General features: G+C 39.2%; 7 protein-coding genes, 3 non-coding genes and 1 pseudogene across 18 annotated transcripts in view; 5 read left to right on the plus strand and 6 right to left on the minus strand.

Moving 5' to 3' along the window:
- LOC146472941 (uncharacterized) overlaps positions 1–13,653 on the minus strand; it is a 20,660-nt gene extending 7,007 nt beyond the window's left edge. Inside the window, exons 1-17 of the mRNA XM_085118751.1 lie at positions 13,066–13,653; positions 12,058–12,416; positions 9,752–9,916; positions 8,886–8,993; positions 8,413–8,538; positions 8,013–8,109; positions 7,123–7,341; positions 6,548–6,927; positions 6,083–6,250; positions 5,608–5,718; positions 4,988–5,104; positions 4,316–4,406; positions 3,555–3,929; positions 3,163–3,273; positions 2,379–2,489; positions 1,846–1,956; positions 631–722 (exon numbers count right to left, since the gene is read on the minus strand). Of these exons, the coding sequence (XP_084974877.1) occupies positions 631–722; positions 1,846–1,956; positions 2,379–2,489; positions 3,163–3,273; positions 3,555–3,929; positions 4,316–4,406; positions 4,988–5,104; positions 5,608–5,718; positions 6,083–6,250; positions 6,548–6,927; positions 7,123–7,341; positions 8,013–8,109; positions 8,413–8,538; positions 8,886–8,993; positions 9,752–9,916; positions 12,058–12,416; positions 13,066–13,138 (2,814 nt within the window). The 5' untranslated portion in view covers positions 13,139–13,653. The remainder of the gene's footprint in view (positions 1–630; positions 723–1,845; positions 1,957–2,378; positions 2,490–3,162; positions 3,274–3,554; positions 3,930–4,315; positions 4,407–4,987; positions 5,105–5,607; positions 5,719–6,082; positions 6,251–6,547; positions 6,928–7,122; positions 7,342–8,012; positions 8,110–8,412; positions 8,539–8,885; positions 8,994–9,751; positions 9,917–12,057; positions 12,417–13,065) is intronic.
- Positions 13,654–18,578: 4,925 nt separating this feature from the next.
- Positions 18,579–29,453, minus strand: LOC146472942 (actin-related protein 6-like). The gene is made up of 15 exons (XM_085118737.1): positions 29,378–29,453; positions 29,120–29,306; positions 27,493–27,555; positions 26,170–26,230; positions 25,682–25,820; positions 24,652–24,708; positions 24,116–24,155; positions 23,928–23,986; positions 22,736–22,814; positions 22,012–22,056; positions 21,380–21,443; positions 21,167–21,226; positions 20,263–20,338; positions 19,719–19,781; positions 18,579–19,268 (listed from the first exon to the last, which is right to left on the minus strand). Exons 1-15 carry the CDS (start codon positions 29,446–29,448, stop codon positions 19,136–19,138), a joined length of 1,197 nt encoding a protein of 398 aa, XP_084974863.1. The 5' UTR covers positions 29,449–29,453; the 3' UTR covers positions 18,579–19,135.
- Positions 29,454–30,887: 1,434 nt separating this feature from the next.
- On the minus strand, positions 30,888–42,803 carry LOC146472943 (peroxiredoxin-like 2A; annotated as a pseudogene). 3 transcript variants are annotated; one of them, XR_014866460.1, is made up of 6 exons: positions 42,714–42,803; positions 41,000–41,250; positions 40,147–40,281; positions 35,091–35,133; positions 32,263–33,441; positions 30,888–31,422 (listed from the first exon to the last, which is right to left on the minus strand). The product of XR_014866460.1 is annotated as a peroxiredoxin-like 2A, transcript variant X3 (transcript). The 3 variants fall into 3 exon arrangements; XR_014866459.1 differs by having other exon boundaries at positions 30,888–31,417; positions 32,258–33,441; XR_014866458.1 differs by having other exon boundaries at positions 30,888–33,441.
- Positions 42,804–42,913: 110 nt separating this feature from the next.
- Positions 42,914–58,674, plus strand: LOC146472944 (protein lin-54 homolog). Its single transcript, XM_085118694.1, has 15 exons — positions 42,914–43,066; positions 47,609–47,903; positions 48,988–49,484; positions 49,929–50,096; positions 51,175–51,266; positions 51,895–51,969; positions 53,129–53,231; positions 53,445–53,498; positions 53,648–53,675; positions 53,774–53,826; positions 54,430–54,529; positions 55,576–55,675; positions 56,530–56,611; positions 56,879–56,972; positions 57,356–58,674. Exons 2-15 carry the CDS (start codon positions 47,624–47,626, stop codon positions 57,358–57,360), a joined length of 1,731 nt encoding a protein of 576 aa, XP_084974820.1. The 5' UTR covers positions 42,914–43,066; positions 47,609–47,623; the 3' UTR covers positions 57,361–58,674.
- Positions 58,675–59,320: 646 nt separating this feature from the next.
- LOC146472945 (shaker-related potassium channel tsha2-like) lies at positions 59,321–81,156 on the minus strand. 6 transcript variants are annotated; one of them, XM_085118687.1, is made up of 2 exons: positions 80,894–81,156; positions 59,321–62,063 (listed from the first exon to the last, which is right to left on the minus strand). In XM_085118687.1, exons 1-2 carry the CDS (start codon positions 81,006–81,008, stop codon positions 60,322–60,324), a joined length of 1,857 nt encoding a protein of 618 aa, XP_084974813.1. In that variant the 5' UTR covers positions 81,009–81,156; the 3' UTR covers positions 59,321–60,321. The 6 variants fall into 6 exon arrangements, with proteins under 6 accessions (XP_084974813.1, XP_084974814.1, XP_084974815.1 ...); XM_085118688.1 differs by lacking the exon at positions 80,894–81,156 and adding an exon at positions 77,034–77,142; XM_085118689.1 differs by lacking the exon at positions 80,894–81,156 and adding an exon at positions 73,708–73,987.
- LOC146472946 (uncharacterized) lies at positions 80,126–116,667 on the plus strand. Its single transcript, XM_085118686.1, has 22 exons — positions 80,126–80,146; positions 88,484–89,446; positions 89,982–90,053; positions 90,478–90,970; positions 92,555–92,715; positions 93,270–93,555; positions 94,984–95,092; positions 96,870–97,259; positions 97,532–97,624; positions 98,447–98,530; positions 99,053–99,317; positions 99,684–99,867; positions 102,469–102,745; positions 104,053–104,246; positions 105,025–105,242; positions 105,957–106,198; positions 106,687–106,893; positions 111,551–111,596; positions 112,263–112,355; positions 112,978–113,720; positions 114,223–114,421; positions 115,499–116,667. The coding sequence occupies exons 2-22, from the start codon at positions 88,699–88,701 to the stop codon at positions 116,137–116,139; spliced, it is 5,745 nt and encodes a 1,914-aa protein (XP_084974812.1). The 5' UTR covers positions 80,126–80,146; positions 88,484–88,698; the 3' UTR covers positions 116,140–116,667.
- Trnag-ucc (transfer RNA glycine (anticodon UCC)) lies at positions 91,882–91,953 on the plus strand. Its single transcript has one exon. It is a non-coding gene; the product is annotated as a tRNA-Gly (tRNA).
- Trnar-ccu (transfer RNA arginine (anticodon CCU)) lies at positions 94,350–94,431 on the minus strand. The gene is given in 2 exon segments: positions 94,350–94,385; positions 94,395–94,431. It is a non-coding gene; the product is annotated as a tRNA-Arg (tRNA).
- Positions 94,530–94,611, plus strand: Trnar-ccu (transfer RNA arginine (anticodon CCU)). Its single transcript is given in 2 exon segments — positions 94,530–94,566; positions 94,576–94,611. It is a non-coding gene; the product is annotated as a tRNA-Arg (tRNA).
- A 1,709-nt stretch (positions 116,668–118,376) lies between the features above and the next one.
- Positions 118,377–121,044, plus strand: LOC146472950 (uncharacterized). The gene has a single exon (XM_085118695.1). It carries the CDS (start codon positions 118,793–118,795, stop codon positions 119,555–119,557), a length of 765 nt encoding a protein of 254 aa, XP_084974821.1. The 5' UTR covers positions 118,377–118,792; the 3' UTR covers positions 119,558–121,044.
- Positions 121,045–123,932: 2,888 nt separating this feature from the next.
- On the minus strand, positions 123,933–128,435 carry LOC146472951 (nucleoside diphosphate kinase 5-like). The gene is made up of 5 exons (XM_085118697.1): positions 128,208–128,435; positions 127,627–127,832; positions 126,584–126,684; positions 125,300–125,418; positions 123,933–124,435 (listed from the first exon to the last, which is right to left on the minus strand). The coding sequence occupies exons 1-5, from the start codon at positions 128,349–128,351 to the stop codon at positions 124,349–124,351; spliced, it is 657 nt and encodes a 218-aa protein (XP_084974823.1). The 5' UTR covers positions 128,352–128,435; the 3' UTR covers positions 123,933–124,348.
- Positions 128,436–133,388: the final 4,953 nt, after the last annotated feature.

The following is a 133,388-nucleotide window of genomic DNA, read 5'->3' on the forward strand; positions in this document are numbered from 1 at the left end:
TATTTTCCATTTAAAACCCTTAATTAGAATCCAGGAACCAACTCAACAAACCGTTTACACTTATATCTGACAAGCCTTGGCGTGCAGTCTAATTCGTTACTTGTTTTTGCTTGCGCTTGCAAACAAATGGGCCCAGCACGTAAATTTAACAAGTGTAAGCGTCTTGTAGCTGACAGTTATAAGCATCCCGTGCGTAGTATGTAGAGTTGTTGTTGTTTTTTTTAAGGCCCAGAAAAAGAATCGCTACAGAAAAGCGTTTTCGCTCCATGGTATCCTAGGTAACGAAGCCTGAAAATTGTTTGCAGATGTAAAAGATGGTGCCTCCTTATAAAATGATATTTTTGCGGGATTCAAGACTGTGTGGGAAAAGCAGATCTTAGCAAGGGCCGGCCGTATTGGAATCCACACAGAAAATTGGGGGTAACGACACATTTTTCAGAGATAAGTAAGAAACAGTAGTAACAATAGGAGACGCCGTCCCTAAAGATGATCGTTTTGGGCGGCGGTTATCACGATTTATGATAACCATTAAAAAAGTAGATTGATTCCTTTGATCAATCTACTGCCTGCATTGAGTGATGATCGTTTCATGAAGATGCGTACAGTTACAAGATCAAGGCAAATACTCACTTGGAAAGAAGATCCTCCGGTGTTTATGTAATACAATCCATTTGAGCGCCGCCAAGCTAAATAGTGGCTCCTGCATGATGCTGCTGCAGGAGCTATGAAATAAAAAATGTAGATGGTAAAATTTTTAAGAACCCTAGGCTCTAAACACACCAATGGAGGGTAGTAACACGTTACTAGAGTGTCTGGAAAGGGTAACCAATAAGAATGACAAAATGGTGTCCTTTTAGCTTCTTAACATTAACCTTCAAGAAGGTCTTGACCAAGGTTAAAGGAGTAGCAAACCTGCCTACAGCACAACTGCCAATTACATCTTATAACAGTAAAGCTTATTATACGGCCCAAAGAATGTTTCAGATCGTATCGTTATATGAATCTCAACAGAAGTGAAGTCGTATTATCATGGACTGAAACGAGCCCAGCTAAACCTACTTGAAATAACTCAAATAGCACAAGAACCACAGTCGCGAAAGAGAATCAATAAGAGTCAGATAAACAGGAGAGTGCCACAGACCACGAAAGACAGAAATGACATTTCAGATCAAAATGCACTGAAAACAAGCGATGGTTCAGTGCAGCAAAAACCTACAAATTACCATGTGAACCCGCTGCAAACGTATAATTGCTCGCTCCGAAGTTCATAAAGGGACTGAGCCCTAGTTTATACATTGTTCAAATTACGTCACATGAACGGAAATAAACCCCATCGCCAGAAAGACCACATAAAAATTGGTAAGTTTACCAAGTTTGATTATGTTTCATTGCGTAGTAAGTATAAATTATGCAGGCCTTCCAACCTCATTTTAACTCATTTTACGTGTGCTCTTCCTTCAGAGAAATTACTGAATGCGAAAGATCCTCCGTTCCTGCGTAGACGTCAAAATAGTGGCCGGACTCATTCAACAAAAACTTAAAATGGCGCCATATTGGGCGGTAGTTTCGAAATTTCGTCGAGCCATAGAAAATCTCAGACTCACCCAAATCCATTTTTTCCAGGAGCTGTTAATTTTAAGTAGCATTGTTTAAGCGAATTGGGGGCTGGGTGCACTTTAATTGGGTAATTTCAAACTGACTGAGAAGATACGCGAGTGGCGTCTGGAACCTAGACCTAAGCAAAGATTGGTCAAAGCCTAATTTAATACTTGGATGAGTTTTGAGTATACACTAATGACAAAGGAATGAACTTCAGGGATAATAACTAATTGTATTTGGTCTAACCTTGGCAAAATGTTCCTCCGTAACCACTTCTACACCGACAAGTAAATTTGTACACACCATCTACGCATGTTCCACCGTTTTGACAAGGGTTGGACTGACACTCATTTGTTTCTGTTAAGATCATGATGAAATCAACCTCAATAAATGTTACTTGCACTTGTACAAAATGATCACCTAAAACTCTGTTTTGAGTTTTAATGGGGCAAACAAAGGCAGGTTAAAATGACATCCATTGCGGGTCATAGATCTACGTGGGTAAACAGTTCCGGAGATCTTTTAGTTGAGCTCGACGTAAAACCTACATTGATTTTATTCTTTAGCCTTCATCAGAAGAGGATACTGAATTCCTGCCACGAAAACTTGCCTTTCCTAAACGTTTTAGCGCGACTTTTTTGGGAAAAAAAGTCTTAACACATAATATTTATTTGCCAAAAACTATCACCATAAACTACACGATAAAAAGTTTTGGTAACTCTGTACGATCATGAACCAACTTAAACTATGTATCAACAACTGCGAAATTGGTTTCTTACCTTTGCACTGTTTTCCATAGAATGGTGATGGGCATGCGCATGTGTAGTTATTGTTTCCATCAGTACAAGTACCTCCATTCATACAGGGATTGCTGGAGCATTCGTCAAACTCTGAAAGGCAAAAAATACGTTAAAACTTCAACTTATAATTAGAATTAATGGTTTTCATCCCCATAACAGAAATATATAACACGGCCAAACTTTATCCGCTTCCATAAGGTTAGATAATAAAGAATTTTATTCTTGGATTTCCTTTTGACGGCACAATTAAATGTCTGCGATGCACAAAGTACCTGCGCTTGGTTTGAACGTTCAAAACCGGTCCTTAATATTGAGGAAACCAACACCAAACCTTTCCTCAAATGGCAAAAATTTGTTTATAATGACTTGATATTTCCACGATTCAAACTTTGGATTTGTTACCTTTTAATAAAAACTTTAAGTTTATCCTCGCAACATTTACATTTTTGACCAACTTTAACGTTTGTTTATCGGTTTCCATTACTTTGATTTTCTGAACCGAGAACCAAGATTGCGGATGTGCGGTAAAACGACGTTATATCCACGTCATATGCGGTCAGCATCCCATTTTGCGGACCTCAAAAGAAATAAATATGGAAGCACTTGGTATCCTCCAGGGTTTGATGTCATACTTTCAATACTCTGGAAGTTATTAGTGATCCGGTGGTGATGGTGGGGCAGTCTTGACACAGAAACTCAGAAAAAAAAAAAAACAGGCGTAAAAGGGTTAAAGAGAAATCAGAAAACTGAGTTGTATATTTACCTTCACATGTCCTTCCTTTGTGTGTCCGAGGGCAGACGCAAGTAAATTTCCTTTTGCCGTTTACACAGGTGCCTCCATTTAAACACGGATTGCTGCTGCATTCGTCGTAATCTGAGCAAAAAGATATTTGAAAGTTGCTTTCAAAAAAATTAATTGTTACTATGACATAAAAGAAAAAACAAAAGAGCCAGTCTAATCAGCCTATAAGAAAGTCCGTCTCCTTTCTCCTCCTCCTCCTTCTCCTCCTCCCCCCCCCCCCTTCCCTACCCATCTCCCCTGATTCAATAATAGTATCTCTCTGTTTCTTTTAGAGTCTCTTTCGAGAATATATATAGCTCTCCGTATAGTGGAAGATAATGTATCTAGTAGGAAAGAAACTAATTTGTGACTACCTTTCTTGCATGTGTACTGATGACAGGCAGAGCAATCCACGTCATTCCACATGTACCCATGCCCTGCCCCCAGGGTGTGGACACAGTCCTCCCCTCTAAAGTCGTTTGGCTGGCTTTGAGCCCAGTAGCGAAATTTATCAGGACATCCATCCACCCAGCTGAATAATCCTTCTGTGGCAATGTCATTTAAACCGATCCACGCCTTGTCGCCATTGTGCCTGTGCTGGATATACACGTTTTCTTCCTGGCTTTCAATAGCAGCTAGATTAGCGCCCATGGCTCTGCAGATTATACTTGCATTGGACCAAGTCTCGCATGTTTCACTGGTGAAGTAACAGGAGCCATTGTAGAAACTCCAGCCGGGCTCACAGACATCTTTGAAAAATAAAGTAATAAATTAAACTACGAAGCTGTTGTTGTTACCGTAATGTTAAAGGACAGACCAATGCTACAAAAACGTTATTTGACGAAAGAGGGAAAAAAAGCTAACATTATTTTAAGGTTGTGAACCAACCCATAATTTGGCTTTGATCCTAAGCAGTAGCTTTTCCGTAGGAGAATAATATTTGTCCCGGCTGAAATAAAATTTCCTGTTTTCAAAAGACAACGTTTGCATGAGAAGAAATATTAGACTTGGGGAAATTTTTTATACAGAAGCAGATCAAAATCTGATACATCTAATAACATTCTCTGGAGAATCGATTTGTAGTTAGACCAAGAATTCCAGCGCTATTTATAATTAGCTATGACTCAGAGCCTACCTGGCAAAACTGCATAACACACTGACAGAGGGTCGTGTTGTTGCACAAACAGTTCCTTCACGCAAGCTCTAAAGCCAGTCTTGTTTATGTACTGCAAAGATACAAAGAATTCAATGCTTTAGAAATTAATAACATGCAAATACTACAGTGGAAATAAAGTAAATACAGTGGAGCCGCGCCTTGCGACCACCTCGTCAATACGACCACCTCCTTATTAATACCACTTGTTTGTGCCCCGAAAGAATCAAAAGTCCAGTCATTTTCTTAGTTTTACAACCTCGTTAATCCGCCATCCCGTTATTACGACCACATCTTTACGGCCCAAAAGTGGTCGCATTAACAGGGCTCCGCTATACAGTCTACCTGTTCCTGAAGTTGCACAAAGTTGATCTCGCGTTTTCTTGATCACTTAAGGATAACTATACTTCCCTATATAGGAAGCCAGTTCATGGCAAGGCCTTTCTTGTAAGCTAGATCAATCCTCAAACCAACGATCTCCTCGCCTAACATGCTATTAACGATTTCTCTACACTGTATCTTCACATCTTTCTACGATAACTACAAAAAACAAGTGAAGCTAAGACTGACTTAAAATGCTGCCGTTTGATATCACCCTCAGAAAGTTTTTATTTCCTAGATACATGCTGTCAAAAAAGAAAAGTAATATCTTACCTCAACCCAAGCTGAAATGGAGTTGTACAAAGGATTAAGGTTTCCTCCACTTGTTGAATGGTTTGCTGACACCAAGACTTCTGGAGAGTCATTATAATGCTTCTTAAACACGACATCCTAAAGGAGAAAAATTCAACTGTTTGTGCATGATGGTAAAACAAACCTTTTGTAAGTTTAGAATATTTTCAAACAAAGAATAAAATAAACAATTAAAAAAATCAACCAAGCAATTATGAACTAGAGAATGAAACAACAAAAGGAAGGGAAGAAAAAATGAAAGAACAGGGAAAAAAGATAAGAAGGGAGGGACAAAAAAGGGAAAGGAGAGATGAAGGGTTGATTAAATTAAAAGTTTCAGGAGTGCATCTGATAGAAAGTGAGTAAGAGAGCATTAAAAAATGAACGAAAAAGCGAGTGTGAGCATACGTAAGTTTGTTTGTGTGAGTGGGTTAGGGTGCATGGGCAAATGTAGGCAAGACTGCAAGCGTGAATGTATAAGTGCATATGTTCGCGATCAGACGTGCGGGTGGTCATCTATAAAAGGAGTTGTAACCGTCCAAAGACCGTCAGAGGTTGTAAACGTGAGTGCAATAATGGCCTACCTACCTCACTAACCTTACCTCACAAAAGGCATAGTTGAAATGTCGGGATGGCTTGTTCGAATTGGAGAAGTATATAGCCCCATGCTCTCTAAACAGAGGTCGATGAAGCTCTTCAAACGCTATCCAATCCTGCAAAGAAGCCATTGTTTGTTATCACGTTGTCACTTGTCAACCGTCCAAGAGGTTGATGTTTAAGAGGGAAGAAATAGCTATGGTGATCTTCCTATAAGAATACCCAGGAAAAGACCGTATAATCGAAAGCACCATATTTCCGTTTGTGATAAAATGAAATAGACGGATCGAAAACATTAAGAGCATGCTTCAAGAAAAACTCCAAGAACAATTGTTTTCCTTTCATCCAGTCTTTTTCTTGCCGTCTGACAAAGAGGTATAAATCGGATGCAGTTTTTCAAACAACGCGCTTCGGTTGAGTTTTGGCGCGAAGTTTGAACTTGAGGAAATCATAAGGAGAGTAACAACTAAAACCACTTACTACATGAATACTTTGGTGAGCGCCATCAAAGTTTTGTAATTCTCTGACACAGATCTTGAAAGAATTTTTCGTGATATCTTCTAACCACACAGAAGATGCATCGTGCTTCACACCACGCCTTTCATGCTCCGCTGACACTAGAATTGTGGGCGTCGACTTAAACTTGCTCTGAAATCAAGGACAACAAAAAAGGCCTAATTTTCAACGGCAATATGAGTGTTTATATGTAGATAAAAGCGGTAAATAAAAATTTCTTCTGCCTAACCAGAACTCGAATCTTGAAATTCTCTGATTTTTTGGTGGAGATATTATTTAATTAACCGCACTTTTTCCCATTATGTCTAGTTCGATATACCTTCCAGTACACTGACTAAGCTAGTGCGAGGGTTTGTGTTGTAACCACCGGAGCAGATCAAAAATTTAAAACTCAGTTAAAAAAAAAAACAATAATAATTTGCTTCCTACCGAGGAAAGTGACACAGTACGACAGCTCGTTCCAGTCCACCAAGTCGGCATGTCCATTTCGCCAGACACTCCCCCGTTAGGGGCCCCCTGGTAGGCAAGCCAGTCAACAGTTGCAAACGTTTCTCCACTTCTCTTCTCGTTTCTCCCAGCCTGTGTAACACAAACTGTAAAATTGTTTTCCATGATTTCTTCAACCCAAGCAACAACTGCTTGGTGGACATATGAGGGATCTGAGAAGTTCACATGATTGACAGAAACCTGTATGTGAACCGGTTTGTCAGGATAAAAGACGTAAGGAGCCAGTGGGACTTGTTCACAAACCGCTTCGGCCCAACCTGGATAGTGGCGGAGGCGATGCCGGCCCTTTTGGGAAGGGAATCCTGGAAAAAAGTTAACAACACTAAGTCAATTCAAGCCTATAATGGTACTACTGTTATCAGCCGTGGACACTGTAGATGGTGTGTTGTGGTGTTACTGCGGTGTTGTTTGAATCTCGTGTAACTGTCAGTGTCCACTTTACGTTTGTTTAAAATTTATCTACAGCTGTGGAAAAGAAGTGAAATCAGTGATGTTACCTGCACAATCACCCGGATGATAGACAGTGAAGTTTGCTCTCAGATGGCACATTTCTCGCTGGAACACACACACGTTGTCATATGTGGTACCATTAGAGGAACACACAGGCTCTTCATACGACGGACAATTATCCACGCATATGCAGCGTGCGTCCTTGGGACCAAATGCCTTACAAACGGCGAAGTACTTACAGGAAACATTAATGCACGGATCAAATTCTGCAACATGAAATGCAAAGAATTTTATGTTTTGTTTTTCTCAATTGAGTACTCTAACTTTAGAGGGTTTATAAGGAATAAGTAAACGAAAGAAACAATATTAAAATGAATTATTAAATCGCTGTTATGTAACGAGACTTTAGAATAGATTAGTGGTTGTTTTCTTAGAGGCCAAGCGATTGTGGCCCCTCACCTAAAGCCGGGTCATTTTCAGCATACAAAGAACTTTCAAATTTTATCCATCTCAACTGTCTCACCCAATAAAGGAATTTTAAACAAACAAACAAAAAAAACTTCGGATGCTGTTTTCTGTTTTACAACATTATTATTATAAACGCCGTTTAATTTTATCAGATTCTCAGGCTCAAAATTTTAGCGAACAGATCCAAATCCCCTAAATCTACCAGCTGAGCTGCTGTTGGCTTTCCGAAAGTTCTAGCTGACCTTATGTCACAAACGACATTTTTGTCCGTTCGTTAAGTTTCGTAACAGGACTGGATTAATAAAATCAGAATTTCTAAAAGTAAGTTATTTCCAATATGTTATTTTCATTTTTACATGAAGTAATACATACATGTGCTTTTTTCATTTATTGAAAGCGTTCTCATTTAGCTCGTGGTGACTTCAAAAAATATCAGAAAGTAAAACTGTCATACAATATTGCCATTTACCTCCAATAACTGCGTAATCAACTGTGACCGGATCATGTTGGCTCTCCATTCCTGCCAAGTCTTTTATGCAGACGCGGACATAAGAAATTGTTGTTTCCTGTGATAAGAGCAGAAATGAACTCAAATCAGTAAAATGGCGATCAATGGACTAAGTAGTAACTTGCTACAAGGTTTCAAGGTTGAAGACAATTGTTTTTCATGAAACTTGGAAGGTCTCGAGGAGAATAGCTTGTGTTTTTCATGAACTTAATGGAAGGTGTCGAGCTGAATAGCTTGATAGAACACCGCCGGGTTTGACATGTAATTTAAAGGTTGTAAATTCATGTGACTGTCTAAAGGGTTTTTTTTTTTTGTACTAAGTAGACCGAAAATCTTCTTGTTAGGAATGATTATAACTTACCACTATCCAGGTGTTAAGGACGTTGTTTTCCGGCTTAACAGAATACACGTTCTTGCTATCGTATAGGTGATTGACTGTCACCATGACAACAGGAGGTGCATAAAACTTCTCAGTAAAATTAAACACCTATCACAAAGAAAAATTCAAGAGCGAAGCTGATTAAACTGAGATTTGCTTTACTTTTACAGGTCATACTTTAGTTTTTTGGAACGTTCATGGTATTTTTACAGTTTACAGTCCAGGCATTCCCACGTGTGAGATCATAACAGAAAATAAGCGCCCCATCCTGTTATCAGCTCGCTCTTTTGATATCTCCAAATAACAACAGTTCCCGAGAGCTAAATCGAATCTCTATGCTGTGTAGTTGGTTGAGGGAGAAACTATTTTTTTATTCATTTTCTGCTCTGATTTGCTTTTATATCATTTCAAAAGTTCGTAAAAACAAATACAAAACAAGAACAAATGATCATTACCTTGCAGAAGGCGAAGTTGTCCTGTTCCAGGGGAGCCCCACCATTTTCAAACTGAAGTTTTCCTTGGAAAGTCAACTGAGCAATTCCCTGTGAAAACGCTAACCAGTCCTGAAGGAGAAAATAAAAAATGTTCGCTTAGTTACAAGGTACTGATAATCTCTTGCTAAAGATCACAAACACGGAAAAAATCTATCTAATGCCTCCCTTTTGACCTTGCAGTTTAGTCTGAAGTAACCTACGTGGTAAAAAAATAAAAGATGAAAATACTAAGGAAAAGCAAGGGAGAATTTTTTTTTTTATGTTAACCAAACAGACTAATGGTGAAATAGTCTTTCGTGTCAACTTCATGATACCTCAATCGTCGTCAGCAGTGGATCGACACTATATTTTGAACTCCACAGTACTAATCAGTACCTCCAGCGACAGCAATTCTTTTCAGATTCTTTTCAGTTCTGTGAATCGATCCACTTGTTAAAAAAGCAATTTGGATTGTATTCTTCTTGCGTTTATCTTTCCTTCGCCGCAGTTTGCAGTAAATCTTTAAATTCATTGAAGATTTTATGCCGATCCAGATGTCCATCACAGATCCTCAACTTCCACTGTTTTAGCCTTGGCTTCAGTGTTGTTTTGGCTGTCCAATGTTTTGTATCTGTCATACGACTGTTTCGTGACTGATCAGAAATGGGTGTAAACTCGAGGGTATTTGAACAAAATCTCTACCGTTTTCCCCTGAAGGATGTGATAAATTTAGCTCAAACACCGAATTAAAATATGCGAAAATCTGGCAATATACAAGTGTGTATAAAGAGGTCACGTGCGGTTTGAGGTAGGCGTCACGTGCGCGTTAGCATAAATAAAAAACTTACCACTTGCAGATTCTGATGTTTACCGTCAAATGTTTTCACTTCTCGGATACAGATTCGGAAATGATCTTCTCGTAATTCTTCTATCCACAAATTCATGGCGTCCTGTGGTCTGGTGCTGCCAGCGTGACGTACGGTGGCAAGTACTTTGGGGACAGAAGGAAATCGCTGTGAAGCAAGAAATAGAATTGTTTACATTTGGTAAGGGGTTACAGAGAGTATGGGCTGCTTTATTTAAACCTTTGACCTTCTTAGGCAATAAAAAAGGATATCTTGTCACGAAAAGTGTTTAATACTTTTAAGGTCGGACAAGAAATCACATAAGGTATTTCTTGAATAGTGCAGGAACCACTTGTACAAACAGTAGCAAAGTGTAGCCGGATCTTTGTGTAGATCAGGGTCAGCAATGTTGAATAAAACGTAAAATTAAATGCAAGGCTGATCGGACAGCTGAAATAATTTTATTGCCCAATATTTCGGTTAGATAATACTAACCTTTTTCAGGGGCTGCAAAAAGCTAAGTAAGAATTGAAATCACAACTCTTCCCGATTCCCATCCTTTACTTCCCGACCCTCATATTCTAACTGCCATTGCTATGTACAGAAATGGCGCTCCAGGAAATGAAACTGTATTTACATCCTTTTCATCGATAATAAAGTAGAAATTATCTAACGAATAAGAAGCACTTGATTAGCTTTTCCAAAGACTTCTTTCAAAATCGTTCAGTTGTTTTTCTCCTCTCGTCTTTTTCACCCCCTCCCCCCCCCCCCCTAATTTCCGGTCCATCCCCAATTCCCCCTCCCCCCTGCTAACCTTCATAAAGAGACGTGCAAACCCTCATGAAAAGAACAGATCATTTAAGATGAAAACGACTTTTAGCTCAATAATAAGCTTAAGTAAAAACTGTTTTTCAAGCCAGCTAATACCTAAAACAATTACGATAATCCTCACTTTTCGGTATGCAAATGATGTATAACTCCCGGCAAGAATAAAGAACAGGTCAAGTATTGCTTGTCTGAAGAGAAGGGGCAGAACTGAGTCATCAAATATTACATCAAGGGAAAATTATAGCTTTTAAGAAAATACGAGGGCATTATTTTGTGAAGACGCGTTGTCTCAGTGTTTAAGACGTCTTGTGCTGATGATTTACACCACAAACTCATGCTTTCTCTCAGACCAGCCAGGTTTAAATTTAGATGAGAGCCGTTAGCGAAATTTAACAAAGTTCTTGAGTTTATCCCCAGGGAGTGGGGGGTGGGGGCGGGGGCACTCGGGTCTATTAATGACGAGGAGGTGCGAATGAGGACAAATCACTCGATGAAATAATATTTAACAATAACAATAATTTATTTGGTCAAAGGTGTGTGCCAGAAGGTAATTAACAAAAACAAAACGATTGTTCTCCACATACTCGGGTATATTAATGACGAGGAGGTATGAATGAGGACAAATCACTCGATGAAATAATATTTAATAATAATAATAATAATAATAATAATAATAATAATAATAATAATAATAATAATAATAACTGATCTATTTGGTTAAACTGGTGTGTGTAATCCAAAAAAGTCGATTGTTCTCCACATAAAAGCCTTTAAAGAGTCAAACTGCCAAAATCACTACTTACCAGAAAGGTTCCGAAAGAAAATTTCAAACCCAAAAGAGTCAGCAGTTGCTCGGCAAAAATTAATCTCAAAGCCAAACCTCCCGTCATTAATACCTGCCTTCTCCGTTCGGAGATACCCTGCGGTGGATTGAAGTTCTCTCCAGAGGGGAGTAGTAATACTACTAATCACTTGGGGCCAGTTATTTAAGCAGAGTCTAACTTTGGCCGCGGCTTAAGGCAATCAGTGGCCCTCCAAATCTGTTTATAAGTGGTTTATTTTAAGTGGATAAATAGTTTTCTAGTCTGGGAAGCAAGCTTAGATATGAGTGTTGGCAACATTGAAAATGGCTTAAAACATGGTGTTGTTAAACACCGGCTAAACTTTTTTTTTAATAACTGACCCTTGGTTTTTATGGGTCTGGCTTGGGATAGGTAGGTTAGACGCTTTAATTACAAAGTGAAGCAACCCGCTTTTCATCTTTGAGTGACAAAATATACCGCGCTAACACGTAAACTGGATGGCACAGGCAAACGCATGCAGAGGGAATGATGTTTTGGTTATAAGTAACACCAAATTCAAGGAGAACCTCCTAAATTCAATGTGCTACTTCCTTTGCGTTTAACGAATACTAAGTAACTTCAATTGTCTAAACTTATAAAATAGGAGCTTATAAAACTTATAAAAAAGCAGCTACATGCCTGTGCAAAGTCAACCCTTTCACACTGTGTTCCGCTGGTGAATGCATTAAAGGAGGCGGTGCCGTCAAGTGCTCCAGAAGGCGTGCCGCGAAACGCAACCCAATTCACAACAACAGATCCATTTGTACCAAGGCCTGATTCCAACACACAGACGCGGAAATTATTCTGCGTCACTTGGGCAGTCCACGCTACTGCTGAATCATGAACACTGGGAGGCTCATTTTCATGGCTGATGGATGCAAGAACACGAATATTGCCCGAGCTGGAAAATACCTGAGGGTATTGCACGGTTTTGCAATGGACCAAGTCAGAATATGACACGGAGAAGTTGACCTTTCCTTGCTGGAAGAGATTTTGCCCTGAGGGAAAATTGTATAAGAAACAGTCAAAAAGGAACAACTCAAAGGCAACGTTTAAGTTTCCAAGTAACTTATGATTTTGCTTTATCCTGCGAACAATTTTGATTCCAGGTTGAAACCCTGTATATATTGCGCTGCTAACTTTCCCGGTTTGTGGAAATTTCTGGGTGAGAGGCCATTGGAATACAAACTATTCAGCTGTAGTGTAGTCAATTTTTCTTGAATTTTAATTTTGGGCGCCTATGGGAGGGGAGGAAAGTGTTACGACATATAAAATACATTAGTTTAAGGTGTATTCGAATTAAAATTAAATATTAGCAAGAAATTCCACCAAAAACAAATTGTACGCTATCTGCTGACAGTGTCCGTTGATAGGTTTGCGCACTTGTCCTTCCAAAGAGGGAAGAAACCTCAACCAAATCAGTCAAAATTTACTGTGTTTTGGTAAAATATCTCCACACGCAACTGACGAGCTGCGGTTTTATTATCAGTATTTACAAATTTTAACTCATTGCAGCTAAATTATTTTCAAATTGTTATGAGGTGTGTGATTTATCTATCTTCCTTCGATTTTGAGCTATCTCAAAGTATCTGAACATTTTAAACGAAACAAAGTTCGGTTACTAAGAAATTACTGCACCGGCCTTACCTTCAACCAAACAGGAAAGTGTGCACAAAATCAAAAGCGTAGCTAACAGCTGAAAATCTGTGGACAAACTCATTCTTGAAAGAGGACAATCGGACTGCTTTATCAAGGTCTCCACCTGTCTTCCTCCGGTATCCTTGATACCACTGGCCGAAATTCACGTTGAATTCTCCTTATTAGCGGCCCATCCCTTAAACTGACCAAGGTTAATATTCTCATTCTTTCTTTCCGGGTGGAAGTTTGAGGGAATCTAAATTTTAATCAAGGTGGAAGTAACTAGGAAAAGAAGCGACAAATTTGACAATTCAGAGGGTCAGAAAGTGATCAAATTCGCACCAGTCCTGAGAACATAGAATTTGATCAACAACGTCATTTGGCCAAGTGACGTAGTTAATTTATGAAAATTATGACTGGAAGTGGGTCAAAGGATGGAATAACCTTTAGTGGGTAACTCACGTTAAGTCGTGGAAACTAATAATAGCAGTAACACACGATATTGACAGTTATGATTTAACGCTTATTACGTGGCCCTCTACGCTAGAGTGAATCTGCAATTCTATGGTGGATTTTTGCCAGCCATTAAAAGGGGCGAAGTCGTAGGGTTTGGGTTAAACCTGTGTTGAAACAAAAACAATACACTAATTTTCGTACACGCAATGCTCTCAGAACCCGAGAAAAATATAGGAAATAATATTTACAAAGTAAAGAAACCATTACACAAAAACCGTAACCAATTTGAGCGATTTTCCAAGACACATGAGAAGAGCTTCAAATCATTGGTCTAGCTTTTCCAAGTTGGACTTCCACGCAGTCCATAGCAGTCCATAGCCAAAGGCATTAAGTTTAACTTATTGTTTCAGAAAACCTAGAGTTCGTTCCGAACAAAATAAATCATCATCTGTTACTTGCATTGAGTTTTTAGGTTTCTAAAATATAAAATATTTGAGATAGCTCTTTAAGCAGAACTAGACTGTAGTAGTGATGCAGCTGTTATCTTAATGACCTTTTAAACTTATATAAACAAACATGCACGATCAATTTGGTGCAAGAATGTGCACGGACAATTGTTCCAGGAAATCATCTGCTCCAATAAGCGGCAGTCTCCTAAATTGATCATAACTTAAAACAATTATGTGAACCGAGGGGAAATATTTCTTGTCTATTACAAAACTGAAAAAAAACCTTCTGAGCGCGTTGTGTGATCATTTTTTTTTTCTTGTTTTCAAGTGTTTTATTTATATCCTCTAAAGTGTCGTTCGGCTCTGCCCTCAAGTAAAACGCAAGTTATTCTGATGGCGTTGAGAACGGTCAGACAAGCCTGATTGCCTTTCTTTTTTTAATTGAAATTTGCTGTTTAGTACGGGTTAACACAAATGCCTTCCTACTGCGCGTCGCCTCTTCTCGCAGTAAGCGATTTCCGCGTGCACTCGCGCGTCCTTCACCAAGGGATTACTCCTTACCTAAGTGGAGATTACTGAAAAGAGATTTTACAACGGTCAGACGAGTAATGTAGAGTGGAATGTTTGTAAGGCATGTGAGAGATGTTAACCAGACCGGGATTCTGTATAATGTCGAAAGGGACAGTCGCAGTCTTTTTCTTAAGTTTTGCTTTTAAGTGCGCTGTTGCAAGAAATGTCAGAAGCTCGATGTAGTTGTGTTTTAAGAATTATAAGACACAACCCAGATTAGCGAGGTAATCCATAAGTTCACGCGATTCCCTTTTTCTTAAGTGTTATTGTTAAAGCAGTTGCCGGCGAAGGCAATGACGGGACGCCGGGGAAGGGGGAAGCGAAGAGCAAAAATATGTGGGTTTTGTGAGTACGATGACAGGAAAGAATAAAAAAAATACTGGTGTTTGCATGTAGGTTTAGTGTACAGTTCAGTTTCTATGAAGCCATCTTTGAAGGAGACCATGACATCAAGAAATGGGGAGATGTCAACTTGATGCAGAAGGATCAAGGGGAGGCGGGGGGGGTGGGGAGGGGTATGTATAAAGATCCATAACGACAAATATTTTCAGTTATCTAAACATTCAGTACAGACGATGAAAGTACCGTCGATATTGCTTAGCCATGCGTATTGCCTTGTTATGGTTAAATTAAAGTATTTGTGAAGCCGTAATGCTGGACCCCACTGGCATTTTAAACACGAACGCGCTAAAAAAACAACATGATTCCGACAGAAAACACTAATTGTCATCTTGTAGTCGTGTAATGGTCAAGACGAATGAGGTGCGATACCTTTAGTAGCTTATTTCTTTCTCGTAATCGCGATACTCGAATTTCGCGAAAATCGAGACTCCAAAGAGATTGTCACCGGCTTGAGCGGTACTGTAATTCAACTGTGCGAAGCTTTGCATGCCTTTAATATCAAAAGAAGTTCTGTCGAAAAAAAAAATCGTGCAGAGCTTCCACGTCGAAAAAACTAATACATGCAGACAAATCGGACTTAAAAAACAAAATTCGCGCACTAAAAGATTTTTATCCCCCCCCCCCCCCCCCCGTGATTTTTAATGGTCCGCCCCTTAAGTTTAAGAAGTTGCTTTCGTTCAAGAAGGAAACTGAGATAAAAGAAGACAAAAGCCTTAAGCTACATGTGTAGGTAAAGGTCTAAAATTCTTCCAACCAAGCGAATATTTGTTCTGTCTGATATAATCGAAAAGTAAGTACTCACTACTGTGCATATGGTTGTTGATGTTTAGCTATGTTTGATCGATATATCTTGGTTGTCCGTATGAAGAGGTTTCTTCTTGGACGACTAACCCTTACATTTAACTGAAAAATTGGTTGCCCGATAAACATTTTAGTTGTCTTGGATGGCCGAACGACCACTAATTTCGAGCACTGTTATTGTTAGGGGGCTGGATATTCAGGGTAATTTGCCTTTGGGGCGATTTGACCAACATTTTTATAGACACATTGTCCAGACCACCACCTTGGCTTAAATCAGAAAGGCCCTGTTCAGACTAGGAGCCGGTGAGGACAATGAAAAGGATGTTGTTCAGACACCTTGGTGCCCACGGAGCAATTGTTTCCTCATTCATCCATTTGTCGCCTGCCATTTTATTTATTGTATTCCAGGGAGGCATGGGGAAAAAGCGCTGGACCAATGCCCGTGTCAAGGACCAGTCGGTGCCTGAGCACTACCTGTTGAGGTAGTGTCCATGGCCGGGCTAGCTAAGATGCCATGTCTTATTATTCCATTTCTAAATCTGGGGGGAAAGCCCTCCTCGGCTGCGGAGAGCAGCTGAGATCTGCTACAACCGGCAAATAAAATCTCCGAGAGGAATAGAACAGACGGCACTTGGTTCCAGCGTAAACTTTAATATGTAGCCAAATAACACTTCACAACGCATCATTATTTATGACTAAGATGGATCAAGTCGCAGGATTACATCATAAGCGAAATTAAAGAACGTAAGAAACATTTCTAGAATTCTATTGGACAAAACGATATTTAAGCTCTGCAAAATTCTACAAAAACAAAACATACAACAACAACAAAGCAGGTAGATATCAGTTTAACAAAAGGCTATAGCACAGGTTCTAGTTTACTGATCTGAAAAAATTCTACGTTGAGTTTTCTAATTAATGCAAAATCTAAAAAAGGAAAAATAATTCTAATTTTCTTCCATCATGCACCGTGGTAAGCAGATTTCATAGCAACGTTACGGAACTAGGTCATCTAATTACACTTCTGACTTGATTAGTTCAAACAACGCGGGACCATCTCCAGTGTCATAGACCTGATTCAGTTGAAAAGCTCCCACCCTTGTGCACAATTCGTTGGCCAGTGGAAGACTTGACCCATGTTTGGGTATAGAGGTGCCTCTGGGGGGTTCAAACCGTGACCCTGTTTTAATAGGACCAAAAAAAATCCCAAAATACCTTCCCTGTGTAGGACAACACGTTTGATTTCAGTATGATTGCATTATACTGAAAAACAACATCTTACGACGTCAATCGTGCAACTTCACCGTGCTTAGGACAGGATCCGACCGGATCAGACACTGTATAAGAGAGATTCGCATAAAATTATATACTCTGTTCAGAACAGAGGGAAAAAACCGTACAATTTCCGGCGGTACGTCCCCATGAAGGCCAAATACCATACTTTATACCAATGAAAAAGTTCACCTATCAATGAAAGACAACCTAGTCGAAATTACATTTAAAACCCCTTCACTTGATTGATTAAATTTTCTCATCATTGCAAAAGTTTATATGCTGGTCTATAGAAGAAATAAGAAACTTATAAAACTACATGGATTGAGAGCCAAGGTTAAGCGAAATATAAAGCACAAAGTTATAGTAGTCTGCAGAATGTAAAAGTGAATTTCTTTCAAACACGGTGGACTATATCCCCTCCTCACATAAAGGAATTTATTATCAATGTGTGCGCGCGTGGCTTTAGTGTGAACATGCATGGATTTATGTATAGTGAACGAAACTTGTGATTCTCCGTTTCTTCCTTTCTTTCTTTTCTAAAAAGAACTCTTAGTAATAATAATAAAAATAATAATAATAATAATCAACGCGTTGAGGAGCATAAACATTCTGTGATCGGAAAACACCTCAGGGACGCGCATGGTTTAACACCTAACAACTTAATTAAGAACTTTAAGGTCATAAAGAAATGCCGTGACAAATTTGAATGTTTGGGCTACGAAATGCTGTGGATCAAGAACAAAAGACCGAAACTGAACACGCAAGCGGATTCCATTCGCGCGAAACTCTTTACCTGAATGCTTTTCATGCTAATTTATTTTCTCACTTTCAATACCTATAAATATGCGTTTCCGTTATTTCCATTTTTACTCATTTGACAATGACGATATGAAGTCGTCGAAACGTCATGTTATTTTATTATCGTTAATTTTCTTGTTGAAATAATAATAATAATAATAATAATAATAATAATAATAACTTTTAACTTGTAAATGGAATATGTTAATAAAGATTATTATAATCATAAAAGAGAATGACAATTTGACCGACTGAGATATTTACTATCGGCTAATTTCTCCAAGAACATTTTCAGCAAAGTTTCTGGCTGGCGCAACGTTCACGCTGTAGCAGCATTTTTGTCATGCTACGCCTTTTCATATTCGATTGCACCATATTAAAATGTATAAACATAGAGTCTTGTACAAAGCGGTGCAAGAGTTCGCTCGATTTGGAGCTCGGTATATTAAAGGAAGACGGAAGAGAAGTGTGCAAAAGAAAAAAAGTTTGGGGCTTTGAAACCGCTTCAGTCGCCTGGCAACACCAGCAAAAAAGCAGACAAACTAACAAAAGAAAACGAAAACAATTCCTTGCCAATTCACGCGTCACAAAACGCTTCTGCGTACAGAACCGTCGTGTGACGCGTGACGACTTACACCCAGACATGTTCGAGGACCAAATGTTTGCGATCGCGTGACTTTACGTGCCGACACAATGGATCTGGATAATCAACATGTGAAACCTTTAGTCTTGTAAGGTAGCCATTCAAACGAAAGCAACATTGAGGAGCGCTTACTTTTGGTGTTGTTTATTATGTTGTACGACACTTCAAATGAAAGCCGTTGGACACCCCTTTCCTGTGATGCTGTTTACAAAGCTGTACAAGGTGGTTCAAATGTTTGAGTGCATGAAATCCTGTGGCGTGACAATTCAAATGAAAGTCGTTGAGCAGGACCTTTATGTCACGATGTTCATTATGGCATACAAGGTCATTCTAACGTTTACGTTTGCGGGGGAAAAAAAACGAACCTTAACTTTGTCCATTCAAGGAAAACCTATCCAGCAGCAGTGCGCTCCAGTGCCGTTCACTCTTGAGTTTTTCCTTGACTGAGCTTGAGTACCCTCAGTGGTAATAGGATTAGGAAGTCGATCCAATATGCAGTCACTTAGGTGGCCTTGGGCAACTGAGGCTGAAACATTCGAATATGTTCTGCTTCAATCTAACATACCTCTTTTCAACGCGGACACGCAGATCTTTACTTTAGTAGTGACAATACTGTACATCCAAGTCGTACAAGCAGCACAAACCACGGGCGTGCGCATGTGAGCTCAAGAGCATGGTGACGTTGTCAAGAGTCGAATTTCTCTCTACAAATGTTCTTGCCATGTTCATCGTACTCCGCTTTGGTCACGCACATCTTATTCAGAAACACGTCTGTCTTGGACAAGGCAACTCCGCCTTCCCAGGCGTGCGTTATGGGCCTTTAAATAAACACAATTTAATGGAATGTTGATCAATATTTGGCACGCAAATTACGAAAAAAGAAAGCCATTACCAATTTTGAGTGAATTTGTTCTAATTTCCGATGTTATGTTTAGTGTTAAGCTTCTAAAATCGTTGCAAGTCATTTTGAATTTCGCTAGCAATATAGACTGCGAGCAGTGAACCTTCTTCTCCTAAGTTCTGTCACGCGCGCGCGATTTCTAGCGAGCGGTAATGCTAATCCCTCCTTGTTCACTTTTCTAATTTGCATAATTTTACCGTCGCTTTGCGCGCGTGCTCTGAGGAAGAAAGTACGACTGCTTGCAGTCTACTAGCAAAACGAATAACTGTTTCAAAGTTTTACCGAGGTGCGCAATATCTATCCAACGCAAACAGAACTCTGTTGAATTATAAGTATATTATTTTAACTTGACTGAATGATGACCCACCTTGGGGGACAATGAAGGGAGACGTCTACATCACAAGGAGCGAGAGATCGAAGTTCAGAAAACCTAAACCATGAGGACAAAGTAAGGTTAGGTAAGGAAAACTAAACAGCTATCACGAAACCATGGACAGGGAAATTTACGACATCATCAGAGCAAAATCATTGTCAGTGTCGTACCACAAACTCAAAAAAAGTAGATACATCAGTAACAACAACAACGACAACGGTATCACGGATACTTTAAGAAAAACAAACCAGTACTTGGAGAACACCCTTAGAAAAGCTGAGTAAAAGACTAATTTGGATAAAAGCAAGAAATTAATATAAACATATTGTATTTCACTTCTTACTGCGAAGATATGTCAACATTTATTTATTTATTTATTTATTTATTTATTTATTTATTTATTTATTTATTTATTTATTTATTCATTTATTTATTTGTTAAACAACAGCAAGCCAAAGGAAGGTTGTCAAATCAGATCTGTTTGGCATAATTTAGCCCTTTAGAAGGAATTAAATCTCTATAACGGACAGTTCCTTACACTCTTTCTTTCATTCCAGGGAAAAGAGCATTTCCTCCAGTTAACAATATGTTCATATAACAGTGGGGCTGCATTTCTGAAAGCAAGAAAGAGAAACAAGTGTCAGCAATGGCTGCCCTTGCATTAGAGAGCTAGCGCTAATGTTTTCATCAAATCACATTAGACAGATTTAGAATTACGCCGGTTCAAGGGAAACGGCAGAAATGACCACGTGACCATGTTTATCCTTCATTTGCCGCTCGCTGTTTTCAGTTTCTCAGTAAAATTGAGTGGTTTTGCGTTAGCATCAAAGGCCAAAATTGTTCTGTACATTCACATCTTTTTTCTTGGAGAAAACACAAACGCGAATCTAACGTTTGCCGTTTGCCGTAAATGCGATTCTAAATCTCTCTATTGTTTTGAATCTTTGGGAGAATAACATGAAATATACTGTAGTAGAATTTGATGTCAACACCAGTTACGACAGCAGCTAAAGCATTTCACAAAAAATGTACGATTTGCGAGGAAAGCAGAGAAGACAAAAGTAATACAAAAGCATTAGGGTGGGCAAGAGTTTACAACAACAAAAACTTCAACCACTAAAACAGTTTACATTAATTGAAAAAAAAAAATGAGGACCCGCAGGTAGCTTTTGAGCTAATTAGTGAGCTATCAAGTGGTTTTAGCAAGCTTTAGCGTTGGGAGTTTAACAGCTTTTCTTGTATCAAGTGTAGAAACGCTTAATAGATGCTGGCAAAAAATAGATTCAGCCTTATATAAAATAAACCTGGAGGATTATTGCATTTGAAAAGTGGATTTGTTTATTTCCTCCCCGGCTCTACTTTGGTACAAAAACAATTAACCCTGCCATCTCGACTTGACATAATAAAGACTTTCCCTTCAGCTAAAACTTTAAGACACCTACCAGTCGGCAGCTGATCTATTGCGTGAATGATTGCCTCTGGTATTCCCATTTCTTGAATTCCTAAAACGTACATGTAAGAATTGAAATTAGCAAACCTTGTTAACCAAAGTGACAGCAATAAGTCCGAAACTTGGACGAATAAAGACAAGTGACATTACAAACAATGGCAGGTAAAACGTTACTGTAAACGGTAAAACTTGATTATAAGCTTACCTATATCGGATGGATGAAACAGTAGCTCAGGAACAGCAAATCTCTCATTGTTCATCCGTAGTATCTAGGAAAGCACAATCATATTTAGGACCAAACAACATTGGAACTTACAAAAGCCCCCAATTACCCTGAAATACTCCTTCACTTTGGCATCACAGTAGATATGTAACTAAGGCATCCAGTAAGTTGGACACCATGTTACTCAAGTCCGATTGTGGTTATTACAGAAGTAAAGGAGAAGGAAGCTATGGAAGGTGGATAAACCAAGGCTGGGAAACAGAATTGGTGTAATGATGTTAGTGGAAGGAAATCTGATGGTGCCAAGAGAAATGACAGAGTCAAATGTGAGTATGACGGTCTCATGCCTTCATATAAACATACCTCTTCACAGCCCTCCCTTGCTTACTGCAGAAATGAGTGTTTGTCACTTATCCTGAGGGAAAAAGCTAGGAGGGGGAATTGCCCTGTCTCCCACCCTCCCTCCCCATTTTTTTTTCTGAAACTAACTCAATCCTGGAACCCCTTTTTGCTCCCTCCCTCTGGATTTACTGCTGGTTTGTTAAAAATACTCATAGTTCATCATATAAGCCTACAGGGAACTTGCACTTTGAACATTAGGTAATCATTCAAACCTGCTCATTTTCTTTTTTCGATCCAAGCAACATTTCCGTTGTTGACTGCAAATAACAACAAAAGTTAATAACCACCTCAATACCAAAAAAGTTGTTCCTTCAACTTATTGCAGTATACTTTATTTTTAGTGATCAACAAACTTGCAAGTTGCAAACAAACAAGAATAGGATAATTTACCTCTCTTGCAATGGGTTTTCAGTTGAGTGTTGACAGTAATTTCGCATTTACTTTGGTTTTGCATTACTATGCTCTGTGATTGGTCAACAAAACTCGCGTCACTTTCTCAACCAATGGGAACCCAAACTAAAACCAATCGGGTTATCCTGTTTTTGCCGCACAGGTTTTCCTGCGCTTGGCACCAGTTACATGTATTTGCTTCGAATTCTGATTGGCTTGTTGTGTTGTTTACATCTGTTGCGATTGGCCAGAGTAATTACTTTGGTTTTGGTTTTATTACCACTTTTTAGGAATGACCAGAAGATGACTTAATGACCTCCTTTTCAAAGATATGTATAATGGCTAATATCCCATGGAGCATTATCCGATGGTCCAGTTTTTAAAAAATATTTATTTTATTCACTGGATAGTGACTTATCTTCTGGATAATGCTATTCTCTCTTTGAACAACCCACTATCTAGACCATCACTCCTCTGCTTCAAATAGAGTGTTTTGTTATAAATTCACCCACCACAATCTACAAATTTAAAAGTTATTCCATTGACCTTAACATAGCCTCTCTTTATATGTGTGTAGTCAGGTAACACGTAGTCTCGCACCACAGTATTCTTAGCACCTCTTAACCTACAGTGAAAGCAACAACTGTATCAATATTTTTGTTTTTTACAAAATCTATTTCACACTGTTTTCTCCCTCTGTTTGACATATTTTTCATACTTTGCGATGATGGCGGTTCCTATTTTTCACAGCTAAGTCTGCTGCCCCTTAAAACTTTCCTAGCAGGAGACATGGCAAACTGAATAGTGCTTTAATATTTATTTACTACTGACACCCAGGCTCCACACATGTATATTTTACCACTTTTGGTAAGTGTGTCACACAAGAACCTACACGTAGTAATTAACCTGATCTACAGCTCTCCCTATAGTTTTGTGATTGGGGCATTCTATCGATGGGCAGACAGGTGTGCAGGAGTGTGATGTGTACATAAATATGTCTACTGGAAGAAATCTCTCCTGCTGTAATCCAAGGGTCAAGGAGGCTGCCTGTTCTGGTTTGGTGCAAACCCTGTTGGAGTGCATGTATGCAAGCGTTATTTGGGAACTGCACACTGATAACCTCTGTCAAGAACGGGGGAAAGTTCAGCGGCGTGCAGTTCGCTTCGTGAAGTCTGTCTATTACAACTTTGTACCAGGCACTATCATGAACTATCTAGCAGAAATTGGATGGAAATTGCTGAGGCAAAGAAGATAAGAGAGCACCATCATACTTTTCAACCAAGCCCTCAACTCAGACTCTACCTTACTGTGGGATGACCCAAGTTCACCTCTAGGTACTACTCATCAAATGCACTCTAGACACATCATTCCACCATACGCTCACACTATTGTCTACAAATTCAGCCCCATACCGAGAGCTGTGACAGCCTCCCACAGTCAATCATTGTCATAAGCTGTAGCTTAAATGCCTTTGAGACGGAGATAAGGAAATTGTAATTTATGAGGACCGATCCGCTGTGTAAATGATATTGGCAATAGCCAAGGTTCATTTAATAAATAATTGGTAGCTGCACAGTAAAATTGCCTCCCTGCAGTTTAACTCAGAGAGAGTGGTACAAGAAAAGTCAGGCGGGGATCTTGTTACGAACTCAGACTTTCCTATAATCCCATTCTTGTGACAAACTGAACACAGTTTCCTTACTAAACATATAGAACATTTTAATATAGTTGGACCTACTTAGAAGCATTCATGTCCCTGTAGAAGTCATCTGTTACATAACAAGTGTCCTCTTTGACCTGTTAAAACAATTACAGCAACTGAATGACTCTGTAAAAATTGGGTGTACTCCACACATACATTCAAACAGTACTGAGCTTGATTGAGAGAGGAAAAACATGTTTCTAACAATCACCCAGGCTCCTTACCTGATTCATCACATAAGTTTCATCTAAGACGTGTAACTGCCTGCAAGTTGACAAAGCAAAATGCATTATAGCAGATTTTATAAGTGCTGCATTTGCTAGCTAAAAGTGTTAAGCTATAGTTTGCAGTAAGCTACAATCTTAGACAAAACTGAACATTAAGAAATGTTTGTCAACCAAAACATTCCACCACTACAGTGATACATCTGTCGATTCAACAACTAACCCCCCACCCCCCCCCCCCCCCCTTCCTTCCCCTTATCAGTGTTGGTCAGATGATTACCCAGCCTTTTCTTCAGTGGCAACTTTCAAACCAACACTATCTGTGGGGAAAGTGAGGGGGGGAGGGGGGTTCAAGGATTACTACTCTTCAGACAGTGTTTTCCTTAAGGGAGACTGGAATTTATGTGCGCAATGTGCATTTTTCTCAATAAGCTTTGTCCAAGATTGTAGAGTAAAAATATGGGCAAATTTGAAAAGGTTCTTGTCTCATATGTTGAGGAAGGTAAGGTTTAATACAGCATTTCATTACAGTGTACCTGTAGGATATGATTTCCTTTAGATGATTTGTTAACAATTTACCACCAACATTAATCCTGTAGAAATAAAGAAGAAAAGAAGAGTCACAACTGCAACAGCGTTCACCCAATCATGGTAAAGGGACTTAAAGGACAGTGTCCTACAAAATAATAATATCAAAATTTTTCTGATTATAATTTATTATTCCAATGTAACTTGTGGAAAGCTGCCCATGGATACTATTAAAAAAAGCCATGGGATTGGAGAGACGTTTGTATGATGTTATTGATAATCATGTGCAAATGCCACATAATTTATCTTGGGAATCAGTACATAATTATCTGATTGGTTTCTCAAACTATTACAACCCTTAAATGGCACATCTTGACCTCACACAAAATTTGCCATCACCACCAGAGTAATGTACACTGTTTATCCAATACATAAGGGAGTTAGTTTTTACAGAAACTGTGATTGATAAAACCAAAAACTTAGGGCTTATGTTCAGAGTTATGTGGTATTTAAAAAACAAAGGTGAAGTTCACTCTGACAACAGGTTCCTAAGGTCATGCCTATATTGGTTGGAATAACGGGATTTCAAATCTTTCACAACAGGATGCTAGCAAGGATCTGTTTGTAGTTAAAGCTGGGTTAAAAAGAAGCTTAGAGGACTGCTTTAACTAACTTCAATATTTATTAAGGTTGCCATGCATTATTCAGTCAGTAATACAAGCATTTTTGGAAAAAAAGAAATTTGAGTTCTCCCAACAGCAGTCGAACCTACATGACCTTCCGATTACTTGATGTACGGATAAGTGAGCGACAGGAGACTTGAGGGAGCTACATGTAATTAAGGCCATTAAATTTCAATTCATTCATGTCATAAATAAAATATCTTTTCAATATTTTATTATCATCATGTAGAACAAACACAAAATGGAAAATATATACTATTAGAAAACAAATGCAAAAATTGCAAATAAATATATGAGTTGGCAAGAAAGCCTGTCTGATGATCAAGCAACAATTAAAGCCAAAGTTCTACCTCACCTTTTTACACCCTTCTTTAACACTTTGCCATTGAAAACTGGTACAATATGTGTGAAGGAATATCCGGAATCCACAACCAGACACAAGAGGTGTTTTTCTGATTCATCATTGTGACTTTTGTAGGCACTCAGTTGGGCAGCTAGGATTAGAACAACAGCCGTTACTGTTGATAAATATTTGTTATACAGACTGACCAAGGCCGGTGATTAACATTGAATATCAAGAAAACAAGGCCCAGGTCTTCCAACAAATCATGCAATCATGCACAAGCTGCCAGAACCAATCAGACTGCGCGATTTACAAAATTCCACCTGCTCATGCACTGAGAAAAAAAATCAAACAGTTACTATTTCACAAAGCAGAGAATAACATCCAACAAGCAGTGTACAATGTACTGGTAGATGGATGCCTGTAAATTTCCATTCTACCACAGCGAAAAGTTCATAACAACCCCAATGCAGAAGCTGTAATTGTATGAAGGGATTTACCTGTTGAACGGCAAAGAGCTTTGAAATTGTATTCCTCAAACAAAATTTCATCCATAGCATCCTTAGAAAAAAAAAACAATATATATCATATTTAACTGATACATTAATTTTATCTTTCTGCAATTTTTCCACAGATCTTTATTTCATAGAATTTACAAAATTATTATTGTTAGGGGATGAGACTTACTTTAACGTAAAAATAAAACACCCTCCACAAAAAATTAATCATTTAATGTGAAAGATAAAATGTTGTATACAATTCAAGTAAATGAAGCCAGAAGGCAAAACAATCTACTTTTCAGACCTTGACAGCTAGGAGGCAGATGCTTTAAATGCCAGACGAGTGCATCCATGAAAATTTGCTAATCTAAGAACGATATTTCCAAGTGATTTCATTTGAACCAAAATGAGATTTCGTATAGCTAATTGAAAATTCTTAATTAATCTTAAAGTTTCTTTTGGCATTGAAGTTGGACGATGACGCTCAATTTGCAAATTTGCATGCACGTATCACGATTGGTTTTACGTTGGTTGGTATTGAAGCTCTCACCACACTTGCAGAGTTCCCAAAAATCAGGGAAAATCGATTTGTTGACATTTTCATTGGATGGCGCAGTTGACTAGTAAAAGCTGTTGCGAGCTATTTATAGTTGCCACTTTGTGTCTTTAATAGCACTTTGAATATCCTGTATTAAGTGTAAGAACTTGCTTTTGTTCAAGAAAGAAACTGAGATAAAAGAAGACAATAACTGTTTAAGCTACATTAGTAGGTAAAGGTCTAAAATTCCTCCAACCAAGCGAATATTTGTTCTGTCGGATATAATCGAAAAGTAAGTATTTGATCGATATACCTTGATTGTCTGTAGTTTTCTTCCCAGACGACTAGCCTTTTACTGAAAAATTGGTTGCCCGATAAACATTTTAGTCGTCTCGAAAATAGTCGTCTTGAGGTAGTGTCGATGCCTGGGCACAGTGCTGAGATTTTTGCTTGGGCACGTTCAGACTGGTGCCTGTGGCTGAGAATCGGACCTGGCCACCAAGTCTGAATGAGGTTTAAGCTTTCCAAGGTTATTGCCTAATGGAGCCCAGTAGCTTGAGACACCAAAGGTATTGCTCTGGGTACCCAAAATTTTTGTTGTATTAAAATATTTCACAGGTTGGGCTCCTATTGGCTCAGCCTTTGATTTGTCCACTCCTTGAAGTTTTTCTTAGGCAGCAACCTTGCTCTTGATTTCAATACTAATCTAAAATACCTACCTACTAGATTACTTAATTCAAACATAAAGCTGAAACGTATCAACTGTGTAATAAAATCAAACATACTTTGATGGAGCTAAAGTTGAAGTGGGGCTCAGTCACAAGAATGGTTGTTTCAGGAAAATCAACCTTGAAAGTAAAATAAAAGAATAATTATGTACAAACTTGAAGCAAAAGCTAATAGTAGAGTACATCCAGGCAAATATAAGTTGGCAGTCTAAACTCAATCCTCACAAGTACTGAGTACTGAGAAACGAGTTGAGAATTGAGTCTTGAATAGTTCAAAACCAAAGAGCTGAGCACTTTTGTATGAAAATACCAGCCACTCCAAAAGTAAAGACAATTCAAGACCAGCAGACTGGAATCAAACAATAATATAATATTATTTGTCTGCAAAAATTTTTTAATACCCTACATACCTTAAAAATTAAACCTTTACATGAACTAATTTCAAAATTTGAGACAAAGAGAGTACATGTACAATAGCAAACTTAACTTTCATTTTGATTTCAGCTCAGATGACATCATAAATGTAGGCACTACATTGGTAGTGTTTACTTATTAATATTTCCTCTGTATTCCAGTGTGGTATAAAAATAAAATTTGTTGTTGTTGTTGTTGGTGGTGGTGTTGAATTTACATTGCACATACCTCTAGTGTCACCCACAGAGAAATGGACATTTCTGCTTTGATAACCCCATTTGAAATATACTCTGACAGCTTTATTGAAAACAAAAACCTATTCCAATAACCTCTGTAGTCATGATATAAATGTACTTGTAAGGTAAGCATAAGCATTCTATCCAAATGAATCACTTTTTTGCCCCAGATTTACATGCAGGTCACTGCTATGTGTAGGCAGACAAAAGCATGCAGATGCAACATTACACTTCAATAGGCAATTAAAGCAACATGCAAGCAGATAAGAAATAATTTGCGGCCATATTTCTCATTGTTACTCTACTAGCTATTCATTCTGTGGGTCTAACGTCTCATTTTTGTCCTCATTCAACACGCTTATTTTCATCACAAATGTGTCATCTTTGTGAATGAACTTATCATCGAAAGGATTAGTGACAGTGCTGAGGTGAAAATCATGAGGTCGTCAAACTGTCTGGGATAGACTATTGCCCGACTCCCATATGGTAATATGAAAAAAAGGCGTTACTAATACCCAGGGGAGGGGGTATGGGCACTACTGGAATTGACTGAAGCATTAGTATGACAGCAATCTCGTACCCAGAGTCTTCAGGCTTTTTGGTCAGCGGGGCAACGCCGGGAAGACTCTGGGGACATCAAAAAAATTCAATTTTTTTGATTGGCTGTTCCGTAACGGTTTCCATTGTTTTACCGCAGAAATCCTGCGGTAATAAAATTTGATGTCCCCAGAGTCTTCCCGGCGTTGCCCCGCTGACCAAAAAGCCTGAAGACTCTGGGTACGAGATTGGTATGACAGTGGCCTGGGGAAAATGAATGTATGGGACTATGGGTCTGTGTGAAAATATTAAATAATTAATTAATTAATTAATTTGATTAATTAATTATATTCAAGATGCAAGCCCCCACACTCCTTGTTATATATAAAGCAAAAAAAAATTGTTGAAAAATGCCAGACTTCATTTCAATTCTGTCAAAAGTACATTAAATACACGTGTATCGCAAAAGTTTATAATGTTCTGAGCTATCTTTTTACCTTCATAACTTCTTTGCCAAACATGTAGTCCCATATCTGTTTCTCTACATCCCAGTTGACTAAGAAGCCCTTTTGAAAAGGCATTACATAAAACAGGCCCGAATAGTCTTTGCACTCTTCAAGTTGATCACCGATAAACAGCTTTCGACGCTCGCTCTTCGCCTTGAAAATAGAGTTCGGGACAAGCCTAATAGGAAAAAAATACAATAAATTGCTAGATGAGCTAGCCAAAACATGTTTTATGACTTTATATCTTACCTTGGACTGTCTGTAGTGTTAAAACCGATCTTGGCAGCACTGGCGCCATTATCGAGCACCAGAACCGCCATCTTGGATTTACTAAGTGGGATCCAGGGCTCCGCGTAACCTCGTTTCTGGGCTCGTCAGATGACGTCGAAAAGTTGGACAACTTGCTGAACGTTATTGTTCCAACCACGTTTTGACGACCTCGTTAAAAGCGTTAAAATACATAATAATGTATGGCCAAATTGTAGCTTGATAATCTCTAAAAAAAACAAAAAAGGTGGTTGCCCCCGATTTTCTCTTTCGATTTCAATTAACCCTTGCTAAGATCTTCCCAGTTTAAAGTTTTCCCACACAGCGGCACAGTCAGAAACCGCGCAAAGGCACAGATGAGACGCGCAGATCGTTTGGAGGCACCGCGCCCTTAAACTACGGTACGGTGCCCACAAATACGAAAGTATTTTTGCGCGGTCTATAAATATGCAGAAACTGCAGATCCTAGCAAGAGATTCTGATACATAAAAAGGAAATTCGTGGATGACCATGCATTTTTCTGATCGGCATGAAAGCGTCAAAACTATATATAACAACGTATGGCAAATTTTTCCAAATTGAAGCTTAATTTTATCTGTAAAATGCGTGATTACCCCCAATTTTCTTTTAGGATTTTAATAACCCTTGCTTAAGTCTTCTTTTCCCGCATAGCTATAAGCCGCTCAAAAATACCTTTGAATTGGTAGGTGCCGTCCTAAACTAATCAGGCCGTTTCTCGGGTCCTTTCGAGATGCGCAGACCATATATGCGAAGGCACAACCGTCCTTAGCATCTAAGCTTTTCAAATAGTCTTAGTTTCATGTTGACTTTTTTTATCGGAAAAGGAACATAATCCAAGCTTACGAAGTCGGTGAATTTCTTATTATAGCACTGCAGTTCAATTTCGTGGTAAGTCCTTATCATATTTTGGTACATAAATGAAGAATATTATTATATTTCTTGATATAGAATTTGCGGGCAACGATATCTTCTACCGAGCGCTTCTATGAGAAAAGTTGTCCCGAGCTAAACCTACTTAACTATTCACTATCCCTCGTTAATAATTATTCATAGGTTCACTTTCCCTCTGTCTTGGCCTGTGGCTCCTGCGAGACCCTGGCCTGGTCTTGCTGTATCACAGGCTGCCCAAGCTCAAGATCATCTTGCGTAATTGCGGTCAAGGTGTAAATATAAGAGTTTGTATGGGAATATTTACGATCGGGTTTATGAGGTACAAATACTGGAAAGTTCTTAATAAAAATGACATACCTTGCCTCTAAGGTGTATTGCCCCTGGTCTGTTTGCTATTTTGTGCTGATTTGAGGCCATTTTAGCGATTTATCACTTTCTAGGTTTCCCACTCCTAAGAATGGGTTTGTCTTAGGTTAACTTATATAAATATGGTTGGTTAATTTATGCTTGGGACAGACTGAATGCACAATGTTGTCAATGTTGTCAATGTTGTCAACCGTATAAAAAGAGAGAGAAAGAGTTGCTCAACATTTCAGCGTATTTATTTCCTGGTTGCACAAGTATTGTATAATTTTGTAAAAAATAATTTGCATGCCACAGAGACTACAAACATGTGTCGGTTATATAACTTGCACAAAGTACATCAAGCAGAGATTATAAGACAAGCTTATTTATATCTGTGCTGTCATAAGCAAGATAGTATAAATTATGCACATGTACATCCTCAATATTGACACTAATTAAACTTGTACTGCCAACCTACAGTAATGTAATAAAATTCTTAAGCACACTATGTTCTGTCTGTTTCATTTCTAGTTATCCGCTGAATTATTGGATGATTAATTTCATCTCAACAATTAAATGATAAAAAAATATCAGAAAAGTGTTGCACTTTTTACCACTCATTTCACACAAAGAGACAGTTTTTTTTTTTCAATATGGTTTACCATTCCCCTTTTTTTTAATATTCAAATAAATCAATAAATCAACCTCACATCTCAAACAGTAAAATGGAACACCTTCAGGAAGACTGTGGGTAGACACCGCTAGCTCTCCTAAGGCCCCGTTTATATGGAGAAAAGTTGTCCCGGGCAAGAGGGTCACCCTCCCAGCCGAGTCAACTTTAGCGAGCGTTTATATGAGAAAAAAGTTGACCCTTTTGCCCGAGCCAAGAGCTGACCGTCTAGAGATCATGAAAACATGCAAAAAAAAAAAACCGCCTCGAAGTCTGCAAATCAAATCGGTTGTTTTTCTTAAGTTTACAAACGTTGGCTTTTTATACCCAAGAAATTCTGGTTCCTATGGTTTTTGAAACCAAGTTAAACAATTCTGAAGTTAAAACTTGCCGGGCAAAATCGGTTTGCGAAGGCTACACAAGTCGTGGTTGACTGAATCTAACCGCGTGACACTTCAAGTTCTTTTCGCGTTGAATTTCGCCTGTCGTTAAGTCCGTAATCACACAAAACTGAGATACAAGTGTTTGTTGTGGCATGACTTGATAACACTAAACGCCAAATGATTTATATACCTTTTCATATAATTTGACTTTGTCGGCGTTGAAGTCGGTGGCATTGAACTCGCACATTCCCAATGACAACAGAGCTCGCGCATGCTCTGATTGTCTCGCCTTGACGGGGTTGACCAGGCTAGGCGAGCCAAAGTGTTTATATGGAGAAAAGTTGGCCTGGATAGGAGGATGACCCTACCATCGCAAAAGGGTGACCCGGCTAGGCGGGTCACCCTTCTTAGTTCTAGCCGAGCCAACTTTTTGTTTCTCATGTAAACGGTTCGCCAAGTTTTGTAAGGAAATGTAGGAAAAGTTGGCTCGCCCAGGGTAGCTCGGGTAGGCGGGTGACCCTTCTACCCGGGACAACTTTTCTCCATATAAACGGGGCCTAAGTACAGAGGGACCCAGTCTTAAAACTCTCCATTAATATGATCCCTTGTTATTACTGCTGATTTATTCAACCAAACACAGATTGTTGCAATCATTTTTTCTTACGGCCTTACTCAGGGCTGGGGGGGGGGGGGGGGGGGGAGAGGGCTAGGACTAAGGAGGGACAATGTTCCTTATTTTAAATTCACTTCACCCCTAAGAGGAACCAAGTAACACCAAGTACACCCACTGACATTTTTTTCCCAATGGCAGATCAAGGGAAGGGCTTGTAGGATCCAGGCCCTAAAGTTATTCATGGAAAAAAATATGGCTTAGAAAGCAAAACTAGCAGTAGCATTTCCAGGGCATTGTGAAAGGTGGGGGCCCCAGTTTTCACTATGGGCCTGAGAACCCCACCTCACCACCTGCTAATGCCGATCTCTAGTTTCTGTCTCTAAAAGGAATAAAATCAAAGTTACACTATAGCAGAGCTGCTAGTCATTTTAGATGGATTTCAACATCATTTAAAGTTGTACCAAACCACAGATCTATTTTATGGTACAATTGAAGGGCTAGGGCCTTTACACTGACTACTAGTGCTTTTTAGATTTTAGCTCAGAATTTTGGTGAAGGTCTTACATCTGGCCTTCAGTTCCTTCAGGAAACATTGCCTTGATGTTTTTATCTCCTGTTTGTGCTAATATTGCAGAAATCTTGCCCATCATGGCTTTTTACTCTAAATCACCTCTACGAAACAAATGCCTATTTATTAATAGTATCATTATTAGTATCACAGGGCAAAATTTCCTAAAGGAACTGAAGGCCAATTAATGCAAAAAAAAGGCAAATCTAAGCCAAAACAACTAAAAGTGATCTAAAAAGTACAATAGGTTGGTTATTTGCCCCAAGCCCTCTAACTACAGTGCACTTCACTTTTGTATGGGAGCCAGTGTAGCTTTATGGGATTACAACTGAGATTTGCTACCATTCAACTTCATTTTAGAAACAGCATCTTTAACTTCCTGGAGGTCAACATTATCCCCAAATCCTTTCTGTTTGTGATCAAGCAGGATTCCTTGCTCTCCAGGTCCAACTACAAAGACTCCACCCAAAATTCGGCCTTCTCCGGCCAGGTTGCCTTCCACTCTCTTGCCCATTGCTCTGATCCCTGATTTCCACACATCAAAACGAAAAAAGCCTGGAGTGAAAGAAGTGACATTCAAACATATAAACACCAGACTCATATTGCTTCACTTGCTCAAACGTAAAGTAGGCTATCAAATATGGATGATGTACACCTGTACCATAACACCTTTTATCCCATACCATAGGGAATGCAGCCAATCAGAGAGCTAGAAACCTGTTGCATATTCTGCGGTATGCAACGGTAACTATTCCACGAAAAAATCCCGGCGTTCCACCTCACGGCCTGAATACTTCTTCCTGAATACTTCTTACCTTTTGTTGAAAGGCTTTTATACATGTAATGAGCAGTACCTATTTATATTTTTTAAATTTTTTATCAAAATTATGTACTTTCAAAAAACATTGCCAATCTGTTGAATATTTTTTCACTGATAATTTTGTATTTGGTGTTTAATTAGCATCAAAAAGTGACGTTTTGTGTTAATTCAATGAGTGGCATGGGATAAATTAGTTATGCAGTGCTTTCTCGTGGTATACCGTGAATATCCCACTCTCGACTTGATTTTTCTTGGTATACACACTTGCCTAAAGGCTCCTTGGAAACTAAGAAAAATCAAGTCACTCATGGGATATTTCACGGTATACCACTCTTGCATTGCATAACTAGTATGAAATCCTGTACATGCATTTATCATGGAGTGATTAAATTCTATAGGGTCAGGACATTAAACCACTAGAATCAAAGTATCCTCTTCAGCCAATCACGATGTAAATAATGGAATGAACCGATCAGAACTACAGCAAGCTACAGGTGCTGAGCTTGCATGGCAAAATCCATACAACAATGGCACTTGTAATCACTTTTGGTTTTTCCTTCTAATGAATTATTGGTTGAAAGTCAGTGCGATTTTTTTTAACCACACATGGTAGGTAGGAAGGTACTGTAGGTACAGTGGAACCTCTCCTTACGGACACCTATCTATAACGGACAGTTCACATGGTCCCTGAGAGACCGAAATCCATATAAAGCCTACCTCTCTAAAACGGACACTTATTCCTGTCCCCTTGGTGTCCGTAATAAAGAGGTTCCACTGTACATGTATCCAGTCATGTACACATTGGTAGCTTTCACAGGCTTCATGGTACACTACCACATGGATATGTATACATGTATGTATCCCAGTTTCTGTAGCAAATGAAGCAGCTAGGACTATTATTACTCTCCTTGGATGGGATACTATTCCATCCCAGTCCAGCACTTTGTCAAGTTTGCCAGCACTCATTCTTATGTTAGAGAAAAGTGACTTTACTGGTACAATGACCCTTGGCAGATCTGAATCCCAGACAGCTCAATCTAGAGTTCTACAAATCAATCACTATGCCACACCACATCCCCTTTCATTAACCCATTAAGGTCCCCTAATATCAAATTCTCCTATCTTTAATTCTTTAATTCTTATAAAGTACTAGCAAGAAGTTATTAAAATACCAAGAAAATTCATCTTGGGTGATCATATCCTTAACTCTCATGATTTCAGGGGTTGAATAAACATTTATTTGATATTACAACAAGACATTTGATTCTGATCACTGATAGGGCGTAAAAGGTTAACCAGGCCCTGAGTGCAGTAGCCTCCTGAGTGCAGCAAATCAAAGTGTAGATCAGAAAAGCAAACATTATAAATAACAATGCAAACTCACCACTTAAAAACATCCATCTCAGTTCTGGACCATAAAACTTTTTCTGAAACAAAGATAATGATAATTGCTCAATAATCTACACCAAAATTACACTACATTTTTTAAAGTCATATGGTTATAATAAGAAGCTCTAGACAACCAAGGATAAGCCTTTATTGTTAAGTCATCCATGCATTGAACCTTTAGCAAAGAAGACAGCTTTACATGGCATACAGTATTTCCTGAGTACTGCTCTTAGCTACTGACAGTGTATACACTTGTTGAAATCACATAAATGTCCTTGGCAGCACAATTCTATTTAATGCTCATCCTTGAAGATTCAGGATAATTTGAACCCAGTGTTTACTAAACACAGATATTTTTGACTGCAATGTTCCCTTGCCATCAATATTTAAGGTTCAATGAATTAAAACAAAATTTTGCAAAATGGTAAGACAGGACTACATGTACAAAGAAACCAAGTTTGTCTTCAGTCAATAAATATTGTAGGAGCAAGGCTGAAGAACTGCTTATTGGTGGAGTGTAGAGTGTGAAATAACAATACGTCTTTTCACTACTTGAAGCAAAATAAACTGAACTAGTACATCATGTAACAAATCAACGGCAGTTTTCTACGGTCTATACTCTTTTAGCATACCTCAGTGATCGACTATCCCGTAACGCACAATCTGATTGGCTACACAGGTGCTGTCTATTGATCGATAGATGGCAGTTTGTCAGAGCGCGTGCGATTTAGCATGCATCATTGCACAAATATATCAAAATTTATGAAATAAAAAGAATTTTTGCTTCATAGATCGATTACTGAGGTATTCTCGCTCTCAGTTTCTATCGCCTTTGATAGCTGGCTCGGGGCTTCGCCCCTTCCCAAATATACGCCGATAGAAACCTCGAGCTCACTGTCTAATTGTTAAATAGAACATAAAATGAGATCACAAAATGTTCAAAACTCAAGAGGGACCTTGAGCCACAGGTCACAGGATGGTTTCACTACCAAGATTTTTTTTTCCAATAACATGGAAAAAGTGTTAGTCAAACTGGCTTTATTTTCCGTTGAGAAAGTATGTGTGTTACATCTGATGTCATTTTTATTGTCTGCACTCTTATAGACAATAGCTTTGAGCCAACCGGCCAGCTGGCTTATGTACAGTGTAACTAGCAACCAATGTGAAACAGTACATAACAGCCAGTTTCAAATTTACGGAAGCCCATAAGGGACACATCTTTCCTGGTAATATTCCTCCATATAACAAGACGTTACACATCTCACAAAATAAAGTGCACTGCAAACTAAATAAATCCTCACACTGCGAACAAAATAAATCCGCACGCTGCAAATAAATAAATAAATCCGCACACTGCGAACAAAATAAATCTGCACGCTGCAAATAAAAAAATTCGCACGCTGCAAACAAAATAAATCCGCACGCTGCAAATAAAAAAGTCCGCACACTACAAACAAAAAAATCCGCACGCTGCAAACAAAATAAATCCGCACACTACAAACAAAAAAAATCCGCGCGCTGCAAACAAAAAAGTCCGCGCGCTGCAAACAAAACAAAAAGTTCTGCGCACGCAGGTAGACGCAAAGTACTGGGACTGAGTGTTACGTTTGAAAAACATGGCGTCCAGTGAAGTGATCGTGAAGAAAGCTGAGTGATGAAATTGTGCTCAACAGTTTGCCCTGCGGATCTGATGAAGAGCTATTTCAACAGAGGCCTTATGTACAGCCATATAACGCTGATGTTGGGAAGACATCATCATATAGATGTCGTGAATGAACGAACATTGAAGCGAAGACCTCAAGACTGCGGTCTTTAAAGAAGGCGAGATGCATGTTGTGAATGATAATCTAGTTGAACGCGTAGGGGATCTGATGTTGCTTAAAAATTTCACTGGTACAGGCAGTTTTCTACCATCTATATAAAGAAAAAAATATATATAAAGTGTAAATTACAACTTGGAAAACTCAGGGAATTCCATTATAACAGTGATGGGGTGATAGTCATAGTTTTGGAGTGTCAAGTTTCAAAAGGTCCACATGCACATTTGTACCTTTTGAAGTACTCTTCAAGTATAAGTAAAGTAAAGGCTTATGACAGTCCTTTCTGAAACCTTCAAAAGAATAAATTAAAAAGTTTGCAATTGAACTAAATGCATGTTATCACATATGTCAATATTTACTACTAACAGGTCAGGTTATCCATTAATTTATTTATTTATTTATTTATTTATTTATTTATTTATTTATTTATTTATTGTTTTGGTACCTCTGATAGGTACAATTTATGTGGAACGATACCATGAAACAAAATCTTAGGACCTTATAGGGTTTTCTTATATACCCAGTGAGCACCACTGTCACTTTTGAATGGGATTTCTGCCATCCGCAAGGTAGAAACCCTGAAACCATTTCAGGCGATTGGACTTAACTTTCAGCTGAAACAACCACAATTGGTCTGCAAGCAATTGCATACATGCAACATTCAAAGTTGTTAAATGGGGTAAGTGGAGGCCAGTTATTTAGGTGAGAGCATTCTTCATGTCACTTGCCCAGGTTGAGAGTGTTCTCAAAATTACATGTTTGTTTACATGTACAGTCCTGTTTATATTTAGTTGTGCTGTACATATAAGAATGACCTTGACATTCAGCTGTTGGTCAATCATCACCCACTCACCCTTGCAACCTGGTGTTCCACTGTTAACTTCAATAAAATTTTTGGCAAAATTCTGTAACTTGTTTCTTTTATTATGCATTTCTTATGGGAGATCGTATTTTTCCAAGCTTTAAAACATATCTTAGAAACTAATTCAGAAATGAAAACATGTTCAATATTCAATGAAATTACTCTACACCAGGATTCCTGCTTCCTAACAGGGGAAATTGCAACAATAATTATTATTTTAAGTAGTATAGCAAAATTGTGCAAGGACTAGGGACGATCTCAGGTTGAACGTTATAACATATTTTTGGACAATCACCTTCTTATTTTCATCTTGTCTCCAATGTACTAATCTCCAGATCTCCAGTTCCACCTTGTTGACAATAGCCTACACAATTTTTGATATTTTGAGTACTTTTTGACAGTTTAAAGAGCCTGTATGAGTTAATTTAGTGTTATTTATACCCTGTAAGTCATTGTACCCTTGTTTTAGAAAAATAAAACCTGAGAATGCAAGGGTGGTTATTCAAGGGAACAGGGGTCCTCACTGCAAGAGCTTTATTTAACCCCCAATTCCCTAATAGAGGGGGTTTATTAGAGAAGGGGGGGACTGGGGGCATATTTTCTCAGTTACCATGGCAACAAAATATAGATAGAATGAAAGATGTTATGGAATGTTTCATTCTCATTCTGTTGCATTTTGAGTTTACTTAAGTGAAAATTATTTCAATTAAAATTTTGAAAGGAACAGGACCCTGGGTCATTAAGACAATTTTACCAATATCACATCATTTAATATCTTTTAATCATTAAACTGGATTGCTCTTACAGACCTGTTTCCAAACAGGCTTCGAGGCTTGTTTACATTTGTATCTCAAAATATGTTTAAAAAATTTACCCAACGGAACACGAGGAAATCCACTGTTATACATCAGTCAATTCCAGCTGTGCCCATCCCTCCCCCCCCCCCCCAGGCAATAGTGGGGCATTTTCCCACACTGTCCATCCTGGGGGTCGGGCATTAGCCTTCCACCCAATTACCCCAGGGCATTTGACCATCTCACTCTTTTCACCCTATAGCATTGTCACTTTCTTAATGACAAATTCATCTGCAAGTACAGTAAGTTTCTTATCGAATACGTCTAGAAAGGACATAAAATGAGACGCTAGAGTTGCAGAATGACCTATTTTTGCACTAACTACGGGAAACAAGATCCAGCTAGGACTTAATTTGGCCTGAATTAGCTTAGATTTTACTGAAAGTAAGACGAGAAACGAAGAAAATAAAACATTTTTGACATGTTTGAGCCACCAGCCCGGGGCATTTGAACACTTATTTTGTCCCGGCGGTGGGGCATTTGCCAGTATATTTTCAAAAAATCTTAATTCCCGGGGGTCAGCCCGGGGGGGGGGGGGATGGGCACTGTTAGAATTGACTGATGCATTAATTTTGTTTGTTTTAGTTTTTTTTGGTTATGCTGACATCATAGCCTTGAAGCCTTCGTATAAACGTTCGTTTATTCATGTCGCCGAATACAGGAACAAATTTCACCAGTCAAGGTCGGAATTTAAATAACGGGTAAGGTTCATATTCAGTGGCTCGCCAGTAGTGGCCAGAGTGTAAAAAACGAGTTAAGGCCCTCAAGCCGGCTCAGCTGATGATGATGTCTTCCCAACATCAGCGTTATATGGCTGTACATAAGGCCTCTGTTGAAATAGCTCTCAATCAGATCCACAGGGCAAACCGGTCGAGCACAATTTCATCACTCAGCTTTCTCCACGACCGCTTCACTGGACGCCATGTTTTTCAAATGTAACACTCAGCTCCAGTACTTTCCGTCTACCTGCGTGCGCAGAACTTTTTGTCTTGTTTGCAGCGCGCGGATTTTTTTTGTTTGTAGTGTGCGGATTTATTTTGTTCGCAGCATGCAGACTTTTTTGTTTGCACCGTGCGGACTTTTTTGCTCGCAGTGTGCGGATTTATTTTGTTTGCAGCGTGCGGATTTTTTTGTTTGTAGTGTGCGGACTTTTTTATTTGCAGCGTGCGAATTTTTTTATTTGCAGCGTGCAGATTTATTTTGTTCGCAGTGTGCAGATTTATTTATTTGCTGGGTGCGGATTTATTTTGTTCGCAGTGTGAGGATTTATTTAGTTTGCAGTGCATTTTATTTTATGAGATGTGTAACTTCTTGTTATATGGAGGAATATTACCAGGAAAGACGTGTCCCTTATGGGCTTCCGTACAAATTAAGGCTGGACGGGTATACATCACAGTGACTACTTCAAATGGCCATGTGGGCTTGGCATTACTTGAACATGGCATTTTCTCAATTAGAACCAGCATTTGATCAAGACAATATCATCATGGTATTTATTGAACAGCAATGTGTTACCTCTTCATCCAGATAAATTGCAGAATTGAGATAAGGTTGGAACTCCTTTACTCCCTTCTCTTCATGAACCACACCCACAAGGTTTATTCCCTTCTGGTCAAGTTCAGGTTTTAGAGAGGACAGCTCTGAAGCCTCCTAAACGCAATAAAATTAATTATAACAATCCATTACAACAAAGGATCCTTGACAGTCTTCAAACTAAAACAAATGCATCAAATCTTGTATTTCTTATAATTTACAATTATAGGCTTTTCACCAGCATTATTGATGTGCCTCTGTCCAATAATAATCTGGCGCAAATGATAAGACAGGAATTACTTGTCATAATATTAATTTCTTTTATCACTTTTTTTCAAGTTTTGACTTTTTGTATATGGAGTAAAATAATGAACATTTTAGCAAAATTAGATAATTATATTTTTAGTATATACATGCACAACCCTTCCAGCTATGCTGATTTGAATTATTGCTTTAATTTATTACATTAATTGGTGTTTTGGAAAAGCAGTCACTTATGGGAGGTACATGTACTCGTTATGTTCGACTTGGAAAGAACACACTCCTTAAAAAAGATTGGAGTCGAGATTCTATGGGACAAAATTGATTCAATGAATAGATCTTGGGATGCGTATCTGGCATCCCCAAAGATTTTGTAGGGGCAGATGGCATCATCAACTTGGCAAAGGAGAGAGAGCGTGGGATCAAGACCATGGGACACACTGCCTAATCTTTGATGTTAACTATTTTATAAGAGGTGTTTGCATAGTAGGTTTGTCTGTGAGAAAAGTTTTTCAAACTCACTAGAAGTAAACATGTTGATACACCCCCAGCCCAGGCCAGCCCTTTGTAATACCTCTCTACACAAGAGTCATCCTGGTCTTCTGACCACCAATATCACTGCTCCAGATTCCCTCCACAGTTCAGAAGCCATAAGTTCTTTCCCTGACCCATCTAAAGCCTTCAGCTTTATGTCCCTCAGGTAAGCTAAATCAGGTCTTGGACTGTTCTTGAACCAATCCCAGTTAGCAACAAAAATGCCTGCAATGGCAGCTACTCCTCCAGCACCGAGTATCCAAGCCATCTTCTATGCCATCTGGACAGGTACTGGAAAGCAATGGAAATGATAATGATGACAAGAGGGATATGGCATTTGTGAACAACTAGCACTCCTTAAAAGTGCTAAAAAGAGAACCAAAGAGCCCAGGAGTGCTAACCTCCTCCACAGGTCCACATATTAAATTTAATTCTGGATGTAAACAAAACCTCCATGTATTTATTATAATGATTCTCAAGGAATTTCTTTGTTCTTTAATAAACGTTTTCTGACGTTTTGCTTTCTTTCATCAGATGCATGTCACTAGAGCATTTGCTTCAAATTTCCAAAATGCTTACATACTAAGCTCAAATGAAAGAGCAATTTTCATATTATAATAATAATTAATAATAATAATAATAATTTTAATTCTTATATTGCACGCTTTCCATAAAATGATCAAGCGCGCATTACATATAATAATTAAATACAGAGTATCTAAATAATACTTATTAAAAATATTGAAATGATTATAAATGCATGAGGCAGCACAGCCAAAACAACAAGCGAACTGGAACGTTCTGGGAGGGTTTTAGTGAATGCAAGCAAATGTGCCTAGTTTAAAGCTGCTTTATCGAACACATAAGGCAATTGAAAATGAACAAATTACAAGCTAAGCAGTAGCTATTCTCTCTGATGTCACCCACTTTTAGCATCCTGATAGGTCAATCAAACAAGGTTATTTCCAATATAGGGATCTCAACTACTGGTGACTGAAACAAAGCCTGTTTGCCTACTCGTCAAAATGGCGTCGAAAACCGTGATAAGGCCTATTGATTTGCTTGAGAAATGCCCTGCCAACGAGGTTAGATATCATCGTGTCACACTTAAATAATGGCAAGTCTTTGCACGAGTAGTCATTGATATTTCGATTTGCCCTAACCCCTCCCCCCAGGACAAGACCACTTAGAAAAAAAATTCCCATAATGCATCTCAGTGCTGGGGGAAGAAGGGGGAGTGGGTGGTTTCAGCTAGAACTGAACCATACATTAAATAAACTTGATCAATGATCTGGATGCAAACCCTCATTACCCTCCCATGGCAATACACGTTGTTCCACCTCCTAAAATTAACCACACCCCTTCCAAGCTAAGCTTATAAAAGTGAAACGCTTCTCTCCTTTTTTTATAAACTACGCATTTTATAAGCTTACACACTTCCTAATTAAGGTCTTTGCTTCGGTTAATCTCCGCAGTAAATGCAATAAACAGAAGATACGGATGAAAGCGTAAAGGCAATATAAGCTATCAATGGGCTAATAACTTCTGAACGCATTTGGAACTTAAGCTTATCTTATTTGATCCTACCTTGAAATTGAACAGCAAGAATAAGCACTATTTGAGTGGCAGCGCTTAGCTTGCAAGATCTCACCTGACGAATTTCATGATCAGTCAGTCAGGGCCAGAATATTGTTACACATCAAGAGGGAATGATGACACATGTTTTTTACAAGCAAAGAAAGCGTTTTACATACCTTGTAACATACTTAGTTCAATGTCCACCATGCACAAACTTCGACCCACCGTAGAACATGCAAATTACTATCCCAGGAAGGTCCATTCGATGACACCGAAATTCCACTGTGGAAATTGGACCAATCAGAGCACGCAAAATCCATCACCATTGTCCCCTTGCCCAATCAACGCACGCCTGTGACTGATGCATTATGGGATGATTTTCTTTAGCTGGCAAAAGCGCGTGATTTTGAACAACAAGATGTCCGCAAAGTGGAGTAAATTGACTGTCTTTACTACGTAGTTTTTATGGGATTTTGGCATGGAAAGGACGCTTGTTTTAGCCGCTGTTTAAGATCGATGTATCTTGCAGGTAATCAGTGGTTGTTTAACAGTGCTGTCTCTCCACAGACTGCTGATCGCGAGGAAAACGTACTGTTTCGCCTAGCGACCGGGCTTAGTGGTGGACGTGTTACGTTTCTCTTCGCGATTATTGTATTAGATTTCTTTTACTGGGTGTTTTATCGCATTTTTACATGTATTTGGTTCACTTCTTGCTGTTTTACTATCTCCTCTGTGTTCCTTGTAAAATTGCAAGTGTTGAGTAGGTCGGAAAAAGTCATGTTTTACTCGTAAGCTTTACGCAGCCCATCTGATCGTTTCTCTTTGTCGTCAGTTCGTTTTGTTTCATTCTCCGGCAGCCTTCCCGTTGCATCCTCAGCTGTTGGACAATGATCGGATTGCAATCCTTTTCGTGTTTTGGAGTAAAAACAGAATTAGTTTTTTGGGTGATCATGTGAAGAAACTAAGTATGTTAACGAAAGTCATCTTGAAAGTGGACGGAAAATTTTTGTTTTCGCAGTGTGATAATTTTTCAGGTTGAGCTTACGAATGTCTGCTCCGATTTTCCTTTCCTTATCCTGCAATTCCTGGTTGTAGTTTTATGTGACATTTGTTAATAATTTTGATAGCAGCAATTATCTTTCTACTTGCCGATTTTCAGTAATAATAATGAGTTTTACTGTGTTCATTACAAATTAAACATCTATATATATGCGTTATATCTGGTAGCTAGAGTGGTTATAAGCTTAAATAATATACGAACGGCGCAATATGTTTCAAAACGCAAGTATTTATTTCTCTTTGTCGGATCCTCAAATTTAAACTTCTTTATTTACAGTTATTTTTACAATCCAGCGTAGCTAGTACTACAACAGTGCTAAACGATAAAACGATCAACACAAATTACCTGACCTAGAGTGCTAATACGTGTGTTATCTCGTTAGGAACGCTCTGAATTTCATTTATTTTATAGTTTGTGTAAACATTTCCAACTTTAGATATCATTTTCGTGCCTAAAGGCGTAAAAGCACGTTTTTGTCGTTACAAGTCTTGCAAAGTGTTTCACAAAAAACAGACTTGTCTGTAAAGCTTACTGAAAAGTGTGAAAACGAAATCTCTTGCTGCATTTTATGAGCATCAAATAAATGTGCTCCAACTTTGGTTTCTTTGATTTTTCACTAGTTAACACTTTCAGTATGACTGATCAACAAATTATAATGTAAACAATAGCTGTTAATAAGTGTGTTTCATTATTCACTAGGGTGATTTCACTTTGATTTTTATTGTTTTGACTTTGCCAAAATCAGGCTTTGAGTTTAAAGCTTGGCTGTTGTCATGTACAGAAGGCATTTTTCAGTAAACACGAGAAGTACAAATTCATTGTTTTTATTGTCTTGTAAGTGCTAGCAGCAGTAAAATGGTTTCTTTGATAGGCATCTGTCATGTGTTATTTGATAAGCTGCATCATTTAGCAGGAAAAGGTACGTCATCTTAAGTCCCTTTTACACGGTTTCAACATTTGCTTAAACAAGCGATCAACACTTTGGTGAACGAAATGTCGTGGGCATTTGAACGGGTCATTCAACATTGTTGAAAGTGTAAGAAATGTTGAAAGCTTGTTGAAAGTGTGTTGAATCAAATTTAAATTGGTTTAAACTTTCATTCAACATTGCTTCAACATTTCCTTTGTTCTTGAAAATTTTGATTGGTATTGAAGCCGTTTGGACACTCCGTCCATCCAACATTTGCCCAACATCCATTCAACTTTTGTTTAAGGTGGCTTACTACAGTTTTAATGGAGCATAAGGGCACAACTGTTAACTCTTTTAAAAAAGGTTCCAAGCTGTTTTTCCCTTCACTATTTACTGTTTGCTTAAGTCTTTTACGATTCTATGTGAAATTTGAACAAATAAACGTCAACAAATAGCCAAAATGAGCGACCGAGTATCCAATGAGAGACTGGGTACTAGTAGGTTAAGTCACGTTTTTCTCAAATTCTACCCGTTGACCCCACCTAAAAATTTCAGGAATAAGAAATTGGGTCTGATTTAACATTCATGCAAAGTAAAATAAAAATCTGTAAGACAGTTTTTGTACAAACTAAGAGAATGTGAAATCAAAAATAGCTCAAAATCTGTCTTACAGATTTTTCAAAAATTTTGGCCCCAAACGTGATTCACCCGAACAAATCAACCGTGAAAATTTCATCATAAGTTGTACGGTAAGTTTTTGAGCAATCCTCAATCAAAGACAGGTTTTTACAACCTCAGACGAGAATTGAATTGCGCATGCCCTTTATTTAAGCGCGCGTTCATGTAACGCCATGTATCGCGTGCGAGAAAGGTACCGTAAATTAGAGCTCTTTTACCGAATGTTTATCAAACTTTTTTGCCATTTTTTTTTTAGGCTTGATTACATGTTTGAACAGAGTTTTGAAACTATCGCTACATATACCGAAGAGATTTGACGCCTTTCAAGTGCTGAAGTAGTTTTTGTTACTTCTTGAGGTTACTTGCGTCATTTTTGCACACGCGACAAATGCTGACGTGTGGCAGGCTATCATAGCGCGCGCTACTAAGTCTCGGAAAAACTGTAGTAAGCCACCTTAACAACTTTTGGTCAAATGTTGTTTAAGTGGGCCTAAGTTACGAACAAGGTAGCATAACTTAGCCAAAACCCGAAAGAGACAGTGAACCAAGTGAATAAACACAAAACAAGGTGTTTTCGTTGAATTTTCAGATGGTTGATTTTGCTTTTCCTTATCAGAACTCAACTGATGTCTATGTTGTGGTTCCAAAGGTTTTTGGATTTAACATTTTCAGACCAGATTGATTTTTATTTCCCTTTGTCTCAGATTATGGTAATGAATACTGCACAAAGGAAAAATCAAAATTAAACTGGTTTGAAAAATTTTAAACCAAAAAATAATTTTAACCACAACATAAATGAAATGATATTCTGAAATGATGTTATTTGGTTCAAATGTCTGTATTTTGTTTGTCACTATTGTGCTGTAATGTTTCTCATTAAGGCGGGGGTAAACGTGAATTTGAATGGAATTTTAAGAGGTTTAAAGAAGGGATAATAGAAAGAAAATGATTTTTGAAACACCAACAGACAGTTGATACCCACGCAAGAGCACCCCAGGTTGCTATCTGGACTAACTTGGTATCTGTCTATTAATTATTAACTACAAGTTCTTATTTTAAAACTTCACTAAATCTTCAATATTTTTTATTTTTCTTAATTTTAATTTTTCTTCTTTTCTTTAATTTTCCCAAGTATACCCAAAAATCACCCCAAAATTCACAAAACACCTCACAACATAGATTCACTGGATGAGCAGAGAGTTTTTGGATTGCTTGAAACGTGAACGAGATATTTTCATGCAACCGATTTTAAGCGGCGTGAAAACGGCTTTCAGGGTTACCCCCGCCTTAAATCACTCAAAGAATTTTCATGTTTATCATTTACCGAAGGTGTGATCCCACATGCAAAAATAGGATGTTCAAACATCACAGTAAGCATAAGCACACATAATATACATGCTCACAGCATTAAAACTATGTACTTGTGCTTATCCCAGAAGAAATGACAAGATTTTGAATGATGAATTATCAAAATGTTTGGGTATTGTACAGCATGATGTGAAAAATATGTTGGATAGATGCTTACAACAGAAAACATCCTGTAAGAAATTTGTTTGCATTATTGAGATTTCCCACATCATTAACGGTACTAATTTTGGTGAACAGTTTTTGGATCCCAGTATTTCTTTGGTCAAGTACAAAATAAGCCACATTTGAACTCATTTCCACAACTGATTATTTCACAGGAGTTACAGTGTAGTGACTTTGATAGGTTAAAATTAAGTTTGTATCCAATGAAATATTTAATAATTAATATTTATTTTTCATGGTATGTCAGGGTATTTGCAGGAAAATGACAAGTAAATTAAGTAATAAGTGTTCAAACCTGTCAAAATCATGTTACCTTCGTTATATTACTGAGCACATTTTGTACACAGAAAATACTTTGCTAGCGGCAACAGTTCCTATGGTATGACATTTTTGCTTGTTCTGATAGTAGTAAGATTTTCTCATGGAAATGTCATGGAAAAAATGCCATATGTAACGGAAAGGCATAAAATTCACTTGTAGCGAATACCTGTACAACTATTATTCCCTGCAATTTTTGTGTGTAAATCTGAGTAGCTATGAAATAATAAAATTGATGCAGTGCCCAATGTGTTAAATTACAGGGCCTTTCAATAACTTTTGAACTTCAAGTTCAAGACTCAACCAACAGTTACAATTTATACTGCTGTCAGTCATTATAGCACATGTCTTACAAAGCAAAGAAGCTTGTCTCAATGGACGAAAGGTCATGTTTGTACGCCATAGTTGGTATTTCAATCCTCTAAAGTTGTCAGTTTCTGTATTTTCACAGTCCTTTAGAGTTTTTGCTGTTTTTACATGATGGTATGATTGACAGCAGTAAAAATGTAATCATTGGATTTCAAAGTTTTCAAAAGAGTTTGCAGTTACATTATTGTTGTCTTTTCCTCAAACAGGGAACCTCAACTTGTATGGAGAAAATAATTACAGTCAAGCAAGAACCAATTGATGATGCATACCCTACACCACCATCAACAGCAACAGCATCGACAACCACAACCACCGTTACAGCAACAACAACAGTAGCTCAAAATGTAACAACAAAACCCACTAATGTAGTAACCTTGGGTACAGCAACAGTAACTTCAACAGCAGCAGCTGCTGCAGCAGCTTCAGAACCTCAGATATTCTTCATACAACCAAAACCTGAACTACAAAAAACACAATGTACTGTGGTATCTGTTTTGCAAGGTTTGTATCAAATTACGTACAAGTTAAGTATTGTGTATTAAGGTTATTCCAAACCTTCGGGGCTGGTTGACATTGACACACTAGAAAACTACATACATGTATCACTGTATACAATAGTTACAATGTAATAAACTGTAGAATCTGAAGATACTGTTATTTTTAAACACTTCTTTTTTGGTAGGCAAGTGCAAGCAATTAAACGCACTAATGCAGACAGCACAATAAACTGGACTCCGGAGATAATGGGCTAACAAAGGGTGTCAGGCTTTTCTGATATTCCCATTGGTTCCTGAGAAAATCTATTGCTAAGTTTGACAGTGGGGTTTTTTTGTTAATCAGTCTGACGTGCATGGGTGCTGTAAAAAGCTATTTTTGAATTTTGGAAAAGCTTTAGTGCACTAACATGACTAAAATTTTGGCCAAATTGCATTAAAATCTGGTAAATGTCAATCTCATACCCAGAGTCCTCTGGCTTTTTGGCCAGCAGTTTGTTGCCAGGAGAGACTCTGGGGTACTGGTATTTTATTACCACAGGTTTTCTGTGGTAAAACAATGAAAGCCGTTAAAGCCGTTCAGGACAGCCAATCAAAAAATTTAAGTAAAATTCCAGTTCCCCAGAGTCTCTACTGGCAACCAAGCGCTAACCAAAAAGCCAGAGGACTCTGAGTACGAGATTGGGTAAATGTAGACACCATACACATATTAATTTTATTTGAATGAAGGGAATACTTGCAAAACAAACCCAGAGGTTTGGCTTCTAAAGTTTGCACAATTTTTGTACCCCATTTAAGCAGTTGTCAATGACGTCATGCCACTGACCAATGGAAAACAACACAGGAAATCCCTGCAGATCTTTTGACATTCGCTGGAAGGGCATAGCAGTCACGTTCTTCCTGTTTTACTTCTGTTTTTGTTTTTATAGAAAAAGTGTTGGACAAAACTTTGTCTTAAAGTGCATTTGTCCAAAAGTTGTTTTGATTAAAGTACATGTACTCCTTTATGGTGCCTGCTGTATAATTGTGAAGGTTGTCTTATATCCTTCTGGTTATAAAATGCTTATTTTGATGATTGTTTCATACAACAGGTACCTCTGGAACAACGACTAACACCAGGACAGTAACAACAGCTGCCCAATCCAAACCGCCAGTAGTAGTGATCTCCGGCAGCCCCATTAAGCTAACTCCTTTATCACGTGCGGGTGCGGCCTTAGGTGGCGCACAGACAAACTCTACTACCGGAGGCAATATTACGTGTACCTTGGTTCATGTTCAGCCATTCAATGCTGCAGCCAAACAACATATTGCACCAAAAGCTGGAGGCTCTCCAAGCAAGCAAATTCAAATTCAAAAAGTCATACCTATTAGCGTGGCACCCACTTCTCTGACCAAGATTCAATCAGGAACAACACCTCAATTCACAATAGCTGCTCCTACAGGACCCTCTACAACTGTTCGGCACATCGCTCCTAAAGTGAACATTGTGTCAGCGGTACCCAGTGGGCAGACTGTCCAGTTAACAACACCATCAATACAGGTCAGGAACATTGCACCAGCTGAGAAGCCTGCTCAAGTTCCTCAACAGGTGACGTTCTTTTCACTGAAACATTCCCTGCAGGAACGCTACTACAGGAATAATTTATTAGCAGTTTTCATGGAACTTTTAAAAAGTAACACCCAAACAAACGACCCTCCCGACAGTAACAGTAAAATTTGATGGTTCTTAATAAAATTTTATCCCAAAAGTAGCTAACCTCCAACTCTGTAAGTACCAACACCTCACTCTCAAAAGTACCAACCACAAAATTAAAGTAGCTTCAAGTGAAAACTGTTGCGGAAAAGCTTTTTTGAAACTCTGTAATTTTGGGCCACAAAGAATCTGTCTTGTCAAAGACTAGTTTCATTGAGTTATTTTCATTGACAACATGTTTCCACATTTTGACATGACTATCAAGATAGATTGTTAAATGTGTACAGTGTATGTTACAAGTTCTAAATTAATTTGTCACTTGTAATTCCCTTTTCTCAGCTGGCACCAAAGCCTGCCGTAACTCAGGCATCTAGCGCAGCTCAACAACCAAGACTTATAGTTCCAGCGCTACCCTCCAACATTCCGCAAATGACTGGTGCAGGAGCCACAGGAAACATACAGTTTCCTCATGGAGTAATCAGTGGAGGGGTGGTCTACCTTCCTCAGGTGAGAAAATCAGCAATGGGTTTGTACATGTTACCTATCAGCCTTCTACAACCCAGCAGCTGACAATTATGTTGCCTGTAGTCAATCATTGTCACATTTACAGCCAGCAGGCAAGGAGCCCTGGTTTAATGTAAATTAATTGAATACTTGCACCATATACCAAGTTCCTTTGCTGCCTCACAAAGAACACAATAGAATGACATTACTAGTAAGAATCAAGATTAGAGAGTGTGTTCGATGATGTCGATCCCAGGCTCTCTCTCCTTTGCCAAGTTGGTGATGATGTCATCTGCCCCTGTAAAATCTGCGGGGGATGCTAGATACGCATCCCAAGATCCATTCATTCATTCATTCATTGATCGATTGATTGTCCCATACAATCTCGACTTTCTACGCCAAACGCAATAATAATGTGTGTTGGACAGTGACTGACTGTTTATTATTCACCATTGCAGTTAAAAATTAAATTACAGAGATGAAATACAAGCTATAAAAATCAACACTACTACAACAATGTTACAATGTAACAGACCTGGCACCTTTCATATTGGGAGTAGAGTTCTTATTCTTCATAATAATTACACAACTATGAAAATATTACAGCAATTACAATATACATGTACACACTACTAACACTAGAATTTTAATTTACATGGTTTACAATATTGTTACAGCAATCATTTATGTCAAATTATGCTAATAGTTAAGTTACTTGCAAAACTGATCAATTTAACACACTTGGCATTTGTTTTCCAGGGCTGTCATTAGTACATGTAGTCAGCAGATGAAGTTGGCTTCTCCAAAGCTTGCTTACAGCATTGTTCAGGCTTCCTATTTTAAATTTTTTCTACCCTGTTTTGTATCCTCTGCATTATTTTACAGTTTATCTGATATTTTGTGGATGGAGAAAGACATCTTGTTACCCTTGCTTGCAAAAGCTTGCTAAATGTAGCTTGGTGATATCATTTCATGATTTCTGTTCCCATTCAATATCATTCTGTCCTCTACTTTTGCAGCTGCAGCTGCTAAAGGTACTTACATGTATTCATGACTGCAAATCTTGTGTTCTGACTTTCAGCAAGCCTTAGCTTCTGGAGGTTTTCCTATTGCAGTACCTTTACAGACGAGTACATTGAACACAGGGACCCAAGGAGGAATGACTGTTAATGGGTAAGGGAATCAAATGTTTGGGGGGTGGGGGCATGGTAATGCTCTAGATAGTACCTTTTATTACTCCAGGGGGAGGGGGAGAGTACATATACTATTCGAATTTTGGGTGGGGTGCCTGGTATGTGCCACTGAGCTCTAATGTATTTGAGATGAAAACCTGTCATTTTTCATCTCCAATTTCAGAACTAACCCCAGAAATCTTTTTTCCTGAATCAGCAAAAAAATGTAACCTTTTTTGTTGGACCAGTGATGTTGGCTGACCATAATGTTTCAAACCCTACATTTCACATCAGCTCCATATGTTCAATAAAGTACTTTATTATTCCACTATCATGTCATTTCATCAAAAATATCTGTGCGTATTATTTGTAAAACCATCAAATTAGATATATATATTTAGCTTATAAGACTGCCTCCTCCTCAGAATTTCCAGTAATCAAGCCAAGTGACCAATTTACACTTGTAAGCATGAACATGTACCTGCAGGCATTTTTCTAAAAAAGTAGGTAGCTTTAATCTTGAATTAGGTGGTTATTCAGCTGCCTGCTTTATCATCTTTATCGTAGAATGCAATGCACAGTTAGACCTGAGTGGACATGCAATAATATTACTTGTTTGGTGTTTGTAGGAATTCCCCAGAGTCTTCACCACCTAACAGGCCTCGCAAGCCTTGTAACTGCACGAAATCACAGTGCCTCAAACTGTAAGTTGAAGCAGCACCCTTGTTCCGTTACCGGTAATTAACTAAGTGTAGATACTGCTGAAATGATGTCTGAGATGTAACGGTATGGTGAAGCATACAATTTGTGTACATGGATGTACTTGCAGAAGTATAGTGCTCAGCAATGGTGCAGCGTTGGGAACTCTCACCTCATGCCAATATGGGCTGACATTAACATTTCACTAGATAGCTCTTTTGCCTGGTAGAATCGTGAAAAACCATTGAGATATATTCTGCAGTCAACAGCACAAAAATTAATGAATATTGTACATAACCTTTGTTCCATTTTAAAACTCTTCCAAAATATTCCACATGGTGAAGAATCCCTAACAAACTTGTGAGTTTCTTAAATTCGTTTCACTTGGCTTTTGCAACAAATATTGATTTGGATAAAGCTGATGGATTTCATTAGCAACTATCCCAAAAGTGCAAATCATTTCAACTATTCTTCACCAATAAAGACATAGCCATTTTCTCCACTGATTCAAAATCCAACTTGAACTACATGTACCTCCTTGAGACAAGTTTCTTGCTAAGAATTTCCAGTGAATCAAGATTGGATTGTGCATACAAGCGTACAACCAATCAAGCATTGATTGTAAATGCAACCTGACATCAACCTGCAATCCATGAGTAAATGAGTGATCAATGCAGATCAGCAAACAAGAGCACTTACCTCACTCATGCACTTTTTTATTACAGTGTCACTGACGCTGTGTTATAGCAAAAATGGTGCACATACTGGAAATGTGAATGAGGGGGGAGTTTGGGAGAATTTGAAAGCTGATAATCTAAACCTGAGACTCATGCAACAGTATACTTATTTTAAGTAGAAATTCTCTCAAACTCTGTCAAGTGTTAGTCATTCCCTGGTCCTTTTAAATTACATGTAATCCATGACATTTAAGTATAACACATGGACTTTATATCTGTGTTTAAAATAGCCTTATGGAAAATGGGCACATACTGTACTGAGGATTATCAAAGCATGTGTAATTATTAGTTTGACCGAAGGACTTCAAGTTAAGATTGCAGAATAAACAAAAAGATCTAAGACAATAATACTCGCATAGTTTCAACAGATGCTTAAAAAGAAGAATGAATCTCCTTTTAACACTTGTATCTTAACTGGTTGTGACAGGTACTGCGACTGTTTTGCTAATGGGGAATTCTGCAGCAATTGTAATTGCGTGAACTGTTCTAATAATATGGATCATGAGAAGGAAAGGAGTAAAGCTATCAAGGTATGTGAACATGTGTGTGTAAGTGAATTTTTTTGCAGGCCATCTATTGATACCTGTAATATGTTATGTACACGTCTGACAGGGCTACCTTTAAAATAAGTGTCTGTTAGACTGCAATACTCAAGTGTAACTTTGAACAGATTACTGCAACTCACTGATCAATAGATCTACATGTATAAGTAAACTCTCGTCTTGTTTTGGTTTTATTTTTAGGCTTGTTTGGAGAGAAATCCTCAGGCTTTTCATCCTAAAATTGGAAAAGGAAGGGTAATAACCACCATTTTCTTATTCTACCATATTATGCTGAGTTAAATACTTACTTCTTGCAATAAAAACATCTTTGTACACAGTTGCCTGATTTTTTCAAACACAATTAAGAGCAAGTAATCTGTCTCATAAAATCTCTTCACTTGCAGGGCGATGCTGACAGACGGCATAATAAAGGTAACACAACTATGTTCATGTTATTTAGTCTTGGTGGAGCTGTTTTTCATGAATGCATGGTGTGTTTGTCTTATGTTTATTTTTAACTTTTCAAACAGGCTGTCACTGTAAACGCTCAGGTTGCCTCAAAAACTACTGTGAATGCTATGAGGTAAGGTTTTGGGTTTTACTTATTCTAAGCATGGTACAATCTATTTTAGTCCTCCAATTAGGTGTAGAATGCAACTTTGTAACATAAATGGTTACATGTAATTTGCTAAAACACAGATTTCTGAGAAGAACTAAAGCTGTGTTTACATTAATGAATGATATTGAATGCCTTTATATCAGTAAGGCTTTCATTCCAGCAGGATGTGAACCTTGACACTCAATTTAAATAAAATGTTTTCATATTGGGGTAAATTTTATGTTGGAACACTTTTTAACTCTTGAATTGACTGGGCATGCCTTGTTTGTAACATGTGTACATTTTTTGATGAGACAAGAATGTTAATCTGGTTTAGCTCTCTGGATGAACCCCCAACAGTGTTTATACTCACACTGATTTTGGCGTGGTGTCTAGTAAAGGAACAAGTGCCGTCCGAGTACAGTTGAACTTGCATCAGTGTAAGTCAGCTACAGTGACAAGTATTTCTACAGCACTAATCCATGATAAATGGCAACTTCAAAGTTAGAATTCAGCAACACTGTACTCAAGGGGTAAGATTGTTCACTGGAAAATCCATTTGATTTTTTTTCTCTCATATCTTTGTAGGCCAAGATTTTGTGTACAAATATCTGTAAATGCACAGGATGCAAGAATTTTGAGGAGAGTCCAGAAAGAAAAACATTAATGCACCTAGCAGATGCTGCAGGTGAGAAACAGTAACAACAAGGCCCTGTTAAGAGTAGGTGACCATGCCAGGGCCCTGTGCCTGGTCACTGAAAAGGACGTTGTTCAGACTCCTTGGTGTCCGAGGAGTCTGAACATTACATCCTTTTCAGTGACCATGCCAGGGCCCTGTGCCTGGTCACAGAAAAGGATGTAATGTTCAGACTCCTTGGTGTCCAAGGAGCAATGGGCCTTTTGTAGCTAACAGTCGCATGGTACATGGTGTAAGTTGCGCACTGGGACATCCGAAACAAAGTGACATCATCAGTTAAACTTGAATTTTCCTTGTTTTGCATGTCCCAATGCAAAGCCTTCTCCCCAGCATGGTGGATTTTGTAGTATGTGACTGTTAGCTGCAAAGAGTCTATCGTGTTCTCGTTCATCGATTTAGCGCCCGCCATTTCATTTGCTTTGTAACAGGGAGGCACGAGGAAAAAGCATGGAACTAACAAAAAATTAATTCAGTTCAGACCATTTCCTGTGCCCAGGAACGGTCGGGCCCGAGTACTGTCCTTGGAGGTAGTGCACACGCCAGGCATGGTGCCCAGATGTTTGCTTGGCCGCTAACAAAAACAAAAAAAACTATATGCAGACTAGTGTCTGTTCCTTATTCACAAGCACCTTGTCTGAATGGGGCCTAAGGGACCCTTGCAAACGGTGATCAAAATCTTATGATAATAACTAAATGACCATGGGCACTACTCAGTACAATTTTGCTTTTTAATAACATGAAAATGCAGAGGTTTGGTCGCTGAATTTGTGTTGCTGCATGCCGCCAGGCATCTGAAGAAACAAAGAATTACCAAAAGCGATGGTCATTGGTTGTGCAATTGATGTTTTGGATCTATTTTGTTCTCAGGAGGGTCTTGGATGTCGTCACTATTATGTTTGTAAAATGCAACCATTAGTGTGCATCCCAGACATTCATATTTTGTTGGTACTAGGGGAGGGCACATTTGAAACTTTTCCTGATTACCCTTGCTTTATTTGCGTAACAAAATCACGTTCTTTTTGATGACTTTTCTCCAGAGGTTCGCGTGAAGCAACAGAATGCTGCTCGGACCAAACTGGAGTCTCAAATAGAGGATTTGCCATCCAGACCAACCTTCTTAACTAACTCTGGAGAAAGGTTAGTGGTCTGTTCAATTTCTAGTTCAGTGCTGCTGGGTGGAATGTCATGAATATTTAAGGTGGCTGTCTATTGTTGTGGCTTTGCTGTTGCATTCTGCGCTTGGAAATATAGTCAAAGTTAATATAGGAGAATGGTTTTGAAGCCAAACGAGCTGCTTTGTTACATGTTTTTGTTAACACTTTTGGCCTTGACTGTGCAAAAACCACAATATATTTTGAAATGTGTTGGAGCAACTGGCCAATAGAAACGTTCCTGTTAAAAATTCAGCTGTAGCGTCAACGTTAAAACAAAGGATTGTGCACGGTCGCGGCCCTTCAAACCTAAATTGCAGCACCATTGTTATCAACTTTGAACATGGCAAGGTTTCATAACCAGTCCCTCAATTAACTATGGTATAGTTTAGATACCTTGGGTATTTCGTGTAGAGGGTTGACTTTGATTTTAGATATGGTTCTGTCCAGATACGTGTACTGACTGACCGGTTAGCTCATTTGGGGTTCGAAAAGGGTAGGGGACGTAGTCCCCGGTGTGGTTGTCTATCTCTATCTCTGATTTCATAGATCTGTCTTTCACAGTTAGGTGGGTGGGTGGGTTCAATCTATGGACTGATAGCTGCCAGTGGCGCCTTAACATGCTGACGTCCGATCTCACACCACAGAAGAATTTTCAACCACCATTAGACTATGTGATATGTGCAGTATATAAATACATTGCCATTATCATGTACCCCGCCGGTTAACAGTGTCATTTCATTTAAATCCATTGCAGTCGTAATAGGAAATGTACTTTTTATTTTGTTTGGCGGCTTTATAGGTGAATTGTAACAGATTTCAGTTGTGCTTTAATTTTAGACTGCCATTCTCGTTTGTGACGGATGATGTAGTGCAAGCAACATGTCAGTGTCTGCTGGCCCGAGCTGCAGATGCTGAAAATGTAAGTTTGTTTCCCTTTGTTTCACTGCTACCCTGACAACATGCAGAGATCCCTGCTATCTTCCTAGAAAAATCTTGAAGAGGAAGGTCGATGCGTGACATCCTGAAAACCGATTTACCCAATGATTCCTGGAACTTTTTTTAGTATATAGATTTAGTAAACCCACAGACTCACGAAAAATTTATCACTTTTGACGGACATTTTATTTTTTACGTCTGAAAGCCTGGAGTGGAGCACGCTAGCTAACTCTTGCGTTTCTATCGTCAGGAGGGGAACTCCCAGGCAATGGTTGAAAAGATGATTCTTGAAGAATTTGGGCGTTGCTTGTTATCAATCATTCACACAGCAAACGGAACTAAAGGCAAGTCTTGTTTCTCCTGATATGTCTTTGTCTGGTTTGTGCTTCCTGTATTTCTTTCTTTTTTCTTTAACTTCACCTCTTTCTTTTTCTACTTCTGTGATTCTGAAATGGAAAATCATGGTATTGATAGACTAAAAGCAGTCCCGTATTTTTCTTATGGATAGTAAAGCACGCGAGCGAGCGCGAAAATTGCATCCCGCGAGGACACACGACGCGCGCGGAGGGATGCGATTGTCTGGGTTGGTGTCAGTCCTAATAAGAAATACATCGATGATGGCTACTCTTTGAAGTTTAGCACATTTTAAAACACTTTTAACCAAATTAGCGTGACCTTTTGAGTCAGTACAAATGAAACTTAAGTATTTTTTCATTTGTTTCAACAGAATAATCCATGCACGTGGCATGCCGATCTGTGGAATCCACATAACGTATCATCCCTAGTCGGTTTTTTTATCATTCTGTCCAGTTATAAAGGAAAGAAACTGGACAACATTGGCAGAATTTTATCTCGTATAAAGTAGTGTAAATAGAGGTTTGACAACGTTTTTGGCCTGTTTTACCATTTTGAGCATTCAGTGTATGTAAATATTGCGCTGCGCTTTGAAGTGTTGTCTTCTTCGCTCGCGTGTTGGTGAGCCGATCACCTGAACTGGGCTGGCCTTGTTTGCTGGGCGAGTTGTGCTTACCGAGATAAGTTTTAGTCCTGTGCAGTCCAGATTTGGGAGGAGAATGCATCGAGGATTCGAGTGTTGTTTTCTAGCTTGGATTCCCGAGACAAGTTTCCGTAGGCCGTTACCGGCGATTTGGAGGCGGGATGCATCGGCGGATTTTGCTGTTCTTACTCCATCACTTTACATGTTTATGCACCAGGGTGAGACTTCTCGATGAATAAATCTGTCGCGAACTCGTTTCGTTCAGGCGTGTGTTAAACACACTAGCGTACATCCGTTAGTAAATGAGCTAGCCCATCTCGTGTAATCGGCTCCGTAGATAGCCTTCCGCCCGCGCAGTCGTTTTAGGTAAGTCGCACGAATCCCCTAAAATAACCAAGTCGGAGGCTACTCTTTCGATTAATTAACAGCATTGTCGCTTTTCCTTCTTGGACAATCGGGAGTCGAATCTCGTTCTTCTGTAGGAGAACTTAGATATGAAGTTTTCTTGCACACGAGCTTTTCATGCTCCACGGGAAAAGAGGAAATGTCTTTAGTCTACACGCGTACCCGAGGGAAACCGCGGGATTCGGGACACATGGAAACGTCCGGGACGTTGAAGAAGTTTTAAGAATAGGGAATGAGGATAGTCTAGAGCGGTTTTCAAGTAACTGTCGTTAAACTAAAACCGATCACTATCGCAGCCATAACTGAGCTCCCTTTGACTCCCCAATGTCAACATGTATTCATTATCCGTACTGTTCTCCACCGGCATATTTCTTATGCTGCTAGTTAGGAGAATTTGTGCAAGCACAGGGACATTCGATCTTAAAGTGATCATTTTCTTTATTCTAAAAATAAAAATAAAGTTAAGTTCCAATTATGTGAAGGTGCATGAGGGCTTAGCGAACTCCCAACAATTACTTTGGACTGTTAAAACCGCTCCGTAAGTAATCGGACTTCTGTACGTTATATGTATTTCAAACTCAAATCGTCGTGTTATGTTGGTGTCTATCCTTAAATAAAACCCTATAAATAGGCATGACCAAGAACATGCTGTAATTAAGCCTCTTTTTTTTTTTTTACCCCCAACACCCCCTAGCCTCCTCATCTAAAAAGGCGGAACCCAACAGGCAAATGAAATTACTTCTTGTCTTTGCCATCGCTTCACAAAGTTTCATTCGTTTCGTCTTGTAATGCCGTCCTCCCCAAGGAAAGTTTGTGTTACCTACACTGTTTGACAGGTGGTGCCGTTTGGGAGGGGTGAGGGCACGGGAGATTCGAGCGTGAAGCACGATGGGAAGGGGAAGAATAAGCAGTGTCCCAAACCTACCCTGCACGTTATACTCGAGAGGGAGGATTCCCGAGGCCACGTGACAAGAGAGTACGTGCGACCGATTATCTTTTCCCGGCTCGAAGGAAAGAAAAATAGCTAGGAAACGAGTGTATTTTCAGATTGTAATGGCTTGTCAGGCGTGGCACTTCCCCTACAGAAAGATTAAAAAAAACACGAGTACATTACGCAACCACTCTTCATAAAATAACACGACCTCCCACACTGCGTTACACACGCGGGCTAGGTCACGTTAATACGCGTTTTTTACGCGACCAAATGCGCCGCTCGCACCTATTTTTATCATGTTAGCGGCTGGTCGATCCCGCTGTATGACGACTGTGCGAGACAGAAGTGGAACAATACAATATCAAAACTTGTATTTAATTGAGAAACATCACTTCGACCATTAAAAAGAAGTGTCCTTGGGTTCTGTGCTACAAAAATACTTCATAAATTATTTTGATAATTAACTGATCGCTCTCGTTTATCAGTTCGTTTTCACTCTTCCGTGCACAGTGCAATCATTTCAAACATTGTGCAATGAGAAATGTTCACAGCTACCTATGAAGCTTAAATTATCAACAAATAAAATAATACACGCTAATCTTAAATCGAGCAATGACCTACAACAACAGAAATCGCAGAAAAAATCGCTTCATTTTTGTACAACATTAATTCGCCCGTGTAGAAAGTCTCATTAAATAACAATAGTAACATAATATCTATCTTGTCACATCTTGAAGAAAATCCACCGCTTCCAAACTGCCTCATTTACTAACTATTACACTTGACTTCTGATCAATTTGATACGAGATTTTCTTAAATTAGCATTGTTTTTACAAAAATACTGTCAAGTGAAATTTTGATACCAAAATTTGGCTCAAAAATGAGAATTCTTTCGTTCTTTGTAGTCCACCCTTAGTTACAAAAAGGTTGACACATTCCAAATTGATTCTTATTTAAATTTCCCCCTTTCCCCTTCAACTCCATAACCGTTTCAGTATTTCAGTCCTTGTTAAGTTGGTGGAGATTTGTCTAAACATTGGCTGAGGATTTTCTGAACCACTGCTGAAATGTAGTTCTAAGTTATCAGATGAGACGGCTTTCAGTTGATTGCGGAAGGTATCATTCGCGTTTGCGTTGGTTTTGCTTTCTACGCTCTGCAATTGATTGAATTAGCAGCAAACGCATTTTCCCGCGTTTTGCTTCGAGTTCTGATTGGTTCGTTCCGTTGTTTGCGTCTTTTCATTGGCCGATTGATTGTAGCAACCGCTTTGGTTTTACGACTGCCAGCCAATTGAAAACCGTTCTGATAACAGAATTATCAGTTTTGCCCTGTCTTCTTCCAGGTCTCACTTTCCTTTCAAACATTGGTTTGATCAAGCTTGGAAAATGAGTTATGCTCTTCTTCAAGTAGTGACACGATCTCTGAGGGGTTATCTGAGTCAAAATCGATGTCTTTTTCTCGAGAACTTTTCTTTTTGTCGTTGCTGACCGAAGACTCTGAGCCATTCTCTTTCACCTCTTCTCCTTTTTCTAGCTGGACGACATTTCCGTTCCGCTTGTCATCGCTGATGCCTGTTTTCGTATGATCATTGCCATTTAGCGGTTTGAGTTCTATTTCAAGGCATTCAGCAGAAGCCTTGCTGTTTTCAGAAGTTTTTCGAGAAGAGGCAAACACATAACTGACTTTCCTGAATTTATCATCGTCCGGATCTAACTGGCCTTGGTGTTTCAGCTTGCGACTTCTGTACTTCTTGTAAATCGTGTCAAAATTCGACACAATTACCGGCACAGGTAGGGCAATCGCTAACACACCACAAAGAGCACAGCACGACCCAACTAGCTTGCCCCAAAGTGTCTTGGGATACATGTCTCCATAGCCGACTGTTGTCATGGTAACTAGAGCCCACCAGAATGCATCCGGGATACTTCGAAAGTACGATTCTTCGTCGCCATTTTCCGCGTAATAAACCATGCTGGAAAAAATGACTACACCGATAGCGAGGAAAAATATCAAAAGTCCGAGTTCACGTAAACTCTTCCTCAACGTCATGCCGAGAATTTGCAGTCCACTTGAGTGACGCGAGAGTTTAAAAATTCGAAACACACGCACAAGTCTAAGAATTCGGAGAAACGCCAGCGAAAAGTTCTGACTGTTGCTGTTCTTGAGCGCTAGCTCAACATAAAACGGCAAAATCGCCAGTAAATCAATCACGTTCAGGAAAGAACGAACGAATACCCATTTCTGTGGACTAGCAATCAGTCGCACCAGATACTCGAACGTGAACCAGCTGATGAAAGCTATCTCAAGCTGACCGAACACTGCCTTCACTGACAGCGCATAGTCGTTATGCTCACGGATTTGCAGTTGTTTGGCGGTGTCGTTTGCAGGAATATTTTCCTCGGGTAAAACCGTGAACTCGGGCAGTGTTTCTATGCACAAAACGACAATAGACGCCACGATTACTGAAACAGACACCAACGCTAACACGCGTGCCGCTATGCTTGAATCAGGATATTCGAACAATCTCCATAGAAACTTCTGTGCCTTCTTTTCCGGCAATTCCTGTTGCTTCTCTGGATGTTCTTCTTCGTTGAGAATGTCTTTAACCGCATTTACAGCGTATTCGCCGAGCTCAAAGAATTGCACCTCTTCCAGTAAAATTTCCGGAGCGAGCTCGGGCGGACAGACCAATCGTCCATTTGATTGATAGAAATACAAAATTAATTCGAACACTTGAATATTCCGATCAAAGAAATATTCGTCGTGATCCTCATCGTAGAACAGGTCTCGCTTCTCTTTGTTTCCTAGGAGAGTCGTCGGGAACCTTTCTAATGTCTTCACATAAGTCATGTATCGGAATCCGGACACGTTCAGAACAATACGACGGCGTTTGGACGGCGCGGAGCGCTTTTTGACGTGACTTGAAAAGTTTTGTACGCCGCTATCCCCAGAAACTTCTCGATCATCACTGTCTAATTCTTGGTCGCTGTATTTTCCGTCTGCACGATCGGGAGGCACCGCTTTACTGGTTGTGATTTCCCTTTTCTTCAGCCTCAACGTGATTGCACCATGTGTACTTAAGCTCGCTCCCATTTCTCCTGTACAAACAAAACAAAAGGACACTAAATGAGTACAGTGTAGAGCAAATCAGAACAAAATCACTACATGCAACAGGTCTCCGACGCTTCTAACACGATACTTGTACCTAGAGCAAAATGGACATTGTGCATTGCGGTGTTTCGCTGTACGAGGAAACTTCGCGACTCGACCGTGGACCACAGAAAAGCACAGACATCGTAGAACTTACTCACCGCCGTCTCCACACCGAGTAAACTTAATCAGTCGCGCGTAAACAAGAAAGAATGTGTTATCATTCAGATAACATATGCACTGCTTCAGCTTGGGGTCAACCAGCGCTTGAGCGACACCGGTTCAAAAACTGATTAACCAAGTGAAACCCAAGCGTTTGAGTGGTTCACAACGCGTCAATCTGTCAACAATAGCCAAACTGATGAACCTTTTATTTGCAAATTCGCAATGGTCACGCCGTCATATATGACAAAAGTCAGCTTTAGCATAAACAATTGAGGTGCATTAGATTTGAATATCGAGAACAAAACATGATGTTGGTCCGGTCGATGCATCAAAATCCCACCACAGACAAACGTGATTTGCAAACGTGATTTCCTTCCTGTCGAGCCTCCCACGGGCTAATTTAAACCTCGGGGTTCAAATTTAAAAAATGGTAGCCTTTTTTTTTTTCCTTTAATTGAAATTCGGCCTCTTTTTGTTCATTTTATTTAATTTCGATTTTAATGGATAGCTTTGAGATCGCGTCTTCTCGTTTTCTTGAAAAGAAACAAATCCTACCTTTTTACTGTAAGTCGGTCTGAGACTGAGGCATTAGCGCAGAATATTCGGAGGCTCTGCTCTTTGGACCGTCATGTCTTATTATTAATACAATTCGTCTGACAATATGACACAAGTTTAAAAAGCATTGTCTTTCAGAGCACAAGACACTAGAAGCAAAACGTCATTGACTCTACATCTTTACACATTAGATAATAGATTTGTCAGTAAATTCAACAGTGACTCACGGAACGCTTTTTTTTTAACGCTGAAGAAAAAATTCTTGTACGTGTTGATAATTCTTTTGTTTGTGGTACCTGGATTTTTTCAGTCTCCAAGGCCCAAGACTAATTAGCCTTAAAATCGGATTTTATTGTTTTTTCCACCAGGATTGAAGAATTAGTAGGTCCGTTGCACAACAACGCGTCAAGTAATAACAAAATGGTACGAATAAATTTTCTAAACTTTTGAAGCCGTTGGTTTTAGCGATTTTCAAGTTCCGTGCCTGGCTGGTGTAATGCTGTCACTGATATTGACTTAGCACTATGGTGTTTTAACAAATTTGCGCGCATATTGCCAGGCTTAATGTAAGATCAGGGGGTTTAGACTTTCAATAAAGTTTTGTGCTGCATGGAATACAATTACTGGGAACAAATAGTCTTTAATCGGCACATTGTGCTAATGAAGGCCCGCCAGTGATGCGTCAGTTTTCTGAATCGAAAAAAAGTTACTAAATGGTACGAGATGTTTAGCCGGTATTTTAACTGTTGCGCAAAAAGTTGTCTTAGGTTACTGGCCTCGGGGCAGAAAACTTATTTAAGTTACACTTGTCCAACAAAATGTGCATTTCGCGCATAAACTTTGCTTCTGAATTTTAATGACCAAAAAAATTAACAGACTAATTACTTCTGTGTATTTGACAGCCAATGCTCAGTTTAGTAAATGCCATCATATTCTGCTTTCGAATAATGCATAACAATAAATTTTATCTCAATGTTTAGCTAAATTTGCTTGATTCATGTTCGTTTTTCAGTCCATTTTTGTGCCTCCGGTCTGTAGTACAGTAACCAAACTTTTGTTGAATGTTTAGCTTAATTTCCATGTTTAATAGCTCAAAGACAAATGCTTCTGTGACCTCCTACTAGCTTTAAGCACCTCCACAAGTATTACAAAAGGCATTCTGTTCAATTCTGTTGGGAATATAGCATTGATTTTTGAGGGATCAAATGCTTATCAAGTCCAATTTAAAAGTGGAATCTTGTTTACCAAGTTTTATCTGTGCAAGTTCAACTGAAACTGTGATACGCATCGGCAAATTCCTTCTAGAACGTTCACTAAGACTACTATGGTGCCCCAATCCGCACTGTTATTTAATTAAACACCGCTTGACAAGTTTGGAAGACGTGTTCTTGACTTGCTTCTTTCTAGATGTAGATCGTTGAATTCGATCTCAGAAAAGTAGTCTGACTCCTGATAAGCGTTGAACAATGTTTTCGTTTAATTTTTTTCGTGCAAGAAACAGCACCTGCAAACTATTGCCAATGTTTTGGTACTCCTCAAAGACAATGACTCGCCATCAATCACTTAATTCTAATCATTTTGAAAAGGGGTTGAGAATATTTTGACAGCCACACACATCAAAAAATCAATAATTCACTAGTTGTTTGTTTACTGGGTTGTCTACTTGTCTGGAGATATATGTCGTTAGCGTTCGATCAGTTTTCTGTTTTTTACCGAAATAGGGTCAGAAAAGATTTCCCCACTGATTGATCCAAGTGGATGCACACAGTAGTTCAGAAATTGGCCTGTTTCACAATGAAGCACAATTCACATGGCCGGGGCACCTCTTATCCACTCATAGATCCCTTGTGGGTTAGACTAATTCCATACACTCTTTAGAAAAGTTTTTTCGTAAGTGGAAATTAAGATAAGTATTCATATAAGCGTGTGTAAGGCTCATTATCTCATCCGAAAAGAGCATGGTAGGCGGTCTCGTTCGTGAACTGGTCCAATTAAGGTTCAAAGTACGATTTACCCTCTTCCACTGCGAGGTTGTTCAGCTTAGTTCTTTGCTGAACTGGAGTTACATGATAATAATTAAATTTCTGCATGATGAATTGTTCCCTAGGCATGTAAACCAACTTTGCCATTCTGATAATGTGTTCGCGTAGCACAGAAACTGCAAGCGACCAAGACGTGCATGATAAGGAGAAACTGAAAAATTGATGGTAATTGTACCAACCTTGGTTTAAAGTACACTGCATAACAGCACGCCAACGATGCTGCGAGTTTCACGCCGCTCGTTTCGAAGGTCATCGATAAAATTCACACAGATCAGCGCCGGGATCAAGGAAGTTTATATTTATGTCGCGTTTCACGCACGATCTGAGTGCCTTAAGTTTGTTTTCTATGCAATGCCTCTTGGGTAGTAACTGTAAGATGATCAAAAATGTCACATATGGAAAACATTTTCAAGCAAAACAAATTGCCTGAGGGGGTAAACATAAAAATCGACCGTGACTGGTTCTAGAGAAATGGGTAAAGCAAGCCCCAGGGTCGATAGATAAAGGCCTCTTATCTGGAGTAACTTAATTGTCCTTTCCAAGACGTTACGAGGAATGTTCTCTGTTGCTACTTAAATAGTTGATATATAGCAGAATTCTTCAGTTGGTCTCATTTGTGGCCAGTTTAACAGCTTAATTAACAATTTAATGAAGTTTTATCTCACTGTCTTTCCCAGATAGCTCTAGCCTGCCTCTTTCGCACTTCCGTTTCTCGCTCTTTTCCTCGTCCACCCTCTTTTCCAAGCTTTCGTGCCTTTTTTCTGAAGAACCCTCTGAGGAGAGCAGGAGGAGCATCTCGTTGGACTTGCGCAGTGCAAACAGTTTGCAGATGATCAATTTTCATCCTACAAAGAGGCCATATGTTTACAATGACGATACACACCTCCATAGTAATTCGGAACGCGGAATTTTTCTCTACTGTCGACTTACAGTAGTGGAATCTCGATTTTTCGAAACTCCCCATTCTTCGAACCAAAAGTTGTTTCTCTTGGATTTGCTTGAGTCAGATTTTTTCCTCAGATTTTTGGAACTCCTGATTTTTCAAGCCAAATTGAGTGTCCCTAGGAGGTTCGAAAAATCGGTTTTCAGTCGTAAGGCAGCGTAGATTAATCCTTTTACTGAAAACTTAGTTCAAGCTCGAACGGAAATTGAAATTGAAATTGAGATATTTGTTTCCTGAGTTTTGAACGGCTTGGAGACGTACCTCTGGAAGTAAAAGGTCTGGAAGGTGCATATTAATTCATCTCTCCTCTGATGCGGCGGTGGATGAAGTCTCGACTCGGGCAAAAAGTTATGGAATTGCCGTACCGCCTATGAGAAATTTTCCAATCAAACACTTCTTTTGAGAAAACGAACACTGAAAGACTCCGCGCCAGACTTGTGCCGATTACCTGCAGAGGCAGGTGTGTACAACTCGCGGGTTCTCTAATGGTATTTTACCAGCCGTTTGACAACCGCCTCGAAAGCAATGATAAATGTCTCAACAATTCTGATTTTTGTTTCATCCAGTCAAGAGCAACGTAAGAAGAAATAATTACTTCGTAGTCTTCGTATCCTCGAGTTCTGGCGCGTGATAAGACCTCCGATTCTCCTCCTTCCGCCGGACAAACAATGGAATTAATGCCTGTAATATGCTGTTTTTCTTGGTTATCACGGTAGACTGCACTGTTCGTGCCAAATTAAGACTGAATACCCTGTTCTAAGTTGAACCTGACCTGTGCAGGTTGAAACTACGTTCACGTTCTTTTTCGCGATTTGGCGTAAGACTGTGGAATGAGATACCGCGTCGTATAAGAGATTTACCTAAAAGAAAGAATTCAAAGGAGAAATTCGTACGTCGGCTTCTCCTCAATATTTTGGTAAATGAAAATGACTATATTGAAACGCCTATTATAGTACAGAAAATAGGTCTCGCTAATTAGTTGCAACTTGTTAATTTTTGCGCAATGAAAAGAAATGTGATGTAATATATTTTTTTTGTTAAAATTCGTTAAGTTTTGTTTTTAGTTAATTTTTCGACTTTTTTTTCTTTTCTTTTTTTTGTGTGTGTGTTACTCGTGATTTCTCTACCTTCCCTAAATTCTATTTGTTCTGTCTTTGATTGTAATAACTGTAATAATATTAATTTTATCCTAAAACAGTTGTAAGTCTGGCCCGCCTAGTTTAGCTCTCGCTACCTGCGGGCCAGTCTCTCTTTTTTGCTAAATTTTTGAATTTTGGAATAACTTGTGAAACTCACGCCGATTTTGTCAGGTAAAATCACACTGAGACCAAATACGGATGTTTTCTCATGTATTCTTAGATCGTGTTATGGTCTTTTTAAAGGCAACCTTGTGTTAGCTGGCATAGCTCGATTTGTTCGGATTCTTTAGTTGAAAATTTAAATCGCAGAAAATTTTAACGAACGGAATTTATTACTCGAATTTATGGCCTGCTTCTGGCTTTAATGACATATTTACCTCCCCCCTCTCCCCCCAAAAAAGAGTAAAGGTGACATTTCGCTAAAGAAAACGCTAGATTTTCGTCATCCTTATTTCTGAAGCGGGTAGTAAAATAAAATAATTATTTTATTATTAGATTTTCGTCACAATTTAAACCTAATTTGTGAACTGGGTAATGCCATCCGGCAGTAGCCCTGCACCTTTCAAAAGCTCTATTTTCACTGAACCCTCACAACCTGCAGCTGCATTGATTTTAGAGTTGGGAGCATCGTTCTGTTGTTCATTCTTTTGTCCTCTCGACCAACTATGAAGAAGTTTCAAACGGTGTACTTGCCCCCTTTCCGGGCAGATATGTTGCCGAAACGAACGTTCGTTGGGCCCGGGAGCAGGCGGTTCCAAAGGAAAAAGGATAAAAACTTTGAAGTCGTCGTCTTCGCATGTCGGCAAACAGATGAACTTGCAAACTCATGCTTACTTTTAACAACATCCCTGTGCGTGACAATCACCCGACACTGTTCAACTTGAATGCAGAAACGATCGACAAGGATCAAAAGGCAAATTCTCCCAATTAGTATCAAGAAAAATAACAACAATATTGGCGCTTAAAGGGTTAGCCGCCACAGGCTCCGTGAGAGAACACACCGGGTCAGCTTGCCACTACAAAATCTGGGATAATTACATCTTAGTTACGATGTAAAAACGTGTTTCATGCAGATAAAAGGCCGACCAGCAAACAGTGTACCTTTGATAAAACCTTTGATTTTGTCAAAGAGCACGGCAGTGTTTTATCTTGTGATTAATAATGTTTATTGATTTTTCACACGGTTGATATGATGTGATTTGTGACCTTTTTTTTTCCCGAGTGTGATCGGTTGCTAGTATTCTAACCAACACCAGATCATTATCTAGGAATCAATGTGTAATTTTTTTTCAGTGTGACGTAAAAATAGAACGCTATTGATGTGGTGTTGATTTTAAGACAGTCTGATTGGAAAAACGTTTGACAAAGCACCAAATACGAATTTCAGGGGCACCCAAACATTTAATGGAGAATGAGTCTTTCAACGGTTTGGTGCCATTGAACTTCAAAGGCGTGCCAAATCAGTGCATGATGGATTTCACGCTCGTCAACCAAATACGATTTCAAAGGAACATGACACTGATGTAGTGGACTGCATGGTTTTAATGCCATCAAATGTAGAAACAAAGGTCCTTGATACATGTACCAACCATACATTAGAGTGCCTTTGTTCTTTGTCAATTATGGTACACCTAGTAATTAGCCAGGCGCCTGCCAGGCTGGCTATCAATGGTGAATAGATCCAGTGTGGTAGCGAACATGGAAATTTTATTTATCTGAGTCTTTTACATGTGAAGTCGAAATCTTCAGACAGTTACCGGATACACAGATTGTTTTAAGAAGAAGAGACATTAAGCTCACAGCGCCTGGAATTCCCATTAATACACGCAAAGACGGACATGGTCGAATTAATTGCGCTTTCACATTGGAGGGGTGGTCGTTGTATAAGCAAAGGGTCACGGCATACAGACATCGCCCAACTTCCACGCGAAAAAATAAAAAAACCCTTGTCAACTGAAACGATAGATTATTTGTTCTCTGCTAGCTGATCGCATAAGCCAACAGCACTGATACAAGTTTGATCCCGTTTAAACAAAACCCACGTGGCTTTTCGCGGGATTTCGCACATATTTTTGTGTCGTATGATCGGGTCGTTGGCCGTAGAAAATAAGATGGGAGTTCGAACTTTAAACTGCCTATGTTTCGAAAGTTACCAACCAGGGTAAGAGTTTAGAGTCGCTTTCTGTAAACATATTTCGGAATGCGTTTTTTTTTTTTTGATTCGTTGCTTCTCACCTAGATATATAAGGCCCTAGTTTAAAGCCTCTTGGATACAGTAGACTTGCAGTATCAGAAAATTGGAAATAATGTTAGATAAAATTGGTTCATTACCATACACGAAATTTCAAAATAGATCAAAGAAAGTGTTCGGCAAAATGTCTTCAAAAAACTAGGGGGAAAATATGACGTTAAAAATACGAAAAAGGTGAGCTAGCATTTTCGTTAAGGTAGCAACAGCTAAGTAAAATTCGAGGTAACTTTGAGCAAGTTAAATGTTTAGCTAAAACATCCCAACAATCAAACGGTAATAGCCTACACAAAATATTTGTTTTAAAGGACACTGACTGGATAAACTATCTGGGAGAAATTATTTTGCTAGATGTGCTTGATAGGCTGATCTGTGGTGCCCGTACGCTGAAGGTCAGTAGAGCTTGTGTAAACTTTCATTGGTATCTTTGCAACCAGAGAACTGTCTAAGGAGAGGTTCGACTGTAATAATGTTTTTTTTTTCTGTGACAATGTTATGGGCCAATGATCTCATGGCCTCGTGGCTATATTACTTCTTTTAGAATAGGATTTCTGGATGACTAAATATGAATTTAAACAATGAGCTCTGAAGATATTGTTTACCTCGTACAAATGCGGAATCGACATCGCGTTTAATCACATGCTAAAATTAGTCACATAGGTTCATTCATTATCAGCGTCTCTTTATGCAACTTAAGTTATGTGCAGTGTTTAATTTTACTTTCGCCAGTGCGAAGAAATAGTGAAGAAAATATCATACAAGCAGTTCGTTTATCAAGGCTATAAAATGTCAAAATAATCCGACTATGTACCTCGGCGATTTCGACTACATCCTCGATGTCGATCGTTTATGATTGCAGTGTTTTCGTTAACGTTCGTTTGATACGAAACATTTGTTCGACAATCACGACTTTTGACATCACGTCTGTTTCGGTAAAAATCGGTGTTATTCTTATCATTGTGGAATGAACTGAGCTAAGGCCGGTGAAAGTAAGTTACAACTTCTCTCCGTTGTTATAAGAACTTAGCTATAATATCTTGTACGTAGTACACTAAGATTTAAGGCTGGAGGAAGCTTATCGAATCAGCGCTGTTGTTGCTTTAAATGAACAGATTTTCTAATGTCTCTAATCGATGTAGATTTAATTCAGAACTGGTGTGTTAATGAGTTAGCGCACGCATTAACCTGCTTTTCCAAGACATAAAAAGCACTGAGTCGCACATTGATTACGATAGAACGTGGTAGAGTTTGTACATGAAACTGAAAAAGTACAGTTCAGTGATTATGCTGCATGAAGTTACTTCTAGCTTTTAAGCCTGGAGTATGCCGCGGGTCTTCAAATGGAAGCTATTGAGCAGCCAATTTCCCTGTGGAACCGATTATTTCTCTAATTTCCGAGGTAAACTGTGGAAAGATTTAACATTTTTTCCCTTTAAAGTTGCCCGCAACGCATCCGAATTAAACCAGTAACCTTGCTAACTCGTGAATAGGAAAATATACGCACCAGGGTTAAGAAGAACACGCGAAGCACGTCTGCGCGGCTGTTGGTCCCCAGAGAAACTTTGAGTGCTCGGACTTGGGACAAGGCGAACCGAACCGGCAATCTCTGTGTACATAGGCGCGAATTGGGGGGCGACTTTTCACGGCGGAAAAGCATAAGAGCGTCGCCTGAACACCTAATTGCATTGCAATTTCATTTACCTTTCAAAGCGGGAGCTTTTTCTTATTCGCCTTCCAATCGCCATGTCTCTGTGGAATTCAATAGAGATCCTGGTGGATTTATTTGTTTTGGAACAATTAAATTGTTCTTTTTGTGCTTCCATAGCTGGTCATTGTGCGGAGCAGTAGGCTATTAGCTCGCATCGTTGTGGTGGCCGTGTCAGTTCTTTTGTGTCATGGTGTCAACCATCTTGAAATAAACTATACCTTTGTCAATTTCCAGTATAATGGGTTTGTTAAATCAAGTTGTTAATCAAGATTAAGTTAAATTTAATTTGTCAAATTCAGCGCAGACTTAAAAAGACAACCGCGTGCAAAGGCTGATCATGGTTTCAGTATTTTGTCTTCTCTTTTTGAGAAAATCACTAATTGATACCTTGCTCTTCACACAGACGGCGTTAGATAAGCACGATTCCGTTTGAAAGAAGGTATTTAGTTTAAAATCCTGTGTAGGGCCAAAACAAGTAGAAACACCGTTTTAGGGTCACCCTTTAAAAATACTGAAGAGAACTAGCCATTTATTATTCAAGGTAAAACCAAGCTACCAAGGTAATCATTAGCAATCTTCATAAACTCTTTATTCACTCGATCCACTTTGCGGTGGGTTCAGGATATTCATTTCTCGTTCACCTTTTAAGTGAAAGCGCGGTTGGATTTTTTATGAATCGGGACAAAGAAATAAAACAGACGAAAACAATTTTTAAACTCCGATGTCCATCTTATAAAAAAATCATCCTCATATTAAATTTCACCATTCCCCTCCCCCTATTCTCCTTGGATTAGAAACTTTAGTTCTCACAGTATTTTTGAATTGTTTAATTAAAACCACGAAGAGACAATGAAAGTACAATGCTGAAAGACCTTTTTTTTTCAAACAACAACAACAACAACGAACAAAAAATTATAACAACAATATAGTGTTCAATCAAACTTCCCTCTCAAAACTTTGAAATGTGTTTATTTTTATCCAAGTTATAAATATTGTTACCCAACACTGCAGGTGGCAACAGATCTCTCGTCTGATATCAATGAACGGAGCATTCTTTCAAAAGTAAATTTCATTTGAATAACATCACTGAAAAGCTATTGACCACAGTAAGGCTCTCAGGACCGTTAAGATTGTTAAAAAGGCGACTAACGCTAAGCCAGAGCTGTAAACATTTCTCAAAGTCTTGTTTCTGCTTTTATCACTTCTATTTAAGAGTGGTTTTCAATTGAGTGTCGTAAAACCAAACCATTCCGGCCACCAAACGGAAAAAGATGAAGACTGGTACATTTACCCATCATCCTTAGCGTACAACCCTAAAAAACCCTAAAACTGTACAGGAAAGTTCTACAAAAACTTCGCCGACACACAAAGCTGTTTGTACAAGGACGAATTTCGCAAAAATATGGCTTTCTGTGCGCCTATAGGTTCTACTAGATTCGCAAAGTATTGTGGTAAAATGTACAGCCACCATCTTTTCCCGTACGGTGGATTCATCATTTCATGACTCTGGCCAATCGCGACGGACAGACGCAAACGGCGCGATGAACCAATCAGAACTCGAAACAAATACACGCGTAACCGGCGCCAAGCGCGGGAAAACTGTGCGAGCGAGGCGCTATTGGTTTTGGTTTCCCCCCTTGTTCCTCTTTGGTTGAAAAAGTGGCGCGAGGTTTTGTAACCAAACACAGACCGTACGTAGTAATGCAGAACTAAACCAAACCAAAAGTGTAATTTCTTGCGACACTCAATTGAAAACCGCGAGTTACTAATTTATAGAAACCCGCGCTAACAAGCTATGAAAATGAATTCATAGTTGAATGTACTATTAAATGCGGCTTTGACTAGTCGAGTCAGATCCGACCAATCAGTCAAATGGACCAAAGTAAAGCTGCGAGGCTATCATGGTTCATAAAACACAGTTTATCTGCCAAAATACAACCGATAAGAGTGATTGAAAATAAAAGGAGTGATAAGAATGGCCTCAATGTTCTTCATTTAGTTAATTAAAGAGAACCGTACACATTTCAAACTCTTCATTATAGGTCTCGGTGCAAGACGTTTCTTTGGCCGCAGGCCACTCTTATCAAAACCAAGCTAATCACTGAAAGCTAAGAATGTTAGAGATTTCCTATTTTTAATTAAAACTGTATACCGACAGTCAGAAAGAACTCGAAATTTCAAGCACTTGGGCAATATTTCCATTTGTCGTAGCACTACTTGATCGGATTATATATAAACAAGTGTGAAAAAAATTCCCATCATCTCCTTTGAACAGAACATACGTTTTAGCTCAGCAATGAACACAAACAAAAGTCGTGTTGATTACGGGTATTTAGAGACAGATCCCGATAATCGTAGAATCTAGTTTTAATTGCCCCTCGATTGATTTAAGCTGAGGAGAGTGAAGTACATGCGCTCTTTTTACCGTCATCTGGGAATAGCACACAGAAGACACTTTTCTTAACGAACCGTCAAGTGGTTCTCCTTTTTAGATTTCTCCACAAAATTTCTTGACGTCATCACGAGCGGAACTCCGTCCGTCACGAGAATGCGCCAGCGCAATTCATGTTTTCCCGCGCTACTCGTTTCACATGAACAAATGAAAGGTTTGTGCCCTTTTGCCGTTCGCAAGAGATTCTCTCATGAAAACAATATTGAACGAGCATGTTCGCAACCTGGAAACGTTCAAGTAGAAACATAGATGAATTGACAGAAGATGAAGGAATTACTTAACTCTTGCGTGGGATGTTTGGGTCATAATTATACAACGCAGAGTTTGGTTAAATTCTTACCTACTTCCCCTACTATTTTTGCAATTCGTCCATCTGTAGCCGACATACTTCTTCTCGGCTGAAAATATGTGCGAGCAAACATCGCGAACTTGTAAGGCTAAGCCAGACGGTGCGGTTCACGGTGAGCCAAAAGGCCTTGCGTGTAAAGTAGAAATTTAAAACAGCTAGCCCGCCGCAAAACAACTCGATATGGCAAAAGATCAATTATTCAATAAAAATGTCACTCATCGTAATAATAACTTGCCAGCGGGAGCCGTTTTCTAGCGAAGGAATGCGACGCCCACAGGATTCCGTGTAGAAAAGATAATTTAAATTTAGCTGGAAAGACAAATCCTTTATTTCAATGTCTAAACGCTTGCCTCACTAAACAACAACTTATGCTTTTTGTTTTCAATTCTGAAGTAGTTTTCCCTTAAAACATCTGCAAGGGATAATCGGCTTGTAATGAAGATTTTTTGGACACACATGTTCCTGCGGTATCAATTTGGTACGTGTCATTGAGTAAACAGTGATTTGGTGCTCAGGCTTGCTCAGTTTATATTGTATCTTGATAAGAAAAAGGATAAAAGAAGGAGAATTCTTCCGAAAAGCATGAGATCTTTGACAATGAAAGCCACGACAAAGTAGAAAAGCGTGGATGGTAAATACCAACAGAAGTCTACCATCAGTTGAGGATAATTTAATGTGAACGTGGCATGCATTTATTAATACAAAGATAACACGACTTTCTTGGCAACGCAGTAGCGTGCAGGTGAGGCATGACATTTTAATAAAACAATTTTAAAGTAATATTTGGACAATATAAAGTGGCTTATATTCTCTCAAGATACACTCGGCTATGTACGCGCGACAGGTAACACAACGTATAATGCCATTTTCTAGTAACTCTAATAAAAAATTAATAAATAAAACAGATCGTCAGTAGCCCTGAATTAATCGGTCTGTTTTGACTAACCTAAAATGCCATGCGTTTCCTGGTGTTTTTATTAGCTATTAATGGCGCATAATTTTCAGGCAAGACCACAACGAGAATGTCGAAGATAGGAGTCCAGCACATAGTTCGTGGCTGAACCTTCGACTCAGTTGAGATGATGTATGCTTTGTTAAGGACATAGGGGTTAGTGATGAAACCATGCAGTAGTCTACGTATCTTAGATATGATGGACTTGAACTGGACTGTAAGGAAAGAAAGTTGTTGGAAAAGATAGAGAGCTATCCAGCGCAGTTACTTACTGCCAAGCCGCAAAAACTGACCTGTATGCTCTTGGGAGGACACGATTATATTTTGATAATCATTAGAAGGTCACATTTGTAATATCTAGCTCCCAGCCATCCATCAAAACAACAATAGAATTTGTGACAAGTATTCAAGTTAGTACATATATACGAGTGAGCATCAGTAGCGACTGTAAAGATGCTACAGATTTGTGCGTGGCATCATTTTAATTGTACCTTCTTTGTTTTAATGTTTGTAATCCTGGTCCTGCACTTCTGCTGTAAGAACATTTCAGCAAAAATTTACATAGATTCACAAGCATAATCTCTGCCAAATTCCGTAAAGACTTTAGTCAAAACTGTTCAAGAGTGTCGAAAATGTTCTCACGTTTGTTGAAATCTTCGAGTGGGATGATGCGAGCGTTGACAGGGACCGAGACGCTTACATGTAATAATGATCAAATCCGAAGGCACAAAGTCGTAGCTGGCATGACCTAACACAAGCATAAAGCGTAGTTATTTCATAAAGAATATTACAAATAGGACATTTATAATTACGTCTATTTTCTGATCTATAGGTGAACAGGGGTTAGTTACGTAACAAAAACAAAATTTTTATTTCATACAAAGGACATTGGGTCAGATAAAGAGATGCATGCAACACGAACTGAAGTGAAGCTGTATTCATTCCAGCTCTCATTGATTCTCGCCGCCCAAATGTAATGAGCCACAACAGACATTATTAGGGGACGGAAAAATAAGTTATCCATATTTATGTTGCAAAAAGAACCTGAGGATGGCGTTAGCTCTCCTTTAATTAGCAATTCCGAGGTCTTTTTCAGCGACTTAATTTTTCGTCCAGTTGACGGACTTTTATTGGCAATACGTTTTGTGCTCTGAAAAATTCCACGAATCGGCTAAACAACTCAAAATAAGCAGGGTTCGGGCATTGACAACGTTTGTCTCTAACCTGTTTTATTCTCGTTACTGTGCCATGACACTAAATTTTGGAAAAGATACGTCACAAAAAGAAAAGGAATGCTCATTACCACGGAAAATAAAAAGTCCTCTCTCTGCAACTGGATCGTAACCAGAGCAAACGGCATTCAACGGGCAACACACTGTGCTTGAACTGAATTGAATACAGGAAAAATGGGTTAAGTTAATGACCGAGGTTATCCAGCTCAGTGCCTGAGTGAGTCTCATTTTAGTAGTCAAGGACCAAGTAACGCCAGGTCTTCTATTTCTATTGGGTCAAGCGGACTGGCTGAACTGAGAAGAGTGACGTCTTCTACTTTCGTATGAAGCAGTTAAAAGAGGAAACGTCTCCTCGCAGGCAAATTGAATGTCGCAATGTTTGTGAACTCGGCGAAGGTAGAATGAGAAAGCCACAGGGACTACACATATTCCTCCATATCGAAGTAGCTCTCATTGATATACCGTTCCCTAATAAGAGACTGCATTCACGGCGAAAGCACCCTAAGTTATAAGAGTCTTGACTGGCTTAATTGATAACGAGTCTTCACTGACGAAGAGGACCTTCCATATCCAGACGTGTCTTAACTTTGGATTTCCAAGACGTTTGTGGATCCGTCGAAGATGCGGGAAAGAGAGTACTAGGACTAAACATATCATTCATATCGAAACAGCTCTATATACCGTTCCCTAACAAGAAACTACATTCACGAAAGCATGCTAGGCCATAAGAGTCTTGAACTTAGCAGATAACTAGGACCTCCCATTTTCAGACGTGTCTCGACTTACTGGGATTTCCAAAGGCTTTTAGGAAATGTGTTAACTGGTATTCATGAAGATCTCTTGAAATCTAACGTCCTTACACTAACCGGTCTTAACTCCAGAGTGGTGGCAGAAAAAATCGGTTGTCGGTGAGATTTAAAGCGTGAAATACTGTATCGAAATTGTTACAATTTTCTCCACTCAGCAAATTAAATTTTTGGGATAATTGCTTTCAATATTCATAACACTAAAAGCTATTTTAAGAAACCGGCATCAAGTGAAATTTAGTAACAAGCAAGACTTCGATCGTGTCATGATTCACGATCTCCAAACTTAGAAGATCCTTATACAAGACATATTAACGTTCACCTTACCCAATGATAATTCTGTGTATTTTGGCAACTGCTTGCTGGGGAGTAGCAATTCACACGCGAGACAAAAACATTCGTCATGTAATGATGAAATCATAATTCATGAGATCGCACCATGTGAAACAAATCCTGATTGGTTCACCTCTGTTATCGATAGCAACCTACGATCGACCAGTGAACTTAGGGAACTCCTAAGTCACATCTGTTGGCATGAGATATTGCTCGTAAATAGCACTAAGAACATCTCCTGTGATGTAGCAGATATTTGCCCTAATTACTCGGGCCGTAAGGCGGACCGAGTTAAGGTTTCGGTAGCATTATCGAATTCTTTTTTCTTTTTGGGGTCGCGATGGGCCGAGGGATAAGACTTCGGGCCACGAGTTATTGTTCTCGGTCTCGTTTTTTGTACTCGGCTGGTACGAGTTACGTTTTCTGTCGTATTATCAAATTCTTTAAATGCTCGGTCGCGTTCTTTGTTTTCGGGCCGTGAGGAGTGTTTACAAAATGCGAGCCAGACGTGCGAGGCATGAACAAAACATGCGAGGCATGCGAGGCATGAACTCTCAACCCCAACATAACTGACATAAACTGCTAACCGTAACTGGGGAGCTTTTTAAGCTAATCTAAGTGCTATTTAGGCTAACTGGAGTGCTCTTTAGGTTAACCGGAGTGTTTTTAGGCTAATCTGAGTGCCTCAAGGTTAGTTTTGTTTAACCGAAAATTTGGCAACTAAATCAGTCTATGACCTTGCGGGCCAAGATAGAAAAAGATGTCTTACGTTTACTATAGAAAAACAATCAATGTAGAAACGGTTTCTGTCTTCAAATGAAAGGTGAATAACAAATCTTTTCCCCTGAATTTCATTTAAAAATATAAACAGCGAAACATTGAAAAACGTACAAGGCTATAAACGTACGCGTGATGCGTAACGTTACTCTAGATCCCGGGGGGGGGGGCGGGAGGGGGGTACTCAACAGATGCTTGGGTAGGGAGGTGCGGCCCGGGCGTTCAAACCCTGACCCTGTTTAAGACACCATTCTCCGATTTTCCTATCCCGTTTAATACAGAATTCAAAATTTTCAGGCCCTTTCTAAGACATTTAACCCAAAATCACACCCTGTTTAAGACTAGAATGAAATAAGAATACACCAGTTTCTTACTGTATTTTAATGCATTGGCAATCACAATCTGTTTAAGCCATTAGGTCATGTAGGGATAGACAGAAAGTGATAAAATAGATACCCCGTTCAAGACAAAACACCCTGAAAACCATACCCTATCGGGCCGCACGTCCCCGTTAAGGTCACATAAGGGAGTATCCCCCCCCCCCCCTCCCGGGTCTAGATCATACCGAGAATTACGATCCGTCATTGACCCGACGTCACATACATATTAGGACCGTACAAATGGTTTCTGTTTCTAAACGAAAGGGGAAAACGTAAGGATTGAAGCCCGGGGATAATAAAAAGCATTCGTATGACAAATGTCATTTTCCCTTGTACTTCAATCTGACTGCAAGAAATGCAATTCTATCTGGTGGTTACTTATTGCCTCACTATATCTCTGTATCTATCTATTTGGTAGGCTGCAAGCAAGCTCTCTTGGGGGTGGGGGGCGGGAGGGGGAAAGAGGATCCACCCCCAAGAGAGCTTGCTCGCAGGCTATCTATTTGGGGGAATTGCGCGATGCTGGAGGTTATCATTGTTAAAAGATAGTAGGCTTTACGCACCACACAGTCAAATATGGCCCGAGTATAAGCTGGAAACAGCTTCTTGTTTATATCTTAAGATTTATCTTAGATAGGATTTTGTGAATCCGGCCCAAGGACAATAAGTTTTACAACCTTCTCAAAAATCTGCTCAGTTTAAAGGGGCACCCGGACAGTCACAGAGATTTTGCTTTTATGTTAGTAAAAACTGGCCAAATTAAAAGGACCTCTTTTCTAGGATTTTGTTGTGTTAAACAGCTGTCTGTAGCCTCCGAGGCTTAAAGAAATTACCAGCATCAGTTACTAAATATCTGGCTTGAAGACTTGATTCATAAACGAATTTAGAATTTGGCCATTTTGTCAGTAAGGTAATCAGTACTCGCCGCACTATGGGAAGGTAATGTTCAATACCTTTCATTCTTGATATTTCATCCACAGACTCAAAGTAACAACCACAATACACATTACCTAACTGGAGATTTGACTGTGGCTGAAAGTGAAACGGATAAAACTTCCAAGAGACTGACGTTGAAGAAACAATAGAAGATAGTAATTATCGTTTGAAAAAGAGAATAGTTAACTGTGACTGTTTGCAATTTGAAAATTCCTCAATAAACAAACAAACAAACAAACAAACATTAATCCAGGAATGGAAAACCTAATGTCTAAGCCGGATGTTGAACAGACAACTTTAAAGTGAAACTGGTTGAAACCAGCTGGAAATCCTGTAGTGCGTACAGCACATTCACTGAAGCTTTACCTACACATATGTTCTTCTGCCTTCAATTCAGTCCATAATTAGGCATGAACAAATTGGATGTAGTTGCTAGAGCGACAGTCTCAACAGAGACTTTTTTCTAGAGGTGATTTTCTAGGGGGAAAAAAGGCCCCGTTTTCCCTCGGCTGGGTCGTAATTGATAGTACCTGCAAACATTGCCCAGTTTTCCTTTTTTTTCGGATTTTCCAAATCATAAATTTTGTTCATCTAGTTTTTTTCTTTTTTTTTTTTAATTCTTGGTTCTCGATTGAAAACAAAATACCAATTGCTCCATTTCCATAAATATTCAGTGTCACTAAATTAACTACTCAGAAATTAAAACCTTAAAAACAACTGAAAAATAATAAAACTTGACATATGTATAAGTATGTTATGCATTCCGTGATCACTTTGACACATCGGCACATTTCACGGCCGTTGTTCCCCAAACTATAAATCCTAGTTTTAACCCTTTGGTTCACGTTGTAGCCTGTCGAATGATCTTGGGTTCTCAGAGAAAATATTTTATTTAACAAAATAGCCTCCCTTAACTTAACTGGCGGTATTGTTTCTTTGGAAGGCTTAAAGATTTGGTTGCGAACCAGCAAGGAAAAGTTAAAAAGACAACAAACCCTAAACCTGGAACAAGAGGTACGTGACATACAGATCCGACGAAAGTAGAGATTCCAAGGAGCTGAGGGCAGGCTGTCAGTGAACAAGAAATATCACGGGGTGGGGGTGGGGGACTGGGAGAGACAGCATCCCACGCAAGGATGTGAGATAGTCTGAAATATCAGCCGTCTCCTCCCCCTAACCCACAGGGAGCGCGGGGGAGGAGACGGCGGACATTGCAGACTAGGATGAGTGACAATTCCCTTAGTCACTTCATCCATGATAAGAACACGTTAAAAACTGCAAAAGCCGTGAACGAAGATCCTGCTTGCTTGTACGTTGGATAACATCTTAACTTGAAGAAGGCTGGTTTGGCCGGCCGAGATATTGTTTTAAAATATATTACGTTGCGTCAGCTTTGCAGTTGTCTTTGGACTTCTCATCGTCTATGATAAGAAAACCGGAAACAAACGCTAACCGCATAGGGTCTTATAGGTTATCTATAGGTTATTTATAAGAGGGAGAGAAAATGTTTTTCAACGTTTAGGATTTATAGTAATTGTTGTTCTTGGAGCAATTTCCTAGCGTTTGAATGCGTATAAACAGTGATAGGGTCCCCTCGTCAGGCCCTGACGTCACATAAATATCTAATGCTTGCGGTTTTGAAACCGGTAAGTTTAATACTTGCATTGTTGTTAAGCGAAATATAAATCAATATGAATAATACTCACTACGAGCCTACATTGCCGAATTAATCGATTGAAAATGGGAAAAGACACGCCTCACCGTTGGTTGAATTCTCCAGTACTTTGCCATCTTCACTCGTGTTTTCTCCTCCTAAGGTAGCCATTTCTTCGCAAATCGTCGCAACGCCACGGAAGCTTTTTCGATTTAAAAACATGACGTCTCTTAACAACGAGGTAGATGATTCATTCAATGAATCTACGTTTGTGTTCGTGTAACTGTGAATGGCCAATAATCTTGAATATTAGGATTGAGCAAACTTTGCGCACTCAAGACAAATGTCCCGACTCAATGGCGGAAATATTACGACAAATATATATACCACAACCCTTGCTCCGGAACTGAGACTAAGGTATCACTTTCAAGGATGAACCGGGGGGGTGGAGGGGTACTCCCATATATAAGCTATATTGGTATATGCCGATGTGGAGTATGGTTTTCAAGAAGTTTAGTCTGGGATAGGGAATCACGGAAATCAGAGAGTTTTGGTCTAGAATAGGATATCACTTTCCAGGAAACTGATCAACCACTTGAAGAATTTAATCTAGACTGGGTTGTTTCCCGGAAATTGACACTTTTTTTGCTGTACACGTAGAAAGATTTTGTTTCCTGACTGGACTGTGGTAGTGATAGCCTCTCACGCAGTCGGCGTTTTTTAGGGGACTCCTGTTGTAGGAAAAGGTAATACGAGTCCCCTGAAAACGACTGCGTGGAGGGCTATGATAGTGACAGAGTTTCTGGAAAATAGCGAGTCGGAGAAAGGGTAGGGATTTTTGGTCTTTAGTCTAGTATACGGTTGCAAATGCAGCTGAACTTGCTCTGGTTTAGGGAAAGGGTTTCACCCCCACCCAAAAATGTTTAGAGTACCCCCTTCCCCCAAGCTGGCCACAAATCACATGGTTCCTTTTCGACCTAGTGATATCATTACTAGTACCGTACCTTAAGTCCAAACCTCGACATAAAAATACCGAGTTTCGAGTTGGTAAAATATGATACAGTATCAAGCTAGCAAACAGTATGTGTACCATTGAGGATCGAACCCAGAGATTTTTCGGTGCGAAAATGCCTGTTGCGCGTGCAGGTCGATAAGGGGCCACGAGTGGCGACAGGCACCAGGCACGTTCTAGTTCTGTAGCGCGATCTGTCATCTCCTATATTTTAAAAACAACAACTGAAACAGATGGCAACTGTACACTCCCGGAATTAAACCTTGCCCTGCGTAATCTAGATCTGGCTCTAACGTCTTAATGGTGATATATCAATTCTAATGAAAGCTGCACTGTAAGCAGTATTTTGTTGTGACGTTTTTCATCGTCCGCGTCCGCGTTTATGGTATTTATATTGCGCTAGTTTTTATATATAAAAAAGGACAGTAAGTTTTTCTAATTTAACTATAAAAGTTAACGTTAAAAGAGAACGACGTTTCGACCGTCCGACGGTCATTTTCAAGTTCAAAATGAGAAGTAAAATATGTGTTTATATACAATTGTGAGAAAACTAATGAGATGCTGACTTAAAAAGCTCTAAGATATTCACATCTAAACAATATCAAAAATAATAGCGTGAATGATAAATACAAAGGAACGCTAAAAACGATAAAAGGTATTTAAAAGGTATTTAAAAGTGAAATAATTAAACAAATAACTTCGCGCGGATAGAGTCGCATTGTTTGTTCAGTTTCGGCTTTAGGTCGCGAATAAACAACATCTCGAAGATCAAGCAGTCGAGTTTGCTCTGACACTTTCTCAGGATTCTGAAGTTGCTTTTAATGGTCTCTGGATCCTGTCCATGCTCGTCCTTTACATGATTGCCAATTGCAGATCGTTTGTGTTCCTCCACACGTTGATGCAAGTGTCGACTCGTGAAGCCAACATAGTCTGCATCGCACAGACCACATTTGAAATAATAAACAACGTTTTGTTGATTCACAATGGGAGGTTTATGTTCCTTTGGTTTGATTTTGCTCTTAATCTTCTGACTTGTGTAGACAGGATGGACATCAGCATCGATCTTTCGGCTGAGATCATTAAGTTGGTGTCTTACCGCGTTCGCCGATTTCTGGTCTTTGAAAGGTAGGACGATTCTGACGAGAGCTCGTTCGTCGGATACCCGTTGTTCAGGACATGCATTCTCAGTAACTTTCGTTTCAATAAAATGTGTGATGGCGTTCTCTACGACGGTTTCAGGATAATGCAAGCGAGAAATAGTAAATGTAAACGACGAGCATGGACAGGATCCAGAGACCATGGACAGGATCCAGAGACCATTAAAAGCAACTTCAGAATCCTGAGAAAGTGTCAGAGCAAACTCGACTGCTTGATCTTCGAGATGTTGTTTATTCGCGACCTAAAGCCGAAACTGAACAAACAATGCGACTCGATCCGCGCGAAGTTATTTGTTTAATTATTTCACTTTTAAATACCTTTTAAATACCTTTTATCGTTTTTAGCGTTCCTTTGTATTTATCATTCACGCTATTATTTTTGATATTGTTTAGATGTGAATATCTTAGAGCTTTTTAAGTCAGCATCTCATTAGTTTTCTCACAATTGTATATAAACACATATTTTACTTCTCATTTTGAACTTGAAAATGACCGTCGGACGGTCGAAACGTCGTTCTCTTTTAAGGTTAACTTTTATAGTTAAATCAATTTCGAAAAACTTGTTGATTCTTAGTTTTTCTTAGACATGTTTTAAAAACCTTTTCCGGCCACATTTGTGCGTTTTCATTCTTTCTTTGAAACAAGCCACACTTGAACAATTGGAGAAGGTCGATTTTTTTTTTACCATTTTACGAGTGAATGAAAGGCCAAACTGTGCCTGAAACACTTCTAATAAATGAATAAATAATAAATGCCTTTATTCATTCAACCGTAGAGTACATATTGAAAGGTTACAGAATAGATATAAGAACATCAGTAATAGTAAAACAAGCAAAATCAAGCGTAATACAAGACAGAAACAGAAAGAACGTATTATACTACAAACTTATGCTTAACCCTTTAACCTTTTTTGTTCGATTTATCGCTCGCCGGCGAACGATAATTTTACTCGCTCGGTACAAGTAGTCCAAGTAGTCTGAAATGTCAGCCGTCTCCTCCCCCTAACCCCTGTCCTCCCCCGACTAGGTACAAGAAGAGAAGAGCCTCAGTGTCAGAAAACAAACAATCCCAGATACAACGTTTGAAAGAAGAGGCTTCTGGTATTGGCAAGTCACAAGGAGTGCTTTTAACGTTCTCTGGTAATTTCTAGTAAACTTAATATCTTCAAGGTAGTTTAATGCAAGAAAAACATAGGTTAAAAATGCGACATGCTCACTGTGTGATCTGCCTGTGAAACAAATCATTCATCGCATGCAACCCTCAGTTTGCCAATTATAGTGAAATATCGTGCCATAGATGTGGAGGGCAATGAAAGGGTTCCAGTTTAAATTCTCAAGCTACAGCCTGACAACATAATGCAATTTTCCTAGTTTAATCAGGACCAAAAAAGTGGAATATTTGACCTTGTAACTCCATGGGGGGCCAGCTATCAATGTAAACACAGAAAGAAAACGATGTGTTGTTGTTGACAGTTCCTATCGCTATAATGTTACAAAATCAACCCAGAACAAGGCGAACTCAAAAACATGCGAATAAAACGAAGTTTTTAAAAAGGGTTAAACATTGTTCTCTTGAAGTATCCTTTTTCAATGTGATTTCGATATCATAAATGTGTGCCAAGCGCGAGGCCAGAATTTCCGAAGATATCCGAATAATTCCGAAGATTGCCGAGGACAAAAAAGGTACAGTACCAATGCGTTTGGAGAGTTTTAAATCAGACCGACGGCAGCGATACAACGTGATTTATATGAACTGAACTTAATCAAATAGTATATCTTATAGCAATTTACTTTGGTCTGTTTGGTTATCAGTTTGTCCACTAAAAAAATAACACAGATCAGTTGTGACTCACAGAGAAGTTAGACAATGGTGTGCATGTTCCTGACCGGGTCCTGAACCAGTGAGATCCACAGATAGTGGAGACATGCAGGGTTTGTATTAAGCTACAAGTTTTTTTCTTCTTACCTTTCAACTCGGTCGAAATCAGTCAATAGTAATGGCAAAATTAATAAAACTCGTAGGCTCGAACAGCCCAGTTGTTGCCGGCCTGAGGTCAAGTAAACAACTTTGTAATTATCTCCTGCTTTGCACTGTGACATAAAACATGATGTGCTAGAAATGAGGGCATTTAATCCAATTAGTAGTTCAAAACCACTCACACATTTCCGACTTTGTGTAGGACGCATATCCGCAACATCCTTGGCATACTTGCGATCAAAAATGTAAACAAATAAACAAACAAATTTGGAGCAGACGAGAACACACGTAATACGATGGTACCTCGCGCTCTAGTAGTTCTCATAACCAGGAGGGAATCACTCCTGTCTTTACTTAAATAGCCAGACTTGAGAATTTAATCCGCAGATTCAAATCTGAATAGTTTCAATACAAATAATCGCTCTCAGGAACTTTATCGTTTGTTTTCAAAATGATAACCGGGTTAAGGATCTAATGACTCTGATAAATACCTTTTTATTACTTTTCTTATGGGATTATAGGAATGATCACGGACTCTCTGGAACTTGGAGCATGAGAAACCGGTTTAGGGGTCTCATAAGTCAGATGATTGCCTTTTAGGCAAATTGGCCACCATAAAGAGATTCTAGTGCTAACGCTCGAATCTCTCAATGGTGGCCAACACCTTTAGTTATCAACTCTTTTGATAAATGAAACATTAGCACTTAAACTTAACATTAAACTTTAAACTTACCTTAAACTTACCTCGCGCGCTTTTTGTATGACTGTGACGAACAAGTCAGACAACCCTGTGAAAGTTTGATGTGAAATTGATTGCGAATTCGAGGAGACCTACAGTCGTTTAAGCAAACTGAAGAACAACAAGAATGATCCTACTATGATCAGTAAAAACAGTGATATCACTGGGATCAGTTACTGATCACTCAGTGAAATGTACAAACGTGTAAATAAAACAAAATTCTCCGCGGTCCGCAAAAATTTGTTACTCGCACATATGCTTTCCTAAAAAAATGTGTGCTCCACTTTAGACTCAGCGTAGGCCTTTATCACCAGCTCCATACCGCAAGTCAATTAGGTAGTGCTTCTAAACCAAGGCATTAATTTTTGTTACTTAAGTTGAGCCAGTCTTGGAGAAATTCAGTTTTTTTTTTCTCCACAACTGAGCTCTGTTATATTTGGAATGGCTAGAATGATCCCTACATCTATCGTGCCAACAATCTTTCCTTATCAAAAATACTTGATACCGCAAACCTCCGAAAAAACACCAGTTTGAAAACAAAACTTTGGAGTATACGATAGGAGATAGCTGTGCTCGTAGGCTGAACGAAGAGCAATTAAAAAGAGGATCGGAACCGGTTTCCTTTCGAGAAGAAGTTATAAAAAGCGGAAGGAAAGTCTTCAGGACATTTTCAGTATTTCGATTACAATTTGGCAACATGACCGCAAAAGAAACACTTGCATCTGCGACTTCATAATTTTGTTTCTCAGATACACTGGTTAAGTGGATTAACCGGCTTTTGCTGCTCGTTGTAAATTCATTTAGATATCGATAGATGATTATCATTTTCACTGAAGCTGACTTGCTAGACTGTCCAATAAGAATGAACACTTAATTTAACAAACAATGAGCACCGCTTCTGCAATTCTGGTTGACAAAATTCGGCCGCATTTCGTCCAAAATACTACTGTCGCGTCCGAGTAGCACGAGTATTCTCGAGCATTTGGCAAGTACTTCGATACTCGTTACGTCTGCAATCTCTTAATCATACACGGAAAGAATTCTTTGTACATGGGATTCCAACCAAATGTCCATCAACTGGTGACATGTGGCTTTTAAACTTGACACATTTATAACCTCCACTTCCGCCTCCTTTCGGCGTTGGACATGCAAAAAAACTAGGTAGAAGTCGATCAAGCGAGAAGCAATTAGCCTTTTTGCCTCTTTAAAGAGGCGTTGAGCGACTGATTAATTGCGTTGTTGTGTAGCTTTTCCTATGAACAGGCTCCCAAGCGGGGTATAGGGCGAAAAGAAAAAGCGGCAAGCCGGGCCCACCCCTCCGAGCTCGATTTTTGTCCTCGCCCCCTTCCTTTTTCGAAAATAAATTTTGAAACAACAACCGGAAGTTAACTTTACGGAAAGTTATGTTACGCGCGCGGATTGATTGACAGCTTCTAATAAAAGACTCCGGATTTAAGGGGAAAGTGCTGACGCCTTGGAAAAAATCTAGTGTGGATGTTTTGTCGTTTTTTACGGGACTTTTATCAATGGGAATCTGGACTTTCTTTGGAATTAGGATTGGGAAAATTTAGGAACCTAAGGAGAAACAGGAGCCTGTTCACAGACTAGTTGTTATGCAGATATATCTTGAGCATGAGAAGTCATAATTAAGAAAAAATATTGCCGTCGAAGGAAATCTTTATTTCAATAATAATAATTTATACCGTGAGCGCCTTCCGCTTCACAAGTGTGATGCAGAAGCAAGAGCCTTTATTTGGGACGGAAATATGGGGGGATGTTTGCTTGACATATGCCAGTTTTATTCGGGGCAGATTGCGTCACGTCACACAATCTGACGAATCCCAAAGCAGCGATCGAAGATATCTGATGGAATTTAAGTTATAACAGCTTATAGCCGAGTATACTAGCATTCATGCCAACTCTCCCGGATTATCCGGGAGTCCTTCCGGATACGGAACGAATCTCCCGGTCTCCCGTACGGGTGACTAAACCTCCCGGATAAAAGCTACTTTGCGTCTTATTTGTATGATAGTCTAGTATTTCAACTTAAATTTTCTGTAAATTTAAGAAACATCGTCTCATGGGCGCATTTGCATACCTTTTTTTACCCAATCTTCCACAAACTGTGACGGAAACCAAAGAAAAGACGCTTTTAATTTATCATTATTGCAATATAAGCGACTGTTTGATTGGATATAAACGTTCAACCAAAAAGCAAGACAACCAAAGAGCAGGACAAAAAAGCTCTACTTTCGTGCGAATTTTGTGCCAATGGGGGGAGGGGGGGGAGAGTTAAGTGCATCAGTTTTGTTTGGGGGGGGGGGGGGGGGGGCTCAGAAGATAAAAATCTCCAGATTTCAGATCTTCAGAGGTTAGCATCTCTGTACTAGTAGCGGCCGAAAAGCTGAAGAATGCTTGCAGAAATCGAAAGCATGCTAAGCAATGGTTACTGATACTTGATACTGATAATGGTCAATCTCACAGACCTCGAAACATTAGGAAACGGTCTTGTCTGTGGCTTTGTTCGAAAAGTATGTGACCGTAATTTTCTTTAAATTCGTCTCACGGATAGCTTGCGTAGGCGGTGGTATCGTTCACGCTAAGGCAAACATTTGCGGCTCCTCCGAGCCCCACGGTTCCGCTGCAAATAACCTTTCTATGCAAACAATCACAGCTCTACAGGCCGCCTTCTGAACTATTGCGCGTCGGTGTGCGCGCGCATTCAAAATCGAACGTTATATTTACGCGAGTGACGTTTTGCTGTTAATTAGAGCGTTGCGTGAACAATGCTCTGATTTGGTTTTCATTTTAGGCGCGGTAGGCTGAGGGATCTCTGCGACTCAGGTTGCTATCAAATTAATCACTAAAGTGACTTGGTTTAACTGTTCCAACTCATCAGTTGAAAATGGATAATGGCTTTGAAAGAAACAACAAGACACAATTCTGGAAAAATCACCTCCGTAAACTGGAAGTCATAAGAAAACGAATACTGTACGATCTGGGACAGTGAGTGGTAGTTGATCAGTAATGTCTATTATATTCAAATCAAAGATTCCACCTTGGGCAGACGTGTTTCCACAGATAAAGGACATTGTTGAAAATCCAATGGAAACTCCATTCTGTGTGAGCATTCCTTATGGTTTCCAACTTCAGAAGGAGATCTGGAATCCAGAGCAACTGCGAGTGGTACTTCATGTAAACACTGGGTCTGGACACAGCTTTCTATTACACTATGGCGTTGGAAAGAAGAACGAAATCAACATCTGGAACTTGACCAAGGACCAACAACCTGGAAATTCAACAAATGCTTTCCAAACCATCTCCACAGATCTCAAGTTTTTGCACATCTTGTTTTTACAGAGGCGGTGGATTTATGTCATGTACTGTACGGATCTGACGATGAGGATTTTCAGCGCCAAGTTCCATTCCCTTTCGACCACAGTCGTGAATAGAACTGTGCTCAGTCTCGCTTACAATGAAATAAGGGATGAGATCATAACTGGGATTGCTGGCGGAGTAATGACGTGGAAGTTCCCGATTGGTCAAACGGATCCCTTAATACCTGGCCAGTTAATAAGCTGTTCTTTTACGCCGCTTGATTGGGTGATGTCAATGACACTGGACAGCACATCGAAGCGGATACTAGCGATATCAGATGTTAGAATTTCCATGATAGATATTGCGAGTCACAGAGAAAGGTGTTTCTTTCACAAGAAGTGCGACATTTCCTTTACAACATGTGTGTTCTACAACCCTGCAAGTTACTTCATAACAGGTATGGGAAAAATGGAAATGTGATCTTATAGTTACGATAAAAATTTGATGAACTTTTTCTTTGAATTTCTCCAAGAATTACCGATGGTTGGAGAAGCTATATCAAACACTTAACATCCGATATCAAACAAAGGCGGAGAGAGGGGGATCTAAGAAAAGACATAAGGCGTAAAATGCCTTTTCCCCTAGGAAGTCAGAAGTGTGTTTGGTGAAGGTGGGGGGGGGGGGGGGGGGACGGGAGGTTAGAAAAGTATCACGTTTCATAAAGAGAAAACTAGAAAACATTGATTTCACAAAAAAAGTCCAAGTTATCTTTCCACAAGTACTCAGTTGAAAATTGGCCAAATAAGAGATGCCGTCACATTAAAAGTCCAATTTTCACTATACCGAAGATAGATGATTCTTGCACTTTGAACCACGTATAATGGTTATTTCACATATTTGATTTTACTCACGACAACGAAAAAAAATGCATTCTACGAGTCATAAAATATGAGACTTTATGGCTCAAGAAATCATCTTATCTTTTCTAACAGGTGACAAAAATGGATCAATTAGAGCCTGGAGCACGAGTCTAAACAGCTTTCCAATGGTAACACAGTTTCTAGGTAAGTTAAAAGTGTTACATGTTCTGGTCATAATACTTTCAGTAACCACAGGCTAAACAGAATTCAATGCATTGACGTTTAAAGAACAAACAACATCAGAACAAAGCAAAATGGAACAAGGAAAAGTAAATAAAAAAGCAACCTTACTTGACGTATTCCTTTTGAAGTAAATGTATAAACTGAATAAACAAAAAAATGGCGGTTTGTAATGGCCTCGCCCACGTAGAGATTCTTGGTTTTGGCTCGTTAAGTCACGCACTCCACCCTCGTCGTTCTTGGAGAGGAGTGCGTGACGTGACTAGCCAAAGAATGTCTTCGTTGGAGGCTACTAATGGCCCGGTGTTTAATGAGATAGGACAATGATAATTCTTTTTTTTACTTCACCTAAAACGTATTTTGAAATGCTTTTAAATTTCAACTACAGGCCACACTGCTGCCATCACCAAACTCTTGGTGCACCCCAACGAGCCCCTCCTCATTTCCAGTTCCCTGGACAAAACTATCCGATTGTGGAACCTCGACACTTGCACTCAAACGTTCAGACTGGAAACTGGTGAAGAAATCATTGAAATGGAACTACTCAGCAGTGATCTGCTCTATTATCACTCTCGCCATCATGTGAAAATCTGGAGTCTGAACTTATTTCACAGTCTCTTTACCAGTCTCAGCTCACGCATTAGGAAATGGAAAAGAGTAAAATGCCCTGGGTACCCCGCTAGAGTTTTACTCCATGCTGAGGATGGTGGGGTGCGGCTTGTGTCTCCTGTTCATGGTTATGAGCTCACCACTGTGTTGCCCATAACAACCATGACAGCGGACATTGTTGATGTGGCTCATGACCCGAGACAAGAGAAGATTTATCTGGTGCTTAGTACCAGGGAGGTCCTAGTATTTGAGAGTGATACCAACCCATGCTGGTAAGAACCATCTAAATAAATAAATAAATAAATAAATAAATAAATTATTATCTATAATGTGATCAACATTTTGCAACATTGGGCTAAAAGGTATCGATAGTAACAGTAAGGCCTGCATCCTGCAAAGGAATGAATTACGAGCTTGCCAAAACCGAATAAAAGTACACGGAACAAACCGAAAACAAAGTTTGCAAAGTAATAGGAATGACAAATCACTTCTGCAGTCTTAACAAGCAAGGAGTTAGAACGGTTTTCAATAGGGTGTCGAACATAATTTCCGTTACTTTTGTTTTTGCTTCAGTGCACCGTGATTGGTTAAAAAAAATCGCGTCAAACCAATAGTGACTTGACGGCGTGTTTTCCCGCACTTGAGGCAGTTTACTTGTATAATGTTATTTACTTCGAGTGTTGATTGGTTCGTTGTTATGTTTACGTTTTTTGTGTTTGGTTAGAGTGCTTACATGGTTTTGGTTTTACGACGCTCAGTTGCATGGCGAAAACAACCCCTCTTTCGACTTGTCTGATCAGACTGATCACTTAGATCAGATTGACATGTACAGTCAAAGCTTGGCATCATCATCATCAACTAATGTGGAACTCTTCATTCGTCTCCGTTCAGGCTGTCGGAGAGCCAGTCTCTACGATAATCCTTTAAGGGCTAATGCTTTATTAATGATACGTAAATTATATAAGAAAAACTGGTACGTTGTAAGCCGCGGATAAAGAACCCTGCTAGCACAGGTTGTAATTTTGTTATAAGGATTGTTTTGTGGCAATTCGGTTACAACTTCGTCAAAAATGTGTATTGTATAAGTTAAGGTCAATTAAAATAGCTCGAAAGTCGATATTGTAAAAAGACGTTTTAAAGATTGAACAAAACCCTTGTCAAGCGCTAACATAAAACATGTGAGGCGTCGGTGGTATAGTGGTGAGCATAGCTGCCTTCCAAGCAGTTGACCCGGGTTCGATTCCCGGCCGACGCAGTTCCCTTTTCGTTTTTTTTTTTTTTCTTAACTGATTTTCCTGAACAGGATGAAGCATTTTTAAATTTGACGCCTCACTCTCTTTTGGCCTGTAAGTCGGTCAGTTCCAGACTCTTCCTTGGTTTTTCCGCTGACTCGGGTTTTTCCAGCAACGAAATTCTGATTTAAAACTGTAGAGTTATTATTCACATGTATTAAATGCAACCAGATTCAAAACTTCGAGATATCTAGCAGGGGTTATTTAGCGCTGGTACGAAAGTGAAATGTATAATTTCTACACCCACCTCGAAAGTAAATTGCTGTCTCGGTATGTATTCACCAAAAATTCTGACCATATTCTTTTCTTTTTTCTGAAACCTTGTGAGAGATAGAAACAGATTGCGACAAATTGTTTGCGTCTTTCTATGATTCGGTGTCTCAGCGCTTTCTTTTTTAACAATATATGAGATACCACGTTTCGGCCCTTTACGGGATGAATAACTGACATAAAACGCAGCTGTACTATCTGTCGTTTTCTAGTAGTGCTCGGAATCATGTTAATATTTGGAAATATTGAACGGTGGCTATTACAAAAGTTTCTCATTGAGTGATTTTTCCCCAGTGCCCATCAATTGTGGGCTGCCGAGTGCCCGGATGAAGGAGTCTGTAGCCTAGCCATGATGAATGCAGAGTTCGCTCTGGATGAAAATCAAATTCCTTTAAAGTCAGGATTACTGTTCGCTGGACACTACAATGGACAAATATCACTGGTCAGCAGTAAAGGTGACGTCGGATTAGGACATTGTACTCCTGTAATTACACCTTTCAAAAACAATGGAATAAAATTTCGGCGTCACACGATAAGAACTATTCATAATTTATCTTTCTCCTTACAAGGAAGCAAACAAATTAACAATCAAATAAAGAACAACAACAGACTGCTTTAACTCTGTAGTTACTCCAGATAGCCCCCCCTCCCCCTCCCTTTTTTAAATAATTAATTAAGCATCATAACTGTACTGTGACTGAAAGTTTTTTTTTTTTGGAGAGTGGATGGGGGGGGGGGGGGGGCGGTGGAATAAAGCTTGTTGTATTGTATTGCATCTGTTTCAATGCGCTCGCGTATACTAGTAACGATTTTTCCAATAGGCTCCCACATTATTGTTTACTTTTTTTTCGATGCAGTGGTAGACTACATTGCAGTATCTACAAAAGTTTTGCATATTGCGATGAACTTGCGTCTTCTTGAGAGTCCATTTGATGACATAGACTTAATTACAGGAGTTAAGATTTATCTGACGTGAAGAGAGCTAATGTATATTTTTATTTCCTTTCAGATGCCTACATGAAAGAAAACGTTCAAGCCCATCAAGGCGAGGTTACGTTTCTAAGAGTTTCAGCTTCATTGACCGAGTCACGTGACAATCTTGCATCGCATGACCACCTAGTTTCGTGCGGTACTGACTGCACCGTCAGGATATGGCAACTTATCCATCGGGAAGTCAGTTACGTGTCAATCCAACAAATGGCTCTTGTGAAATTGCTTCAGCTGCCAAGAGACCTGGAAATGGCGGGCAACACCTTATGTATGGCCATGGCAGATAACAACGTCGTCATGTGCAGGTGAAGGTTTGGCTTCGTCCATCCTCATATCTCTCTACTTTAATAAACTAATCGCCAGACACTGAGGGCTCAGTGATACACTCGAGGTTTGCTACCATGTACTCTGACGAAGGTTTTGCTAGAAAACTCACCTTCGTTGCCTTCGGCACCCAAGAAACGGAGCTTGAAGCGAGATACATTCCAAAGCAGAATAGGGAGTAAAAATTGTGCTTATCTGACTGTAAGCCATCAAAATAGTCTTTCAAAATCTTTCTAATATCTGTCTCATGTCCATGTAGCGTAACGATGCAACTAATAATTTAATTTCATGTTCTAAAGTACTTCCTTTGGGCTAGCCTACCACTTATGACTGAATTCGTCTCTTCTCCACACAATGTTTTCTTAACTTCTTCTCTTTGCTCGAGCTATTTTGCAGTTGACAAAAATTTGTACTGATCATTGGAAAAACGGTTAAAAGTTTAGAACGTACAGCCGGTTTGAACTGTTGAGGTTGAAAACATTGCGCAAAGAAGAATGTAGTCTTCCTCATAATAAAACTGATGAACGCGTTGACCGTCGATCTACTTAGGTTTTGGTTGATATTTCGTTACATTTTTCTGGCCTCGTATATCAGTCGTGATATTGAAACTAATTTGTGTAGGCTGCTTTCACAAGCTTCGACGCTGCGCGCAAAAAGGAAAGAAACATATGCATCGAGCGCGAACAGAGATCTGTTGTTAGGTACAACTTCCGGTCTCGAGGGAGTCCGCAATAAAGGGAGTTGACTGTACATGGGTAAAATACAAAAAGAGAAGCACCTCCGACGGGATTCGAACCCACAGTCTTCGGCTTCTCCGGACTAGGAGGCCGACGCCTTATCCATTAGGCCACGGAGGCAACTGTGGAAGCTCTGAAATTAAAAAAATAATTGTTATCTAAATTTTCGTTAAAATTTGAAATATCAAAACACCTCTTTGCCCCCGTTTTTCCTCGTCGCCTCTGTGGCCTAATGGATAAGGCGTCGGCCTCCTAGTCCGGAGAAGCCGAAGACTGCGGGTTCGAATCCCGTCGGAGGTGTTCCCTTTTTTTATTCACTATCGCATGTTAGCGACAAAAACAACAGCAAAAACAAGAAAAGCGACAACAAGAAACAACAATAACAGCAACAACGTTATTTTGCTTTAAGAAATTACAAAACGAAGTGCGATCTCTGCAGTGACTAAGTTTTTGAGTCCCATGCGCACAACAGATCAATCAGCTAACGACTTTCATCTTTTGGCAGTTCGTCAAGAGTTGAATTCGTCAATGGCCCTTTTTTGAAAGTATGGTAGACGTACCGTACTTGATCTTAGATAATTCAAGCATTTAGTTTTTAATATAAAAAGTAGTCTGAGAAAGATTCCCGAGTATTGATTTGATAACACTTTGCAACCTCTTCTGTTCCATCAGAGTGCGAGAAGAAAACAATTGTGGAGCCAATGTGTTCAACACAGTTAAAAAGACTCACGAGTTTTTAACCCATTCCAGAGACGAAGGACACTCCGCACCTATTAATGGGGTAAGAAAAATATGCGAGGCAGCGCACTATACCACAAACAACACCGACACACAATAAGAACAGCAACACTGAACAAGAACAGCATCAAATCAACAAAACGCCTTTACACTGTTTCGTTCTCGTCCTGAACTGCAATTTAAAAATGACGATGAGCATTACTTGATTTTAACTGAGAGCCTTTATGTTTTGGGTGAGCCAGCGTGAGTGCAATGGTCTTCGGACCTCATCCTAGGGGGAGGAGAACAATGCCAAATGTGTGTGTTCACACAGCAAAAACCAAAACATCCTCCAAACTATCTGCCATGCGGACTTACACAATCGAGTCAGTAGGCCAATGAAAGAGACGGAGCAACAAGTATCTCAGACTACGGACACAAACAAAAACGTCACAGACAAGCAAAGAAGACAAGTGGAGATAATCCGAAGAGGGCGACTCACCAAACACTATCTCTAGACAGTCAAGCACTACACAAATGGTGCACTGGAGAGAAGGTGGAATGTGCGGTAAAGAGGAAGGAAGATTAGACCGGTCCAGGTCTGAACGCCGGAAAGTAGACGGGACGGCAATTGGTCAGTTGATTTGTCAGCATCCGCCAGTAGCCGAGCCGATTGTGGTCATATTCCAGAACCTGCAGAGAATGCTTACCGAAGTCAACATACCGCAACAACACTGAGTTATGATGACGCACCGACTGTTGACAGGCGGCATACATATCGATGGGACATGAGGAGGGTAAAGAGGGTCGGATACGTCCGGAAGATCAAATAGCAAAGGTGGTAAAAAGAAGCATGGCAAGTACCAGAGCTAGACTTAGAACAGAACTCTACCGCTCCATGGAGGTAACATTTTCCATAACAACCCGACCAACTTTCATGGAACGGGACATCCTTGTTGAGGGTCATCTTGACTACACCGTGACGACTGTCATGGTACAACTCGAGGAAACTCTTGTGTTGGCTAAACGTAATGGAGTGTACCTCACCATATCATGCAAAGGATCCACCAACAACACCAGCAGTAACCTTAGCACGGACAGTCGTGGAGATAAACCAAACGCGATTTACGCTCAACGAACAACGCTCAAAGGAGACGACTTGGAGGGACGAACACAAACTTGAGTGGTCTTGTAGGTTCCAAGGACGGCACAATTACGTAGGAACGGGATGACCTTGGTCTTATCCATGGATCGAGGCAGCTCAGCAAGGATGGCTAACGCCCCCACTGATCGATATAAACTCTCCGGGAAGAAGGCTACGAAGCAGTTAGGGTACTGGCCAAATTCGGTATTATAAAAAAAGTGAAAAACAAGACTTGAAAAATTAAGCCGTGTTCAACGCGGAGTGAACCTAGATGGATAACCGATGTGGCGGCCCAAAATTAGTGATAGAAATCACCAAAAATAGTCTGAGCCAAAGTCCATAAATCAACTCTTGTCGTAAAGGAAAAGACGAGAAAACTCCACCCAAAATGTCTGGGCCTCCGGTCATACTCTCACGATTACATCCAGGCACTGATAGAAATTAGTTTCTTTCAGGGGTGTACGCGAAAAGTGAGTTTTATCTAGCACTAAAAAGCCAATTTACTATTGTGTTAGACGGGTCTTTTGGATAAGAATGACAACCTTCTGAGACTCTTGAGTTTTAACTCAAAACTCGGTAAAACTGTAATTTAAACATTACATTATGGCGTGCACTATTCTGTGAACATAGCATTATACAGGTCGGCTACACTAGAAAGAGACTCATTGATTTTGTTTCTTTATTCTCTCAAAAACAGCTCACGTGCTGCTCGACGCTTGGTTTATTTGCAACATCAAGTGAGGACCAATGCGTTAAAATTTGGAATTGTGACAACCAGTTAGTGAGAGAGATGTGTTTTGACGAGTCATTGTGCGGTGTGTGCTTCGCAAACTCACGTGGAGACATTCTAGTGGGTTTTCAATCCCACATCAGCTTGGTAACCATTCTGAACTACTTGCCACTACCATATTTGGAAATTCTGTCCACGACGCATTTCGATAACGACCAGTTTGAAGACCATGTGCAATTTGATGATTTGTTGAAGTTTTGGTACGATCCTGAACGTGTTCCCAGGATGCCTCTTGAGGCTAGCAAGCGAAGGCCACTCGAACCACCAGAAGTAAAAATGCCCAAGAAGAAGAAAAAGGTACAAGTTTAAATTTCAAGACTGTTTATTTGCTGAATCTTTAACCTTTTTCTTTCAGACGGTTACAAGAAGGGCTGATAATACGATAATAATTTGATTTTTTTGTCATTTTTCTGCGGTGTCTCAGTTAATGATACAGGGCCATAAAGAAGCTAAAAAAAATACCATTTATACATACTTACTCTTCTTCCCAACCTAATCAAGTGGCTTTTTTGGTCAGCAAGAACGTCCCGTCCAGTATTTTACAAAGAAATCTTTTGATCTGCTTGCAGAAGGAAACAGTTCATGTAAGACAAAAAACAGAAGAGGAGGAGGTGATGGATCTGTTCCAGAAAAGAAGAGCATCTAGAAGGTTGTCCACTCAGGTGCGAATATCATTTGTGCTACCACGATTTAACATGATTTCATTCTCGTGGGTTATTGCAACTAAGAAAGTTTGACTGGACCTTTGAAAGAGTGTTTCTGTCGAGGAAATACTGATTGGTTGTTGCTGCCAGGAATTTTCTACGATGTTCTACTGACAAATTTCAGCCCTAGAGAAGTAAAGCTTCGAGGTGTTTTCAAGGTGTTGCGATACAGTTTTTGAGGAACCATATCCCACTTCTTAAACCTTTTAGCCCTCTCCGATATCGTTCGTTGCGAAAATTACACCAGTTTTGTTTTTAATTTACACCAGTTATTGGTTTGTATTGAAGTTTGTCAGGATTGATATTTAAGTAAAATCGGTAAGGTTGATTTGTATGCCATTTGGGTGTCATCTGCATAGGTGTTGACTTACAATTACGAAGGGGGACTGTGCACATCGTTAAAATGGTTGAGGAAAAGTAGGGGCCCAAGAATGCCGATAGTGAGCTCGGCTTTACCGTTTTTGTTATTTCATTATACTGTTTCGTAATTTGTTAGATAGAGTTTAGGTTAACACCACATAGGCAAAGAATGTCTATCATGTTTGCTTGTAAAATGTATGTCTTTTGACGTCTACCTTCTTTATGTTCAAAGTTATTGAAGAACATTTTTGTCAACCCAAGACGGCATGCATAAGTTGGCTTTATTTTCTTTATTGTATCACCCATACCAGTTTTAACTGATAAGTTATGGTAATGCTTTGAAGAGAGATCGAGGTAATGTTTTCTCAGATTGTGAGGTACTTACTGATTTTGTGCAACCGCGGTGATGTTATCCTTCAGGTTCATGTGATGATGGCTCTAAGACGACTTTCTGCCCACACGCCTTCAAACGCAACCCTCGCTAAAATAGTTAACGCATGGAAGGTAACCGTAAAAAAAGTGATTTCTCACAATATAATATGACAACCGAAAAAAGCATTAAGATGTTGGCCAGAAAAAAATATTCATGGCACCTAATTATTCATCACTAGGGACCTAAGCATTTCTTTTCAACCTGTTTTGGGATAAACAACCAATCAAAAAGGCGTAATTTGCATCCAAGAAATTAAAGTAATAATGACAGATCATCTCAAATGAAGAAGGACAAATTTATCTTGTCCTCTGATTTCGCTTAGCAAACAAAGTATCCGATTTGCAGAAAGTGTAGTAAGTGAAGAGCACCCATAATTTTACACTAGGTTGCAAATAAGGTATGACAAAAAGTAAGTACCTTAACGAGGATTATTAAAAACTGGATCATTGTATTATGCAATTCCAGGGATTTGATTGGCCAAGCGGCCATGGTATATGAGACATTATACCATCCCCGTGAAAAAGTGACCACTAAATTGATGACCGATGACCCTTTTGCCTGGCTGATTATCATAACACCTATTCTTGTTTCAGCAACAAGTAAAAAGCGAGTCTTCGAAAAAGACGAAGCCCCACGATGAAGAAGTTGAGCCTCCACTGTCCACTGAGCCTGAGCCCGCTAAAGTGTACTGGCCATGCGCACCAGATGGATATATTCCTAATTCTGTTGTTCGCAAACGGGTCAAACCAAGAAAACCACCATCAAGGCTAATAGCCCGGACGAAACGCCCAGAACAGAAAAAGAAAAAGGTGATAGAAAAAGAAGAAGAGGATGACGAACAAATATCGAAAATTTTAGGTATGTTTTTGCGCTCGCCTCAGAACCAAGAACCTTTCAATAACTATGAACATTCTACTGAAAGTGATCGAGGAGGTTTTTGCAGTAGTGATGTTTATCACGCTGGACAATATGGTTCTAATTTCGAGGTTTGTGGACGGAACCCTCATGTGTGACCAGTTAAGTGATAGCTGTCGTGGAGTACTTTTCTGTGGTGTCTTTTTCCTTGTTTTCATTACTATAAAAATGTTAACTATTGGAATTAAATTTGTTTGGTAATTTTGAAATGTCAATTGTATTTACATTAACTCACCAACTTGAAAATTTCAGGCCATAGTTAATCATGACACCCCACAAATAGAATACAATGACTAAATTTTCTTTAAGATTTCTGGACACTTTGGAAAACAATGCAGGCAGAACACGTGAAAAAGACGATTAAAGAAGAGGGCTCCAAGAAAAAAGATAAAGGAAGTGAAGGAAGAAAGCGAAGGAGAGTTTCTCAGCCAGCTTCCTCTTCCAAGTTAGGGCGTCGATTAACGCCAAGAGCTAAAGCGCCACTAAACATCAGGTAGGAAAATCACAGTATTACTTATGCATCAGTCAATTCCAGCTGTGCCCATCCCCTTCCCGGGCCGACCCCCGGGAATTAGGATATTTTGAAAATAAGCTGGCAAATGCCCCACAACCGGGGCAAAACGTTGTTCAAATGCCCCGGGGTAGGGGCTCAAAAATGTTTTGTTTTCTTCCTTTCTCGACTTATTTGCAATAAAATCTAAGGTAATTCAGGCCAAATTTAGTCCCAGTTAAGTCTTGTTTCCCGTATGCAGTGCCAAATAGGTCATTGTGCAGCTCTAGCATCCCATTTGCGTTCTATCTAGACGTATTCCAGAAGAAACTTACTGAATTTGCCAATGAATTGGTCATTAGAAGAAGCAAAAATGTTATAAGGTAAAAAAAGAGAGATGGTCAAATGCCCCGGGGTAATTGGGTGGAAGGCTAATGCCCGACCCCCGGGATGGACAGTGCGGGAAAATGCCCCACTACTGCCCGGGGGGATGGGCACAGCTGGAATTGACTGATGCATTAACTAAACTGGATCTGTATACTATCATAACATCAAAAAATCTTAAAAAATATCAACTACTAGCAAATAAACTTTGTGTTGCAACCTGTCTCCACAAGTTATTTTATTTTCTCCTTCTTTTTTATACGTGTCTTTAAAGCGGTCCTTTTCGGACTTTACAGAGTTGTTTTGTTGATGCATTGCACTTGCTGTTGTAAGTTACAATTCAAATTAAATGATGGCTCGACAAAAGAGTAGAATACAAATAACTCGGAAACCATGAAACGATCTATATGATCGCAACGTTTCCGTTATTGGTTCAGCTATTCAAACTGAAATATAACGTACAGACTGAAACTGAACTTTCACAGAAATGACAGATGGCCCGTAGGTATAACTAAAGACAACCAGCTTGTGAGTTGAAACGAAAGTAGCTTGCCGGCTTGATGGACAGCTTCCAGAGCTGTATATCCCAGTTTTTTTCAAGAACAGTGTGATATTATCTGTTCTTGAGTGAGGCTTCTGCTTCCTGTGGGCTTCCAATCTCAGCTGGTTAGACGGTGATCGTGATCTGATTAGGTAGTGGTGGATTCAAATTCAGCAGACTTCAACGTTTTTTCTTGTTCTTGGTAATACAAATTTTCCTTCCAAGGCTAGCAAGCCTGGAGAATGCGATGGGCAGTTAGTCCTCGTCTTAGCATTATGGTATACACTTAAAATCACATTCTATTTCCTGTTTATCCCTTTTCGTTGTATGCTTTTGGGTCAAGCTACCATAATAATCTGTTCATAATGACTAGGGTCAGTCAAATAACCGCCGGTACCTTGAATGAGCGTCCGAGGCATTTACCTAAGTTTCGATAAGTTAAGCCCGGGGCTCCTTTTGATAACAGAATCAGTTTTGACTCTGACCGTGTATCACCCTGACATAAATAAATAAGATTGTACGTATGCATGTAAGATGTATCCTGAGTATAGTTTCTTGACAAAAGCCTATTGTTGGACTAACAATAGACTATTGTTGAGAAACAATTCTTAAGATATATCGTTTGGAGGAGAGCTTCCTTGAATCCAACCTCAGTCCAGCGATTAATTGCCCAGAGGCGAAAGCCCGAGGAGACCATTATTGAAGGTTGTGCGTATATATACAAAATGTATTTACAGTCAGAATATACAGTTTGTATACCAGATGAAATCTCGATTTGCTCAAACAGGGGCCGTATGGAATCGTTGGGTAATGATGACGTTTCATCACTGAACGCCCGCATGGAATCGTTGGGTAATGATGACGTATCATTACAGAACGCCCGCAAGTATTTAGTGGGTAATGATTGTGACGTCACAATGACAGGGTTAGCAGTAAATGAAAAATCCCTACGCGTGTTTTGGCTTCTGTCACACGTCAAGCGACTTCAAGCTGCTTACGTTACCCTCGTCTTTCACAGAGTTTTCACTAAGCGGTTTACGTTTACTTTGCTTGTGCTAAGTAACATAACTAATACGATGAGAAAAACTTTGAGCGATCGGTTTTTGTAATAGGTCGGTAAAAACTGACAATCAGGGGCTTCCTTTCGGATGATTTGAAATAGGCTCAGTGATCCGACATCACTCAAATTACAGTGAATCCAAAGAGCTGGTAATGTGGATCATTGCTCAAAGTGGTACAATAATCTGAGTAGTCCAGATCAATGACCACAGATCCTCAACCGCATCATCTAAAAAGAACTCTATAGTCACTTTTAAACAACTACTTTACAACAATGCAAAAACCATTGAGACAACTCTTTCGCACAGTTTTCCAACTTTTTAAAGCTTTTTCACAGCGGGGGCAGCTGTAGTGTCAACTATTACTAGTTAAGAAGATACTGAGCATTGCCACTACGGCCAATTGTCTTTTAGATGGATCATGTTCTAACAGGTGGCCCTCTTTGTACTCCAGTCTTGTACTTTAATTTAGCTCCATCTTTGAAGAGGGACGTCTTTCTGAGGCAGTTAATTCTCCAACCTGGATTACACTCGATCGCAGGTTCTCCGTAACCTATCTTTGTTTTTTAGAAAGAACTCAGTTTCTCCTTTCCAGATAACAGGATCATTATTTCATTTCAGTGAAGGATTAGATGAAGAAGAAGAAGAAAAAGAAGAAGAAGAAGAAATGGAGGAAATAGAAGAGGAAGAAACGGAACCGGAAGTAAATGACGAGGAAGAGGAAGAGGAGGACTTCTACGAAGATGTCAGCGAGGAGAGTAGCTATGAGGGGTCTGGAGCCGATTTTCTGGAAACACCGGAAGAAATGGACGAGGAGAGTGAAGAAGAGGAAACGATGTTTATTGACAACGATGAGTCATCTCCAAGTGAAAGTGAAAGTACGGCGAGTGTCATGAAGGTAAAAATTCGAGCAATGTTCTGAGAAAATGGATGGTGTTCATGGACATACGGTAACAGTAAATGAGAGATCATCGCAGGTATATACGCAAATTGAGTAGTTGCAAAAAGAAAGCCTGAACAGGTTGATACCGGTGCAATGCACTACCAGCGCTGTCAAGCCAGCCGAGAGCTGTTCATTTTGTTTGTTTACCGTAAGAGATCTATTAAACCTTCCGGGGAACTTATTTATTGGTAGGCCTCAAGAAGTGGTGAGTGGCTTAAATCACGGTTTTTGGGAAAAAGCTGAGTTAGCTTTTCCAAAATGTTTCCTCACAACTGACCGAAGCACAACAATATTGGATCGTTTATCAAAGCTGTTGTAACATGTGTTATTGACTAGGGACCCCACGGAATTCCGGGTCCCTGACTGTTTTCTTGGGCCACCCCGCAGACTGTTTTGGTGGCCATGTTTGAGTTCAGTGCGAGAGTACGTGTTGGACAGTTTTCACTTCGTTTCTTTCTTGAAAATATTTAAAGTTAAGGTTTAGAACTGCGTTAGAGGCTGATTTACAACAAAAGCGTCATTTTTGGCTTGGCACAATAGTACTACTACACATTGAAAACCAGGATATCCTATCGACACCTGGCCATTGATAAGCCTGAGATCTGTGCTTTCTCACATGGAAAGGGGTGGGGGTGGGGGTTAAAGAGGCGGGGCCTTGAAAGTCTGACCTTTAAATAAGGGGATGACTGGAGATGGGGCTGAATAGAGAGGAGACAGGGGGATTAACAGGGCTTTTACAGCATACCCGTGAGGCTGAAGATGATCGTAGCTAGTTTAGTAGTTTGGGTGCTTCCTTTTTGCAACAGCGGACATTACTGTGATGGTCTCTCATTTGTTATTCTTTTGCCCATAGTTAAAAAATATGACATTTCATATATATTTCATTTCCACTTTAAGCGACGAAACGTTTCTATATATATCACAAGACAAACGGCAATGTTCTTTGTAGTAAGATTTATTCAGGTAATCAGATATATGTAAGGCCTTGCGTATGACTACTGGCGTGGTCAGCGTGCATTCTTTCCGGCTCATAAACAGAAAAGAAAATATACCTATGACAGGCTAACTATTCACACAAAAACGTACTTCAGCAAGAGAAAATGACACTATTCAAACAGTTTACCAGCAGCTATTATCTACAATAATTCCCGATGAACTGTTTCAAAAGCGGAAAAACATAAGTTTGAATCCTCTGACAATTTGAAGAATCAGTTAAGTCGATGCGTGCACGCTTTTTAAATATTTTTTCATTCCACCTTCAGCTTGAAATCAAATCATCGGAGTTATCTTTATTGACTCGAATCACTCATAAGAAGTGGTACCCCAAGATAGCACAAAGGAGACTTGTTGCTGCCACAGTTGAAGAGGTTATAGATAACATGCTGGTAGCTATGCCAAAAATGAATAGTTTGGAGGCGATCCAGGATATCTGTGAAGAGTTCAAGAACGTTGAAAGGTAGGGGAGATAGCAATTTCTACAATGAACAAGCATACAACAAATAAGAATATTATGGTTGGCCCTATGACGGAAAAAAGCAACAGAGGTGTTTTCAGTTGGCCCTATTTTTGAATAAGAACATATAGTTATGCACAAAATTTCTCGTGTTAGAGATTTATGAGGTTACCGGTATACAAATTGAATACTGAATATCGGTGTGTGAGCAAACGATTTGCAGATAATTCTCCAAATTTACCCGTAACACGACAGAAATCCACGATTTAGTCAAATTCCTGAAGATGGCCAGTCGAACCGGACCTAATATCTATTCAAACCATAAAAAAACTCTTTTGGCATACTTAAAATCCCCAGTTCATTGTGGTGCGTCGGTGGTATGGTGGCCATTTTCCTGAATTTGCCAAGAATCTTTTTTAATATCTTTAAATCACTGATTTGCCCTTATCATCAGTGTAACAAGCAAAAAAGAGGTTTCAGGTCAAAAACTCATCTGATTGAAAGATTGAACCCGTTAACTCAATACTCCGTCACTTTAAAACGTATCTTGAATCGACTTATAACATTAACAAAGAGAAGAAAAATTGACGAGCTGAATTCTTAAAATTCTAAATGTAAATTCTTGCCCGACATTAGCTTGTTTTCTATATCATATAAAAGAGTTACATTCTCTCAGTGCTGTTTGATAACTTTATTTTTAATGTCAACTATGTTCTTTGTCAATTCTTTTTGCACACTTGTCTTTCTCTTTTAACTTCTCAACATGACTTTTCTACGGAAGAGAGTTTGGTATTCCAGAAGACAAAAAGGTACAAATGCAAAATCAGCTCATTAAACTGAGTTATCACAAGGATGCCGAAACCCGTCGGGCAGGAGTCTGGGCTCTAGGCGAGATGGAAGTACAGCGTCACGATGCTCACCTGGCTGTCGTGCGCAGACTCATAGATAATGACGAGAAAACCAGAGAGGAGGCTAAAACTGTTCTAAAGAATCTGACAGGTATCAACATAAGACTGGTAAATTAGAAACGTTAAAACGTCTTGCCCAAGAGGTACGAGACGAGTACTTTGTGATACTGGGATCATCGTTACCTTTTTCTTTTGGATAGAGCAGTTGCTTTGGCCTTACTTTGCTTCGCTTATGATTGGTTGGCAAAGACAATTTTGCATATTTTGTCAACCAATGAGAAGCCAAACCAACACCAACCGTGTCTTATCGTGTCTTGGTCGTACGCGTTTTCCCGCGTTTTACGCCGGCTACATTTGATTGGTTTATTGCGCCGTTTACTTCGCTTGTGATTGGTCAAAGTATTTACTTCGTTTTTGTTTTAACGGAATTCAATTTAAAACCGCTCTGATCTAGTTGTTACTGACCATTCCCACTGAATGATTTTTGGATAATTTTTGGTTATTAAAATGATTAGCAACTGGGGCTGATGGATATAGGAAATATTTGTAGCGGGAAAAGATTTACACTACTCTTGTGAAAGCGATTAAACCATTGAAGGTCACCCTAAACAGTCCTTCTCAGGACTACAATCACCCGGATGATCATAATTTACGTACTTATTACATGACTCCTGGGTTCAAACCGTTTACGGTTTGAAGGGATTCAGAACGTAAATTCAACAAAGAGTGGCATTCGACAAGTTCAATGGCGTCGATCTGTCGCACATAGCACATTTTGCACAATTGCTTTCTATTACATTATTAGGTGTAGACACTATGGAAGGACTAACCAACCTCTTGATGGACATGGGAGTAGTTCATTTCAACCTCCCTTGTAATGACAACGCCGTCTTACTGGAGCTGGCGGCTCGACTCAGACGAGAAAGAGAGAAAAAGAAGGCAAAAATGACAGACATGGCAGATGATGAGGAATCTCTCTTGGACGATCTGAGGTCTACAATGAGAAGAAGGCCATTCAAAGCTAAGCTCAGACACCCCAAAACCATGGTAAAAGACATTACAACAGTCTACGATATGTGTATGGACGAGTCAGTAACCTTGGGGCCGGATTTACTTAGCCTAATGTTTAAAAAAATTCCTTTGATCAACAGCTTAACTTTCTTGGCAAAGTGTTTTCTGAAGCACAGTACGGTTAACGGCCAGATACCTCTTCCAGTTCGATATTTAAGAGAAATACGTGCTCTGGGTACAAAATTCCTTCAATCAAATTAAATCAATCGCTTCCAAAATGAAACGTGCATGCCTGCATCCCACTCACCGCATTAGTATGCTGGAAACAAATTAGAGAATACCTCACAGAGACTTGATGAAAACCAATGGTTTATTATTGCGAAATTTGTGAGACCGTGCTATGGGAGATAAAATTTTTCAGGTTGAAAGAAAATTTCTTTCTAGCAATGTAGTTATCAATTGGTTTTGTATCTGGTGGTTTTGAGATTTTTAAAAGAATTTTCTTATTTTCTTCTCCACAACAGAACAGACGGTTGAGGAATACTCCCAGAAGTGGCCACCGCAGGCCTTCTATTTTAGACGAGCCAGCATCCCTGTCAAACACAGACAGGCTTAAGAATACCCTGAAAAGATCAAAGTTTGGCTGCAAGCTGCTGCAGAAAATGCAGCCTTTTAGACAAGACATTATCCCAGGCTACACTCCGCCGTCAAGCAAAGAAATGGAAATTGGGGTAAGATCAGTTTTGTGGATTTCGCTCGTAAGAGTATCATTGTTGGTCACTCAGGCAGTCTGCCACAGTGTTGAACATTTAAAAGCTTTTTAAAGATTAAAATCATTGATTTTTGGCTTTTTTTTACGAATTTGAAACCAGACTGAGATCAGAAAAGAACTTATTGCCCAATGTTAGGTTATTTTCACGAATTTGAGGCCAAAAGGGAGTGAACGTATCTCTCCATTTTTGACTATTTTCACGCTTTTATATAAAGGAAAATACAGGGAGATGTAAAGAATCAACCATAAGAGGACACAGAAAAAATCTGAGCCCCAGATGGAATTCGAACCTACGATCCTCCGTGTTCTAGATCGGATGCTCTAACCTCTGAGCTACTGAGGGCAAGGGTCATTTTTGTGGGTTGGAGTTACAAACCGCATCACGCGGTCACGCGGTCACGCGGTCACGCGGTCCATCACGATTTTGAGACCAGAAAAATTAGAACTATGTTTTATTTTTGTCTATTTTTCCCGAATCTGAGACAGAAAGAATTGAACTTATTGCTCGATATTTAGCTTTTTTAACGAATTTGGTCCAAGAAGGAGTGAACTTATTGTCCGATTTTTTTGGCTATTTTCACGGATTTAAGACTAGAATGGATTGAACTTCTTGCTCGATTGTTTGGTATTTTCTTGAATCTGAGACCAGAAAGGAGTGCACTTATTGCTCGATTTTGGCCTAATGTCACGAATTTGAGTCCAAAAATCATCGCGCGCAACTAGTAGCAGTAAAGGTGTATACCGTTATAGAAATCATCACCATACGATCCTAAGCATCGTACAGGAATCGAACAGAAAATTTTGTACTTTTGAAGGGATAAAATGGAAGGCAGTTGAGGTTTACTCAACTAAATGACTTTACAGCAAACGAACACAGCTGATTTGCAATTAGGTCAACACACACCAGCGAACCGAATTCGCCAAGAAAACAACTTACGAAGACTGAAGCAAAGGTTGTTTCAGGTCGATTTTCCGGAGAATCCGTGATTGAATACTTGTCTTCCAATAGCCTCAATACATCAGAAATATCTTAGGCGAATCTCTTTCTATTCTTATCTAGCGGTAGAGTTTACCGAACGCCCATATTTTCGACATTATTGCTGGTCTGTCTACATTTTCTTTCTTTGTGTTGAGTCACGTATGTTAATCCATTTTAATTATGTCAATTTCTTTGCATTAATTATTCTATTGCTTCTTTTCCTGTTGGTTAATAACGATGACGCCACTCGCTTCTGATTGGTTTGCCATCAAGCTATTGTTATTTGCCTATATAAGTGGGACACCACCCGGATGGTTTGGGCGGAATCAGTAAACCTGACACACAGCATACAGAATCAACCCTCCTCTTTTGTTATTCATAGAACCCAATGATTTCCATAGTACATTACTATGCAATACGCAATACAATGATCTTTCCATCCAATCACGCTTCAATAAAACAAAACACAAAACAACACGAGACAAGGACAACAAAATAGGACACAACGCAAGCATAACAAAATGACAAAACATTCCTACTCAACACAACACAAGAAACAAAAAACAAAGAAAACATACCTACTTAACAAAACACTACACAACACCAGAGAATACAATAGGACAAAAGACTAGACAACACAACATATAATGATACGATACGGTACGGTGCGATGCGAAGCGATACTCAATTTAAAATCCGGACACTGCTTTTCAAAATGTTTTGGATGTCAAATGTTTCATAAGGATTTCGAAACCATTTTAGTTTCCTCGCAACAGATCTGTCTCTTGCTCGATTTTTTCACGGATATGAGACCACGCCGGTTTTTCTTACGAATTTGAGGCTAACAAGGAGTGAATTTACGGCTTCATTTTGGCCTTTTTCACGGATTTTAAACGAACTTAGGTCTTGATTTCTAGCTATTCTCACAAATTTGAAACTAAACAGCAGTGAACTTCTTGTTCGATCTCTGGCTATATTCAGCCAGAAGTATGAACTTTTTGCCCGATTTTTAGCTATTTTGACAAATTTGAAGACTAGAGAAAATTGACTTATTTCCCAATTTTTGCCTATTTTCGCGAATTGGAGTCCAAAAAGAGTGAACTAGTTGCTCGATTTTGCTATTGTCACCAGTTTGAGACTCGAAAGGAATGTACTTATCTCTCGATTTGGGAGTATTTCCTCGATTTTGAGACAGAAAGGATTCCATTTTTGGCCATTTCCACAAAGTTGAAAGGAGAAAGGAAACATCTTATCTCTCGATTTTTGGCTATCTTCCTGAATTTGAGACAGAAACTGGATTGAACTTATTACTCCATTATTGGTCATTGTCAAGAATTTGACAGCAGAAAGGATAGAACTCATCTCTCCATTGACTTTTGGCTATTTTCATGAATTTGGGGCCTGAAAGGAATGAACATATCTCTCTATGTTTTTCTATTTTCACGAATTTGAGAAGAGAAAGGCAGGAACTTCTTTCTCGAATTTTGGACATTTTCGCGACATTGAGACGAGAAAAAGTTCAACTATTGCTCGATTTTGACGAACTATTTTCACGAGACCAGTGATGAGTGACCTTATTCATCGATTTTTGTCTATTTTCCCGAATTTGAGACAGGAAGGATTGAACTTATTACTCCATTTTTGGCCATTGTCATGAATTTGACAGCAGAAAGGATGCTAGAACTCATCTCTCGATTTTTGACTATTTTTATGAATTTGAAAGGAGAAAGTTATGAACTTATCTCTCGATTTTTGGCTAAATTCCCGAATTTGAGGCAGAAAGGATTAAACTTAAGCCATTTTCACGAATTTGAGAACTGAAAGGAATAAACTTTTTTCTCGATGTTTGGTAATCTTCAAGGAATTTAAATCAGCAAGGAATGAACTTATTGCGGATGTTTAGCTATTTTCACTAATCGTTGAAACAAGATTGGAGTGAACTTATATTCCTTGATTTTACGCCATTTTCAAGAAAGTTTACACAAGAAAAAATTGAGTTATTGCTCGGTTCTTGGCTATTTTCATGAATGAGTGTACAGACAGGACAGAACTTAATAATTCATTTTTGGTTATTTTTTACGAGTTTGATACCAGAAAGGGAAGACATTATTGCCCAATTTTAGGCTATTTTCACGAATTTGAGAGGAGAGAGGAATTAACTTATCTCTTGATTTTTGGCTATTTTCACGAATTCGAGACCAGAAAGGAATGAACTTATCTCTAGATTTTTGGCTATTTTTACGAATTTGTAGAAGGGAAAGCAGTGAACTTCTTCCTTTTCCTTTTACGACATTGAGACCAGCAGAAGTTCAACTTGTTGCTCGATTTTTGGCTATTTTCGTGAATTTGTGAACAGACAGAACAGAACTTTTATAAAAACACAGATTGTGCTGCAACAAATAACAAACTTATTTTTGAAAACATTGATATAGATACGCTGATTTTAACTTCTAGCTCTACTGTTAATCTCCAATTCCGTCATCCAGCTTTCCTATGCAAACTTAAGGGGAAATGTTATCAGCTTAACACACTAATGATACAGAATGTCTGGGATTGTTGTTGCTCGCTGAGCGGCCTGTTCAAGTATTTTAAGACTTTGTGCACTACGAATTGATATTTGTAATTCGTAATGAACAAAATCTTAAAATACTGGTCAAAGACTGGGATTATGGCTTGATATAAACGCCGTTTATCTGAAGTACTTCCATCTTCACTCAATTTCATGAAACCAGAACATATTTTTTTGTTGTAGTTGTTTTAATTTTTTGTCAACATATTATCTAAATCCTTGAAAGTTTTGAACTAGAGAACATCAAGTTAAGAGCAACTCGACAAGACTCTGTAATATGGAAATCAAAGTCGGTAGCAACAGTTGACAAGCAGGAATCAATGTCGTTCTCTTATTGTCTGGAGCAGTCTTTCAATTAGCGAGAACACGCCAGCCAGAACGGTCAGTTCGTGAACGGAGTGCGCCATTTTTTAAGGTTGGGATCTACAAATTCTTCAAAATTGCATAATCACAGAAATGTATGTGCCATTTTCAAGGCGTTCGAGTAACTGGCGTTTAACCAAGCCTTTAGTTAAAATTGGGAATTCTGTTCACGAAATGACCAGTCTGGCCTGCCATTTCTGACACGGAAAGCGCCCTTAGCCAACAATTTGGTGGCACGCAGAGCCGGTGATTGACCAATTGAACGTACTGAACAATGTACCACATGACACTACTTGGAGATCTTGGAGTGACTAATTAAAAAAGTCATTTTACATAGGCAACGTGGTCTAGCGGTTAGCTCGCCAGATGCAATCTAGGGGAACGGGTTGTAGTCGCGCTCTAACCACTTGGATTTAATGTTTCACGGCAGCCCCCTAGGTCATGCTTAGTAAATCTCCGCGTGTTCTGTCTCCACCAGCTGTGTTTTTTAATAGTACTATGTTCAGCTTTTCGTATCTCGTTCAGTAATTTAGTCTCCCGGCTCAATTAGCACTGCATTGCTAAGTACCTTGACACTGAAATAAAGGTATCATCATTATTATCATTGCTCAAACAAGATTCATTTCTTTTTTCTTTCTTCTTTCTTTCCTTTTTTTGTTTTTGTTGTTTTTTTTTTTTTTTGCTGCTGCTACTGCTACTGCTTAGGGCAGTCCACAGGCTGAGCACGACGTAACTGATAAAATACAGCGAGGTAAGAAAACTGAGTAACGAGTTCGTTTGTTTGGGTGACGTGCAAAGGAATCTAAAACCTTGTCTGAACAAGGTTGCGTAGTGTAAACAGCGTTGTAGATGATAAATGTTGACGTAGATGTAGATAACTTATCTGGTATTTTCGTGTTTTTATATCCTGCGAATATTTTCCATGTACAATGTTTTAACTGGTAAGTTCTTCTGGGAGAAACTGTAGAATTATAGTTCTTGATCTTTTTTTTGATCTTCGTATTCATCAGTAAAAACACTAGAATCTTTGGTTTCTATCATTGCCTGGTTAAAACCGAGTTAAAAGTAATGGTCAGGAAGGTTTTCTTTTGCGGGAGCACCACCTCGAAATGTTAATTACCTCAAAACATTTGAAACAATGGGAAACTGCTTTATTTTGTGCATGTCATTCAAAGTGAAAAATAAGGCCAGATAACGTACGCAATAGAAAATAATGTTAAGTAATAACGTAGCAGGGGCGCATCAAAGGAACGGAATGATTTAGCTCCATTCCTTCCTTCAGAAAGATGCAAGAATTTGAGAACAAATGTCTATTTCTTGGTGTAAGCAGCATAGCAGTAGTAGGTGTTTGTTTTCGTCGGTAATCATTCCAGAAGGATAAGGGTTATTTTACTCTTATTATTTTTCGACTCCGCAGACTGTTTGGTGATCTCAAGTGATAGAGAGACTGTTAAATCTTTGGAAAGTGCAGACGACAGAAAAGAAATTGACACCGCCGTGGACAGTCCAGGTAATTTAGCGATTCCGTGGATGATCGACTCAGACTCTACAGTTTTCATTACAAGTTAAACTTTGCCTGCCACCAAAAGGCAAGTCATTGGCGACAAGAATCAAAAAACAACTTTTCAAGCGTTTCTGAATTTCTAACGTCCAAAAGTTCAAATGTCCAAATAAATAGGCATTCCAGCATTAAATGTCCAATCGTGTATTGTATTGCATTGTATTGTATTGTATTGTATTGTATTGTATTGTATTGTATTGTATTGTATTGTATCACATTATTGTACTTAAATTTGTAACTGAGGCTTCAGTCGTATTAATTGCACTGCCATGATAAGTTGCCTTTCTGAACAAAAAAATTGATGGTAGGTAAATTAGAAATCAACATCTTCCATGTTATCTGGATTCTCGGAGACTCAGCTAGTCGAGTGAAAGGGAAAATCCTTTCCCCCGACTAATATAAATAGCTTCTGGCTCTCCGGGGACGTGTTATCTGTCGATTTTTTTTTAAATTCCTTTCAACATTGTGGCCTCACACCGATTTGTAACACCCAGGAACCGTGTTGCGTCAGTCACCTGATATGTACTCAAGTTTAAACTTAGCCTTTTCGTTTTGTACATACTCACATCAGATCGCAACAAAGGAAGGACACAAGAATGTCTGACAAGCCCTATTTGGATTGAACAAGAACCCAGACAAGGGCCATGCCAAAAGTTCATCGATGATAAAGCTACTACCCAAGCTTCAGACAACCAAAGCTTAGGACTTCTATCTCTACCGCAAGTCTTCAAGGTGATGGACTGCTTGGGATTAAACCGACGAAAAGCTATGTTACTGCTGCTCAAAATGAAGCGTACCAAAAGGATCATTCCACTGGCAACAGTACAGGAAGATAATACTACTCAGGAGTATTACAGTGTAGTGGATTTAATGGACCTAATTTGTCAGCTACCTCCATTCGATGAAGTGCTGGAAAATTTAGCGCGAAAGGCTTCAAGGAGTAAAGGGGAGATCTTGCTGAATATGCGAGGTCTTTTTCGCTCTGAATCTTTGAGTGTCATTGAAAGGGGAGACTACGCTGTCATAAATGGTCTTGGAAGACTTCCTTTGAGGTATCAAGAACTTCTATTAACGCTCAGAAATGAAGTGCTTCGGAACATCGAAGGATTGTTTGGAAACGCAGAATCGTTGGCGTCAGGTAGAACTGGGGTGGCGAGGAAATTCAATAGTGTCGTTGAAGGCATCCTCGGGTTCTGTGCCATATTGGAGCCTGATACGGAAGACGAAGATCTGTTTTTCTCTGATCCATCACAGGAAACGTGGGGGCAATACATAGGCCCAAGGACATCACTACAGATTGATACTGCTAGGCAGGTTGGTTCTAGTCTACGAGCATTCCCTTATTTTTCTTCGGGATAGTAAAGCGAGCGAACCGTGTGAGCGCGCAAAAAATTGCTTGCTGCGAGGAGACCAGTTCAGACGCCATCAGGTGAGCCCGTGAGCCCAGTACATGCAGCGGTCACTTTCGTTAGATAACGTTGATGATGATGACCCGACGCTTTATATTTCCTTGATTGAAAGGTAGATAAGCATTCTCTGTGATGGGTCTACCCGCGTCAGGCGTCGCCTTTCTAAGGCGATGTAATAACTGTTGGTTTTAAATCATGATATTTGTATCAATTTTTAGTTCAAACTGGGTGCTGTCTTGGTTATCGTATGTTTGTTGTCGTCATTGGCTATCCTCCGTGCGACAAGTAAATCCTGAGCATTGCAGCAGTATTGTTCTGACCAATTTTATAATAAGGTCTTCGACTTCATCACAAAGGGCGAAGTTTTCATTCTTTTGCAATGTTTCCTAATGTCATTTTTTTAATAGAAAAAGGATGAGGACATTCTGCCAATTTTTGTTCAGCCATCACTTCAACATTGTTTGGGTCCAGGCACTCACGGCCAACGACTGCTCAAATCCACGATAATCAGAGCAAAGACGCTTAGTGACTCCCGGCTGCAGTCTTCACGGCAAACACAGGACTTTGTAGTCACGTCACTCCCACATAGGCTGTCTATTCACACAGGTGAAGCTTTCATATTCTTCTTCTTTTTTTAATTTTTGTTTTGTTAATTAGGAAAGCAGCTAATTGATTCATCTAAGCGGCCGTGAATGAAATTTGAATGGAAACTTCCTGGTGATGCCATAACCAAGTTGCAAGAAGGCAAGGCCTTGGTTTCCAAAAGCGTTTTTCCGATAATCATTCCGAAATGTCAGAGGTCTGAATTTGGCCATTTTTTTAAAAAATTTGATCGTTCTACTTTCATTTGCTAGCAAATAATATATACAAAAATACTCTCTGAATAGATCAGGTGACCTCCCAGCTGCTAAGGACCTGGGGCTGGCTTCAAGAAGCCCTCCTAAGTTAAGAAATGTCCTTAGTATTGTTTGTTTGTAATTACGTTTTGTTGCCATAACAATAGACATTTGTTAAGAAAGAATACTCAGGATATATCTCAACTAAGAAGGCCTTCGTGACGGCATTAGTGTCACGACAAAAAGAATACTGCTATTGATCAAAATGCGTCACGTGACGCAACATGCCCCAACTAAAACTGTGACATGTCACATGATATTCCTCAGTTTTCAAAGCTTGACCTACTTCAATGTCACAAAAGATATTATATTATTTGAAATTTTCGAGATGGCACTTTACCGAAGGGGTATACGAGTACAGCAACAAAACCTCTCGAAATGGGTACTTGAAAACGCTAAAAATCGGAGCTTTTCCTCCCGTGAGGCGAACAGCTTTGCCCTCGGGAAACTACTCGCTCCTCAGTACGGAGAATTTGAACAGACATCCGTGCACATTTTGCGCCAAAACAAAGTTATTTCGTTCCTGGGAACAGGGTTGATGAAGGTTAGCGTTTGTACCACTAGCCTGCGTGGTCAGGTGTTCCTCGATGACTGCGCCGCCACCAGTCTGCAAGGACAGACGCCATTGTTAACCTCCTTTTGACTTGATCGCGCTATCCTTGCAATGTCGCGGCCGATACTATAATCGTGTACCCAGATCTTACTCGTTCTTGAGGGAGATCTGGGTACCAGATTGGTGGGATACCTCTAGAACAATAAGTCAAATTTTTCTTTTATTTGTGTCCAGGCAAAAAGATTGAGGGAGAAAGTCGCTATGGAATCATGGAGTTAACATGGAGAGCTGGGACGCCTCTTCCCCAATTAAACGAAGAAACTACAAGCAAATCGGGGCAGATTAGCAATTTCCCGCAACTGCCCTGCAAACCAGTTGAACTCAAGATACCCTTCATGTCACACAGTCACGAAAAGAAACCCCAAATACATCAACGAATTCCCAAAGCACAAAGCGTGCCTCCGCTCAACCATCGGAAAGTAAAACCCTTTGCGGAGAAGCGACTGAATTTATTCCGAGCGATTAATAGTTTGCATAAGCAGGATTCCCTCGTAGCACTAGACGAATACATTAAAAACCGAAACATCATCACACAAAGGTTTTTGGATAAAAAAGGCCATTTGCTGCCTGGAAGTTTCACCGATCATCCACCGCCTCCAAATACAGCCACTCCGATTTCAGTGCACACATCAACCCCTCTCAGCCGCTTGAATAATGATTCTAAGACGTCAGTGAGGTCTGGGGGCAGTTCCGAAAGTGGCTCGCCATTTCGTGAAGTGGCACGTGACATGACACGTGATACGTTGCTTAGAGAACTCAACAAGTTTCATCTTCCTCCCATTTCGAGAGTTGGAGGAGTAAACAGAAGTCCTTGATGAACATATTTTCTTTACATTAATATTCGAAGTTTAGATATAAAATAAGGTCTTGATCAAGTGGAAACGAAAGCAGAAATTGTTGTGTTGTGCACGTTACAGGAAGTAAAATAAGCTATTAAACAGCTTTTTCTAAGGCACAAATCCAATGTGTGAAACGGATTCTGTTTGGGAATCGATTACACGTACGTTCCGTTCTAAGCTTAATCCCGATTAATCACTCTATGAATTTCCTTCTCCAACATTGAAAGCCTCACAAATTCGATCATTTTCCATTCCTACCACTTCTTAGCTTTGTATATCGATTGCTGATTGTAATACAAGGCATTGGCTTCTCTTGACCCCCAACAAAATATGCCGGAAAGCTGTCATAAAAGGTTGTAAAGATCCTAGGATTATGGTACAGACCGTACGTGGAGAGGTGAGCTCCACCTGTTCCTGGTCTCCAACTCGAAAGCGCAAGCATAAGAAAATTTGTCTGTGATCTGGTGTGAGCCAAGCATCCCACACAGACGTTCTTAGGGGTTCGTCACGCGTTCCTCCCCACTCCCCCCCGTTTGTGAGGTGGGGGGGGGGGGGGGGACGCGTGACGAACCCCTATAAAGTCCGCGTGGGAGGCTAGTGTGAACCTGACCGAGAAGCACAAGAAAAGAAGTGGTTTTGTTTTCTTATCCTTGCGCTTGTGCTTATGTCAGGGGCGCTTTTGCTTACAAATGTCTGTCGCCTTGTGCGGTTTGTGCTTGTTTCACCACAGTGGGTACGGGATGGGATAACCACAAGAAAATCCGAGCATTGGCGTATCACATTAGTTGACACAAAAAACATTTCTTAGACCTTTTAAAATTCTTATGCTTGCGCGATTTACTCACGAGTATGAACCAGGCTTTTGTTGTGAACGAATGTTTGGTTTACAATAGAATTGATAACTTCGAGTGCTGACGTTTTGAGCCAGTTATCCCTGCGCCAAAGCGACTGACGAAGGACTACACTCTTTTTTTTTTGTAAGAACCTTTTTATAAGAACTTTGAAGCTGAGATTAACTAAAATTTAAGAACATGCTAAGAAACTTACCTAGGCTGAGTGTCAGTTAATAACATTTTTGTTTTGACCAAATGTTTTTAAAATGAAAGGTATAAATACGGATAAAATAATACATGTAAAACGTCAGATTTATTGAAATACTATAACAGGTAAACTTAAGAACATCTTCAGAACTTTTCAGGCTCAAATTGCCCAAAAAAAAAACAAAAACAAAGAAAAGAAAAGAAATAAGAACGTTCAGTCTCTTCTAACGTTCTTATAAAAAAATTAATTATAAATAAATAATCAATTAATTTTAAAAAAGCCCTCGAAACGTCAACATTCGGATCTCTTTACGGTGGCCAATTTAACTTTAGTTATCAACTCCTTTTATAAACCAAACATTCGTTTCTTCTCCCCACCGTCACAGCACCACAGTTTCCATGGAAACTAACCCCCTTACCCTTTTTATTGTCAGAAAGCTGTGCGTCTCCCAAAATAATTCGATGGCTAAGTGTTATCTGAATTATTTTCATACCTTAAGATTAGATGTAGCTGATTATGTTAGGTGCAGTGGAATTAAGTCAACAAACAAGTATATTCGCACAGTTTATCATGAAACACAGTTCATTCGTTTAGCAACGAAGCGTCAACCTTTGTAAGAGCCGCAAGTGCTTCATCAACATCGTTTTAACTTTATTATGAAGCATTGTCACTTCACCTCGATGTCTGAACTGTAGTGATTTCACATGTTTATAAACATAGCACAGAAAACTGATAAAAAAGAGCTTTTTGTTTTTGTTGGCAGCGTCACATTTTAATCTTATTTGTTAATTGCTCTTTTGTCAAGCCAAAACTTTCAAATCCATACATAAAATTAAACTGTAAGAGAGCAAACACTTTAATTAAGATAGGCAACCCAAAACATTGCATTCATTGGGACAAACAGATTTGTTGTCAGAAGACACAGTTGTGAGAAAATACGCCAGACTGGTTATAACCAAAGCAAACGAAATGTATCATTATAATAAAACGCACCAGTAATTACAGTATATTACAATGGATTTTCTTTTGTTTAAAGACTTTGAAAAGACCCGAGTGGCTTTATTGTTCAACAGGCCAGTACCGAGCCAAACATCGGGGATATGATAATTACGGCATTTATTGGCAATTTGTTCATTGTTTAAAATCTACCCGAAGGCTATAAAAACTATCAACAAATTGGGTTACATTGTTTAAAACGAGCCATAAGTAATTTCGCCTTCAATAGTTTAGAGGAGGACAGTTTAGTGTCGGTATTGGAGGGTTTTTACTCGTGAGCTCCCTTTGAAGAAATGACACACTGTCTGATTTGTTTACTGTTGAGATGACGAAACACGAATGTCATGCAAGGATTTATAGAGAGCAGCTGTAATCAATATTTCCTATGTCACCGAAAGGTCGTGATTAATTTGCATGCGTGATCGTGGTTACGTTTAGTTTTCACTTCGGCTCATAACTACTTGATCAGGCACGCGAAAACAGTCTGGTGAAAGGCGTACATGAATGAGAAGGCAGAAAGAAGAAAGCTACAACCAGTGCATCAAAGACGATGTGGAAATTCAACTTAAAATTACTGTGATAGGATTGTAGAATGTCTCGTGAAACTCCACACGTAAAGTTCCCAGCTCAAGTGCTTATGGACTTGTCCGCAAACCGTCCTTTCCGCACACAAACAAAGGATGGACATCTACACGTTTGCTTCGACACGAAACTAAAGCGGAACGCCTTTAACAACTTTCTGCTGAGCCATACACCGTACAGATGCTCTTTACTGGAAAAGCCAAAAGCGATGGAGGCGAAGACAAGAAGAGAGAAAAGAGCGAATAAAGTTCGCATAACAACGGATGAAGATATGTCTTCGACACGTGTATCACTTCCTAAAATACCACTAGCTTCTGACTCGTTGATTTGCAGAAATGGTTTCCCTGAATACAGCACTATAAAGCAAGAAGTCCAAGAAGCGAAAAGAGATATTATTGAACTTGAAAGCGAAGAAGAAAACATTCCCTGTGATTTTCTGTCGTGCGGGTCGGTAAAGATCGAGGATCAATCCCGCCAAGCAGTGTCTCCTCAGCCAACAATTAGAGCAACTAGATCAACGAGTTTACCGCTTATATTGAACAGAAGAAACTCTTGTTGTTTGAGAAAAGACACCACCCACTCTTGCGAGTCGGTTAATGAACTTCAAAGTGCAGAGACTGATTACACATCAAAAAAGATGGACAGCGTCCTTGGCTGTTTAGAGAAAAAGACAGCTAATGATGATGAATTCACCACAGTTATGGAGGATGGGGCAAAGGTTACAGTAAACCACCGTAGACTTTTTATCGAGGTTTTTATGCCAAGGACGTCTTAATGCACACGAAACACAACAAGTGGTTTTAGCAGCAAATCAAATTGGAAAGAAGCTGAAAGAGGGAGAGTGAACAACAAACATTCAACACAAATTGACAACCAGTGAAGGTCAAGAACGTGAGAGTGCGTGATAAAAACTGAAATTTAATATAATGCAAATTTATTTTCCTAAGTCGAATACCATCTGAACAAATGCATTTTATCTCTTATTATTTTGTCTCATTGTTATGTGAGTGAGATCTAACAGAGCAAACTAGAAGTTAAAATCTCCAAAATTTTGTAACCCTTCCTATTCACAAAACAAACAACTTTTATCAGAAGACTTCAAAGTTTTCGCCTTAAATGGAAATTCTTTTCGCAATATTTTCTTTGGGGTTAAAAGTGAAAACATATTTCCGCCATTTCCGAGTTGCTTTGAACCTCATTACGGAAGCGAGGCTAAGAACAAATCTTTTCATATGAATTTTTGTTTGTTCTTGTTCTTATGTTTTTTGTATATGAATGAAAATTAATTTAGCCTCGCTTTCATAACGAGGTTCAAAGCAACTCGGAAATGGCCTATTGGTTGTTGGGTTAATATACTCCTCAAGCTGTGAAACGCCAGTGGCAAAATTTGGCAAACTCGTTTGTTGACACCGTTTAGATTACTTCACCATACAGGATTGATATACAACATATACAAATGAACGAATAAGGAAAACGTTACAGAGCAAACGATAAAAGCTTGTTTCTCTGCTTGTTCTCAATTGTTTCATAGCGTCAATTAAAAGTAAATAACGGATGCTTGATAAACATTTGCCAACAAGTTTGCCAACTGTTGCAGCGACCTTAGCTGACATTGCACTTGCCGACCGGACCAGCATGAGTAGATAATGTTAGTTACACTTATCAGCTGGTAACCCATAGGGACAAAAGGATATAAAAGTAAGGATGCCACATAAAAGGAGTTCATAAAGACATTATATTAAAAGGTTTCGGCTGGTGATTTGATGACAATTGTTTGTTCGAAGTATAAAATTAATATTAGTTGTTGTTGTCGTTTTAATTTTAAATACACTTCAAGTTAGTTTTGTTTTGGTCTGGCCCAGACAAAAGCGCATCCAGTTTCCTCTCTGAAAACCTTGTTAATCCAGGTACCTCGTTAAGGGGACACTGTTTTTTAGTGCCAAAGGGGTATTTTAGGTTATTTTATTAACAACAGTTTATCCCGTCAATACGACCTTTCAAAATTGATGCGAAGGGGCGTAAAACATTTCAAGTTCTCTTTTAAATTAATGTTTGGTGAAACATTTTCAGTCATTTCGCCTTGTGATTCATGCTGTCTTTCTTCTGTCGTTTTTTTTTTTTTTGCGTCTCCTTTCTTTTTGTAGCTGTAAGTTAGCAGTTTGACACCACCTCCTAGAAAAAAAAAGCCTGCGAGGCACTATCAGAGTGCGTGCACTGACTTTGGTAACTTTTTTAGTGTGGAATAAAACATCACCAAACTTTACGACTTTTACTTAACCTCTCCTTAGCCTTAACCTTGGTAACAGTTTGGTGCAACATTTCGTTGTTCACATCACACGATGTTTCCATGCCAACGAGAGTTTGACAACCTCTTTGTTCGAAATTGGGATTTTTTTTAACCTTTTTTAAAACATTTTCATACCATTTTAACTGACTTCAGTTTTAGTAAATCTAGATGGTTTTTGGACATTTAGGAAAAATCAAGAAGTCCAAGATGGCGTATCCAATGTGGTAGCTGTGCAAAACAAATACGTAATTTCCTTGGAAAGGACGTCATCATCACATTTTACGGGAATTCAAAACAAATGTTAACATAGCCATCCCGTTAAAATTCTCTTGAGTCACTATTAACGGGATTCCGCTGGTAATAAAAGGAGTCCTATTTTCAAGCGGGCAACGACAATTTTCATGGACCATATTTTGGTCCATGAAAATTAAGAGATCAATCAATCAAATCAATCAAAACCTTTATTTAGACACGATAAGGATTAAAGCTAGGTAGCTTGTGGGGTCGTGTATAAACAAAACTAGCTGATTAAAGAAAAGATATGTAATTACACAAATGTTTCGACTAAGATAAGTTAAAAACGTTAAAGATCTCTGTAGTCTAAAACCTTCTCAATAGAACGATTAAAACATCTAAAAATTGTTACTGTACAAGTTACTAAAATCAATATGTTGAATGAATGAATGAATGAATGAATGAATGAATGAATGAATGAATGAATGAATGAATGAATGAATGAATGAATGAATGAATGAATGAATCCGGCAAGCACAAATATTGCCCCACTTGTTTCCAGAGTAACAACGAGGTTCAATTAAGCTTCAAGGACATTTAAAGAAGAGGTGATTCAGCACCTTCTCTCCTCTTCCTTTCTTTTTCATTTTTTGCTTATTTCATGATCATAACCCTCTGGCATTTATTTAAATAGGAAGGCATTAAATATGTATGTGCCGGCTGGCTGTGTTAGGTTCGCAAGGTATTGTGGTAAAATGTACAGCCGCCATCTTTTTCCGTCCGATAGGTTGGAATAACTGCCGCAAGCAAGCTTATTTACACTAACATGAACTATCATAAGTGAGGGGAAGGGGGGGGGGGGGGGGGGGAGAGGGAGATCGAAAACGGTAGAATATAAGGAAATTTGTAGTGATGCAAGCCACAGCCACAGCCACATTAGCTTGCTGGAAATGCCAGCATGGCGTGACTCAGTAGTAGTTGTAGAATAATTATCAGTTAAACTGAAAAGGCAGGACGCTCCACGCGGAACAGTTCATGCAAAAGGCATACGTATGAGCGTTTAACACTAGATGGATACGGAGGTTTGATTTGATATAGAAACTTAACATTTTTCTTTTGATCAAGTTTTGAAAACACAGCTTAGAGCGGGCTCTATTGTAGTGTTAGCCAGGAATAAGAAAACAGGTAATGATTACTGAAAATACCTCGTAAGAGATGTTCGACGTTACCGGTATGCAGATCGTGTGCCAGCAAACGTTGTTGACACTTCTATCGATACTGGATTTAGTTAAGGCGCGATCATCGTATTCATCGCACGATGGTTGTGTGGGAGCGGAATCATGCGATGAATAGAAACATAGTAATCGCCCAAGGATCATCATCATCATCATCATCATCATCATCATCATCACAATTTATTATCAGCGATTTCAAAATGCTTCAAGTCACGTCAGCGAATGCCCACCACTTCACCTTTTTGTTCGCTAACACTGCACACACCCCTATGTTACATTTTGTGGCACTTGCGAACTTGCACTTGTTTCTGTCAAGTATGTAGATGTAGCAGATAGAGATGTAACTTTTATGGGTGAGAGACTGTTGTGAGTGTTTTGTTTACAAATACACGCACGCGCTGGTCGTACAATGAACGAGAAATTTTCAATACTGCACGAGGCCTTCTTAGGCCGAGTGCAGTATTGAAAATTTCGAGTTCATTGTACAGTCAGCAAGTGCGTGTATTTGTAAACAAAACACGAATTAACAATCTATAACCCTTTTAATATACGATCTGAGTTTACTGCACGCGATACACGTTAAAGGGGAAACATAAAACGATAACAATTATTATGACAATTTTAATAAATAAAACTGAAATCCGTAAATACGTACAGGTATAAGCAAATTACAATTCACAAATACCCTGTACACAAGCTTAGTTATGTTTAATACCTATAAAAAATTGGAAACTATAGTCGGTGAGAAGCCTGTTGAGTATTCAAAGCAATTGTCAATCACTTTTCTTTGTGACGTTATAGGTTTTGTTCCACTTCTACCTTTAAAAATGGAAACTCTCCAGGCCGTTTGTTTCTTGGTGTTCGTTGGAATCGAGTCACTGATGATTTGAGGGATTTCCTCTTCTCCAACCTGTGCAAACCTCGAAGTCATTTGCAGTAACGCACACTTTTCATGAGTTATCGCCAACACTGCACTTTCTGAATGTGGTGTCGTGACGTAAACGAAAATCACGTGATCGATTTTAACCAATGGGCGAGCGCGTATTTTGCTAGAGAACTCAGATCGTATATTAAGGTAAGACATTCGTCATACCTCAAGGGAGTTGCACCCAATAAACCATGTAAGACAGATATGGTTCCATGACCCAGTACACCTGCACCTTTCAAAAGCTCTATTTTCACTGGACCCTGATAAGCTGCAGCTGCATTGTTTTTTTTAGGGTTGGTAGCATTGTTCTGTTGTTCGTTCTTTTGTCCTCTCGATCAACCATGTAAGACGTTGGAAATGGTGCAGGTGACCCCCCATGACTAAACGTTCCCGAAAGGTCTGGAAAAAATAAGGCTCTCTTAGACAGCACCCAAGCAAGAACATAAACACAACGAAAAGTCAAAAACACTTTTCATCACTTTATTAAATGTACAAGAACTACACGTGTATGATGCTATTTAGAATCCGCAAAACATTTTCTTACAAAATACTTGATAGGGATTGCTACCAAACTGTACTCCATAAACATGTAACGGAGTTGAAAAGAATATCTTTGAATGTTCACTTAGCCTGAACCATTTAACAAAATGAAATCTTAATGAAATTTCTCTTTATACAGATGAAATATAAACTACAATAAAACGCACGAATTATTTCAATGACCACCGACACACCCCCGAAGAAATAAAACGCAAAATAACTTTATATTTCTCAGAGAATGTTCTGGTTTAAATTGTGTACTGTTTCTTTGTACATTGAAACAAGTTCAAGTTATTTACAGGTCATGATTACTAAATGAACTTAAACAGTTTAGCGAAAGATTTAGTCATCTGGTTCTTCAACGATGTAATCTTCCTGTACTCTCGGCTTGTTGGGATTGTTGGCTACTAACCAGTCCGCCAGCCAAATCTGTGAACAAATAGTACGGTATTCTAAACGTTTGTGGTAATTTTTTTTTTTTAAATACCAGCATGAAAGGTTGTGTAGCTACCAACTTGCACATGCTGACATACAGCTCGATTTTCTTGCATGAAGCAACAAAAGACAGACAGACAATGTGAAGTAACTTTACTCAACAACTTTTTAATTCTTTTTAACAAGCCTGGCTACACACCCAACGTTTTTAACTTTACTGTCTAAGAGCGCTATTTGTCAGAACTTGCTGGCCAAACCGGTCGATTAGTTAATGGAATGGGTCATTTTGAAGGCATCGTTCCACAAAATTTCCAAACTTGGACATTGCGAAAATGTTATGCGTTATTTGAAGAATTTCAAAGGACTAACGTATACCCACGTCTTCAGATTTGTACATTCCCTTTGCGAACGGCCAGTTAAGACAAGTGGAAAGCATCCTAAGAATACAACAATTGACAGTTGCAGGGGCAATAATCCTTGATGCACTAAGAGTTCAGGTCTAAACCCAACGCCATAACCACTCCACCTAACCACACCTCACTTTATCTTACAAATGATATTAATCTCTCACCCCCCCCCCCCTCCCTTTATGTATCTTTATCCTGGTTACTATGACCCTGCCCCCTCCCCTCTCTGACATGGGGACTAGTCAACCCAGTGGTTATAACAAGGAATCTTGACATATTTTCGCTAACAGGCTACCATGACAATACAAACCCATTTCCAGTGAATGAGAACACGGGGGAACTGCAATAACAGAGACAAAGGAGATATAGGTGCTTGTTCTACTTGTTCACCCACATTTGTAACTGTTAGGTATTTTTTTTTAAGTGTAAATAGGGCAGCTTTATCACTCACTATTGGGTCTGCTGGTTTCTTCTTGCATAACTCTGTAAGTCCTTTTAGTAAAGTTGGGGTCACCGTTCTTGTGAGGTAATCTTTTGCTGCCTGGCTTGTTGAAACTGGCTCCACAATACCTAAATATCACACACCAAAAAATTAAATCTATGTAGCTGTGGTGAGAAAAGCGTTGGATTACCAACTTCAGGTAAGGAGGAAGAGGGGATACCCCTAGAACAACTTAAGGCAGTCTTTGTTGGAAGAGGTGAAAGGAGTGGACTAGCTGTTTGAGGGAAACAGCCAAAAGAAGGAAGGAATTGTGTGAAATGGCATGACGATGTACTTCATGGACATCTTATGCTCCCAATGGAGTGATAAGGAGTGATGATGATGATTATGAATCAAAGTAGTCACGAATCATGACAAACAAGAAGAATAAACTATAACATTTCATCACCAGAATTTTTTAAAGAGTGGTTAGTACCATTTTCTAGCCATTTAATTTGATTCTCCACCTGAATTGTAGGTGGTGACACATTACCAACATTTCAGAGAAAAATCTTTTTAACTCTGCAAAGTAACAATAGTATTAAACAATAGTATTTCCACATTAAGTAACCTCCTTCTAATAAGTGCTCTTGATGTCATGAAAACTGAAATAACTTCACTTCTGGTACTTGGCCCTTCAGCTCACAAAATAATAAAATGGAAAGGAGACAGAAAGAAAATAGTCCATGAGATAAGAGAGTTGAATTGACTCAGGTTCACTGTCACAGGCAATAAATTGGCCACAACTCAAGCCTGGTTTGTCGACTTTGAAAATTTAATAAACAACACTTGAAATAAGTTCAGAGCTGGGTGCCTGTTTTATGAAATATGATATATCATATAAACTTAGAAATGAAAGATTTTCAGGTATCTTCACTGATGCTTACTAAGACTTTGGTGCCTTTTACAGATGCAATTTTTGTCGCACTTCACAGTAAATTTCCCATGCAAGGTTGTGATTTCTAATTGCACAGTATATAATATTGATATCTGCATATATAACAATGTGTTAAATTATCTGAGAAATCGTACATATTGCATCAAGTTTCAAATATGTTTGAAACAACTGGAATATCACAGCAAAAAAAACACCCTCAAATTGTTGCTAGTTTACACAAAAAGTCATGTAAATTCAGCAGCCTGCAACTTAATGAGCATGACAAAAGTTGCATCAAAAAAGTGTGACAAAAGTTTCAATTGAAAACAACCCCTACAACATAAAACCAACTGCCCTAACATTTTCCTTTTACTTACTGTCTGGAAAGAAGAAATGTATTTCCCTTTCTGCACTTGAATAGCTGTCACTGCCATGAAGAGCATTTTTAGTGCTGTCTGTACCATAGATTGCTCTTAAACTGAACAAACAAGGAACAAATGACAAGGTTAAAAGAGTCCTGAATTTCTGAAAATATGTGAAATGTGCAAAACACAATTCTCGTGTGCACTCAAATGTACCGTAAATGCAAGCAGGGTGTGGAACAATAACTATTGTAACTTTACTGCCATAGTTCTCATCAACTACCATGATATAATATTTATTAGTACTGTTAGAGTTTGGTAGTTTACTATTGCTATTAAGTGCACAACAGCTAATAGAAGCCAGAAGCATGTACATGTACAGGCTTCAACCTCTTTTATAAGTAGTAGGATTGATGTTAAATTAAATATCCAGAAGTGTCGGATGTGTTTAACAAGACACAGGTGTTTTGGGTATATAACCCTTCTTCTTTTTCTTCTTCACACTGAAGAAGGGTTAAGGATACCAGAAACATCTGTGTTTTCTCAAACAGTAGTCTATGCTAACGATACAGTGTCACGAGGCATTTGTTGACTATTTAAGCTATGAAATTATCAAGTTTTCGTAAATGAAGCACTTAAATGGAACGAGATAATTTAGAAAATGAAACTCCAAGGGAAATAATGAACAGGGACCAAAAATCTGAGCTCAAAAGACTGCTCTGAAGGTAGCACTATCATTCAAGTTAAATCGACGTGTCAAGAAAAACAATATCTTGCAAAACAGGGAACTAGCAAAGTTTTGTCAACAAAATCACATGAATACTCGCCTCTTTGGACAAATAACTAGTCCTTTTGTTCCATTGCTCATTTTTTCTGTTCGTTTTACAACAATTAGTGAGTAAAAAGTTTCATTTCAAGAGAAAGATTTCCCATGGATTCTGGTTACCACGACCATGGTCAGAAATGGGAAAATTCTGCCCGCTCTTGGAGCCAATCAGGATTCAATACCAGGATACCACCTGCTCATAAATAGAGAAAAAAATTATTATTATTATTACCTTTCTGGTGCCTGATCTCTTGCCTTCTGTGTGTTAGTTGGTCCGATTAACTGTCTCCAGTAGGAAATGGCAGACTGTCTTGCTAAGACAAGAGCTAAGATTGGTCCACTACTCATGTAAGCCACCAGACTTGGAAAGAACATCTTCCCATAGTGTTCAGCATAGAAATCACTTGTCTGTTCTGGAGTCATGTTCACTCTTCTTTTCTATAATACATGCATTGCAAAAAACGTTTTGATAATCAAAAGGCTGCTGACATTACAGTGCAAAATTTCGAACAAAATTTTTACTGACATAACTGTAACAACTAAACTTTTTTTCATACATGTATGTCTCAAACTATAGTTTGATCAATAAGGTTTCAGAAAACATTTCAAAGGGGGAGGCTAACGTAATTTCGTTTTGCTTTAACGCAATCATACTTTTCTCGGTAGTAAAAAGTCTTGACTACGGTCAAAGCATCCCTTGAATCATTTGCTTGCTCGTATTTCTTCTACACTGGATGTTTAAATCAAGCAAACAGACCACAAAACAATTCATACAAAGTTACACAACTTCTAGCTAGGCCTTATAAAGATTACCTGAAGAATTGTGAATCCATGTTGCAGTATTATTTCTTCAATTTCATCGCTCTTATGGATAGCATCTGGCTTTATTAACGCCAATGTTCGTTCAATGTGTATTGCTGGAGGTGGAGGTATCGTTGGTTTCTCCCCGTCAGGCATTTTTATGTCTCAAAACAAGTAAACCACACGATTACAAGAATATTTCACCGAAGAGAAAAACAAAATGGCCGCAAAATTTACTCCCGTTGTCATAGTTACTGGGAGATACTTTTGGAAATCGCTGACCATAAAAAGTGGGGGCACAAGAAGCACACTTGTCTGTGACTCTGACTTTCCGTGGTCCTTTCCGTGACATTTTTTGAGAGATAAAAAATTCACACAGTCAAAAAGATTATTTTTTGTGTATTTGGGGTTTGGGCAACTTACACGAGATAGTGAGTTGACGTGTTTAATTACTGGAGTTGTAAAAAAAAAAAATTAATAGAAGTTACTGAGTTTGTTCGCGCAGACTTGACCAAGGTGTGTGGTCAAATTTTGTTGGTCATTCGTGAATTTAAACTTGTCAAACAAGCAAATCTTGAAAGATGCAAGGATGATCAGTTGAACAGCTAGCCAGGAGCACCAAAAATCGGCTCAGAATTTTGATTCGGGTTTAGCTTTTAAGAAAATCTCAAGTTTTCTTCGGCAAAAGACAGCTCCAAACCTCGTAACACTGTTAAACAAATTCCTAACGTTTTCTTAGGGGCAAATATGTCGTTAAAATTGAGGAAAAAAAAGTCTGTTGACATTTTCACAAAGCCGATGATCAACAACAGCTCGCACTGATTTGGGGAATAAAATTCCGTTCCCTAATTCGTTCTGCCACTCACTGCAAATTTTCAGCTTAAGGACCCTTAAGCATCCAACCAGACTAAGTTAAATAGGCTTACACATGCACAAAATGATCTAGGGCTCGACAGGAGACAGCATTTTAAGTATTTTGTTTAGATGTTCTCGTCGGATTTTCCCTGTAGTATTTTAATAGAGTTATCGTATTTATTCCATTGTTGATCCTGATCTACACGAAGATACAAATTCAGTGCTCCTTTTTGTAGAAGTGGTTCTTTCTGACTTATATGAGAGGTCAAAGAAACCTTGCTCGTGTACAACCAGCCAAAGCTAATAGCACTGACAGTCGACAAACTTTTTGTTTTTGTATTAATTTTTATTTTTCCCGCGTGAAATGAGCAGTTTTCCGACGCGGATTTGTTTTTGGTGATTACTGATGGAAAAATTATATAACATAACTCAAAGATTTCACATCACACTAGACTGCTAATTAAACAGTCGCATTTCTGCGTTGGTCTGTCATATGCACGGTTGCGCACGGTCTACAAACGTAAGGTCTGGAGCGAGTGTATAAACAGAGAGTTGGCGCTTGTGAGGCTCGTGAGCTTCGCGCGCGGTGATCTACGCTTTCGGAAAAAATATAGCGAAAAAATTAAGGGAACAAAACGACTGTTTTGCATACAAACGTCACGCTTGTAAAGCTTTTTATCCAAGACTGAAGCATTTCAATTTAAAGTAAATCTTTGTTTTCTGATGAACTTTCATAGATACTATCCCAAGGGATGGATTAGTAAGAGTCTTTCAAAGTACAAAAGAAACAAAAGAGCCCGCTGACACATGGATCCATGCAATTTAAAAAGCAAATATAAAGATGTCAGAGATACCAATAATTTTGTAATATAAGCTTTCATTTGAGTTTGTTCCTGTGCATATTTCGAATGGTATCTCAATTCTTAGTGTAGTTTAAAACATCGCGACTTCCCTCTTTTCCTCGAAAAAATTATTTATGCGTCTGGACAGGTGTCATATCGGTTTCATTAGCAATCACCCAATTATCTTCATCAACACTCTACTAATCATTCGATTGGTTACTTTACACAATTGTGACGTCAATTTGCCGCCACCTTGATTATCATGCTTCGCGATTCGACGGCGCGAGCGCTGTCAAAGATCTGATATTTTACAACAGTCAACTGAACGTTTTATCACAAACACAGGTCCACTCGTTCCTTCTGATTTGCCCAGGCAGTGAGGTGCCTCTGATTCAGGCATAATGCCCAATACTGGACAGCTAGTTGGCCAGGCTTGGAAATGTGATAACTGTCGCAAGGACTTTAAAGCCGTGTGGTTGCCAACCAAAGTTTGTTGTCGAGTCGCTGTATGGCCCCCCAAAGCTGGAGCTCTAATTCAAGCTCCGTATTCCAGACACATTTCCAACGACCTAAAGGAAGCTGCTACGAAGACGCCGGTCAGCGCGTGCTTCGAGAACATCACCAACAACAAGAGAGGGCGAGAAATCAAGAAGAAACCGGATATTCCAGTTCAAAGCCTGGCCGAACCGTGGACGAGGCATGTCAACTCATTAGCACCGTTTAGCACCCTCGGAAAATACACCTGCGGTTATTACTTTTCGCGTGGTACCGATAATAAGAAGCGAAAGACGGGCATACCACCCTCTGATCTGGTGTCATGGCGCTCCAATATCTCCTAAAGTGAGTGAAACCAGGATTCAGAATGATTACGATAGCGGTGACTGTAGAATGCACTTGTTTTATTTGTGAAACGTGTTTATACCGTCACATTTGAGGCCTACGTGTGTTAAGAAAAACTCCCCAAATCGTAAGAACTTGTGTACGATAGCCTTTTTGTGTTTGGTGTGCATTCAAAGCTAAACTGCTTCGCATTTGCGTCATATGGTGACAACGTAATTCACACTTCATTATAAAAATGATCGTTTTCGAGTTTTCATAAATTAGTTGGTTACAATAGCTGTACTTATCTGGGATTGTCTGTTCAGATGTAGAACTGGTTGGCTTTAAGCTTAAACATTAAATGATAAATAACCGTAGTTGTATCAAACACGTGAATTTTCTGTGAATATCATGATCGAAGTGGGATGCTTCAGAGTGAGATGATGCCAAAACTCTGGTCAACAAAAATGTTAAACATTTGCATGCACCATGTTGTAAAAATCTTTTAATTCATGACTATTAAAGTTGTCAAGAGTATGTTAGCTCTAATAAAACAAATCGTGCGTGCTCCTCTTTGTTGCAATTGTTGTGATGGTCTTGTTTCCCTCGATCAGCGGTAACCTTTGAATTGCACAGGCCCAAATGCAAGGCTGGAGAGTCCTTACTTAGGACGTTCCATCCTCGTTCCCAGAGCCTATGATCTTTTGGTCAGCGGTTGGATTTTAAAGTCCGTGGCAAGAATGAGGCCGTTCGGTCTCTTGACCACGCAAGTTTCGTTGGATGTACCAGGGCGCAGAAAAGAATTCTTTTCTAGGCCCTGGATGCGCGTAAAAGATATGAGCTCTGTTGTCAAATTTAAAATGGGATTGGGCGAAAAAGAAAGATTATCAAAATCTGTAGAAGTGCTTAAGGTGGGGCTCTACCTGAATTTGAGTGAAATTTGAAGAGTTTTAAGAATGGATAGAAGAAAGAAAATGATTTTTGGAACACTAACAGACAGTCGACAACCACGCAAGAGCACCCCAGGTTGCTAGTGGACTAACTGGGTATCCGTCTATTAATTATTAACTACAATTTCTAATTTTAAAACTTCACTAAATCTTCAACATTCCTTATTTCTTTTAATTTTACCAATCCTTCAAGAAAAATTATTTCCTTCCAAATATACCTAAAAATCACCCAAAAATTCATAAAACACCCCAAATCATTAATTTGTGCTATGAATGGAGGGTTTTTGTATTGCTTGAAATGCAAACAAGATATTTTCATTTGACCGATTTTAAGCGGCGTGAAAATGGCTTTTAGGTGAACCCCCACCTTAAGACGAACATTTTCAAGAAAATCCTTGATGTAATCGACATCAATGGGTATCCGTCTATTAATTATTAACTACAATTTCTAATTTTAAAACTTCACTAAATCTTCAACATTCCTTATTTCTTTTAATTTTACCAATCCTTCAAGAAAAATTATTTCCTTCCAAATATACCTAAAAATCACCCAAAAATTCATAAAACACCCCAAATCATTAATTTGTGCTATGAATGGAGGGTTTTTGTATTGCTTGAAATGCAAACAAGATATTTTCATTTGACCGATTTTAAGCGGCGTGAAAATGGCTTTTAGGTGAACCCCCACCTTAATTAAGCTCATCTCGCTTGACTACCCTAACATTGCTTTTATTTTTTATATGCACCACTACAAATAATTATTACAATATCACTGCTTGATAAAATGTCTTGTTGATAAAATGTCTTGATGCTCAAACAAACTGTCTCACCTCGTTCTATGGACAATATACATGTAGATATTCTCGGTTTTCACGTGACGTCACCAAATTCTAGAATTCAAAACTGGGAGACCTACAAAATTTTTACCTTCATTCAAGGAAAGATTACCTAAAAATATGTCTGTTCACAATTTCTTAGCTCGATGTCGCGCTTCCTTTTGAAAATAGAACAGTTTCAATTTCCGAGTTTCCATCGTGCGTGACATAAAGTGGACGGCCGTGACAGAGCTTTTCCGTATCTTAAAAATAAACTCTTCGGGTGATTTTCAGTATTCTAAACAATTTAAGTTTGAGGAGAAATATTAATCTAAACATTCGAAAACTCACAAGGGCAAACAAACCTCTTTTCTGGCAAAAGTGAACTCCAGATGTTTTTTCGTATTTCCGGCCGCCATGTTTGTGCCCCTCAGAGGGACACAAACATGGCGTCTCCATACTAAGCTCTATAAATTTATGTGGAACATTTTGTCAAATAACTCGAGTACGGAATGCCGCACAGATCTGACACTTGGACAGATGCCTTATTTATCCTCTATACCATGTCAATTTCTTGACTTCATTCATGGAATGGTTTCGATTTTTTTTTTTTCAATGGCGTGACAGTGAAAACCGAGAATTGGTGCTTAATCCCTGCAGGAAGCAATGGGCCCTCTCCTACAAAGAAAGACCACAACCGAAACACGAAGAAGAGAAAATCTTCATGCACCTTTCCCTCTCTATTCTCCACGCCCGGCTGAGGAAATGAATGAGATTTCTTGGTTGGTTGCTTGCTGAAGAACAGGGTAGACATGAATGCCTTGACAAAAGTGAGAACATGCTGGTGCAAAAATGAATAAACTATGGTTTACACTTGTCCAAAATTTAACTGCAGCAGAGCGACTTGAAGGA

This window comes from Pavona decussata, unplaced genomic scaffold (assembly GCF_977016875.1).
Source record: "Pavona decussata unplaced genomic scaffold, jaPavDecu1.1 SCAFFOLD_95, whole genome shotgun sequence".
Taxonomy (NCBI): Eukaryota; Metazoa; Cnidaria; class Anthozoa; order Scleractinia; family Agariciidae; genus Pavona; species Pavona decussata.

Excerpts from the sequence above, each read along its gene's own strand:
- LOC146472942 (XM_085118737.1), bottom strand. The coding sequence starts at position 29,448 with ATGGCGGTTCTGGTGCTCGATAATGGCGCCAGTGCTGCCAAGATCGGT. Across the intron at positions 29,307-29,377 it reads AACACTACAGACAGTCCAAG|GCTTGTCCCGAACTCTATTT; the intron begins GTAAGATATAAA and ends TTTTCCTATTAG. Across the intron at positions 25,821-26,169 it reads AGCTCTTTGCCGTTCAACAG|CTGCCCAACTGAGTGCCTAC; the intron begins GTAAATCCCTTC and ends TTCTAATCCTAG.
- LOC146472944 (XM_085118694.1), top strand. The coding sequence starts at position 47,624 with ATGGAGAAAATAATTACAGTCAAGCAAGAACCAATTGATGATGCATAC. Across the intron at positions 51,267-51,894 it reads GGAGGAATGACTGTTAATGG|GAATTCCCCAGAGTCTTCAC; the intron begins GTAAGGGAATCA and ends TGGTGTTTGTAG. Across the intron at positions 53,232-53,444 it reads AAAGGAGTAAAGCTATCAAG|GCTTGTTTGGAGAGAAATCC; the intron begins GTATGTGAACAT and ends TTTTATTTTTAG.
- LOC146472945 (XM_085118687.1), bottom strand. The coding sequence starts at position 81,008 with ATGTTTTTAAATCGAAAAAGCTTCCGTGGCGTTGCGACGATTTGCGAA. Across the intron at positions 62,064-80,893 it reads ACTGGAGAATTCAACCAACG|GAGAAATGGGAGCGAGCTTA; the intron begins GTGAGGCGTGTC and ends TTGTTTGTACAG.
- LOC146472946 (XM_085118686.1), top strand. The coding sequence starts at position 88,699 with ATGTCTATTATATTCAAATCAAAGATTCCACCTTGGGCAGACGTGTTT. Across the intron at positions 90,054-90,477 it reads AATGGTAACACAGTTTCTAG|GCCACACTGCTGCCATCACC; the intron begins GTAAGTTAAAAG and ends TTTCAACTACAG. Across the intron at positions 104,247-105,024 it reads GAGTTCAAGAACGTTGAAAG|AGAGTTTGGTATTCCAGAAG; the intron begins GTAGGGGAGATA and ends TTTCTACGGAAG.
- LOC146472950 (XM_085118695.1), top strand. The coding sequence starts at position 118,793 with ATGTCTCGTGAAACTCCACACGTAAAGTTCCCAGCTCAAGTGCTTATG.
- LOC146472951 (XM_085118697.1), bottom strand. The coding sequence starts at position 128,351 with ATGCCTGACGGGGAGAAACCAACGATACCTCCACCTCCAGCAATACAC. Across the intron at positions 126,685-127,626 it reads AGAGATCAGGCACCAGAAAG|TTTAAGAGCAATCTATGGTA; the intron begins GTAATAATAATA and ends TTGTTTGTTCAG. Across the intron at positions 125,419-126,583 it reads ACATTTCTTCTTTCCAGACA|GTATTGTGGAGCCAGTTTCA; the intron begins GTAAGTAAAAGG and ends TGTGATATTTAG.